Source organism: Homo sapiens, chromosome 11 (assembly GCF_000001405.40).
Source record: "Homo sapiens chromosome 11, GRCh38.p14 Primary Assembly".
NCBI classification, from domain to species: domain Eukaryota; kingdom Metazoa; phylum Chordata; class Mammalia; order Primates; family Hominidae; genus Homo; species Homo sapiens.
Window position 1 is genome coordinate 49,260,388 of NC_000011.10, and position 121,896 is coordinate 49,382,283.

Below are 121,896 nucleotides of genomic sequence, written 5' to 3' on the forward strand. Positions count from 1 at the left end.
TGCTTCAATATAATATAATTCCCCAAATAGAGTGAGCCTCCATATTCCCAATGAGAATTTTACTAATCAAATGATTTTGCCCTAGAATAATATACATTCACTTATCAGTTTAATGTTTATGAGGTTATCTGATAACTAGTTTTAATTCTGTTTATTAAATTAGTTACATTTATATATTTAAACCACATATTTTAGGCTGAGCTCCGTAGCTCACACATGCAATGCTTGCATTTCAGGAAGCCTAGGGAGGAGGATCACTTACATTCACAAGTTCGAGACTAGCTTGGGCAACATAGTGAGACCTCATCTCTACAAAAAATAAAATTAGCAAGGTGTGGTGGTGCACACCTGTAGTCCCAGCGCTTTAGGAAGATGAGGTAGGAGGATCACTTGAGCCCAGGAGGTCAAGGCTTCAGTGAGCTATGATTATGCCACTGCACTCAGCCTGGGTGACAGAGTGAGACCCTATCTCAAAATAACTACATAAATAAATAAATAGTATATCTTTTCAAATAACAAAATTATTAAGAAATAGCATGTTTTTCCATCTCACTCTTAATATATGATACAACTTACTCAAGCTCTTATACAAAACCCGCTCATCAAGATCTTTATCTTCTCTAGAGCTACATTTAAAGTCCTCATGATCATTTCCCAGGATGCAATCTAAGCATTTTTTGAATATGTGATTCTTATAGTCTCTGGAAATTTTATTTCACAGACCTAATCAATTTACATATCTTCTAAACGGTCTTTTTTTTTTTTTTCATTTGACCTTGGAGCATTTACTGAATTCTCCAGACAAAGGCAATTTCTATAGGTGCATACTCATAATATCAACATAATATACATCTACTTCATTTTTGAATTAATTGGCTTTATTTCTTAAAGCAGCTTTTGGTTTACAGAAAAAGTGAGCAGGAAGTATAAAGTTCCCTATACCCCCTCACTCCCTGCAGTTTCCCCTATTATTAATCTCTTACATTAGTATGATAAATTTGTTACAGTTGATAAATCAATTTTATATATTATTATTAACTAAGGTCCTTAGTTTACAGGTAGGTTCACTCTTTATGTTGTATACTCTATAGCTATTTTGTTCTTTAAATAGACTTTTTTTTTTAAAGCAGTTTTAGGTTCATAGCAAAATTGAGCAGAAGGTACAGAGATTTCCCACACACTCTCTGTCCCCACACGTGCATAACCTCCCCAATTATCAACATCCCCCACCAGAGTGGTACATTCACTACAATTGATGAACATACACAGACACACCATTATCACCCAAAGCCCATAGTTTACATCAGGATTTACTCTTGGTGTTGTGCATTCTGTGAGTTTTTGATAAATGAATAATGGCATGTATTCATCACAGTATCCTACAAAATAATTTTACCATCCTAAAACTTCCCCGTGCTCCACCTACTCCTCCATCCCTTTCTTCCATGAACTCTAGAAAACTAATTATCTTTTTAGTATCTCCATTGTTTGGTCTTTCCCAGAATGTCATACAGTTGTAATCATATGGTATGTAGGTTTTTCAGATTGGCTTCTTTCACATAAAAATATGAAATTAAGGTTCTGTGTCTTTTCATGACTGGAGAGTTCATTTATTTTATTGCTAAATAATATTTCATTGTGTGTAAGTGCTGCAATTTGTTTATCCATTCACCCATTGAAGTGAACACTCTTGACTGTTTCTAAGTCTTGGCAATCAGGAATAAAGCTGCTAAAGATACTCATGTGAAGTTCCTTGTATGGGCATAGTTTTTCAAAGAAATACATTTCATATTACAATGTAATATATACAATTGCTAGATTATACCCACAGGAATAGTTATGAAATCTGATTTAATGTGTTTGCATCTTTTTTACACATTTTTCCTGTTGACCTCAATATAGCTATGAATTCAACATTAATTGAGGTTGTTTGTGGCTATGGAATCTACACCTTGGAGTCAGAAAGTTTGTCTTATTAACTGATTGTACCATTTACAAGCTATATTATCTCATGTAGAATAATCTTTCTGTATATTAGTTTATCTATATGTAAAGTGACTATATTTTAGGGTTGTTGAGAGTATTAATGGTAAATTGTAGCTATATCTATTAGAAATTATTTAAATAGGCCAGGTGCAGTGGTTCATGCCTGTAATCCGAGGGAGGCCTCCTTAGAGAGGCTGAGGCAGGAGGATCACGAGGTCAAGAGATGGGGACCATCCTGGCCAATATGGTGAAATCCTTTCTCTACTAAAACTACAAAAATTAGCTTGGCGTGGTGGCATGCACCTGTAGTCCCGGCTACTCAGGAAGCTGAGGCAGGTGAATTGCTTGAACCCGGGATGCAGAGGTTGCAGTAAGCCGCGATCGTGCCACGGCACTCCAGGCTGGCAACAGAGCGAGACTCTGTCTCAAAAAAAAAAAAAAAAAAAAAAAGATTTAAATAATAACTTGGAAAATGATGCACATGTAAAAATTCCGAGCATATACTTCCAAAAGAGCAAGCTTGGATTGTCTAACTCAAAAAAATTGACATGAGCCACAAAAACTCACCTCCTAGGGCCCTAAGAAAACATATGGTATTGGATACCTAAAAAATCCAAACATCACCATGCAAAGTTCCAAAAAATTGACAGATGTGCATTAATACATAATTTTAAACTTTGCCTTAGAAATATGCAATGTACTGATTACAAAATCATACACACTCCTCGATTCTCAGAGTATTGTAAAATCTTTGGAAAAGTAAAATTTACTGGATTTGTTTTTATATACTTTATTAATATATCAATTAATTTATGTACATATGAATTCTTTCATTAATTATTTCATTCATGTACTCCAAAAGAAATTATAAACTAATTGCAGAGGATAAGGCATAGCTAGTGACGTCTAGAGAAGCAGTTCTGTGTTGCAGAATAGAAAAAAGTTGTTCTCTGTAGCCATAATGAGCTGGAGAGGAGCTGAATCCCAGGTCAGTGATTAACTAGCTACATAAATTTGGCACATGATTTAATCTTTCTAATCTCAATTTCCTTCTGTGTGAAGTTGAGATAATATTTCTTATCTTTCTGGGTTATTTGTCAAATGGCAAGCAATATTTGTAAAGTTCCTGATTCATAATAAAAGATCTTCAAATAGTAACTCTTGCTTGGATTTCCTTACCTAAATCCTTTATCTGAGCCCTTTCCAGCATTCTATTTTTCAGCAAGATATGTAAATTGCTTAAGAAAATTGGCTCATACATTAGATATTTTTAAATCAAGTTTTCCTGTGTATCCTGTGACTTAATCTTCTAGATCTATCTTATATATTATCATTGAGAATGAAATATATAAGAATAGATTATCAAAACTACAGAATTGTTTTTATATTATTGAAATTTAAAATATTTGGGTAATTATCTATGCTAGTAAAAAATTAATAATATAAATCTTCCATCATATCCCACTGCTGCCTGAGCTCTTTTACAAAAAGTTTTTGAAGGAGATAAGGTGATATTATTAATACCAACTTGCAGAAGAGAAGAAATTGGGACCCTTAACAGGTAAAAGGATTTAATCTAAGTTACATAATCAGTACTGGATGTGCTGACAAGACATCTCAGCCTCTAGCATTCTTCACATGTTATATAAATGGCATAGTATTGGGTCTCTAACTTTTACATTTGCCAATAGCATAATTTTGTGTACATATGAAGTTAAAGAATTTGTTTTGAAACAAATTAGTGGTGTTACTGTGATTGCGCAGTTGCTACTTTTTAATCGTATATAGCTCCATTACATAACCAAATGTTCAGGAAATATTTGTAAAACTAAAGAAATAATTCTTACTCTGTATATTAATAGAACTGAGTATGAGATTATACGAATGTGACATTAAAGATTGAAGGAATGTCCTATAAACCAAAAGCTTTTTGAAAAATACTCGCCATTTGCCTGAAAATTGAATAATGTCACACTAAAGACAAAGCTGGATTGTGTCCCCTTGGCATTAACAATATGGAGTTAATGGCAGATAGCATGTGAAAATGTGAGCAGACAGTTATCATAAAGGGATACAAAAATATAAGAAAAGCTAGATTTAAATAACATTTCTCAAGAAAAATATAGCCACAATGATTAAAATATAGCTTTTTTATTGTATGATTTTTAAGATTTCTCAAGTTTAAAGACACAGAAATACAATTTAAATGATCTCAGGGAAAAAAGTAATTTTTTGGAAGGATTCTAGGTCATGTTATGGAAACCAAACCAGAAAAAAGAGAGGGCTATATTTGTACCCCAGGGACACTAGATCTAGTGATAGGTAGTGAACACTAGAACTCACATGACATCAAGGACTTGGGCTTTCATCTCTGCTGCTTCTTGAATGCTCACATTGTTTTTCCCTTCCTTTTCAAACTTTCTCAACTTAGCAGTAAAGTTGACTACAAGCAGTTTTAAGTTGTACACCTTTCAATTTAACCTCCAAAGAGAAAACATTACTAACTGCTGCTATCTCTGGTTCCAAGTCCAAAAACTGCAGAGAAGGGAATCATTTGTTCAGCTTGGATTGTGTGCCCAAAACTGGACAAACAATTGTGGCCAGAGAAATAGGATCTTGTTAGCAACATGGAACATTCATAGACTTATGGACTATTATAACTAGGAGACACATTAAACATCACTTTTCTAATAATTTTGTTTAGAGATTAATGAACTGTGACAACAAATGTTCAGAGACTTGACCAAGTGACAAAACTTGAATTTGAATAAGTATCTAGTGTTTTTGTAATGCTTAAAGTTATTAAAAGGAAAATAAAAATAAATGAAGTAGGAAGAGAAGGAAATGAAGTAGAAGAAAGAAGAAGAGAAGGAGGAAGAGAGGGAGAAGGGAAAAGAAGGAAAGAAGGAAGGAAGGTTGAAATGGAAAAAGTAAAAGGGAAAGAAAGGAAGTAAAAAACAGAAACAAAAACGGGCAGCTCCTACTGTAATTCTATTGATGGAGTGAGTGGGAGAAGAGGTTATATTATAAAGTGGCTGGAAAACAATGCCATACTTGCCCATTATAGTCTATGAACCATGACTTACGTAGTATATATAGCAAGTAGAATAAATAAATGATTATATTTGGCTTAAATTGTCAGATTATTTTACTCAGTTTCTCTCAATTTTGCAATAGATGTGCTTTCTCATTTTGATTTTTCACTCATCTTCCCTTTTATCTACAGATCTGTAGGCTGTTTCTCATAAAACTGATTGCTGGGTGAAAAAATTTCTTGGCATCATCACACAAAAAAATACTTATTTGGTTCTGCCTAGTTTAAAATACCAGTGTAAAATTAAACACTTACTACAATGTACCTCCATTTCTTAATAGGCACTATGCTTCATTAGAAATGTAAATTGAGCTTTTACAAGCAATATCTTTTTTTTTTTTTTTTTTTTTAGATGGAGTTCCACTCTTGCTGCTCAGTTGGGAGTGCAAAGGCACAATCTTGGCTCACTGCAACCTCCGCCTCCTGGGTTCAAGCAATTCTCCTGCCTCAGCCTCCAGAGTAGCAGGGATTACAGGCATGTGCCACCACGCTTGGCTAATCTTTGTATTGTTAGTAGAGACGGGGTTTTACCATGTTGGTCAGGCTGGTCCCGAACTTCTGAACTTAGGTGATCACCCACCTCGGCCTCCCAAAGTGCTGGGATTATGGGCATGAGCCACTGCACCTGGCCTCACTAGCAATATCTTTAATGACGCCTTGGTATACTACGTAATTACTAATTACATAAATTATTAAAACACAGCCATAGGAAAATGTGTCTGTCTTCATCCAGATTCATCTCTAAATGTATGGATGTTTGAGATAGCACTATTGATGTATTTATTGTAGTATTTTCTTTGGGGCTATCTGAATAAAGTGAATAATTTGTTTAACAATGTTCACTATTTGCCTACTAAGTGCCACGCAGGTACTGAGAAGTGGAACAGAAAATAAGATAATTCTTAGAGAACTAGTCCAGTTGAGAGAAAAAGCCTTGTAAAAGGTCATTATAGACTTCTGGTAATGGCAAACTGAATATTTTGAACCAGACTTCCTGAAGAGGATAACAAAAGAGCTAAACAATATATATGAAACATTTTCCTTATGTCGTCTTATAACTAATAAAGTAGGAAATAATTATGGCTTCAATACCCGGAAGAAACCAGAAATCTAGAGAGAAGAGCCTGGTTTTTGGAATCCTTCTGCTCTGTAGGCATTGGCAGCCCAGAATAGGTATCCAACAGACTGGGCATTACTTTGGGAAGATTCCTGGGTCCATGGAAAATTACCTTGGAAATAAATGTCACCAAATAGTGTGGCTCTGGTAAATCCCTTGTGAATGGGTTGGAATCAGACAAGTGTACTCTAGGTCTGTTACAGGTAGTTAGACAGGCAAGAGCATGGCAGGAGAGGGCTGTTCACCCCTACCCACTAGCAATGTCAAGTGATGGTTTGACAATTATCACACTGCCTCTCTAAAAATGATAATTTGGCAGCCTGTGCCAGGGCATCAGGGAGAGACAACCTCCTTACCATCCAAAGCTATTAACATTAAAGTGTTAAAATTATGCAGCAGCCAGGAAGAAGCAACTTCCCAGGCATGTGCATTAAGAGGCAAAATATCAGAGTATGACCTTCTGGGGCCACTCCACCGGAAAAGGGAAGGAAGCCTCAGATGGGCATGTGTACCACTTCCTAAAGACAGTGCACGTGCTCACTTCCCAGGCGTAAGGAGGGCACTGTGCATGCGGGCAGCCCACCCTAAGGGAAGAATCACAAAAAGGGGCATAAGATGCCAGCCTACAAAGTCCTAGGATGACAGTTAAATGCGACACTTGTTCTTCAAGTCGCCCACTTGGATCTCTTCCAAGTGATCTTTCCCTTTTTTCCTGTTCTAAAGCCTTTTTAATAAACTTCCACTCCTGCTCTGAAACTTCCTGTCTCTTTTTCTGCCTTATGCCCCTAAATTGAATTCTTTATTCTGAGGAGGTAAGAATTCAGGTTGCTGCAGACCCGTACAGATTCGCAGATGGTAACTCAGATACCTGCCACCAGTAACAGGTCTAAGAGTGCATCAGAAGCAAAACAGCTATTAAAAGTTTGAGTCATGTGGGTGACCAAAAAAAAAAAAAAAAAGTCAGTGTTTTTTTGTTTGTTTGTTTGTTTGTTTTTGAGACAGAGTCTCGGTCTGTCGCCCAGGCTGCAGTGGCGCGATCTCGACTCACTGCAAGCTCCGCCTTCCGGGTTTGCACCATTCTCCTGCCTCAGCCTCCCGAGTAGCAGAGACTACAGGCGTCCGCCACCAAGCCCGGCTAATTTTTTGTATTTTTTTTAGTAGAGACAGAGTTTCACTGTGTTAGCTAGGATGGTCTCGATCTCCTGACCTTGTGATCCACCCTCCTCGGCCTCCCAAAGTGCTGGGATTACAGGTGTGAGCCACCATGCCCAGCCAAAAGCATCACTTCTTAAAGTTGTGTTAAAGCAAAATAAATGATAAAATATGCAGGTAAATTTAAGTGAATACCGACTGCAAAAAATAATAATATATTGTCTCAGGGGTCTTATAAAATGTACATAATTAAAATAAATTTTAAAATGCATATACTTTGAAGGAAAAGGTGTTCTGCAGTGCTTGCATTGTCTGGGAAGAGAGAATCAATTAATTCTAGTACATGTTTCTCAGGAAAACCAGTAAACTATAGTAAAAAAGGAATAAATGCTGAGTTAATTTGGGGGAAAGAGAAAATAATTGTAATATGAAGGAAGGCAAGAAAAGAGATTATAAAGTATAAGACTACATAAGACAAATAGAAAATGTAGAGCAAGATTGTAGATTTAAAGCCAAATATTAAAAATATTTAATGTAAATAAAGACAGTTGTTATCTGCCTAGACAAAAAACGAAACTTGATTTTACACTATTTAAGAGATATATGTAAAAACAAAATATAGAAAGGTTGGAAAGAAAAAAGATGGGAAAGAAGACGGGAAAAAAGATGCTCCTGTAGTCCCAGCTACTTGGGAGGTTGAGGCAGGAGAATGGTGTGAACCCGGCAGGTGGAGCTTGCAGTGAGCCTAGATCATGCCACTAAACTCCAGCCTGGGCGACAGAGTGAGACTCTTTCTCAAAAAAACAGAAAAACCAAACAAACAAAAAAAAACCATATAATTCTGCAGAATGCACATCATTTTTATTGTCTCAAGGAGAACTTAATAGCAATTAGCCAAACACTAGTCATAATGCATATTCGTAAAATTCAAAGGACTGAAATCATACAGAATGTTTCTTGACCACAATTTAGTTGAGCTAGAGGTCGATAGCAAAAACGAGCCAAAATAAGAAAAAATAAAATAAAAACTAAAAAATGCTCATGTATATACAGAAATCATTTCCAGGTGGATTGCAGATCTGAATATGAGGTTGTAAACCAAAAGGTATTTGAGACAGGTCTCAATCAATTTAGAAAGTTTATGTTGCCAAGGTTAAGGACATGGGCCCCTGACAGAGCCTCAGGAGCTCCTGAAGACATGTGCCCAAGGTGGTCAGGGTTCAAGTGTGCTTTTATACATTTTAGGGAGACATGAGACATCAATTAATATGTGTAACATTGCCTTAGGTACAGTAAATCAGGACAACTTGAAGAGCGGGGCGGAGGCAAAAGACTGCATTCTTTTGAGTCCTTGATCAGCCTTCCACTGAATACACGAATGCACAATTTGGTCTGGCTCAGTGAATCTACATTTTTACATAAACAATACAGTGGAGAAAGCAATCAGATATGCATTTGTCTCAGGTGAGCCTCAGAGGGATGACTTTGAGTTCTGTCTGTCCTTTGTCCACAAGGAAATTCCCTGTGGGGGAGGTATGTAGCTTTTTATCTTTGTAGCTACCTTATTTAGGAATACAATGGGAGGCAGATTTGGGTGACATAGTTCCCAGCTTGACTTTTCCCTTGGCTTAGTAATTTGGGGGTCCTGAGGTTTATTTTTTTTTCACAAAGGTAAACAACGCATGTTTTACAAAGAAAACATAAGAAAACATCTTATTGCTCTTAGAGTAGGCAGTAGTTTTGCTTATTTAAAAAGGTATAGCCTGGGTGCGGTGGCTCACGCCTGTAATCCCAGCACTTTGGGAGGCCCAGGCGGGCGGATCACGAGCTCAGGAGTTTGAGGCCAGCCTGGCCAATGTGGTGAAATGCCGTCTCTACTAAAAATGCAAAAACTAGCCAGTCTTGGTGGTGTGCACCTGTAGTCCCAGTTACTCGGGAAGCTGAGGCAGAAGAATTGCTTGAACCCAGGAGGCGGAGGTTGGAGTGAGTCGACATCATGCCACTGCACTCCAGCCAAGTAAGACTCCGTCTCGAAAAAAAATAAAGTATAAATCAGAGAAGAAAAAATAATAAATCAGACTATTTTAAAATGTAGAACTACTGTTTATCAAAAATATGCCATCAAGAGAGTAAAAATGCCGCCAATAAAGTGGGAAAATATCCAATTATTTAGATCAAGAGCACGTAAGAAATGATGCTTAACATCCTTAGTCACTGTGGAAATGTAAATTAAAGCCACTATGCCAGAATGGCTAAACTGAATACTCTTCAGAAATGAGAATAAACAATGTACAGTTACAAGTAAAAATATGGATTAATTTCATGAACATAACTGAGCAAAAGAAGTTACATTAAAAAGTATACATATTCTATGATTAAATTGCATAAAGTATAAAATTAAGTGAACCTAATCTATGGTATTGGAGGTCAAGATAGAGATTAATTCTCCTTCCCATTGGGTGTGGCATGTTGACAAGAGAAAGTATTGAGCCACACACAATAAATCATACTTTTTGTTTGTTTAATTTTGAGACAGGGTCTTGCTGTCTTTCCCAGGCTGGAGTGCAATGGCATAATCATGGCTCACTGAAGGACCAACCTCCTAGGCTCCAGTGATCCTCCACTTTAGCCTCCTCTCTGCGACTACAGGTATACACCACCATAACTGATGAATTTCTTGTTTTTCATAGAGACAAGGTCTCCCTATGTTGCCCAGGGTGGCCTTGAACTCTGGGCTCAAGTGATCCTTTCACCTTAGCCTCTCAAAGTGTTGGGATTAGTCATAAGCCACAGTATTTGGCCTTTTAAAAATACATACATATATTTTGAAAATCACTTTTTTTTCTTTCCAACTATTTTTAGGTTCGAGGGGTACATATACAGGTTTGTTACATGGGTAAATTGCATGTTGCAGGGGTTTCTTATACAGATTATTTCATCACCCAGGTAATAAACAGTACCTGAGAGGTGGTTTTTCACACCTTACTCTCCTTCAACCCTCCACCCTCAAGTAGGCCCTAGTGTCCATTATTTATAACCATGTATACTCAATATTTAGCTCCCACTTATAAGTGAGAACATGTGGTGTTTGGTTTTCTTTTCTTGCATTAACTAATTTAGGATAATGGCCTCCAATTCCACATGTGTTGCTGCAAAGGACATGACTTCATTCTTTTTTATGACTGCATAATATTCCATGGTACATATCTACCACATTTCCTTTATCCGGTTCAGCACTGATGAGTGTCTACCTTGATTCCACATCTTTGCTATTGTGCTTTAATAAACATATGCATTAATGTGTCTTTCTGGCAGAACATTTATATTCTTTTTTTTTTTTTTTTTTTTTTGAGACAGAGTCTCGCTCTGTCACCCATGCTGGAGTGCAGTGGCATGATCTTGGCTCACTGCAAGCTCCACCTCCCGGGTTCACGCCATTCTCCTGCCTCAGCCTCCCAAGTAGCTGGAATTACAGGCGCCCGCCACCACGCCCGGCTAATTTTTTGTATTTTTAGTAGAGGCGGGGTTTCACCATGTTAGCCAAGATGGTCTCGATATGCTGACCTTGTGATCCGCCCGCCTCAGCCTCCCAAAGTACTGGGATTACAGGCGTGAGCCACTGCACCCGGCCAGAACATTTATATTCTTTTAGATATATACCCAGAAATGGAATTCCTGGGATGACCGATAATTCAATTTTAAGTTCTTTGCGAAATCTCCAAACTGCTTTCCTCAGGGGCTGAACTAATTTACATTCCTGCTAGCAGTGTATAAGCATTCCATTTTCCCCTTAATCTCATCAGCATCAACTTTTTAATAAGCTATTCTAACTGGTATGAGATAGTATCTCATTGTGGTTCTGATTTGCATTTCTCTAATGATCAGTGATGTTGAGCATTTTTTCGTATGCTTGTTGGCTGAGTGTATGTCTTTTCTTGAGAAACGTCTATTCATATCCTTTGCCCATTTTTTAAATAGGGTTATTTTGGTTTTGTTTGTTTAAGTTCCTTATAGATTCTGGATATTAGACCTCTGTCAGATGCATAGTTTGCAAATATTTTTTCTTTCAATTTAGGTTTCTTTCAATTTACTCTGTGGATAGCTTCTTCTGCTGCGTATAAATTCTTTAATTAGATCCCACTTGTCCATTTTTTTTTTTTCAATTTTGGAGTCTTTGTCATGAAATCTTTGACAGGACCTATGTCCAGAATGTTTATTCCTAGGTGTTATTCTAGGGTTTTATAGTTAAAAGTTTTACATTTAAGTCTTTAGCCCTCAAGATGAGTTACATTTTACATTTTTCATTTAACTCATCAAGTCTTTAACCCATCCTGACTTTTGTTTATAGTAAAGAGAAGGGGTCCAGGTTCAGAAAGTTTTACATTTAAGTCTTTAGCCCTCAAGATGAGTTACATTTTACATTTTTCATTTAACTCATTAAGTCTTTAACCCATCCTGACTTTTGTTTATAGTAAAGAGAAGGGGTCCGGGTTCAATCCTCTGCATATAGCTAGCCAGTTACCCAGCACCATTCATTAAATAGGGAGTCCATTTCCCATTGCTTGTTTTTGTTAACTTTGTCAAAAGTTATTTGTTGTAGGTGTGTGACCTTATTCTTGGGTTCTCTATCCTGTTCCATTGGTCTATGTGTCTGTTTTTATACTTGTACCATGCTGCTTTGGTTACTGTTGCCTTGTAGTAGAGTGTGATGCCTCTGGCTTAGTTCTTTTTGCTTAGGATTGTTTTGGCTATTCAGACTATATTTTGGTTCTGTATAAATTTTGGAGTATATTTTTCTAATTCTGTGGAAAATGTTTTTGATAGTTTGATAGGAACAGCATTGTATCTATAAATTGCTTTGGGCAGTATGACCATTTTAACAATATTGATTCTTCCTACAGATGACCATGGATTATTTTTCCATGTTTGCTTAATCTCTGATTACTTTCAATAGTATTTCATAATTCTTATTGTAGAGATCTTTCCCCTCTCTGGTTAGCTGTCTTCCTAGGCATTTTTGTATGTGTGTGGCTATTGTGAATGGGATTGTGTTTTGATTTGGCTCTCAGCTTGGATGTTGTTGGTAAATTGTGTTTATTTCGATCTTCAGTTTTCTTTATTACTCCAACTTGTGGTCTATCAATCTTATTCTTTCAAAGAACCCGCTTTTTGTTTCATTAATCTATTGTATTTATTTTAATCTCAATTTCATTCAGTTCAGCTCGGATTTTAGTATTTCTTTTCTTCTGCTAGTTTTTGGGTTGATTTGCTGTAAGTTGGGTTCAGTTGAGTGGCTTTGTTTCTGGATGATTTCACGGGGGGCCAGGCTCAGCTGAGCACTCTTGAGCTTCATGCTCTAACCATAAGGTGCAGTGTCCAAGCCCATAACTTCGTTTTCTGTCCCCTTGAGGTTAAGCAGCTGCTGTGCTGGAGGAGCTAGAGATGTTCCCAGTCCACAAGCACCAATACTCTGATAAGGGGTGCTGGAAAAAGCACTTCATCAGGATAGTGGCATCAGGGTCCACACATGCACACACACTGACAACAGTGTGATGACAGTGTGATGGAGTCTGTGTACACATGCTCATGCTAGTGGTGGTGGAATGGCTGGGTCTCCATGCACATAGGCACCAGCAGGGGCTGGGTTATGGTGGTGAGTTCCACATGCATGCATCTGTGGTACTGGGTGATATGTTTTGGCTGTGTCCCCACCCAAATCTCATATTGAATTGTAATCCCCACTGGCTGGGGGAGGGACCTCATGGGAGGTGATTAGATCATGGGAATGGTTTCCCCATGCTGTTCTTGTGATAGTGAGTGAGTTCTCATGAGATCTGATGGTTTTATAAGAGGCTTCCCCCTTCACTCTGCACTCATTCTCTCTCCTGCCACCATGTGAAGAAAGATATGTTTGCTTCTTCTTCCATCATGATTGTAAGTTTCCTGAGGCCTCCCCAGCCATTCAAAACTGTGAGTCAACTAAACCTCTTTTCTTTATAATTTACCCAGTCTCGGGTATGTCCTTATAGTAGTGTGAGAATGAACAAATAGACTGGGGTTGTGAGGTTCACAGAGTGCACACCATAGCATAGTAGTAGGAACAGGCCATGGGCAGGTGCTTGGGGGCAAAGCAGTGGAGGAGGCTGCTGGCAGGTGCATGTCAGCCAGGCCTGTCTGCTAAAGCTCTCCGATGGTTAGGTAGGGTCCACACCAAGTAGCTATGGTGGCAGCTGCTGCAAAATGCCTCTGTTGGTGATCTCAGGCTGCGGTGCAAATGGGTGTGGCCAGGGAGGTGCCCCAGAGAAGGACCAGCAAACGGGGGTGTGTTCAGATCAGACTGGTCCCGTCCCATGGACAAGATAGCTCTGCTCTGTTCAGGTCTGACAGTCAACAAAGGCCAAAGCCACCTAGGGGAGTGTGGTAAGCCTTGGAGGATGTGCATCCCTGGCTGTGCTCTACTGTAGTCATGCTGTGCCAACACCCCCCAGTTCCCCAAAGGCTGGAGTCTTGTCCCTGACACTTCTCCAAGCAGCTCTCCATGCCAGCTCGGATGTATATGGCGGTCATGGGGATTCCTATGGTTAATATTCTAGAGGTCCGTGGTAAGTCCATGGGCCACTTCTCACCTATTTAACTCACTCCTTCCAAGGAGTCACTGGGGGCTAGGAACAAGTCCTGGTGCTTGGCAGTCTCATGCAGGGTTCCCAGCTTCCTCCCCCTTCAGCCCAGTGTCTGCATGCTCCCTTTTTCCACTCTTAATGATTTCCTTCTAAAGATCTCCTTAGAGTATACTGGACTTCATGATGGTCTGGTTTCACCATGGGAGATGCTTTTCCTTGCTGTGTCTAGCTAGCCATCTTGGCTCCTCTCACTTTTTTGCATGTGTATTTTTATGTATATGTCTTCTACAGAGAAAGCACCAAATTTAGATGACTTCACTGATAAGTCCTACCAAATATTCAAGAAAGAAATCCTACACTAACAAATCCTACCAAATATTCAAGAGAACTATTATATAAAACCTCCTAGAGAATAGAAAAACTTAGAAATATTTTCAATTTATTTTATAAGGGCAGCATAAACATAATGCTAAAAGCAAACAGGTATATTAATAGGCTGGGCATGGTGGCTCACACCTGTAATCCCAGCACTTTGGGAGGCCGAGGGGGTGGAACACAAGGTCAGGAGATCGAGACCATCCTGGCTAACACGGTGAAACCCAGTCTCTACTAAAAAATACAAAAAATTAGCTGGGCGTTGCGGTGGGCGCCTGTAGTCCCAGCTACTCGGGAGGCTGAGGCAGGAGAATGGCGTGAACCCGGGAGACGGAGCTTGCAGTGAGCCGAGATTGTGCCACTGCACTCCAGCCTGGGTGACAGAGCGTGACTCTGTCTCAAAAAAAAAAAAAAGAAAAAAAGAAAAAAAGAATAAGTTAATTTCATTTATATACAGAGATGCAGCTGTCTTAAATCATTAGTGCACAAATCCAGCAATACATAAAAAGTACAGTATTGTCACAACCATGCAGGCTCTATTTCAGAAGTGGAAGTTTGGCTTAATAATGAAAAATCAATTAATGTAATTAACTTTTATATCAAAGCAGAAAAAATCATGTACAAAAAAGGCTACTGATAATAAAAATCAAAAGCTAGTGATAAAATGCAATAATCATTTATGGTACAGTATTTAACAAAGTAGGAATAGATGGAATTTTTCTTATCTAATAGAAGGATTTTGCAAAAACTTGTAGCAAATGTTATTATGAATTGTTAAAATATTATCCAATGAGATTAGAAATTAGAAAAAAGTTCCTAATATTATTTCCCTTTCAAATTATACTATACATTCTTGTCAAAACAGGAAGGCAAGAGGAAAAAAGTTATAAAGGTTGAAAGAAAGCAATAAAATGCTCATTAGCTGCAAAATATATGATTATGTATCTATAATATCCAATGAATGTACAGATGAGTTATCTGGATTATTAAGAAGTTTAGCAAGGATGTTGGTGCAAGGTAATATATCAAAATTTACATATAAACCAGTGGTAAACAATTGAAAATAAAATTTAAAACATAATATTATAATATTATTGATATATCGTATACCAAAAAATAGTCCTGCAAGAATCTTAACAGAGAAAACTGTAAATCATTATTGAGAAATCTTTTATATATGTTCATAGTTAAGGAAGAGTTAAATAAAGAGAACAGAATATATGTTCATGAATAGGAAGACTCAATATTTTAAGATGTAAATTCTCCTCAAATTGAGCTATATGTTCACTGGCTAAATCCCAGTCAAAATCCCAGCAGGTATTTTTAGATATCAGTAAGCAGACTTTTAAGTTATCCTGCTTTTATTTCAGAATATGGCCAAGAAAACTGGGGGAAAATTTTTCATTTCACACAACTGAGCCAAGTTACAGGATATTTCCATGACTGGATCTTCCAAGTTCCAGAACAGAAATATTAAGCTGCAATTGAAAGATCTGGTTCTAGATGAGTGGCTATTAATGCTGGTTGAAGAATCTGCAAAACTGCTACAAAGGGAAGAATGAGCCCACTATGCACATTGGGATGGGAAACTATAAAAAAAACAGAAAACAAAAAACAACAACAACAAACTCCTCCAAAATTAGAAAACCAAAATTCCCATTTCCCTGAAGAAATGTAATGGTGATCTTCTGGCAAGTGTGTCAAGTTCTGAGTTGCAAACAAACAAGTTCCACCTTATTTTTATGAAAAGGCTACCCAGTTACCCACTTTGTCACTACTCTTAGAGTCAAGGTTCACGATGTGGTTTGGATTTGTGTCCCTGCCCAAATCTCATGTTTAATTATAATCCCCAATGTTGAAGGAGGGGCCTGCTAGGAGCTGATTGAACCCTGGGGCCGAATTTTCCCCCTTGCTGTTCTTGTGATAGTGCATGAGATGGGAAGACAGTATCTGAGTGTTTAAAAATGTATAGCACCTGCCCCTTTGCTCTCTTCCTCCTGCTCCTGTCATGTAAGACATGCCTGCTTTCACTTCACCCCTCCATCGTGATTGTAATTTTCCTGAGGCCTCCCCAGCTATGCTCCTTGTATAGCCTGCAGAACTGCAAGCCAATCAAACCTCTTTTCTTTATAAATTACCCAGTCTCAGGTAGTTCTTTATAGCATTGTGAGAATGGACTAATACAGTTCAGGATTTGCAATTTAAGGAAACATGCGGTGCATTCTATCATACTCTGTATTATTAGTAGATCTTTTATAATACGGTACCTTTCAAATGTGTTCCTCCCCAACCACAAAGCCTTTTATTTACCTAAACGGTCTTGCCATGTCAAAGGCAAGGCTACTGTTCAGTAAACTCCTCTAAATCAGAATGTCATTAGAAGAAATTTAAATTATATGTAAAGGAATAAAAGCTGAAAATCGAAGGCTTTTGTTTTGAAAAGTTGAGCTTACAAATTTGCAAGTGTCATTTTCTGTATTTCCGAAATACTGTAAAATTTATTTATTATAAAGTTTAATATTAGAAATAAAAGCTTATTACTAAAAAAAGTAATGTTAAGAAAGACAAATAATATAGCAAACACTCAAAATTGTAATTTCACTATATAAATTCATTTTCTACAATAATCAGAGGAAAATTAAAATTACTGTTCAAAATTTGGAGGTGAAAGCAGGGATCAACTGTCTATTAAAGTTACTAAATTTGGCATAAAAAATTTAAAGACTCTGGAAGATTTGGTTTCGTTTAATGAGTTCAGGGAATTTTAAAAAACACGTTTTTCTGTATTTTTTTGAAAGTTCTTGTCAGAAAGCATTTGGAAAGTCAAAAATATATAGCAGAGAGATCAAATAGGGTTGGAGCTGAGATTCAGAGGCAGAGATAAGTGATATGGTTGGAGTATATCAATCTCCCAAGGAGCCACTTCCCAGGTTCGGAATGTAGAAACCAAGCCAGAAGTAAGAGTGGCATAAAATCATCTCCCTACCACCTGGAAACTACCTCTCCCAACTATCTAAACAGTGGAAACTTCTGGTAATTTAACAAAAAGTATTTATGAGTTGTTAACAAAGATATGAAAAGCTAAACCATTGTTTCAGGTACCATGCAAATTGACAATGAAGTGTTGAAAATGAAATGTAGGGCCTCTTTTCAGAATATTATGATGTATTAGTCCATTCTCACTCTGCTACAAAGATACTACCTGAGACTTGGTAATTTATAAACAAAAGAGGTTAAATTGACTCACAGTTCTACATGGCTGGAGAGGCCTCAGGAAACTTACAATCATGGCAGAAGGTGAAGGGGAAGCAGGCACCTTTTTCACAAGGCAGCAGGAGAGAGAGAAAGAGCGTGAGCGGAGGGGAAGTGCCACACTTTCAAACCATCAGATCTCATGAGAACTCACTCACTATCAGGAGAACAGCATGGGGGAAAATCCCCCCAATAATCCAATTACCTCCCACCAGGTCCCTCCCTCAACATGTGGGGATTACAATTCAAGATAAGATCTGGTTGGGGACACAGAGCCAAATGGTATCATGTGATCTAATTGTTAGACAGAATCATAAATACACAAAGCATAGGTGAAAAGTTTCATAATAGCATTAACACCATAAAATTATGAAAGAAGGAGGAGCCCATTCTTCAAGGAATGTCAGGAACAGTTTCAGAAAAGAATCTTTGAGCTAGGTCTTGACAGATGACAAATACATAGTCTCATATGGTTAACTCTTGAGCCTTATGAGGATGAAAAACCAGTATCAGAAATAAAGACCAAGTTTTGATTTATCTTATGTGCCATATTAAGTACTTTAGGCTGAAGGCAGTAGGAATAAATCAGCTGATTTTTAAACAGGAGAGAGAGATATGGGCAGGTTACTTATATTGGCATCAGTGGGTGGGATAGATTGGATAAAAGGGGCGGGGAGGAGAAGAAGGGGCAGAGAAGGGAAGGGAGAAGAGAGGATAAACCATAGTTTTATTATCTAACAAAAAGCTTCCAGGGAATTTAGGCAGACGATAGTTTTTCTTAAGGCTCCTTTTTTTTCATTGACTCCTTTCTAATTCCCCCAAGTCTCAATTCTGTTTTCTCATTTTTAATTTCGGTGTCTCATGTGAACTTACATCTACATTGATATGATTTTCATTAGATATTATAAAGAAGAATATTTATAATTAATCTAATGTTAGGAATATTTAGCATGCAGCAAGTGAATATAGGTGCTTACTAATTAATGCCTTGGATTACAGTGTCCTAATGCCTGGAGGTTTTTGGAAGTAACTCTGATCTCAGTAACACTCACCCTATTGCTGTTTATCTAACAAAACAGGCATTGCCTCAGCTCACAGCATTTGTACTTGCTGTTCCCTTTCCCTGGGATGTACTTTCCTCAAACATCTACAGGGCATATTCATGTATGATCTCTGAAATCACCTTGCTTCTGACTGTGGTATATAACATAGCAAAGGCCGCTGCTCAATTTCCCACCACCTCCAATTCTGTTTTTCCAATCCTGTTCCCCTTTTTTCCACAGCATTTATTGCCATCTGACATTCTATGGATTTGCTTGTTTGTGGCCAGCCTCCCCAACAAGAAAGGAAGCTCCTCAAGAGCAAGAATTTTGTTTTGTTCACTGCTGTATGTCCCCGGCACCAACAACAGTGTCTGGCATAGTGGAGATGCCTAGGTGATATTTATTGAATGAATTAGTAAATAATATTCCTATAAAATGTGGTGAAAAGAATTCCACATGAGGAAATTAAAGTCTGGAGAAATTCAACAACTGGCTGAATATAACTTAACATTAGCAATTATTATCACTGTCATTTTAGTACTATTTTTACAAACCTATGCTTTGACATATAAATTAGCTCCAGTCATCACAGCAGTGCTGTAAGATTGCAGACAGTTGTATAGATTGTTCAAGGTCAGCTAGCTAATGGATAGAAGAATAATTTTCTGACCAAATGGTGATTTGTTATATTTGGATGGAATGCATGTTTCCTAGCAATTTACCTGCTGGGTTGCACTTCATCTGCCTTATATCCCTTAGCTTTCTTCCACCTTCTGCTTATATATTGAAGAATTGCAGGCTTATCATTATATATTTGCCTACTGATTAAATGTATTTTAATCCTTTATGGAATTACCATAAGAGATGCTATGGATAGGCTAGAACAAACTTTGAAAGAGAGGTGGTGTCTTCGTTTCCTAGAGCTGCTGTGTTAGGGTTCTTCAGGGAGAGAGAACTGATAGGATATATATATATATAATCTATTATATGTGTATGTGTGTATATATATATGATCTATTATATGTGTATGTATATATATATATATACACATATATATATATAGAGAGAGAGAGATGAGATGAGATGGGATTTTTTTAGGGGAATTAGCTCCCATGACAGGCTTTCTGCAACCTGGAAACACTGAAATGCTGATAGCATCGCTTAGTCCAACTCTGAAAACCTCAGAACCAGGTAAACAAATGGTGTAACTCAATCTGAGGCTAAAGGCCTGAGAACTCAGGGAGTTGCTGGTGTAAGTTCTGGAGTCCAAAGACCAGAGAGCTTAGAGTTCTGATGTCCAAAGGCAGGAGAAGAAGGGTGTCCCAGCTCCAGAAGAGAGAGAGAAAGAGGGAGAGCAAATTTGCCTTTCTTCTGGCTTTTTGTTCTACCTGGGTCCACAGCCGTTTGGATGTTAACCACACACATTGAGGGTAGATCTTTCCCCATTCAGTCAACCAACTCACAATTCATGAACCAGTCTCCTCAGAAACACCCTCACAGACATACCTCATGGAAATAATGCTTTATCAGTTCTCTAAGTACTCCTTAATCCAGTCAAGTTGACATCTAAAATTAACCATCACAATTGCTGTCACAAAATACCACAAAACTACAGACATAAAACTCATGTAAAACTACAGAATTTTTGTTTGTTTCACAGTTCTGGGGGCTAAAAAACCAAAGGTGCCAGAATCAAAGGCCCAAAATCAAGACATTGGGAGGGCCATGCTCCCTGTGAAACCTGTAGGAGAAAATCTTCCTTGTCTCTTCCTAGCTTCTGACAGAAGTCATTGATCCTTGGCATTCCTTGGGTTACAAATGCATCGCTCCAATCTCTGTCTCTGTCATCACATGGCATTCTCCCTGTGTGTTTCTATCTTCATGTGTTCATCTTTTATGTGTGTGTGTGTGTCTGTGTCCAAATTTCTCTTTTCTTATGAAGACAACAGTCATACTGGATTTGAGCAATCCCTAACTGACCTCATCTTAACTCGATTATACCTGCAAAGACCCAACTTCCAAATGAGGTCACATTCATAGATGCCAGGGTATAGGACTTCAACATATATTTCTGCAGGACACAAGGCAACCCATAGCAGATGGAGAGCATCAGCATGATGGGATTGCTAATAATGGGTTTAATGTATCAAGCTATTTCTCAATTCAGAGACTTCCCATGTATTGTCTCCTCTGTCTGCATTACTTTTCTGCCCACTCTTTGCTCAAGTTCTGGTGTTGTACTGGAGCCATCTCACACCAGCTCTTGAGGTTCAATTGTTAAATTTTCAGAAGCCAGTTGCCAAACACAGCAATTATTAAAAATTAAATATATAAACATAATTAATTACATTTAAAGCAATGGTAATACATTCTAAAAACTTATCCATTTCTAGCTATTTTGCTACATTTGATTATTATCTATCTATACTCTTTAGATTATTTGCATCTATTATATTTACATAGCAGAAATATAAAATACTGGTATTAATATGTCTCCATAAATCCATATTCAGTGACCTCACCTTGATAGTTTGAAATTGGCCACAGAGTGGATATATTTATAATACAGAAACCAGCTACCAGTACAAATCAGGTCTTTTTTTATCCTTGGAAAAGCAGCTGTTAAATATTTACCAGATATACTGGTTAATTCTCGTACTTCCTTTAGGCCTCATCTTCATCTCCTCAGACCAGCTTTCCATAGCATCCATTTAAAATAGACTCCTTCCTCTCATTCTCTTTCTGAATTCCTTTTTCTATTCTTCTTGAAATTCTTTTTTGTAATTGTGCAGTTATATATGCATTTATTTCATATCTGTTTCTCTCACTAAATTAAGTTTCTTGAGAGCAGGACCCGTGATTTTTTTATTTCTGTTTATTTCTAGCACAGAAATACAGCATTTAGCATATGACAGGCACTTAATACATATTTGTTAAATATTTATGATGCATTTGAGGAATAAATGGAAAATCAAAATTATGAGATAGTATGTTAAGTTTGGTGATCAGGCAAAGTTAAAGCATGGCCAAAAGGCACTGAGTTTCCAGTTACCTGCTAAGATGTGTAATTAAATTTAGGTGAAAACTGAGAGTGTTAATTCCTTGGTATCTATTTTTCCTGCCTCTTTGCACTTATGATTTGTGATGGTAAACATTAATAATCTAATCAGATGCATGGGACAATTGAAGTAAAGAGAGATGTGTATGGCATATACCCAGTGAGAGGTTCCTAGAACGTAGTAAATTTGTTCTAATAAAAGAATCTGACAATTGAAGAAAGGAATGCAAACTGGCCTATGGCATAGTTACCGACTTACCATTTGTGCCAACGAATCCTTGGGTGACCTCACTGTAAGGAGCTACATGAGATAAAGATGGGCTCAATGTAGAAATGAAAATAATAAATGCCTTCAATGGGAGGATAGGTCAACATGTTTGAAGTATTCTGGGGTACTACTAAGCCTGGGAAATAATCTAGGGACAGAAGAGGTAGGCACTAGTCTTGGCTTCCAGGCTTTAATTAAACACCTATATATGGGCAGCATCAGCTGTAGTTAGGAAGCAGTTCATTCCATCCAGAGACTTGGTTACCGAAGGCCCAGACTTATCAAGCATGGCCAAATGGTAAGAGTAAGAGTCTTGAAAGTAGACATACTGAGATATTAAAATTAACTCTTAGTTTATTAAATGACTTTCAGTAATGTACTTAATCTGTCTGCAGTTGGTTTCTTTATGTCTTAAATTGGGGTAACAGTACAAACCTGTTGGAGAAAGGAGACTGCCACTAACATTTCAGGAAGTTTTGCATGAATTAGTAAAGGGCATCGACTCTGAGCTAATGCAGTCCCTCTAGCTAATGGCTTGGCAAGAAAATGACTCTTTTGCATAAGTAAAAAGATAGTTTCTTGTTTCTGGTGCTCATACTCAGGGTACAAGACTACTGGCCTCCAAATGCAGGAAGCAAGTGATCTGTACAATCATTCTGGGTCCTGGGGCTGAGGTAAAGATTAATCAAGATCTTATATTAAAACACTGAGCTGTATTTGAAAACTTAACCCTGTCACAAATGTCAGTTTCCTTCCCAAAAATCTCTCCTCGTTTTCTTCTCTTTCCTGTCTCCCCCACACCACTATCAAGTTGGATTTCCTTGCCCTTGGAGATGAGTGAGTTCAACTTTAATTTTCTACAAATATCTTTGTTTCAGACCCTGAATAGATAACAGAGAGTCATTTACCCTCTTCTCATTGCTCTACCCCATGTAACTCCCATCCCATGTAATTAATCATAAAGTGTATTTTGTTTTATGAGGTATCCTGAGTAAGTGCTAATGGAGACTAAGTTTAGGGAGCATGAAATACTGCTACCTTTCTCCATGTGCCAATAAACCTGCTCAGTCTCAGCTGTAAAAAACACAAACAAGTAAAACCTGTTTTTCTCTTGCCCCTTAAATTATGTCAGTACCTGGCAGTCGTTTATGTTTTAAAAGTCAACAGATGGCACTCAAGGGACCAGGAACATGATAAGTGTTTAAAGGGTGTGATTTACTACTCAGCAATGTGCCAGTGATGTGGCATGAATTAAAAACAAGAAGTCTTCCAGGAGAAAAGATTTCTTTAGAGATGTAATTAATTGACCTGGTTTGGGTCTCTCCTTTCCCGGAGAAGTAGTTGTCAGTGAAGTGTTTCAAATACTGCCCTGGTTGTAATTATTATTCAAGTTCATGCTGCAAAATCATCTTCACTTAATAATTCTAGCATTCACCACCCAAAAACTCATAAACAAGGCTTTTGTATTGCCACACAGTTTGGAATTTTTTTTCTCTCAGAATTAGGAAGCAAATGTAGCCAGCAATTATTTTAGATATTGCTTTCAGAAATGAATTTTTCCCATATCTGTCAGATTTGGCTCAGAGTTCTTTTTCAATTTAATCATTGTTAGCAGCATGAAAAACTGTTAAGTTAAATGTTCAGACCTAAGCAAGTCATTACTCCATATCTGAACTCTAGAGAGCTAATGGTTGTCATGGTAATATGACTGCATGTGTGAAGTTAGCATTGGCAACATTACATTTTCATTAAAACATCATGAATATTTGCATGAACTTCTGCCCAGACCATTGTTGCAGGATTGGCTCCTCCACCCCATCTCATAATCGTGCCAAGAGATTTCATATTTCAGATCCAAACTTGTTAGAGTTTACAGCGTTCATTATTCATCCCTCGGAGATAGAAGTTGACCTGTATTCAAGGCTTAACATATATGAATAGAGAGCTCACTATATATCTCTATGGTTGATCCTACTAATTACTGTTCCACTGAATTGAGGTAACCCTCCCATTTCTTTTAGTGAATAGTTTTAATTACTTTCTTTGACTTGCCTCTTCCCAAATTAGGATATGTTTCTTCAAATAACTCCCCATGGATTTGTAGTGTTGCTATTACTCCTGAAGATGTAGGTTTCCCCCTCCCCTCCCCTTCCTTCCCCTCCTTCCCCTTGATGGAGTTTCGCCCTTTCACCCAGGCTGGAATGAAGTGGTGTGATCTCAGTTGACTGCAACCTCTGCCTCCTAGGTTCAAGCCATTCTCCTGCCTAAGCCTCCCGAGTAGCTGAGATTACAGGCACATGCCACCACGCCCAGCTAATTTTTGTATTTTTAGTAGAGGTGACGTTTCGCCATGTTGGCCAGGCTTGTCTTGAACTCCTGACTTCAGGTAATCCACTCGCCTTGTGCTAGAATTTTTTTTCTCCTTATGCCTTCTTCCCAGAACCTCCATTATGTTTTCTTTGGTTTAGGGCTGTGATTATACTTATTTGCCCATATGATCATTTATTTATTCAATTAATAAATATTTATTATGGTTTACTATGTTGTAGGGTAGATGCTAGATCCTAAGTAAGCAAGGGCAACAATTAGTTGATTAGACATGTAAGCTCTTGCTGTCTACCCTGTTCTTGGCCAAATTGTCTGTATTTCAGTGCAGCAGATGTCTTCACAAAGGTTTTTTTAGCACACAAACTGTTTGTTGAGTCCTATAAATTAGCAAACAATGCTAGTTTACTTTTTGTTTCCATGTCATTGTTTAAACATTCTTTTGTTGAGCTAAAGGTTTGAATGAATAAGCCAACAACCAGGAGGTGCCAGAACAGTTCCTGTATATACCCTGCATATATTTATTTGCAGATTTTACTGGCTATTAAATATCATATAATACATACCAGCTCTCTCCTTTCTCTGCTTACACATACATGGTTCCTGATTGATCAATAATTTAAGCGTTGCATTTGGAGATTCCTATAGGAGTTTCAAATGGTGTCCACGGTACTTCTGTATGTGCCTCTGTTCATATTGCTCCTTACACTTAGTCTGCCTTTCCCATCCCAAATTCCCACTGAAGACCTGGAGAAGGCCTCATCTTTCAAAATTCAATTCAAGTATCATTTCGTTTATGAAGTGTTATATAACAATAGGAGGATAAATCAATAACAGGATAAATAAAGAATAAGAAAGCACACTAAAAACTCTTTTTTTTTTTTTTTGAAACAAATTCTTACTCTGTTGTCCAGGCTAGAGTGTAGTGGTGCAATCATGGTTCATTGCAGCCTCAACATCCCGGGTTCAAGTGATCTTCCTGCCTTGGCCTGCCAATAACTGAGACTATAGGTGTTCACTACCACACCTGTCTAATTTTTGTGTGTGTGTGGAGATGGGGTCTTGCTATGTTGCCTAGGCTGGTCCTCAAATTTCTAGGCTCAAGCAATCCTCCTGCCTTGGCCTTCCAAAGTGTTAGGATTTACAATCCAGAGTCACTGCTCCCAGACTAAAAGCATTTTTTTTTAACAACTCTGGAAGTGAATTCCAGCAGAACCAGCAAAAAGAATGGAATTAATTACCTCTGGGGAAAGTGCCTAAGGGTAAGGAGAACTAGGGCAGTAAACTATTATAAGTCTTGTACCACTATTAAGCTTCTAAAACCATGTACATGCCATTTTAATTTTTAAAAAGATAAATTTTAAAAACTCTATATGCTTACATTAAAAGTATACTAGTTATTCTGTAGTATTTCTCATCAAATTATTTTAATTTGGATTATTTTTTTCACTAAATTTAAATGGACAGCAGACCCAGATGAATAATAAAGCATAAAGTTTGATTTCAGTAAATTGATAACTTGATAACTTTGATCATTTGTGTACTTATGCCTTCTAATTACAGCCCTCTAAAAATACATCGGATTGGTTTTTAAAAATGTAATCTGTAAAAGCCTTTCTGCCGATTGCTAACTAAATGTCAACATCTACCATGTAGTCTTAGGAATCATTAAGAATACAACTGAGGGTCATAGATTTAGAAAGATATTTAATCCACCCTAAAGATGAGATACTGAATTAGGTAATATCTAGAAGTCTCTTGCATGCCTCCTTCCAAGATATTTATATCTGTAACTACACCCGAATATCTATTTAGAAACAGATATCTAAAATTATGGGGATTGTTGGATCTAGACAAGTTGCTTTTAAATGAATTCTGTGAAAATAAAAGATCTCAGAATATCTGGGAATCTTCAGTAAGAGAAGAATAATGAGAAAGAATAGCATTCTAAAATATTAAAGCCTATTATGCAGCTGAAATTTAAAAAATACTATGGGTTTATCAATGAATTTGATAGAGCTAGGATGGAATATAAAACTCAAAAATACATATGTGAAGGTAGTTTATGATAAATGCGGAATTTCAGATCATGGTGAAAAGAATTTTTCAATAGTGGTAGGACCACAGTTTTACAGCCATTTAGAAAAATAAATAAAATGCAATTTTAAAAAGCTAGATCCATGCTTTATGAAAATAAGAGATTCCCCTCCCCCCCTTTTATTTTGAGCATTTACTTTAGAAAACTTGTAATTATACATACTTGATACTATTTCTAAAAAAAAAAAATACATCCTTTTGAAACCTAGGCAAGATTTTTTCAGCTTAATCATCCAGGAATGTCTCTCTCAAGGACCTGGAAGCTGTCTCTTTGAAATGTAAACATCATTAAAAAAAAAAGATGTTTGTTTCTCTTCTAAGTAAAGCCAATTCCAATTAGCTAAAATAAATGGTCACCCCAGTTAGCTGGTAAAGTTAAAGTGGTGCTGTCAAGCCCTCTTACTCGAAGACTAGTTATTATTTATCTTGATAATATGTGTGTAATGGGCTGTATCTGCTTGGCTATATAAAATTTCTTTCTGTCTTTGCAATCTCTTTGTGGATTGCCTGTGATATGCTCACATTCTAGATTAATTCTTATTCAATAATGATTTTTTTTTGTTTCTCTACTACTTTTATAGGAAACATTTCTAGGTTGAGAGATTATTTTATCACCAATATTGCTAATACAGATTTTCTCTGCTGTAAATAGCCTTTGTATTAGTTTGTTTTCACACTGCTATAAAGAATACGTGAAACTGGGTAATTTATAAAGAAAAGAGGCTTAATTGACTCACAGTTCCACATGGCTGGGAAGGCCTCAGGAAACTTACAATAACAGCAGAAGGGGAAGCAAGACAGCAGGAGAGAGAGTGAGGCAGGGGAAATTGCCAGAAACTTATCAAACAACCAGATCCTGTGAGAAATCACTCACCATCATGAGAACGGCATGGGGAAACTGTCCCCACGATCCAATCACCTCCCACCAGGACCACCCCTACCCTGCCCTTGACATGTAGGGATTACAATTTGGATTACAGCTGGAGATGAGATTTGGGTGGGGAAACAGCCAAACCATATCAGCCCTGTTTTTATATTGGTTCTCTTGTCCGGGTTGGAATTCTGACTAGGACCCTGTGTGGGGTAAAACACTGTGGGATGGAGATGGGGCAGGTTAACTAGCCTGGTTTTCTCTGGGGTGAGTGGCAGGAGATATCTATCAGCTGGGATTAAAACCAAGCACATTGCTTCCAGAATTTCTTACTGCTTGACTTGAATGAAAATGTTATTACTGATGATAATTTGGGGGAATAATCTCATGCCTAACTTGTATTGGAATAATAGTAAGATGTGTAATAAACATATGTGAGTCTTGAGAATTCCGCTCTCATTTTGACTCAACAGTAAGTTACTTGATAAAGTTTGTCCTACAGTCTCACTTCTTCTCAGCAGAATTCTTACTGTGTGATCAGATACTAAATTCCTTTCAGTTTATTCCCAGTAAATCTGATGGAATGTCTAGATTCTGCAGACTTTGATCCAAAGACTGAACTAAATCCAATGAACTCAAGAGAACAACTTTTAAGTAGTTATTAAGCCGATATTCTGTGTTCAGACCTGTGCCTGGGACTGAAAGAACATAAATAAATGTAACTGAGGAATTGTTCTTTCTCTTTGATCTAGATGATAACTTACCTAGGGGACGAATGGGAGTGGGCAGATCTGAAGAATGGAAGAATCTGTTGTAATAGTCTAAATGTGAGGCAATGAATTATAAGGTTTCCATAATACAGATGCAAAGAGACAGAAAGATAAACTACCATAAGAATTAAAGGAGCTTGATAAGTTCCTCTGCAAAGCCTAAATTAAAATGAGACATAAATGGTCAATGATTGACACAAGATAGTACAGCAGATAAAAATATGGATTTCGGTGTCTATGAGAACTGAATTAAAGTCCCAGATCTGACATTGGAATTCAACAGTTACATGATTCTTCTCAGTTTCAGTTTTCTTTTGTGTAAAATAGAACAAACAGTACTTCCTTCAGAAATGTATTATAAAGTTAGTGTTTTTAAAACTACAGGTTATGCCTTTTTCTTGAGAAATTAACTTTACAGTTTAATGAGGAACAGATAGCATTTTAATAAGAAAGATCTGGAAAAGAAAAGTAGAATGCATCACTCATGGTAAAAATAAGTATTTTTGTAACACTTTATTCTAGTGATTGTATATATGTGTGTGAGTGTGTGTGTGTAAGAGAATCATTGGATTAAAAATTAAAATATAAATAATAGGTATTTATGAGAAACCCACAGCCAATATCATACTGAATGGGTAAAAGCTGGAAGCATTCCTTTTGAAAATCATCACAAGACAAGGATGCCCTCTCTTACCACTTCTATTCAACATAGTATTGGAAGTTCTGGCCAGGGCAATCAGGCAAGAGAAAAAAAATGGTATTCAAACAGGAAGAGAGGAAATCAAATTGTCTCTGTTTGCAGATGACATGATTGTACATTTAGAAAACCCCATTATCTCAGCCGCAAAACTCCTTAAGCTGATGAGCAACTTCAGCAAAGTCTCAGGACGCAAATCAATGTGCAAAAATCACAAGCATTCTTATACACCAATGATAGAGAGCCAAATCATGTGTCAGAAGTGGGAACACTGATGTTTAGAAAGATTAAGTAGCTTGTTGAAGTTTACTTAACTGATGGATCCTAGATTCAAACCTAGGCATTCTGATTCAGAAACTCCTAAGTTTTTACTACAAGGCTTTATTTTTTTGGAGAGGTCTGTACTTCTGAGAATTTGATCTTAGTATTTGTTTAAATGCCTTTATCTTAACTGCTTTGAGACTGTGATCTGTCTATTCATCTATGTCCCTATATCAGATAGATATAGAAAATAAAAATGCAATCATTTATTAGTATAATCATATATTATTTTGCCTTTATGTTTTACTAAATTAAAACTCTGAAAAAAAACTATTTCTTTGTAAATCAAAATAGTGTCAATTTTTTTTTAAAGGATCAGCAGTTCAAACAGACTTCTTTTTAAAGAGGAAGATTACATTGAGGGTTCTTTACTTTTTTGGAAGTAAAAGGAATGCATATTTAAATTTTGATTTTTACTTTTGTAGAACAAGCGTCATAGAAAGTGACTTTGATTTATACAGAGAAATAGTAGGCATCTATAGGATGAATTATATATAATCAATCAACTATTAAACTAAATTAATGTGTATTTATTTATTATAGGTATAAATGAAGAAAGCAATTATTCTAATTTTGAAACACGTCATGCAAGCCATGCATAATACAATAAGCATTCTGCAGTGCACATTTTTTCCAGGAAATTTAATTTTTAAAAAAGCAACATAGATATGCTTCTGGTGTGAGAAATGTTACTACTGATAACATTTTACCATTTTCTCAAAATTAAAAAAAAACTATATTGATGAAGGATTGGCTTGTAATTAAGTCTATTTATTTGTGCAAATGTTGGAAACAGACATATTTTAACTTCTGAAATACCTAGATAACTTTGTTCTTCAACTTTTGGTTATACAAATGAAGTACAATTGTTCAAAGTAAATTTCTTGGATTTATATTGAAATTTCTGTTCAACAGTATGCTTTAGGTCTGAACAGAAAATCACTATTTGCTTAGCATTAGCTTCTCTGTCCATCAATGTGGTAAGTACCATAAGGTAAAGAAGAGCAATATATTGCATGATCTCTAGTCATCCAGCATTGATCATTGATTTGGAATTTTGAAAAATCAATAGGAAAAGCTAGACGTATTATAAAACTGCATATTTTTAAAATGTAAACACTCATGTGTTATTTACATGAATGCTAGCAATTCAGAGAATTATCAGTGTGGGCTAGAAATTCTAGAAAATATTAGGCTTCAAAGATGAGGTGATGAGACATTGTTGACTGGTTTTTCTACCTAAGCAGACTTCTACAGTAAGAGAAGTTGCTTCATATGATTTTCTAAGGTCTTTTTTTTTCATAGAATCTTAAATTTTAAAGGAAGCTGAAAAGATATCTTGATCAAGCCTCTTTTAAGCTCCTCTACAATTTATCTACTAAGTCAATGCCTAATTTTGAAGATGTCTATTGTGTCTTAGGGGAAGTTCTAATTCTCACAATGTTCTTTCTTTTTTGGTTGGAATTATTTTACTGTAATTTCTGTCTAGCTATTTAAAAGTCTGTGATTCTGGAGGCCATGGAAGTTAAGTTGCCCACTTTTCTAAGTTCTATTCATCTGTTTCTCACGTTGTGATATTTCAGATCTCAATTTTCTGAACTGTCTCTTTGAATATATTAACAATTAGTATTAATTGAATGCTTCTCTTTTACTAACATTTGTTCTCATTAAATCCTCCTAACAATCCTGAAAATTTATTATTATTATTATTATTGTTATTATTATTCTCAATGTTCAGCTGAGAGAGTAGGAGCAGTGAGAGATAAGTTGCTGAGGGCCATGGCTAGTAAGTAGATTTCCACTTTGAACCCAGGTATCAGGTACCAAAATTAACATTCTTAACCACTAAGTTATGCTGGCCCCCATTTGGCAACACTTCTCTGTATCCCTTTTAAAACTTACACCAAACTAAATGTTCTTGGAGTATGTGATCTGATTTTGGCAGAGTGAAAGTCTCACTTTCTTCACTACAAACATTGCAATCGGTATTATTTAGGACCCCAATTTTTTGTTCTATGATTATCTGTGCCCTTGGCTTAAACTGGTTTTCATTCTTGTTGTATATTTTAGCGGTTCTCTTCATTTTTTATAAATAAATCTGTTGCATGCCACCCTAAAAAGATGACATTTCATGTACACTAAACTAGATGTTTCTTTTTAGTGTTAAAATACATCTTTAAAATACCTTAATTTTCTTCTCCAAGATGTTAGTATAGCACAGAAATTAAAAGATACATCACTTAATACCCGTATGAGCTTGGCAGATAATTTATCCTTGCTTTTTGTTAGCAATTAAATGGGATTCATAAAATCACTTATATCATAGTGTTGTCTTGGGTTTAAAGTAATGCAGCAAAGTAGGCAGAATATAGACATACTCAATAAATGTTAGTAAGAACAAATTATACTAGTACCAATACTTACAGCTTTGTAAGAATGACACTCCACATTTAACTTTGAAAAATCAGGTTTTTTGATAATGACACAACACTTTTGAAAAGCCCAGATTTTCTTATCAGCAAAGTAATTTGATGAACATAGTGAAAACTACTTAGCAGCTCAAAGGAATATTCCTTGATATGGCAACAATTATAATATTCTAAGATCTCTAAAATTCTATTGATTTTTAGCAATAAAGGTTTATCTTTGCAAAACAAGCCTTCTTCCTGAGGAATTTTTTGTTTTGATTTTTAATATACCTTTTTAGGAGGTTGCTATTGGTGTGCTGCGTTAAAGATATTCAATTCCTAAGATACCTGGTTAAAACAAAACAAAACAAAACCATTTCCTCTTTCCAAACATGTATAGAACTGGGTATCTCTTTCCTCATTTTCTTTTGAAAAACTCAGGAGATGCATACTGCTATTCTCACTTACTGATAAAAAGGATATTGGAGGGAAAATAAATTAAGAATGTCGCAGAGCCTCTGCTTAAGAGCCTAACCCAGCTCCTTTCGAAGAAATGTGGAGGGAGTGCATTGTAAATGAGATTTGGCACCTTAGCTTCTGCAATCTTACCATAGTCAACACTCCCACTGGCTTTAGCTTGGAGAGTGCTGTGTGGGTGGTGATTGTATTTTATGTCTTTATTTAAGTGAGTGAGAGAGACTATAATGTGATAATTCTGGAAATGATAGAGGGGAAGATCCTCCTCAAATGTTTGGATGGCAATGACAGCACATTAATAGTGTAAATATTTTTTTGTGCTAGCTCTGCTGCACTTCTCAGATCTTTTTATTATATGAATGATACCTGAATTATTCTTTTAAGCAGAGCTCTTTGCCATTTGGTACTACCTGTTAGCAAGAGTTAATCATAGAGCATGATTTATCTTCTACTTGAATCATTTTTTTTTTAGGAAATCTAAATGGAGTATTTTTATGTGCATGTTTTTAAAAACATTTATTCTTTATGCCAGGGGAACACAGTGGGCAAGCTTTTCAACAGTGACATTAATGAACCCCCAGCAGTGTCATAGGCAGATAGTTTAACAGGGAACATCACAGGAGTTTAGACTCAAGACATTAACCAGGGTGAGACAGATATTGTGGGGGTTGGCTTATTGTGCTGACTGGAAAATAACCTCCATCTATTACGGCCTCGGGCCTCAGGAGGAGGACATTAAGGATATACTGTTAGGGGATAGAGATATTTATGCAATATAGTGAAGTGTTAAGGACTGCTGATACCCAAGTATCTTCTCTTTTAGAAGCCACTTTGGTGGAAGTCTTCCTTCACCCACACTGATGTGGCAGAGGGAAAAGCTTGGTCATCTTGCTACTGGTGGGAGGCACTTGCTCTTCTTAGAAAGTCAAATTGCATTTTGAATGGAAGGCCCACAAGCTGTATTTTAAACAATCCTATTCTAGTACTGAGGGAGAAAATTTTTACTTTCCTCTACATTCTTTTCAGTTTCCCATTTCTTGCCTGTACATTTGCAGTGACTTTGTAATTTATTGTCCAAACCAGATACTTTTGAGAATGAATGGGGATGCTATTGATAATTCAGCAGTGGCTATAGAAAAACTAGGTCATATAGGTATTCTACCTATTCCTAGGCAGTGGGGAAAGTTTTAAGAGAGGCTAATGCACTGTTTGAGCTAGAGCCACAAAAGGAGTCCTTACCTTGAATAGGGGCTCTGCGTATGTATTTGAGAAACAGAACCTTCAAATAATACACACTGTAGGTTTGCCTAGCTTTGTCTCACTTTAGAGATTGTAATTAGATGTCCACTACCATGGTCATTGGAAGGCTGAGGATTTGGGTGTTCATGACAGTGGGTAAAATCTTTTATAAACTCTCTATCACTGATAGAGATGACCTGTTCTAATACTTCCTAGATGCCTAGTTTCTAATGAGTCTGGCATACTCGTTATCAGTTTGGTGCCCATTATTTCTATCACAAAATTCTACTTCTCCTTCCATAGGATAGGGGTTTTTAACATGGCTCCATAATCCCTAGGACTCATTGAATGCATTCAGGGATTCATTAATTCCTGAAATACATACACACATATATCTGCATATTTATGTATATGTTTAATTTTGAGACACATATGTATATTTTTGTATAAAACAAGTTTCTCAACTTTCATTAGATACCCTAAAGTTTGTGTGGTCAAAAATGTTTCAAAAAATATGGAATTGAAGTTTTTAAAGCTAGATTTTAACCTAAAAGCTATAATATCTAATATCACATTGACACATTTTATATAGCCTGCTTCAGTTTTATTTAGAGTTAGAAACACTGCATTGTGGGAAAAATAAAAGCCACTGGGGCATTTTTTTCCTTCCATGAAGGCTACTGGAAAGAGAACTTGACAAATATAATGAACAACTTAACAATTGCATTATCATTTTAGAGGATAATAATTATACTATTCATAATAATTCCCTAGTTTTAGATAATGTTGAATATGTGACAGGGACTATTCTTAGCACTTTACACACACACACACACACACACTTTTTTTGTTTGTTTTTAATATGCACAGTACTATAAGTTCTTCTATCATTTCTATTTTACAGATGGGGAATTGAAGCATGAAAGATTAAATCAAGTAACTGTCCAAAGTCACACAGCTAATAACTGAAAAAACTAAGATTGAGCCCATGAAGTTTGACCCCTGAATTTAACTTCTACCCTTTTCTTGAATTATTGAATTATTTATTCATCATTTAGAAAGTACCCTTGCTTATGAATGAAAAATATTTATGTCATGTAAAAATCTAGGATATATTTTTCTATTTATCCATGTAAGTTGGTGAGTATATATACATATATGTTTGCCTGTTTTGAATAAGAAGTTCAATTTTGATTCAGGGTACATAGAGTTCAAGGTTTTGAAGGTGAAATCTAACTAGCTCCCAGAAAATAGAGTAAGAAGAAAATGGCTTCTTTATGGTGCTGCCTGATAAATTTCCTAAAATGTTTGACCTTGTTAAGATACATAATAATATGATAACTTTATAATATAATGTAATCATTTTATAATAAATCTAATAATAAAATTATATTTATGTGATACTTTACTTGCCAGAATTCTTCCATGTAACCTGAAAATAACAATGAAGAAGACTAGGATTTAAACTGGAGCAGATAAAAATGCTATGGAAGAGATATTCTTATCAGTATTTTATTGCCAGTGTGTCTTTATAAAAGGATTAAGTCAAAACATAGCAAAGAAAGCAATGGGGAAAAGACATTATTCATCATATAGAAAAATCAATTAAGTCCACAGATTTCCAAAACCCATACCTTTTAGAATTTTGCTATGAATTTTCTCTAAATATTAGATTACCCATCAAGTTATTATTCAAATGTGAGGGATGAAATTGATAATGGAATTCCAAAGTAAATACATAAACGAACCCAAGTAAGCATGCAATTTGTGAATTACCATAGTTTTGCTATCCCAAACATTTTGGTATTTTGACTTTAAATATAGTGAAACAAATGCCCTGGGTTATAAAACTGAAGAAACAGGATTGATTCCTAGAAGTTCACTAATCTTAGACAAATCAGTTTTCTATAGAGCTTCCTGATTTGTGCAATAAAGAAAAATAATTGTATCTCCCAGACCTATTAGAAGAGAAATATTAGCTATTGTACATAAAATTGACACTATACACACACATATATATACACATATATTTTTATTGTTGTCTATGTAATGTTCTCCATTTACAAAACTTTTCTATTTTTAATTTTTATGAATAGACAGTAGGCGTATATGTTTATGGGATACATGAGATATTTTGATATAGGCATACAATGTGTAATGATCACATTTGCATAAATGAGATATTCATAATCTCAAATATTTATCTTTTCTTTGTGTTACATACAAATTGTACTGTTTTCATTATTTTTTAATGTACATTATTGTTGACTCTAGTCATCTAATTATATTTTTATAACCAATACTCATCCCCACTTCTCCCCATCTCATTCGCAGCCTCTGGTAATCGTCATTCTACTCTCTATCTTCACGAGTTCAGTTTTCATTTTTAGCTCCCACAAATAAGTGAGAACGTGTGAAGTTTGTCTTTCTATGCCTTGCTTATTTCACTTAACACAATGACCTCAGCTCCACCCACGTCGTTGAAAATGAGAGGATCTCCTTCTTTTTGTGGCTGAATAGTACACCGTTGTTATATGTAGCACATTTTCTTTATCCATTTATCTGTTGATGGGCACTTAGGTTGCTTCAAAATCTTGGCTATTGTGAATAGTGCTACAATAAACATGCAAGTGCAGGTATCTCTTCAATATACTGATTTCTTTTCTTTTGAGTATATGTCTAGCAATAGGATTGCTGGGTCATATGGTAGTTCTGTTTTTAGTCTTTTGAGGAACCTCCAAAGTTTTCTCCATAAGGGTTATGCTAACTTACATTCCCACCAACAGTGTGTATGAGGGTTCCCTTTTCTCCACGTTCTCACCAGTATCGGTTGTTGCCTGTGTTTTCAATAAAAGCCATTTTAACTGTGGTGAGATAATATCACATTGTAGTTTTACTTCGCATTTATCTGATGATGTGATGTTGAGCACCTTTTCATATACCTGTTTGCTATTTGTATGTCTTTTGAGAAATGTCAGTTTAGATATTGTGCCCATTTTTTAAATCTGATTATTAGATTTTTTTCTTACAGAACTATTTGAGTTATTTATATATTTTGGTTATTAATCTCTTGTCATATGGATAGTTTGCAAATATTTTCCCCCATTCTTTGGGTTAGATCTTTACTTTGTTGATTGTATCCTTTGCTGTGCAGAAGCTCTTTAATTTGATGTAATTCCATTTGTCTATTTTTGCTTTGATTGTTTTTGCTTGTGGGATATTACTCAAGAAATCTTTGCCCAGTCCAATGTCCTGGAGAGTTTCTCCAGTGTTTTCTTTTAAAGGTTTCATAGTTTCAGGTCTTAGATGAAGTCTTCAATCAATTTTGATTTTTTTAATTTAGGAAGAGATAGAGATCTAGTTTCATTCTTCTGGTATGTTGTATTTCCATTATCATGCATTTCAAAAAGTTTGAAAATTTCCTCAAAAATTTCATCATTGACTCACTGGTTATCAGGAATATATAGTAAAATTTCTGTGTATTTGTATAGTTTCCAAAATTCCTCTTATTGATTTCTAGTTGTATTCCATTGTGGTCAGGAAAGGTGCTTGATATTATTTCAAGTTTTTGAATGTTTTGAGACTTTTTTGTTACCTAACATATGATCCTTGAGAATGACCCATGTGCTGAGGAGAAGAATCTGTGTTCTGCAGCCATTGGATAAAATGTTCTGTAAATATTTATTAGGTCCATTTGGCCTATAGTGCAGATTAAGTCTGATGTTTATTTCTTGATTTTCTGTCTGAAAGATCGGTCCAATGCTAAAAGTGGAATGTTGAAATCTCCAACTATTGTTGTATTTAAGTCTCTCTCTCTCTCTTTAGCCCTAATAATATTTGCTTTACATTTTTGTGTGCTGCAGTTTTGGGTATATATATATTTACAATTGTTATATCATCTTGCTGAATTGACCCCTTTATCACAATATGATTTGATTTTTTTTTGGTCTCTTCTTATGGTTTTTGTCTTGAAATCTATTTTGTCTGATATTAAGTATAGCTTCTCCTCTTCCTTTTTGGTTTCCATTGGCATGGAATATGTTTTTCCATCTGTTTATTTTCAGTCTATGTGTATCTTCATAGGTGAAGTGTGTTTCTTGTAACCAGCAGATCGTTGGGTCTTTTTGTTTCTGCATTCAACCACTGTATGTCTTTTGATTGGATGGTTTATTTCATTGACATTCTATGTAATTGCTGATAAGTATGGCCTTTCTGGTACCATTTTCTTATTTGCTTTCTGATTGTTTTGTGGTCTTCTCTTTCTTCTTTCCTTCCATCCTGTCTTCCTTTTGGTGAAGGTGATTTTCTCTGGGGGTATGTTTTAATTTCTTCTTTTTCTATTTTTTATGTATCTGTTGTATGTTTTCTGATTTGTGGTTACAGTGAGGCTTGCAACTAATATAACCCACCTCAGGCCCACAGTGAGGTACTGCATAGCTACTGCCTATGTTCATTCAAGGTCCAAGGGCTCCTCAGTCAGCTTGTAGTGAATGCTTCCTGGCCTGGGACTTTTACTTCAGGATAATGCATTCCCCTCTGGCCCAGGGAGTGTCAAGAAATGTCATCTGAGAGCCAGTGCCTGGAATCAGGGAACCTTGCTTGGTGCTCTACCCCACTGTGGCTGAATTGGTATGTAATCTGCAAGACAAAGTCCCATTCACTCTTCCCTTTCCTTTTCTCATGCAGAAGGAGTCCCTCTCCATAACAACCACAGATGGGAATTTGCTGGGTCACACCTAAAGCCAGAACATCTCTCCATCTCACCCAAGGCCCATGGCGAGTACTGCCTGGGTACCACTGCTGGTTATTCAAGGGCCAATGGCTCTTTAGTCAGAAGATGATTAATCTTGCCAGGACTGGGTCCTTTTCTTCAAGGCAGCAAGTTTCTTGCTTGCCCAGGGTGTGTCTAGAAATGTCATTCGACAGTTAGTGCCTAGAATCAGGGCCTCAGGCCTCTGCCCAGGGCCCTATCCTACTGTGGCTGAGCTGGCATCCCAGAGGCAGGACAAAGTCCTCTTTATTCATCCCTCTCCTCTCTTCAAGCAGAAGGAAGAGGTCTCTCCCAGAACTGTGAGCTGTGTTGCCTGGGCTTGGTAGAGAGGTGGTGCAAGCACTCTCTTGGCTGCTCTGGCTAGTGTCTCACTGGGGTGTGTGCCCCCCATGTCACTGGCTGTGAGCCCTGTACAGCACCAGGACTTGCAAGGAATTTCAGTCCTTTAAACCTAGACTGCCTTTCAAGTTTATTTACAATCCCAGAGCACTTTAGCCCAAAATGGCAAGGCTTGCTGGGGCTTAGGTTTTGACTGCTGGAATGGGCAATTCCTTTTTCGCTAGGACTGGGTCTAAATGCTCCCTCTGTGGGCTCTGGCTGAGTTCTTCCTGGTGTTGCTTTTCGTTGTAACAGGGCAACACTGAGTTCTCTTCTCCCTAACCTCCTTATGTATCTGTGAGTTCCAACCCTAAAAAGAAAAATAAAATAGAACATTGTGCCATATTCTAGGTAAACTAGAGTGGTATTGGGGATAGGAGTGTTTATTACTCATCTTTATGCAGGGAATCCCTTTCACATATCACTCACTCAGTATTCACTGGATGAAGCTGAATTGCATTAATTAGTTTAAGCTAGGAATGTGTTGTCCTTCTAGGCTCTTCCAATTTTCCTCAAGTATCAAGGCATTACAGATGACAATAAAGGATAATCTCTAAATTTGTTTAACTATAACTTGGACTGTCATTTTGTAACTATCATTTATATTTAGTCTTATCTAGGTAATTAGTTATTATGGCAACTAGTATATTGATTCCCATGCCAAAGGAATTAGCTTTTAAATCTTAACTATTTTATTATATTGTAGACTGGCACATTTTTGTTTGGGGTCTTTATGCATCTCTGTGGCTAAAAATTCTGAAAGAAAAAAAACCCATGCCTCTTATTTTACTTTATTTTATTTTATTTATTTTTTTTTTTTTTTGAGACATGGTCTTTCTGTGTTGCTCAGGCTGGTCTCAAAAGTCTGGCCTCAAGTAATGCTCCCACCTCAGCCCCTAAGTGCTGGGTTTACAGGCATGATCCAGCATGCTCAGACCCAGCTCTCCTGAATTGTTTTATTTCACTTTTTAGTTCTTCAATTTTTCACTTAAATATATGGGGTGAAAAATACTATTGAATAATTAGATCTCTCTTATATGGAATCCAAATTCTTCTCCTCCATAATATTTACATATTTTCAATATGTTAATAAATACAATGTCCTATATAACTATGATCTTTAAGATATAAAGTTTTTTTTACCTTTATATTTTTTGTTTGCCAACTTCCAATTTTGTTTGCCAACTTCCAATTTTTTATTCATTGGATTTTTAAATTTTATGTAAAAAGTAGTATTTCTCTATAGTAATTATGGACTAAGATCTTATGGTTTATTCACATTTGTTGATATTTTATGCTGTAAGCCAGTTGGCAGTAGGGATTGAGGTCATGTGATATTTTCCCCATTAAAGATGCCTTATATTCCTATAGTTTGTATGTATATATGTCTGCTTATATACATAGATATAGTATATACAGAGCATTTTTATGTACATGAAGTCATTTATGCTATAAGTTGTATATATTAATGGATTTTCTTAAACTTCCAAGCTGCGAGTTTATTTTTTCCCCAGTTTTGGAGATAGACCAAATACTTTTTCACATAATTTTTATCTCAGTTTTTCTGCAGGGAACTTTTTTATATTAGCCAGTGTTTACAGCTGGTATTATAAGATGAGAAAGTTGGGGGAAAGGAGAAGGAAAAAGGACTGTATTTATTTAAGAAACAATTTCAGTATAGTACTGTTTTTCTGAAACATGAAATAAATATTTTATCCTCCACTGTCATTTTAGTGAAGCATGAAAGCTGAGGAAATACTGAGAAGTAATGGATGCTTACATTTTTTTTTCTTTGCAAGGGGTCAAAGCTCTTTCCTTTATATACCTGTGAAGTACAGAGGAACAGGTACTATTTCTCTTTTTGAGTTAAGGAAACTTAGGGAAGTGACCTATTTTACTTCAGGAACTCAAGGAAGTTGTAAATGTTGATCCTAAGCCCTTAAGACCCTAGGCTATACATTAGTCAGCTGCACAGAGATTGTGGCAGAATCAGCTACTTAATTTGCAGGGCCCACTGCAAAATGAAATGTGGGATTCCTTGATCAAAAAATTATTAAGCGTTTGGAGATGATGACAACAGAGCAGTGAACCAATAGCAGGGTCTTTCTAAAGAGCAAGGTCCGGTGCACCTGCACAGATTACAAACACATGATGTTATTCCTATCTTGTAAGCTTGGACCACCCCACCAGGAAGAGCTAGACACAATTCCTGCTGTGGTTAAGCTGCAGATGGCAGTACTCTTAGCTATCAAAGGCAAGAGCCAGGAAAGAATGCAGAGGCAAGAACTCTGTTAGGCCAGAGAAACAAAGTGGGGGTGGGAGTACAAGCTTTGGTAGGGTGGGTACCCAGATACTTAGGATTTCCTGAGGCACACTGGATCTGTAGTTTAGGACAGCACTCCACTTCTAAATGCACCTAACAAGTAGACTTGACTTTCTTGATAACTGTCTGTTACTTAATGTTACTGTTTGTTACTTAATAACTGTCATGTTACTACATGCCATTTGCTAAAATATAGACCTCCTTTTTGAAGATTGAAAATGAGCTCAAATATCTGTTAAAACCAGATGACTCCCCAGTCACGTGTTTCAACAACAATCACAACAAAAGTTGTTTATACACTTCTGGTCACTAAGTTAATCAATGAATATTTATTGAGCACTTATTATAAGTCATAAGCACTATTTTAGGCAGTAGAAAAATAGCAGTGGAGCAGGATAAACCCTTGACTTTAAGAAGTGCACATTCTAGTGGAGTCTACAGAAGTTAGAGAACTGCAATAAATTTTAAAATATACAATTTGGTTTTATTTTTTGAATTAAACTCTTTTTCTTTGTACTTGAAGAAAAATAAAAATAACTGTCAGAATCAAGATATATTTTTACCATAAAGAAAAAAAATCATGTTATAAAATATTAGGAAAAAAAGTAGGTTCCTAAGGGATAAGAATTTTTTTCTCCTCCTTCAGAATAGATTAAAATACCACAAATATAAAGGTCACATAAGTGACACTGCATTTGTGGGATATTTTTAACATGAAATTAAAGTAGGGATGATTCTGGCATTGTCCTTTTGTCAGATGTGGTATTTTGTAATATTTATCTTTTGCCATAAAATCATGTTTTGATTGCCATAAAATCACGTTATTACTTAGTAGGATTCATTTAATGTATTGTATTATTTTATAAGACTTTGTCACAGCCGGGTATTAAAAACAAAGAAACAAACAGAAAGCAAAACAAACAAACAAAAAAACCCAGATAGGATAACTATAATGTCTCTTGAGGGAAACAAGGGAAAAAAAAAGAAACCTACAACTTTGAAACATGGTTGAATGTTTGATAGCACATGTTAAGATCCTTTTGAATGCAGAAACAATTTTGAAACTCCATAAAATCCTTTATTTCTCATGACAGGAGAACACTAGACATTCCACAGATACTTCAAAATTTCTCCTTGGAACATCATACAATGAAACTTAAAAAATTAATAATAAACACTTATATTTCCACATAGTCTGTGCACCTCCTTCCCTCATCCCTCACCATGTCATTATAACTTGGCAAGACTCTCTGTTTACCATTCACTAATGTCTTTTTCCCTTCTTGTTTTTTGCTTTAAAATTATTTAGCATTTATTTATGAAATCTACAACAATACATACAAGAATGCTGTCTTTTTTATTCCTACATGATTTGCTATATTAAAACAAATTATGTGTTTATTATATTGTTGGGAGATACTTAAGTACTCCCAATCTAAGGCCACTGATTTTTACCATACAAGCTTTTTTTTTTTTTTTTTTTTTTTAAACCAGTAGGTGGCCTTTCAATACTGAGTTAAAAACCTGCCTTCCGGTGAACTTTCAGTACCTTCACCACCTGATTACAGCCAAATGACCTGGGATGTCATACTTGAGTTTTTTTTGATGAATGATTTTATCATTGTCTGTCTTTAGATCTTATCCGTATTTCTTTGGTGGCAACAGTTACAACTAAGACAAAGTAATCTGAGCTCTCTATTCTGTTTGTTTTTTGTGTTTTTATGCATATACCATATTGTTTTTATTACTATAGTCTTGAAATAAAGCTTGAAATCTGAAAGTAAAAAAAGAAAACAAAGTAAGGACAGTTTTAATGGGGTTTTAGGACAGAGATGGCCTATGCTATTTATCTTGAGTGTAGCTGAACATAATACAAAGCTCTCAAAATTAAAAGGAATTTTAGAATAATACGTGCCACTTTATGTGCCAAGAACAGCAAAACTGTTTGATTGGGCTGGCCTGAAGAACTTTACTGTATAGTAACAACATTCACTACTCTAAGGACCTAGAGCATGGTACAGTTATGTCCACTTGAATGTTATGACAGGAGAAGGGATTAACGACATTTATTTGCCTGGTGTTAGGACCCTAAATTATAAGCAGCCCCATTCCAACACACACACACACACACACACACACACACACACAATCTGATTTTTGTTTATTTTGAACCCCTTTTACAATGTCTACCTCTTTAACCATCTGATTTGCTTTGCATGACATAGGGGCATGGAGTGAGCTAGGTAGGTTTCTGAACCCTGTGCTTTGACTATACTTAGTTAATCTTTTACCTGAATGAAAGCCTTAGGTTTCTCATCTGTGTAATAGAAATAAAAATACTTACCTTGTATGATTATTTTGTTTTGAAGTTTAAATGAGAAATAGATGTTCTAAAAATTACTGATGTGATACTTTCTTAGCAAGTATTAATCTTCCCCCTTCCTTACCTTTCTCAGAGTTATGTTGTGAGGATTCAGTGAACTAATGTGATATATCATGAGAGGTGAAGAGCATAGAATTTGAATCAGATCTGAATTCAAATCTTGGCCCTGCTACTTATCAACTGTGTGACACTGGGGTATTATTTCATCTTTTAAAATACTTTTATTTTTAAATTTTAAAATGGGAATAATGATCCTAGTTCATGCAGTTTTTGTGAGGATAACGTAAAATGCATATAAATTTCTCTGGGCTAGACCTGGTGTTTTCCATACATTACTAAGCTATTATTAAAACACTACTCCAGTTAGTATCTGTAGTCTGACTTATGTTCAGCTTCTTTGAAGATATCTTCCAAACTAGATCATGAGTTTCTGGAGTGTTAGGAGCCGGATTTGACTCTACTGAATTCTGAAGAACCATTGAAGTAGTGCTAAGTGCATTATGCTCATGTCTGTTCAACTTTTGGCCAGTAGAATAAATGCTCGGGGTTTTTTACCTACTTAGCTATCAGTCACTATCCTTCCGATGGCCAATAGGAGCAAAAGGTTTGGGTAAATTATTAATGTAAAGAAAGCTGAATCAAATTCACAGGTTGTCTAAGTATAATATCCCAGCAATTGTATTGTGTGACTGGAAACTTATAAATGATTAGTGACAAAAATGTGGCTCAATTTTGTATAATATTTATCAATTTATCTCATACATAGGCTGTATCTACTGTATTACTTTAAAAAAAAAGTATGTTTGTGTGTGGTCTACTACGATGTCATGTAATGCATGCCCCTGACGTGTACTGAATGCTCCCTAATGACTTCATGATGACTAGTTTTAAGGAAGAAAATAAAATTTAAAAAAGGAAGTGAGCATAAGCAAAGAGGGAAGAAAGGAAAGTGATCAGGACGAGGAGATGGCGAATACAACCAGAGACTGGCCTGGTCATTGCTTTCCCAACCTTCATATATGGATCTCTTAGTATCATTATACAGTTTTTGTTTAAAAATATTATTTTTGTAAAAGCATCATAGCCGTTATTTATTTATTTTTGAGATGGAGTTTTGCTCTTATTGTCCAGGCTGGAGTGCAATGGTGCGATCTCAGGCTCACCGCAACCTCCGCCTCCCGGGTTCAAGCAATTCTCCTGCCTCAGCCTCCCAAGTAGCTGGGATTACAGGCATGCAGCACCACACCTGGCTAATTTTGTATGTTTTTTAGTAGAGACGGGGCTTCTCCATGTTGGTCAGGCTGGTCTCGAACTCCTGACCTCAGGCAATTAAACTACTAAAATTAAGTATTTGGGAGCATGAAAGTTTAAAAAGCATGTACTGTAAGCCCACCAAAAACAGATAATCTTGGAAATAAATTTTTCCTTAGCATTCTTTAAAATAATAAAATATACTGCAAAATTTTCAAGCATTTCCAAATCTTACTTTGTCATGCAATACTTGCTTATGCAGCAGTGACCTTGTTGATGCTGTGTACAATCTGTCATTTTATGCATTATCCCTACGAGATAGATGTTAACCACTTCTTGACAAGAAAGGCAGGACACAGAAAGTTGAATGGTTTGTCTTGGTTTCTCACAAAATAAGAAATAATCAGAATGAGATTTTTATGGTGTGGGCTCTCCTACCTGATTTATTATTTTGAACTTTTTATGTGGTTCTGTCTATGGAGAAATTGAAAAGTAAACAGATTTAGGGACTGATTGCTGTATATACATTGTTTTCAGACCATAGGAGAGACAAGCTTCCAGTTCCAGTTATTTCTGTTTAACATTTCTCTGCAAATCCGCAAGGCTTGTTTTATCCAGGCTTGGCCAAGTTAAATATGTTCCCTGTATTTTTCCCTTATGTTTGGAGATCTAGCAAAATATTCCTCATTATACTGTTTATTGAAGTGAAAACTTGTATGTGATTGTATGAATGCCTAATAGTCTTGAAGTAAAGGCCGTCAAATTCAACAATGCCTGGAGAGATTGCATGTATTCTTTTCTACTGCATATTTATAGCATTTGTTTGGAGTGCCAAAATTTTTGTTTTAGTCCTATAGATAAGAATTTCTTAACATTTTTTAAGATTTTTCAATTTCTCCTAAACATAATACATAAGGAACACTTTTTAGATAAATGTTGTGTAAAGTTAGCAAAAAAAAAAACAAAAACAAAGACATTATTTTCTTTTACCGTGTCCCCTGATCTCAAATCTTTTCATTTCTCTGTTTGTTTTTTTTTTAATTTAATTTTAGAGGGCTGCTGAAGTATCAAACTAATTTAGATACCAACCCTCCCGGCTGTATCAGTCTTAACTGAACCAGCTCTCAGAATATTTCCTTACCAGAGTATATCTCAGAACATTTTCATGAACCTTTCCCTGAAGGATTTTCAAAACTGGAAGAGTTTACCCAGAACACATTTGTGAAGATTTGTATGGAAGAGCCCAGATTCCAAGCTAATTTTCCACAGGTCAGATTAATTTTGTGTTTGATCTCCACAAAGTTTGTTTCCATTTGACTGATCAACATCACATATAAATGTGTTTTTCAAGCTATATATTCATGCATAATAGGATATTTCAGGATGTTTCAACAGTAAGTTAGTACCTATTATTCCATTACAGGTACTTGACAGTTGAATGCAAAAGATCTATGGTATTAGAGGATATATAACATTTCTACTTAACTGACCATATGAGCTTTGCATACAACAGCACTGGTGCTTGCAGCCAAGAGATGACAAATATTTTTCCCATCATTTGAGAAAAGCTGATTTAATAATAAAAATAGTAGTAAAAAAACTACCACCAATATCACAAATTATTATTTTATTGTATTATAATATTATGTATAATATTGTAAATAGTAAATAGCAAAATCAGTTGATTGAATGCTTAATATTATCTGCCAAGCATTGTGCTAAAATGTCCCGTATGCCTAATACAGAACACTTATTAGACATACAGAATGTTTCTTGCAATATTCGCAATGACTATTTGAGGTAATTAATATCACCCTCGATTTTCTGATAAAGAAATTGTACTTACCTTAATCAAAGTCTCCAAACCAGTAAGTGGCAGAGGAAGCATGTAAACACAGGTCTTTGACTAATATGCTTGCTCCTGGTAAACGTCCATAAGTATTCAGCAATTAGTTCAATAAGGGCCCTTATCTTCCTCTGTGCCTGTGAGAACTACCCCCATGCAAATTACACTGTTTATTCCTCATCTATAAAAAGTGGAAGTAGGAAATAGTGATGTCAAATGTCTCTATTGGAAGAGAAGAAAGAGAAGTCAAAAGCTAGAATGAATTTGTAGATGACTTTGGAATAGTGTATTAGTGATGTGTTTATTATTATTAATAATAATCCTCTAGATCCCTACTAGTCTCTATAATTTTCAGAACTTTTCTGAGTTTCACATAATATTCACAAATATTAGACAGGGCAGGTATGGTGACTCCCGTTTTGCTCATGTGGGACCTGACACTCAAAGAGTAAGTGATTATCTCAAAGGTGCAAGGCTGCTACATTGCAGACCTTGTCTTGCAATGCTACTCATAACACAGTGTGGGGCTAAATGTTATTATATGCAGAAGAGGCATGATCTGTCTGCATGAAAGAAAGAAGATTTGAAACAACTAGAGTGAGGCTTTAAAAAGTGACCATTAAGACAAGTTTTAGTTGGAGGCCTCAAAGGGATGTGAAAGATAAAGTGTGTAATTTTAAGAGAACAGTAAGCCACATAGGCTTCTGCACGTCCCAAAGTTTGCATGTGTCCTGGGATCAGGGCTAACCATGCAACACATATTCAAAATTGTCAGGTTTCCAAATTATAAATATTATTTTATGTTCTTATTATATTATATAAAAGTAAGTGGTAAACAACATGCCTAGCATAATGCATTTTTAAACATATGTGCTATACATATTTAACATATATACACATATGTATGTATATTATGCATATACATTATGTACATTAAAAATCTAGGGTTTTCTTATTTAATAAACATTAGACTGTTACTTTATTTCTAAAATTATCCCCATATTTATCGGAGATTGTTAACTTCCCTGTATTCTTTTATTAAATATGTTGTGTATATACATTACATATCTGTAGGCATAGAAAGGTGTATGAAAGAATATACACTTGTTTGTTCATGGATAGTTACACCCAGAGCATGAGAATGAGGGCAGGGTCTTGATATTACTTTGTGTTTTATTTTATACTTTTGTTTGTTTGAATGATAGTGAGCATCTATTGTTTTTTACTCATTTATTATATTTTCTTATTTAAAATACAAATTAAAATACTATTACTGTAATGTATGCAATGAGCAATTGGGCAGGGTGTAGATTTCTACAATACGAGTATTTCTTGAAGTATATTTTCAAAAATTTGTCTTAGACTTGGCTTTGGATTTCTGGACCTTTGTGCCTGTACTGTGCTGAAAGACTTTACAGGTATATGCGGAGCAATAAGCCAGTCACCATCATTTTGGTCATAAGTCATCCCTCAGATGTCATGGAAATCCGGATGGTCAAAGAAAATTTTAAAGCAAGACCTGGTCAGGTGAGTCAGTGGTCAGCAACTTTTTAAATAGCCTTTATCCTTATGTAATTTTTGGAATTTAGCAAACATAGCATCGTTGAAATAGTTGCAATTCTTAATTGGTCATTTAAAACTTATCCGTTTTTTGCTTTTTAGTATATTACTCTACATTGTCCCAGTATATCTGCATTAGAAAATCATCCATTTACCCTCACAATGGTAAGAAACATATCTCGTGCTTTTTCACATTTGTAGGGTGCTATGCATCTTTTTCTTTTTTTGTGTCCTATCTCATTCTAAAAGGTATTCAAGGCTATCATAGTATTCTTGATGTTTAAGTAAGCCATCTTTTTACAAGGAAAATAGTTATCTGCTCAAGAACTTTGTAACTACTCTTTATTATTTTTTGACACCTTACAATTCAGGAAGTAATGTATTAAAACATATTAAAGCTTGTTGATTCAAAATACAGGCCAAGCACTGTGACTCATGCCTGTAATCCCAGCACTTTGGGAGGTCAAGGTAGGAAGACCACTTGAACCCAGGATTTTAAGACCAGCCTGCGAAACATAAGGAGACCCCGTTTCTACAGTAAATAAATAAATAAAAAAGCCAGGTGTGGTGGTACACACCTGTAGTCCCAGCTACTAGGAAGGCTGAGGCAGGAGGATTGCTTGAGCCCCAGTGTTTGAGGTTTCATTGAGCCTTGATCCCACCAGTGCTCTCCAGCCTGGGCAAGAGAGTGAGACCTTGTCTCAAAAAAGAAATTTTATATATATATATAATTTCTTGAATATTTACTTTTCTCCTTTTATGGAGTATTTTAATGTATATGGAAATCTAATATATGCACAATTTTCTTTGGAGATGGAATTTAGGGGAAACACAGATACTCTGGGTTGAGGTGGAAGCATTAAACAAAACAGGCAGTGTTTAGAAAAGGTAAAATCCAGTGTAATGGGAGAGAGAATGGGAAGTAAAATTAGAAAAATCAAATGGAGTAAATAATGGCATGGGAGGGCATCTAGCTAAATAATGGACACCATCAAATATGATTAGATAGTCAGCATATCATTTAATATTATTATAAAAATAGCATGAGTTCATTATAAACATTTAGACAATTCACAGATATAAAATAAAATAGAAACTTAAAAAAAATTTTCCCCACTTTCCAATCCTTTTCTCTACTGTTTGACATATATCTTTCCAGATATTTTCCCATAAGCTTCTGCATACATGAGTTTCTAATATTTATTTGCTGGATCATATTGTTTTGTAACTGGCTCCTTTCACTCAACTACATGTGATGGACATCTTTCCATATTACTGTATGTGCCTCATTCATGTTAATGACCGTATAATATTTCACAGTAGGAAAGTACTGTAATTTATTTAATATTCTCACTAATGTTGGATATTTGGACTTTATTCATTTTCTAAGAAAGATAATTGAGAGCAGAGACCACATGTTTAAATGTATATTTAAGAAAGATAGCAAAACTATTTTATATATATGGTATGTATACATGCATACAGATGGAAACATGTTGTAAAGCATGTTGTAAAACATGTTCCCATCTGTCTGCATCTATACATCCCATATACATGAAATTGGTAACATGAAAATAGAAGGGAATGATTGAAAAGGGAGAAAATACACAAGTAAGTTTGTCTTTACTTAAATAACTTAAGAAGTTTTGCCTAATCCTGGGTTCATAAGAAATTTACTTCAGATTGCCCTGGCCAGAACTTCCAACACTATGGTGAATAGGAGCGGTGAGAGAGGGCATCACTGTCTTGTGCCAGTTTTCAAAGGGAATGCTTCCAGTTTCTGCCCATTCAGTATGATATTGGCTGTGGGTTTGTTATAAATAGCTCTTATTATTTTGAGATACGTTCCATCAATACCTAGTTTATTGAGAATTTTTAGCATGAAGGGCTGTTGAATTTTGTCGAAGGCCTTTTCTACATCTATTGAGATAATCAAGTGGTTTTTCTCTTTGGTTCTGTTTATGTGATGGATTACATTTGTTGATTTGCATATGTTGAACCAGCCTTGCATCCCAGGGATTAAGCCAACTTGATCTTGGTGGATAAGCTTTTAGATGTGCTGCTGGATTCGGTTTGCCAGTAGTTTATTGAGGATTTTTGCATCAGTGTTCATCAGGGATATTGGTCTAAAATTCTCTTTTTTTGTTGTGTCTCTGCCAGGCTTTGGTATCAGGATGGTGCTGGCCTCATAAAATGAGTTAGGGAGGACTCCCTCTTTTTCTATTGATTGGAATAGTTTCAGAAGGAATAGTACCATCTCCTCTTTGTACCTCTGGTAGAATTTGGCTGTGAATCTGTCTGATCCTAGACTTTTTTTTGGTTGGTAGGCTGTTAATTACCATCTCAATTTCAGAGCCTGTTATTGGTCTTTTCAGGGATTCAACTTCTTCCTGGTTTAGTCTCGGGAGGGTGTATGTGTTGAGGAATTTATCCATTTCTTCTAGATTTTCTAGTTTATTTGTGTAGGGGTGTTTATAGTATTCTCTGATGGTAGTTTGTATTTCTGTGGGATCAGTGGTCATATCCCTTTTATTATTTTTATTACATCTATTTGATTCTTCTCTCTTTTCTTCTTTATTACTGTTGCTAGCAGTCTGTCAATTTTGTTGATCTTTTCAAAAAACCAGCTCCTGCATTCATTGATTTTTTGAAGTGTTTTTTGTGTCTCTCTCTGCTTCAGTTCAGCTCTGATCTTAGTTATTTCTTGCCTTCTGCTAGCTTTTGAATTCGTTTGCTCTTGCTTCTCTAGTTCTTTTTATTGTGATATTAGGGTGTCAATTTTAGATCTTTCCTGCTTTCTTTTGTGGGCATTTAGTGCTATAAATTTCTCTCTACACACTGCTGTAAATGTGTCCCAGAGATTCTGGTATATTGTGTCTTTGTTCTCATTGGTTTCAAAGAACATCTTTATTTCTGCCTTCATTTTGTTATGTACCCAGTAGTCATTCAGGATCAGGTTGTTCAGTTTCCATGTAATTGTGCAGTTTTGAGTGAGTTTTTTAATCCTGAGTTCTAACTTGATTGCACTGTGGTCTGAGAGACAGTTTGTTGTGATTTCTCTTCTTATACATTTTCTGAGGAGTGCTTTACTTACAGCTATGTGGTCAATTTTGGAATAAGTGTGATGTGGTGCTGAGAAGAATGTATATTCTGTTGATTTGGGGTGGAGAGTTCTGTAGATATCTATTAGGTCCACTTGGGGCAGAGCTGAGTTCAAGTCCAGATATCCTTGTTAACCTTCTGTCTCATTGATCTGTCTAATATTGAAAGTGGGGTGTTAAAGTCTCCCACTATTATTGAGTGGGAGTCTAAGTCTCTTTGTAGGTTTCCAAGGACTTGCTTTATGAATCTGGGTGCTCCTGTATTGGGTGCATATATATTTAGGATAATTAGCTCTTCTTGCTGAATTGATCCCTTTACCATTACGTAATAGTCTTCTTTGTCCCTTTTCATCTTTGTTGGTTTAAAGTCTGTTTTATCAGAGACTAGGATTGCAACCCCTGCATTTTTTTGTTTTCCATTTACTTGGTAGATCTTCCTCCATCCTTTTATTTTGAGCCTATGTGTGTCTCTGCACATGAGATCGGTTTCCTGAATACAGCACACAGATAGGTCTTGACTCTTTATCCAATTTGCCAGTCTGTGTCTCTTAATTGGGGCACGTAAAGGGTATTCAATTAGGAAAAGAGGAAGTCAAATTGTCCCTGTTTGCAGATGACATGATTGTATATTTAGAAAACCCCATCATCTCAGCCCAAAATCTCCTTAAGCTGATAAGCAACTTCAGCGAAGTCTCAGGATACAAAATCGATGTGCAAAAATCACAAGCACTCCTATACACCAATAACAGACAAACAGAGAGGCAAAGCATGAGTGAACTCCCATTCACAATTGCTTCGAAGAGAATAAAATACCTAGGAATCCAACTTACAAGGAATCTGAAGGACCTCTTCAAGGAGAACTACAAAGCACCACTCAACAAAATGAAAGAGTACACAAACAAATGGAAGAACATTTCTTGCTCATGGACAGGAAGAATCAATATCGTCAAAATAGCCATACTTCCCATGGTAATTTATAGATTCAATGCCATCCCCGTCAAGCTACCTATGACTTTCTTCACAGAATTGGAAAAAACTACTTTAAAGTTCCTATGGAACCATAAAAGAGCCCGTATTGCCAAGACAATCCTAAGCCAAAAGAACAAAGCTGGAGGCCTCATGCTAGCTGACTTCAAACTATACTACAAGGCTACAGTAACCAAAACAGCATGGTACTGCTACCAAAACAGAGATATAGACCAATGGAACAGAACAGAGCCCTCAGAAATAACACCACACATCTACAACCATCTGATCTTTGGCAAACGACAAAAACAAGAAATGGGGGAAGGATTCCCTGTTTAATAAATGGTGCTGGGAAAACTGGCTAGTTGTATGTAGAAAGCTGAAACTGGATCCCTTCCTTACACCTTATACAACAATTAATTCAAGATGTATTGAAGACTTAAATGTTAGATCTAAAACCATAAAAACCCTAAAAGAAAACCTAGGCAATACCATTCAGGACATAGGCATGGGCAAGGACTTCATAACTAAAACACCAAAACCAAAAGCAAAAAAAAAAAAGCTAAAATAGGCAAGTGGGATCTAATTTAACTAAAGAGCTTCTGCACAGCAAAAGAAACTACCATCAGAGTGAACAGGCAACCTACAGAATGGGAGAAAATTTTTGCAATCTACCAATCTGGCAAAGAGCTAATATCCAGAATCTACAAAGAACTTAAACACATTTACAAGAAAAAAGCAAACAACCCCATCGTAAAGTGGGCAAAGGATATGAACAGACACTTCTCAAAAGAAGACATTTATGCAGCCAACAGACACATGAAAAAATGCTCATCATTACTGGCCATCACAGAAATGCAAATCAAAACCACAATGAGATACTATCTCACACCAGTTAGAATGATGATCATTAAAAAGTCAGGAAACAACAGATGCTGGAGAGGATGTGGAGAAATAGGAATGCTTTTACAGTGTTGGTGGAAGTGTAAACTAGTTCAACCATTGTGGAAGACAGTGTGGCGATTCCTCAGGGATCTGGAACTAGAAACACCATTTGACCCAGTGATCCCATTACTAGGTATATACCCAAAGGATTACAAATCATGCTACTATAAAGACACATGCACACGTATGTTTATTGCAGCACTATTCACACTAGCAAAGACTTGGAACCAACCCAAATGTCCATCAATGATAGAGTGGATTAAGAATATGTGGCACATATACACCATGGAATGCTATGCAGCCATAAAAACGGATGAGTTCATGTCCTTTGTAGGGACATGGATGAAGCTGGAAACCATCATTCTGAGCAAACTATCACAAGGACAGAGAAGCAAACACCACATGTTCTCACTCATTGTTGGGAACTGAACAATGAGAACACTTGGACACAGGGTGGGGAACATCACAAACCAGGGCCTGTCATGGGGTGGGGGCTAGGAGAGGGATAGCATTTGGAGAAATACCTAATGTAAATGACGAGTTAATGGGTGCAGCAAACCAACATGGCAAATGTATACATATGTAACAAACCTGCACGTTGTGCACATGTACCCTAGAACTTAAACTATAATAATAACAATAAAAATTACTTCAGAAATTAACCTTCCCTTGTGTTGGCAACTTTATTTTGAAAATCATTTCTTCACCATAGCATTAAATAGAAAATATGGAATAAGAAAAGAAATCAGTTGCTGAATGTCAAGTACAGAGCAGCAAGAGTTTTTTGTTGTTGTTTTTTAAACTATTTTTCAACATAAACAAAAGTAGAGAGAATAGTATAATGAATCCTTGTATTCATAAAAAATATAGAGGTTAGTTTACTTTTTAGTATATACTCAATCATTGAAAACTTTTTGCTTTCTTAAAACAGTGTATCAAAGAATTTTTAACCTATGTTCACACTGAAGAGAGGCTTCTAGATCTAATTTCTTTCAGCAGGCCTAGGCCCTTTTCACAAGGCAAAGGGGAAATACAAAAGAAGTAGTGTGTAGAGCTGGAAGGGCTTTAAATAAGTCCCTTCTACGGCCTGGCCTGCTTCTTAAGATGTGATTATGGTAACAGGTGTGATAGCCCTGTGGCCAGCTTGAGGCAAAGATGGGAAGAAAAGAAAGAGGAGAGAAGGGAATGTAGGTACAGACAGAAGAAAAGGAACTGGAGGTAGGAGACAGTTGAGAAAGGAAAACTGAATTATATGTGAAATAAAATAGTGGTAACTATTCACACAAAGGGCAAGGACTTTAGAACTCAATTCCAGATCCCTCACTTGTTACGTCTGTGTCTGAATGTCTCTCTCAACCTTGCTAAGGCTCAGTTTCATCATCTGCAAAACAGTGCTAGTGATACTTACCTGGAAGGGCATCTTTGATATTGTCAATATTAGTTTATAAAATAATGTGTATAAAACCCTTGGTACATCATTAGTGGTCAATACTTGGTAATACAGATATTATTATTACTTTCATTATCTTAAAATGCCTGGTTTTAACTTGGATTATTGCTTTCATTTCTGAAATTATGCTTTTTTTGAGAAGCAAGTACAAGACATGAGCATGTGGCTTTTCAACTTGAAAATGAGAAACTGGGAATATGAGAGTAGTCTCAGTTACTGAAAATCTGTCATGGGGGTGAAAGAGTTGATTTTTTTTTCCTTTGGGATCCCAATAGGCAGAAAGTTTTAGGAAAATACATTTTTATTTAACCCAATAAAGACATTTCTAACAATGAGACCAGTCTAGAAATTACAAAGAGCTATCTCACAGAAGTGTTTGCAAGGATTATCGCAATAGATCAGGATTTTTCAATCACGACAGCATTGACATATTAGATCAGGTAATTCTTCGATAGGATGTGTTGTTCTGTGTATTATAGGATGTTTTGCAGCATCTTTAGCCTTGACCCACTAGAAGGCAATAGTATCCCCCACTGTGACTGTCAAAAGTGTCTCCAAATGTAGCCAGATGCCTTTTGAGGGGCAAAATCACCTACAGTTGACAACCACCACATTAGATCGTTGGTTGTCCAACATAGCTTCCAGTGCTAAAGGGCTTCAGCACTTTAGAGGCCACTGTGAGAAAGGAGAATTTAAGCACAATAGAGAATTTGAGGGATGGGAGTGCTTATCTTGTGTTCTGGGGACACCAATCATGTCAGTGAGAACAGCTCACTTCCAAATAGTCTCTGTTATGAGGATTCTGCTAAAGTATTCATAAACATCATCATCTAAAAACATATTTTGCTTACTCAACTTGAATCCTTTTTGGAATTCCATGAAAATTATTTTGGTTACCATGAGCTCCTGAATACTTTCATGTGATGTAGACCTTTGAAAGAGAATTTGATTACTTTTAAAATTCAGAATTCTTTTTTTTCATATTCACTGTCATCAATGCCCAAATAACAGTTTGGATATGAATCAAAAGGAAAAGTGGGATAGCAGTATAAAGCTCTAACAAGTTCATCAATAATTAAAATGACATGAGGATAGCCTCATGTACTTGATATTTTTGTCATATAAATGAAAGGTTTGTTCTTTCCCCCTGTGGAATCTCAAAGTGTGGAAATAAGAACAGTACATTGTTCTTGGAGAACAAATATTGGTTTAGTGACCACTTTGGGAAATAATGTGTTTGGGTTGGTGGAAAAAGACAAGATTTTCCTCACCTCAGGGAACCTCCATTAGTTACATGAGGTTCTGGAGCCTCCCTATGGGTTGCCTCCTACAGCAAAGGACATCTCACCCTGGGCCTTCACTCTTGAGGTGGCCCAGGGAGCCCTCAGTACGAAGGCTGTGAGTGCATTGCAGGCTTGTTTCAGAAGATTCAGGTTCAGAAGTGCAAGAGATGAAGATAAAGAGGTTGGATGTATACAGTCTCCATCATAGTTTTTCTTTTCTTACTTTTTCATTTAAGAAAAAAAAGTCTTATTTCTTCTGGTTCTATAAGAATATTTTACCAAAATGACAGAGAGGAGAAAAAAGGATAATTGTAGTAAAGCAGGTTATTGGAGACCACTTCTTCCATTCTTTTAAAGAAAGATTGTTCTCTGGAAATCATCCCAGATCGGGAGAGGGGGCACAGGAGGAAGGAAGGAAGGAAGGAAGGAAGGAAGGAAGGAGAAGGGGAAGGGGTAAGGGGAAGGGGAAGGGAAAAGGAAAAAGGAAGGAGAGAGTGAAATAAAATACATTTTTCAATGGCCTAGTTTGGAAAATGCTGATTAATATATATTTTAAAGTGCATAGTGCCTACTAGTGTATTAATGGTTTTGAGGAGTTCTTTAATATATAATCTCATTAATTTTTTTGCTTTCTTTCTTTCTTTTTTTTTTTTTTGAGACAAGGTCTGCCTCTGTCACCCAGGCTGGACAGCAGTGGTGTGATCATGGCTCACTCCAACTTGGACACCCGGGCTTAGCCTCCTGAGTAGTTGGGACTACAGGCACATGCCACCATGCCTGGCTAAACTTTTTAAAAAATTGTGTAGAGATAGGGCCTCGCTATGTTGCCCAGGCTAATCTCAACCTCCTAGCCTCAAGCAATACTCCTGCCTCAGCCTCCCAAAGTGCTGGGATTACAGGCATGAACCACCCCATGCTGCCAATCCCACTAAATTTTGTTCACTCATTTAGTTAATGCTTTCTCATTTTCCCACTTTTGGGTCTCACCCTGGGAACCAACCTCATTTTCTTCCATGTATTCACACCTTAAACTCCACCCATTCTCTTTGTCTGGGAACTCTTACTCATCCTTCACATCTCATCTTCATATCACTTCTGCTGAGGAGCCTTCACTAACCCTTCCCTATTAGATTAAGTTTCCTGACCTTTCCTTTTATGAGCATCCATCCCATGTACACTCTTCAACACCAGTCATTAAATTATTTGTTTAATTAATATCTGTTCTCCTCATAGACCATAAGCTCCATGAGCCCTTTGAAAGATGAATTCATAGCACAGTATGTGGTGCATAATCAATGCATATCTGTTGAAAGAGTAAAAACCACCTAATATATAGAGTTCAGGACCTAGCTTGAGAAATGGTTTGTAGACAGAGCCTCCCCCCATCTCTTTATAGCACAGTCTTCCTTAGAGGGTGCAACTACAGAAAAGGAAATGTTGGAGGGATAAAGAAGAAAGGAGAAATATTTATTTCCAAAGTGGCTCTCATTTGGAGTAGACTGAGTCAGAATAGAGTATTTAATTAAAGTCTAATATTTGAGGTCATGGTGCTTATTTCTCTCTAACAAAAGAGGAGGGGAAATGTACCTATGGCAAAGGTCTTTAGAAAGAACCACCAAAGACAAATAGACGCAATTTGTAGATTATATCTGGTCTACGATGAAGTCATTTTTCACTCACCTCCCTTATTCTCAGTGCAAATAATAACAGAAAATTACTTGTTCCTAATTCTGTGCTTATCTGACAAATGCGTCAATATTTCTTAGATTCACCTAGCACCTTGTAGGCTGGAATAGAACTTGACTCTGTGAGGTCAGGTTTTGCATTCACATTCATTCATGTTTTAAACATCAGTTTCTGTATGTTTTACTTATGCTTTATTAGATCTCAATTATAAATACTAACTGTTTTCTTAAAACCACTCTATCTCATAGATATTTTAAATTGTTACAATAGTTGGCTTTAAATAAAATTTTAAGGCAAAGAAATTATTTTTATCAGACCATCTGTTTATCACGTAGGCTTAAGAAATGGTTTATAGCTTTCCCAGATTTGGGGGGTTACAAGCTCGCTCATTTGTACTATCCCCCAAGGGAGTTTTTGTTTTCATAAGTGGAAAATAGGCAAACTTGCTGCTACCTAGAAATGAATTTGAGTAGGGCAAATATTTCTAAGCTAGATTTTACATTATGCTATTATGCTAATTTACAGTCTCTTCCTGCCATTTCCTTCTCGGTCCAATTACTTCTGTTTGGCACTTAGAAATGTAAAATGCGTGCTTTCAAACATTTTCACTGCATAGTTGTCTTAAGAGTTCCCTTGAAGTAAAACAAAGCAATTTCCCATATGGTGATTCCCACTAAACAGTGAGTATCACATCTTTGTCAAAGATAATAGTACCTACTAATTAAGTGCCTAAGAGGTTCTTTCATAGCTTTTGCAAATATTATATTATTTAATTCTTATTATATTCCTATGAGACGTGTATTGTTAACTCGGTGACGCAGAAAAGAATGTGGCTCAGAGAGACTAAATAGCATGCCCTTAAAATCACACATTTAGTTGAGGTAGAGGTGAGATACAAACACAGACCTGTCTGGCTGAAGGCATGTTATTAACTGTTCTGCACTGTCTCTCTCCTGCCACACTATCCGTCCATGCTGAGGGCTTTCATATTGCTAACACTGCTCTTACTTTTGGACATCTATGTAGCTGGAGTCAGAAAACAAAAATAAGTCTAAAATTACCATTTAGAACTGAGGTTTATTGAAAACACAAATATGTGTTTTCTATAGTAATGTGAAAGCTTTGGATTGTCCATACTACTAAGCTCTTCTAATAGTGTGAAGTGGTGAAATTTGAATAAATCCCCGTTTTTAAAAAATCTAATACTTATTTTCATATACTGTGCCAGTTAGAAACAATCAAATCAATAATATATACAGCTATTACAAATTCAGTAGTTTGAGTTTTAGCTCACTTTTTAAGATGGAGATTAAGCTTTTCACACTGAAAGTGTAACTTCAAAGTACAAAAGACATGGCACAGAAATACTATTTTGGTCAAGGTAAAGCTAAGCTTTAAGCACTAATTTATTAGGAGGGCAAAGGTTGGAGTTTTGATTATTTAAAATGCTTCACTATTTTTCATACATGTCATTGACTTCCCTACACAAGAAGGATATCCTGATTTGATGGGTTTTCCAAGGAAATTGTGATTGTTTCTTGCTGTGGTACACCTATATTTTCTCATGGTAAAACCTCACACATGTTTGCTGACAAGATTGATGGAAATTATAGGACCTTGTGTAGTAGCAGATCGTGGATTTTGGACTACTACAGCTTGGGATGGAGACCTGTATGCTCTACTTTCTAGTATTATGACTGTGGACATGAAAATTAACATAATCTTTTGTTTACTTCTTTATAAAAGTGCAGTTAATTGGAATATAGTAAACTCTCCATAAGTGGATTTAGTTATGGTTGTTTCAGATAGTGACTAAGGGACCAAAGACATGGATTAAATTAAGATTTTTTGCCTCGTTCTTCAGTATGTAGTAACTGACTAAGGTTTGGCCACAGATTGGTTTAGAAACAGTCATTTGGGGGGAACTGATGACTTATTTGCCTTTTATGGTCTTCTAGCCTTAAGGATGAATGACGTTTTAGGTTAGGTTTCCTTGAAAACAGGCTGGCAGGCATATTGCATGCAGCAGATTTGTTGGGAAGTATGCTTGGGACAACAATCAATAACGATTGACTAAAGAGGCAAGGCAGAACTGGAACTATATGATACAGGTCCATAGAGGTCTCAGAAGATCTGACAGGAGCTCTGCAGATGAAATGATAGCTTACAGCGGTACTGTCTTGAAGTCAGGGGGCCAAATCTTTGTAACCCCCAATTGACCAGTCATTGGATTTGAGATACCTCCAGGGTGAGGCACTTAGACATAGGCAAGGAAGCTTTGTTCTGTGGATAGCTATTCCTGGGGCAGGTCTCAGTGGTGAGCCCTCCCAGGCAACATTTTCAGAAGCTGGAAGAATGGTGAATGAGTGTGTTGATCCTGGAAGTTGGGCAGAGGTTGGGAAGGGAAAGGGTCTGAGCAGTGCAGCACAGTGTCTATTAAGTAGCTTTTAAAAACATAGATCTTTTATGAGATAATTCTCCATTTTTAAAACTAGAAATTAAATTTGGGATACATATAAATTCTAGTTTATCTATACTAATTGAACTTTAAAAATCTGTTGTCCAAACTACAAATTTATTTACATTTGAGAAGTCTAAAGCATAGACTGTTGAAGTGACCAAAGTAACCAAAATAATACAATCAATAGCTGGAACACATTTGTTGACTCTTCTCCTGCTTTACACCTTTATTGATTTAAAACCTGTGTAGAATGTAACGTTTTGTTCTTCAAGTATGTAATGGATGTCTGCAAGTATTTTCCAGCTGTGCTCTGTGATTACCAAATTTAAGACTTTCTACCAAATCAAATCCTTTATTAAGGTATGCTCTCACCTAATTTACCTGTATAAATTAAAGATGATTGGAAAAAGCCCTAACGTAAGAGAGCAAGAAACCTAGTGCTTGCTACAAAATGTAGCCTCTCTTCGTATCTAGCTGAGGTAGACATTATTTTCATACTAATTTCATGGATTCTCAGTTATGAAAGTAATGCAGAATCTGCCTTTTAAATAGAAGTAATGAATCGATGTTTACATGAATACCTCTTTATTCTTCTGTTATTATTTGTATTCAGGAACAAACTGTCACATGCGTCCCTGTGAAGAGACCACCAAACAGGCTTTGTGTGAGCAATAAAGCTTTTTAATCACCTAGGTACAGACAGGCTGAGTCTAAAAAGAGAGTCAGTGAAGGGAGACAGGGTTGGGGCCGTTTTATAGGATTTGGGTAGGTAATGGAAAATTACAGTCAAAGGTGGTTGTTCTCTGGTGGACAGGGGTGGGGGTCACAAGGTGCTCAGTGGGGGAGCTTCTGAGCCAGGAGAAGGAATTTCACAAGGTAATGTCATCAGTTAAAGCAGGAACTGGCCATTTTCACTTATTTTGTGAATCTTCAGTTACTTCAGGCCATCTGGATGTATACATGCAGTCTTGGGATCAGAGGCCTGACATTCCTGTCTTCTTATATTAATAAGAAAAATAAAATGAAATAGTGGTAAAGTGTTGGGGTGGCGAAAATTTTTGGGGGTGGTATGGAGAGATAATGGGCGATGTTTCTCAGGGCTGCTTCAAGCAGGATTAGGGGCGGCATGGGAATCTAGAGTGGGAGAGATTAAGCTGAAGGAAGATTTTGTGGTAAGGGGTGATATTGTGGGATTGTTAGAAAAAACATTTGTCATATAAAATGATTGCTGATGGCCTGGATATGGTTTTGTATTAATTGAGAAACTAAACGGACGACACAAGGTCCGAATAAGAGAAGGAGAAAAACAAGTATTAAAGGACTAAGAATTGGGAGGACCCAGGACATCCAATTAGAGGGTGCCCAAGTGGGTTCAGCATAATTACTTGCTTGGTTGGAGAGTTTTTTGGGCTCTATCCTTGAGTTTTTTTATGTTGTCATACAGCAGGCCAGATTGATTTAGGTAAAAACAACACTCTTCATTTAAAAATAGAGTCCTCTTTTTTTAGCAGTGAGTAAGTCGAGGCCTCCACGATTTTGGAGGAAAGAGAAATACAAAGCCAGCAATTGTTTGTTAAAGAAGGATTAGAAATGGCTAGGAGAGAGTGAGTGAGATTGATAGTGTGGTGGAGATAGTTGGGGAGAGGTAGAGTGTGGCATAAGAATGGGAACAAGAATAAGAGTGCATATAAAAGTAAAGAATAGGACGTTATCAGGGTGAAAGTATTGGAGGGTACCCTGTCAGCAAAGATCATCTATCCACTTTAAAAGAGAATTAAGGGTGGTGGTTTGAGGTAAAACCAGGAGATATCAGTTATGATGGTTTGAAGGAAAAGTGTAAACTGCCAGTGTAAACAAGGGCAGGATATTTACGAGTAGTTGAGAATGATGAATAGGAGTGTGACTAGAGAGAAGATAGTAGGGATGACAAGTATTTGGGGTGCGGTTCAAGTTGGGCTGGTGTCTAGAATGAGACTGGGGCCTAATAAAAAGGAGCATCCATACAGGAGCTCAAATGGGCTATACCCTGTAGCATCCTGAGGACAGGCCAGAATTCTGAGAAGGGCAAGTGGTAAAAGTATTGTCCATTCCTTTTTAAGTTGGAGGCTGAACTTGATGATTTGTGTTTTTAAAAGACCATTAGTCCATTTTACCTTTCCTGAAGATTGAGGACAGTAAGGGGTATGAAGGTTCCACTGAATACCAAGAGTCTGAGAAACTGCTTGGGCGATTTGACTAATAAAGGCCGGTCCGTTATTGGACTATATAGAGGTGGGAAGGCCAAATCAAGGAATTATGTCTGACAGAAGGGAAGAAATTATGGCGGTTACCTTCTCAGACCCTGTGGGAAAGGCCTCTACCCATCCAGTGAAAGTGTCTATCCAGACCAAGAGGTATTTTAGTTTCCTGACTCGGGTCATGTGAGTAAAGTCAATTTGCCAGTCCTGGTCAGTGGCAAATTGTCAAGCTTGACTTGTAGGGAAGGGAGGGGGCCTGAACAATCCCTGAGGAGTAGTAGAATAGCAGATGGAACACTAAGAATTGATTTCCGTGAGGATAGATTTCCATGATGGAAAGGAAATGAGAGGTTTTAAGAGGCGGGCTACCAGCTTGTAACCTACATGGAAGAGGTTATGAAATGACGACAGAATAGATTGGGCCTATGACGCTGGAAGGAGATCCTTGGTCCAAGAACCATTTGCCTTGTTTGGGAAGAGATTGATAGTTGGAAGTTTCAGTGGGGGAGTAGGTGGGAGTGACTGATGAGAAGGAGAAAAACTTCCATGGGGAACAGAAGTTGGAATGCTAGCTGCTTTTTTAGCTACCTTAACAGCATAAGCATTACCCTGAGCAATGGGATCTGATGCCTTTTGATGGCCCTTGCAGTGAATGACTCCAGCTTCCTTTGGAAGTAAAGCGGCCTTGAGAAGTGTTTTTATTAAAGAGGCATTAATGATGGAGGACCCTTGCATAGTGAGGAAACTTATTTCTGCCCATATAACAGCTTGGTGGTGCAGGATATGGAAGGCATACCCTTTAGAGTCAGTATAAATATTGACGCATAGTCGCTTTGCAAGAGTGAGGGCTCCAGTTAAGGTAATGAGTTTGGCTTGCTGAGAGGTAGTGGAGGGGGCAGAGTGGTAGCCTCAAGGATAGATGTGGAAGATACTATAGCATAGCCTGCCTTTGCTAATGAGTGACAATTAGGCCTGGTGGAACTGCCATCAATAAACCAAGTGTGATCAGGGTGAGGAACAGGAAAGAAGAAAATATGGGGAAATGGAGTGAATGTCAGGTGGATCAGAGAGATACAGTCATGGGGGTCAGGTGTGGTATCTGAAATAATGTGGGGGCCAGCCTAAAACAGTAAGGTCAAGCTGTTTGGACAGAAAGGCTACAGGGTGCGGTCCCAGCTCTTGTGTAAGAATTGTGACTGCACAGCCCTGTACTTTGGCTGTGTGTAACGAAAAATGGTTGGGATGAGTTAGGGAGAGCTAGTGTGGGAGCAGCTTTAGGGCTGTTTTTTAAGGAATGGAAAGGGGAGTGGGGAAAGGATTTAGGATCTATGGGGTCACCTAGATTTGCTTTGGTGAGTTTATATAATGGTTTAGTCAGGATGGTAAAAGTAGGTATCCAAAGGCGGAAGTAGCTAACCATGCCTAGGAAGGAAAGGAGTTGTTGTTTCGTAGAAGGGGTTGGGGTTTGGGAGATTAGCTAGACATGATCAGCTGGGAGAGCATGTGTGTTTTCATGAAGAATTATGCTGAGATAGGTAATGGATGAGGAGGAAATTTGGGCTTGACTGAAGTAATGGGGGCTGTCCGTGAAGCCTTGTGGCAGTACAGCCCAGGTAATTTGCTGAGCCTGATGGGTGTCAGGGTCAGTCCAAGTGAAAACAAAGAGAGGCTGGGATGAAGGGTGCAAAGGAATAGTAAAGAAAGCATGTTTGAGATCCAGAACAGAATAATGGGTTGTAGAGGGGTTGTGGAGGGAGGTATTGCGGATAGGAGAGTATATGGATTTGGCACCATGGGGTGGATAGGCAAAACAATTTGGCTGATAAGGCACAGATCCTGAGCTAACTTGTAAGACTTGTCTGGTTTTTGGACAGGTAAAATGGGGAATTGTAAGGAGAGTTTATAGGTTTTAAAAGGCCATGCTGTAACAGGCGAGTGATTACAGGCCTTAATCCTTTTAAAGCCTGCTGTGAGATGGGATATTGGTGTTGAGCGGGTTAAAGGTGATTAGGTTTTAATGGGATGGTAAGGGGTGCATGATCAGTCGTCAAGGAGGGAGTAGAGGTATCCTATACTTGTGGATTAAGTTGGGGAGATACAAGGGAAGGATGTAAAGGAGGCTTTGAACTGGAGAAGAGGGTGGCAATGAGGTGTGGCTATAGCCTAGGAATAGTCAGGGAAGCAGACAATTTAGTTAAAATGTCTCATCCTAATAAGGGAGCTGGGCAGGTGGGGATAACTTAAAAGGAGTGCATAAAAGAATGTTGTCCAAGTTGGCATCAGAGTTGGGGAGTTTTAAGAGGTTTAGAAGCCTGGCCGTCAATACACACAACAGTTATGGAGGCAAGGGAAACATGCCCTTGAAAAGAAGGTAATGTGGAGTGGGTAGACTCCGTATTGATGAAGAAGGGGATGGATTTACTTTCCACTCTAAGAGTTACCCAAAGTGTCTGTGATGGTCCAGAAGGCTTCAGAGGCGATCGGGCAGCGTCAGTCTTCAGCCACTAAGCCGAGAAGACCTGGGAAGGAGTCAGTCAGAGAGCCTTGGGCCAGAGTTCCAGGGGCTCTGGGTGTAGCTGCCGGGTGAGTTGGACAGTTCAATTTCCAATGGGGTCCTGCACAGATGGGACATGGCTTAGGAGGAATCCTGGGCTGCAGGCATTCCTTGGCCCAGTGGCCAAATTTCCGGCACTTGAAGCAAGATCCTGAGGGAGGAGGTCCTTAAGGAATGCCAGACCACTGTGGCTTAGACGTTTTGAAGTTCTTGTGTGCTGCAGATGTGGCTGGGGTTTCTCTTACAGCAAAGGCAAGTAATTGCAACTCCTCTGTTATTGTACATCTTGAAGGCGAGGTTGATTAATTCCTATTGTGGGGTTTGAGGGCCCAATTCTAATTTTTGAAGCTTTTTTTTAAGTCAGGAGCTGACTGGGTGATAAAATGCATATTGAGAATAAGATGGCCTTCAGGCCCCTCTGGGACTAGGGCAGTAAAGGGTCTAAGCATTGTGGCCAAATGGGCCATGAACTGGGCTGGGTTTTTATATTTGATGAAAAAGAGCCTAAACGCTAACTGATTTGGGAGAGGTTGGATAAAGAAAAAGGAGCATTAACCTTGACTATGCCTTTAGCTACAGTCACCTCTTTAAGAGGAAATTATTGGGCAGGTGGGGGAGGGCTAGTCACGGAACGAAACTGTAAGCTGGACTGGGTGTGAGGAGGGGAAATGATAGAAGAATTATAGGGTGGGGGAGTGGAGTCTGAGGAAGAATTGGAGCCTGATTCAGCCTGGCAGGGAGTGACCTGAGGAGGAGCAGTCTTGGGAGGAGGGGAGAGGTCAGATGGGTCAGTAGAAAAGGAAGAGTGAAAAGACTCAGCGACGCTTGGGGTTGGGACTGAGGGGACAGGTGGGAGGGAAGGAAGGATTTGGGACGAGTCACATTGGGAACAGAGACTAGGGAGGGACCAATGTGTAAAAGAATGCCTGGATGTCAGGCACCTCAGACCATTTGCCCATTTTACGACAAGAATTATCTAGATCTTGTACAATGGAGAAATTGAAAGTGTTTTCTGGCTATTTGGAGCTATTGTCGAGTTTGTATTGGGGTCAAGTGGCATTGCAGAAGAAAATAAGGCATTTAGGTTTTAGGTCAGTTGTGAGTTGAAGAGGCTTTAAGTTCTTGGAACACAGGCCAAGGGAGAAGAAGGAGGAATGATGGGTGGAAGGTTGCCTATAGTGAAGAAGGCAAGCCCAGAGAAAAGAAAGGGTAGGGACACGGAGAGAAGGGGTGGGGGTACATGCCCCCCCCCCCAGGAAAGTGGTACTTGCCACTAAGGTGAAGGATCAAGGCAGGCATCCCTGTGGTGATCAGACACCTCTGAAACGTGGGTGAATAATCAGGCAGGTGTCCCCACAGTGATTAAACACCAAAGGAAAACTGTCTTCCCGAGTCCATGACTGGTGCCAGAGTTTTGGGTTCACAGATAAAATGCATCTCTTCTGTCTCTACCAGAAAAGGAAAGGAACTGAAATTAAGCGAAGGGAGAGATTCAAGGGTGGCACCAAGATTGAAAGGAGAAAGAGGTTGAGGGATAGTGAGAGAGGCTGGAGAACAGTAAAAAGAGCCTGCTTACCCGATTTAAAATTGGTGATGTTCCTTGGGCTTGTTGGTCTGAGGACCAGAGGTTGTAGATGAATCTTTCTCATGGAGCAAAGAGCAGGAGGACAGGGGATTGATCTCCCAAGGGAGGTCCCCCGATCCGAATCACAGCACCAAGTTTCACTCACGTCAGCGTGAAGAGACCACCAAACAGGCTTTGCTTAAGCTAAGCAATAAAGCTTTTTAATCACCTGGGTGCAGATGGGCTGAGTCTGAAAAGAGAGTCAAGGAAGGGAGATAGGTTTGGGTCCATTTTATAGGATTTGGGTAGGTAATGGAAAATTACAGTCAAAGGGGGTTGTTCTCTGGCAGGCAGGGATGGGGGTCACAAGGTGCTCAGTGGGGGAGCTTTTGAGCCAGGAGAAGGAATTTCACAAGGTAATGTCATCAAAGGCAGGAACTGGCTATTTGCTCTTCTTTTGTGACTCTTCAGTTACTTCAGGCCATCTGGATGTATACGTGCAAGCTTGGGCTCAGAGGCCTGACATTAACGTGCAGGCTTGGGCTCAGAGGCCTGACACAAACATGTTTTCCTGACATCTGTATTCTAAGTTGTGTGATTCATTGTTTTTCAGCTTGAATAACCTGATTTCACATATTTTTCCGTAAGTCAGAGGCATGTCTAGCTGTTAGTTATTGTCTGTACTTTTACATAGCATGCCTGCACTAGCCATCATTTTTCTACTTTGTGTTTTTAATCTTTTAACCAGTCACTATGGGAAGAGTTTTTCCAGGAATAGTTTTTCCAGTTTTCAATGAAAACCAGGCAAGAATGGCTATGGATCTCACAAAGACTGGCAACATTTTATTGCTATTGTTTATTTAATTTAGTGGGTTTAAATGAAACCAGGACGTCTGCAGCAGTTTTGATCTCTGGTCTTGCTCTCAACTATTTAAGTCTTAAAAATTGTTTTGCTTTATGTTTTCGTAATTTTATTGCTTGTCAAAAATCAGCTGGGATACATGATAGGTTAGCATGGTGACAATGTTATCTTAACCATAGATGAAGCAAAGTGGTGAAAATTTCCTGAGAAGATGATTAATGTTCATGAAAAGTTAATAGGACATCTGAGTTTCTTGAGATGTAAACATCATCTAACTGCTCTAGTTTGGCTTCTTTCCAAGGGAAACAAAAATATTCCCTTAGTGTCTAATGAAAGTCTGCATGATAAGTATGAACTTTAGACGGTTAGTGTATTTAGAGTAAATCTATTGAATACTGAGCTTAATTTATTCAATCCTTATTTTTGGGTACCTCTTTTTACCTAAGTACCAAAAGGAAATGATCAATGAAAGTTTCTTTCCTGACTCACATCCCTTCTAGCTACTGCTCCCTCTCTCAGCAATCCAGTTCCTTTCCTCTCATTCTCTTAAATCAACCATCTTTTGCCCACAGCACACTACTAAAAATGTCCAGGTTCAGCAGTGACCATGTTATTGTTCACTTCTCACTCTTCATTGGGTTTGACCAGTGAGCAGCTCTTAATACAGCTGATCATTCACTTTACTGAAACATTTTTTTCCACTTATCTGTTTTTCTCCACATTTTCTGGCTATTTTTACTCAGTCTATTTTTGTTGTTCCTTATCATCCCCACAAGCTCTAAGTATTACAACATACCAGTGTTCATTTCTTCAACCTCTCTTCCTCTCTAGCTGTACACATTTCTCTGGTAGTCTCTCTCATCTTATTGATGCATCCATATGCTTCATGTCCCAAGTTTATATTCCTAGCCCAGATTTTAACTCTGTAATTCAGGCTCATATATCCAGAACATTTAGGCCTTTGGCTTTTACTTTGATTGATAAAGGAGTTGTGGGAGAGTGTGAATGGAGAAATGACATGATATGGCTTACTTTTCAACAGGATCACTCTGGCTGCTGTGTTAAGAGTAGATGAGGGGAAGCAAGTGCAGAAACAGGGGGTCCAGTTAGGAGCTGTTGCAGTCATCCAGTTGAGGTATGATGATGATTTTGACCAGGGTGGTGATAGTGGAAGTGGTGAGAAGTGGTCATATTCTGAATATATTTTAAAGTTAGAGTTAACAAAATGTATTCCATGGATTGTATATGTAATGTGAAAGGAAGTGAAGTCAAGGCTGACCCCAGAGTTTTTGATCCGAGCAACTGGAATTTCATTAACTGAGATAGGGAAGGATGGGGTTGGAGAGGAGGTTCTGATGGAAATTTGTGCAACTCCACTTAGGAAGTGTTATTTTGAGATGGCACTTAGAGTGCTTTCATGAAATATTTATTGAGCAAATGACTGGCATCTCAGCCCTGCCTTCCACGACCAGTTATTTCTATACATAGAGCCTTTGTGTTTCACCTGTCCTTGTCTTTGGGTTTGTGGAGTAGTAGTTACATGGCTGGTGATCAGAGCAAAGTGAATCTGGGGATAAAATTAGCCCATATACAGACACAAACAAATTTTTTTTTTTTAATGATGAGCCCGAACTCTAACTTCCTCCTATTACACTGAGACCTGGGTTTTTCCAGTGTTGTGATCAAAAGATGGGCTTACTTCTCAAGGTAATCTCTGTTTGAAGGCAATGAGACTTTGGCTTCATATGTTTTGTTTAGTTCGTTCCTAAACGGCTACCTCATCCACTTGTCACTTTTCAAAAATGTGTTGACATCTCTTTATTGTTCTTATCACTCCACATGTTATTTTTGCCGTTGTGGCATCTATTTTTATATCTCTAAATTGTTATTTTAGTATTCTGTTTGCCTAAGGGACCTGAGATAAATGCACATGTTCAATCCAAGTTAATAAAAATTCCACTTGCATATTCTTCCAGAATCTTTCTTTTTAATATTGAATATATTTTTCATTCAAATATACAATTAAACACTTTTTTCTTTCATATAAATGCAAAGGTATTAAAGTTTTAATTTGTCAAAATGTTTACTGTCATGGTGTTGCCTTAATTGTGGAAGATTCGGTGCTCCGCGTTATCTCCTCTCAGACATTTAGAACAATCTTCACTTGTGAAATTGCATGAGCTCCTAGCATAATAGTCTCTGGAGTATTTTGGACACTAAATAAATATTTCTTGAGTGAATAAATAAATTCTCGAAGAGCTGCCCACCTTTGACGTTTTTATTCATTCTCAGGTTAATCCTCCTATTTTTTCTTCCAATATTTACTATTCAATTGATATTATAGGATTCATTCAACTGATACCTTCTATGTGTAAGGTGCTGTGGAATATATAATAATGATTTAGAAATAGTTCTTGATCTCAAGACATTTACAGTTTATTAATACAGAAAAATCATGTAAAAATAAAGAGCTAGACTGTAATAAGGAGCATAAGAGTCATACTAATAATTTAAGGGTTCAGGGGAGTGAGAATTTTCTTGGCAAGAAAAATCAGGATATCTTTATGAAATGATGGCTTTAAGATAAGCCTTGAACAGTTACAGGGATTCAACCTAAGAAATGGAAAAAAAGTCACTCTAAATGAGTAGGCTAGCATGTGTGAAGATAAAGGGATGAGAAAATGTATTAGTTGGTAAGTATTCGTTTAGCTCGATTAGAGTAAAAAAAGGAGAAACATGGAATATAAAGCCAGAAAGAATTTGAAACAGATGTGCTTGGCCATAGGCAATAGGACAGAAAGAATATGGGTGTTTTTTCACAGGGGGACACAAAAGGTTAATCAATAGGAGATTGCTGTAATCAGACATTTTCTTTGGGAAGCCTGTTGGAAAGAAATGAAAGGTGATTGAATGCTGGCAGGACAAATAAGTGGTATCAGAGAGATTTGAGTCTCTGAGAAGGATGTAGGTTCTATTTCCAGATATATGGGAATTAGGAGAAGATAGTTTTGGAAGTATTAATAGGATAATAGTAATTTTAGATACAGTAAATTTAGAGTGAATTTCAGGTATAAATGTCTAACACACAGTAGAAAATATGAAACTAAGAACTTGGGAAGAAAGTGTTAAAATAAAGACTTAACAAAAATGATTAAAGAACATCATATTATGTGATCACTTTCTCAGGTTTAACACTTTTAGTTATTGAAAAGTTGCTATTTTGGAATCATTTTTAATTTTTATTAAAAGGCACTTCTTTACAAACAAAAAAATGCAGCTTGTAATTTTTTATATTGAATAAATTCATATTTATTCAAAAATAATGTGCAGTTACATCATTTTTACATTTAATTCCCAAACATATGACAAGTTACAAATATCTTTTTACATTTTGTGGGACTGTTATAAAATTATTAGTCATTTGTGCACATTAAAAACCCAATGCCATATTGAAGAAATAATTGGAAGGTAAAGGTTATATTTTCTCCAGGATATTAAAATACATATTTCTCTAGATCTGTTGTTATGGTCAAATTGTCACTTTTTATTTTTCTTATCCTTAGAATTAAGTGAATGAGTATTCCAGAATTTATATTAAGGTCGACATGATCCAAACTTTATTTTTATGTCAAAGAAACTGGATAGATTCAGCAACATTTTAATGTTCACAGGTAAATTAAAATTTCAAAATACTTAAAATTATATCATAGCAAATGCTTGTGATAAATTTTAAAGCATAGAAGTGTAGGAAATGATTATAAGAGTTCTTGTTTTCTCTGTCCTCAATTATACTTCCCAAGTTAGTGTTCCTGAAATTTGATTTTATAATCTCTTTAATGAGAAAAAAAGCACAAATATCTGTCATTTTATTTTTTATGTGCATATTTATTTATTTATTTTGAAACAGAATCTCATTCTGTCGCCCAGACTGGACAGCAGTGGTGCGTTCTCAGCTCACTGCAACCTCTGCCGCCTGAGTTCAAGCGATTCTCCTGCTTCAGCCTCCCAAGTAGCTGGGATTACACGCACCTACCACCATGCCCAGCTAATTTTTGTATTTTTTTTTAAATTTTTTGAGATGGAGTCTCGCTCTGTCCCCCAGGCTGGAGTGCAGTGGCGTGATCTCAGCTCACTGCAACCTCCACCTCCTGGGTTCATGCCATTCTCCTGCCTCAGCCTCCTGAGTATCTGGGACCCCAGGCACCTGCCACCACACCTGGCTAATTTTTTGTATTTTTAGTAGAGGCAGGGTTTCACCATCTTGAACAGGCTGGTCTTGAACTCATGACCTTGTGATCTACCTGCCCCGGCCTCCCAAAATGCTAGGATTACAGGCGTGAGCCACCGCACCCAGCCATGTTTTTATTTTAATATTAATATGTGCTTAACTACATATATTATACTGTAACTCTTTCAACTGAAAAATTGCCATAAGCATATCTTTTAATTCATGTTTTAGGAGGAACGATAGAGCTATAGATATCAATACTTGTATTATTTCTTCCCTTTGAGATGTTTTCTAAAAGAAAAAGACAGTGAGAAAACAATGAATCACCACAATGTGATCTAGACAATATTAATGAATCTGGATACTTTTTATGCAAAGATACTAAAATGTGATTCTAAGATCTTCATTCACGTTTTCAAACCACATATACTGAATTAATTCTTTATGTTATTCTGTGAAGCCTCCTTGAAAATATGAGGTTACATGCTTAAAGACTGTTAAAGTCTGTCTTAGTTTGGAGAAATATCAGTGACTTCTAAAGACCTCATTTCCAAGAGGTTGAGAGAAACAATATTTTGTTTTATCCATTCAAAACCAGACTAGCATTCGAAGATATATTGATACCTTGGACTGATACTTAGAAGAGAGAAGTTTACAGTTTCCTATGAGACCCAATGAGATATTAAACACTGTGTGTAATTACCTTTTACAGTATCTGCTTTGAAAGAATTCAATAGAGATATGAATATTTGGCAAAATATGCATTTTATTTTAGAATGCATTATGAGATTAACTCAAGCCACATGTACCCTCAGGCACACAAGGACAAACATTCTTTGCCTTCCATTCTGATATCTTCTTGGCTATAGGTCATCTTTTCATAACCTGAGATCTAGTTCACAGTGAAGGACATCCAGTGATATGTGGACAATCAGATTGGTAGCTCAGATCTCTGTTGGGTATCTTGCATTCTGAGAGCTACAACTTTTATTATACAGAGACTCTGGTCAGCCTTCTGTAGTATATAGTTAAATCGTGGGTGGTTTTTGCAGATAATATTTTATTTGGAGATTTACTGATGACAAAACTGTTTTTTGCTTTCAGAGTTATTAAAAATCACAGTATGGGCTGGGTGTGGTAGCTCATGCCTGCAATCTCAGCAGTTTGGGAGGGTGAGGTGGATGGATCATATGAGGCCAAGAGTTTGAGACCAGCCTGGGCAACATTGTGAAACCCAAACTCTACTAAAAACACAAGAAAAATAGCTGGGCATGGTGGCACACGCCTGTAATCCCAGCTGCTTGGGAAGCTGAAGCAGGAGAATCGCTTGATCCCGGGAGGCAGAGGTTGCAGTGAGCCAAGATCGCGCCACTGCACTCCGGCCTGGGTGACAGAGTGAGACTCAACTCTCAACAACAACAACAACAACAACAACAAAAGTTACAATGTAAATAAAACAATTAAGTACAGAATCACACTTATAAATAAAATAAAATAATTTTAATAATACAAATGTTTAAACAATGTTATTTAAAAATATTTCATTTTTAATATTTTATACTACTGTTAGCAGTAATAATCCTATAAGAAACACTGATTGTAAAGTAGTAGCTTGGACATTCCATGGTACATTAATTCCAAACCTTGGACATAGATTATGTGCTTTTAGTTTGTTCATAGTTTATTATGAATCAGTGACAAATACCTACCTTTATATTTAGTGTTTCCACTGATTTTTCAGGCTACCTTTCCTTTTTGCCTAATGAGTTGTTAACATAAGATATGGTACCTTTATCTTCATTTATTTCTCTCCTTATAGCATTCCTACAAGACCTACATTAACTAGTCAACACAGTGAGCTCTGAAGTCTTGGACTTGCTTTATGTAAACCAATCACTAATCACAGGGCCCTTCCACTGCCGTTTTCTTTCACCTGTGCCATAACTTCAGGCCCCGCCTCCATTTCATTTTAATTAATATTGTGGCATACCAATTCTACTAATGATCAACACATGCCTTTTTTCCTCCTATTTCATTTGATTTCTTATGCAACTCTCACCCATTTTATGTATCTTTGTTTTAATAGAGACAGTGACCTGCAATAATTAAGAATTAAGAGACCTGGATTCAAATTTTGTCTTGTCTTTTTATTGGGCAAGTCAATATTTTAAGCCTTAATTACTCAATTTTCTTATCTGTAAAAGACAACTCTGTAAAGTTATTGTAGATTTTGAAAATAAATCACTTAACACTTCCCGTGACACATGGTACTTGATAAAAGCTGGGTAGTCACAGGCAGATGGTCCCTTACCCATAGCCCTTAGTTTAGATGCATTTTTAGAATTCAGAATTCATGGACTTTAAAAGGTATGCATATTTCATATCGTACTTAATATATCCAACAGGATGTTAGTCAGCATCTCAAACAAGTTGATAATTCTGTAGGACAATGCTTATGTGTGAATTTTTACACAGAAATATTAGCCTCCCATTAATTCAAGTCAGGTATTGTTACCAAATGAGTTATGAAAAAACCATTATTCAAATTTTGGAATTGAGGATAAGTGACTAGGAATCCAGAAAACAAGAAGAAATTTTTCATTTTTCTTATTGGAAACTAAACTTTATTCTTTCATTTTGACTACCTGGATGTTTTCTAGGTTTCCTAAATATGGGACCATAAGCACTTTTTTTTACCTACACTTCCACAACTCATCCCTTTCCCCAGGTACCCTCACCACTCCAGATGTCTTCTGAGAATTAAGGGAGGGAATGAAATAGAGTTATTTCTGTAGGAGCATAATTGTTGGGCATGGAAAATTAATGTCACATTAAGAATTTTTTTCTCCCTGGAATTTGTTAGGGTAAGTATATATTATCTAGGGAGAAAATGACACAAAAAAGCATTAGTTTTTGTTTCTTCCTTTGTGATTAAAAACTGGCTTTTCTTATATATATTTTAACTTATAAGAAGTTTTAGCAAGACTTGTAGTTAAATGAAATACACTAGCAATTTTAACGTGTGTAATTTATTGTTTTATATAAGTATTTTTGGGTTTTAGAGAAATGTAGATTGTCTTATTGACCTGTTGACATTGATTTTTTTTCTTCCACTAATAAGGATCTATATAGATTTTAGTCTGTTCCTTCCTGTTATCTATTGATATGGGGGACTTGCTATCAGGGTAAAAGTTATAATTGAATTATACTTTCATATTATGTAATTATTAATCACAATTGATTCTAGTATTTTTTTTAGTGTCCAACTGAAACCAAAGCAACATTTGGGGTTCATCTTAAAATAGTAGAAGACTGGACAGGTATGTAGAACATACAGTTTTAAGATACATTCTTTGAAAATAGTGGAATGTAATAATTTGAATGTGTTTTAATATAACTACCAGTATGTATAGAGATGTGTATGTGTTTCAAGCTGTTCTGGTTTTTTTTTTTTTTGCTTGTACAGTTTTGACATCTATGTTTTCTCTTTTAAGTTGCATTTTTGCAATCAGAATACCTTTGATATCAGTAATTATTAATAATATATTGTTCAGTGTGCTTGCAAATCATAGGTTTCTACCTACTTGTCAGGTGTGCTGGCAATAGTGGGAATGCTGAAATGTGTTTCTTAGAAAACATGAGTCAAAATAATCAACACCTGATATTGAGATCACACAAATCTTCCAGTTCTTGCATGACATTTTTTGTGGTGTTCCAGTATATAGAGCAACTTCACAGTAACTTTGGAATAGATACTTTTAACAGCAGGCCTGTTGGTAAATACTTTTTATTACCTGAGAGATGCATTGTAGTAAGAGCTTTGAGTAAATAAAAGAAACATTATTCACTCTTATATTAATATTTCCTTGACCCGCCAGAATAACTGACAAGTGAGTACTCAGTAAATGTTGGCTTGTTAGTTGGTTGGTTATGTTGTTAGGAAAGAATGCAGATATAAACATGAATGCAAAAGTAAATTTAAATATTCTTATACTTAGGTGCTAAACAACGAGTTGGTAAGTAAAATCTGTAGGGAACCAGAAAAATGTAGATTAAATGTGGTCTAGGGCTGTAAGAGAAGCTCCACAGAAAAGACAGAATTTGAACTGAAGCTTAGAAGTCAGGCAAATGAAGAAAGATGGAGGTAATTTAAGTGAAAGTCACAGTGTTGCCAAAAATCTGGAAAGGCAATGATTAACTCTCTTTGGAAAGGATGAATCCAATCAGTCTTTAATCAATTAAATAAAAGCAAAGTCAATCCAACAAAATGAAACAAAAGACAAAGTCAATCAAACAAAAGCAAAGATTTTGTTCTGGGTAGTAGCATAGAAAAGCCATTTAGGGCCAGCTTGGTGAAGATTATGAATGCCTCAGCAAAATATTAGAGTAACCAAGGGAATTTAGGGAATTTTTGAAGCATTTGAAGAACTATGATGAAAATGGTATTAATTAAGTTGCTAGTTGGACAGATTAAAATCAAAGGAAGACTTGAAGGTACTTAAAGGCAGAGGGGAAGGAGGCAGAGGAGGGGTGAGGGTGGAAATTGGAAGTAATGGATTTGTGAACACAAGTTAAGAAGGTAGCATTAGAAGGAAGAATCTAATTTCTGTAAAAACCAGGGAAGGATAAGATGTTGGATAATAAGAAAGATGTGTTTTGAAATGAGGAGAACAATAGTTTATATAAGGAGGTTATTTCATAGAGTTAAAAAAAATAATAATGGTATGTATAAAATGTAATGTCTTTAGAAAGGGTAGCCAGCTTGGAATTGGAGACTTAAATAAAAGGAAGGAAATCTGCAACATAGGATTTAATGGGCAAACATCTAAGTGAATTAAAAAGATCTTTGAGCAGTAATAACTCATTCAGAGTCATGAAAAACCAGGCTTACATGGATAATTTTCAGATGGTAGCATTGAAAAGAGATCATGGTCGTCTTCTGATAGATATACACTGGTGGAGTATGAACATATGAATAATCACAATATGCCCAATATAAGTTGATACTGTCACAGTGTTGTTTTTTTTTTTTCTACTGTTTTGGAAATAAAGAATAAGGAAAGTTCTTTTCTGGTGAGAATCCCAATATAGTAGGAATTAAATTCAGTCATGAATGGTAAATTGATAGAATTCTATATCTGAAAGAAAACATACAATGAAAACATAATTTAATTCATAAGATTAAGCAGAAACTCCTGATGGTTTATTATTAGCTATTGTTACCGAGTTTTTTCACAAAGTTATTTTCTATTACCAGTAGCTCATTAAAATAAATGATGTCTTACTATTTTAATCATCTCTATTAGGAACACTTAATAGTGTTAATTTTATTCTCCCTTTTTAATGTACTATGCCACTGAGAGAAACAAGATCATTCTATTCAGAGAGTTCAGTTCCAGTCAGATGCGTTCCAATTAATAGACCTTCTTTGTTGTTGACTTGAAATATTTGTTGACTTGGAAAAAAATATAAGCAGTCATGCGGAGAACACCTAAATAGTCATGTCATTATCTGACACTTTAGTTCAAAGAGATTTAGCTGCCTTACAACAATGAGATTACAACTATTGAAGGAAAAGTAGGAGCATTACCTTCGAAATCAAGAATCATTGGTTTTTATTCTAAAAGAATTGATTAAAACTCGGTATTAAGAGCAGTAGGTATAGGAAATACCAAAGAGATACCTAAGAGGTTGAATATCAAAGGTTTATTTTTTTAAACTGACTTAGAGATATTTAATATGACTTTTTACTTGCTGAAATATGTTCTGCATTGGCAGCATACAGGGACTAAAGAGCAGGTTTAAAATAGCTCCATAAATGATCTCTCCAAGACTAATCAACTATACCTAGCTATAGAGTGCTGGAGGAGCAAGGGAAGAAGCTATGCAACACAAGACAAAGAAGTACCAAGTCTCATATTTGTTGTCTAGATTTTCATTTTCACCTGACCTCTAATTGCATCTCCTAAATACGTGGAAGACCTGTTAAAGTTTAGAAGACCCTTAAAACATTTTAGACATGATTCAGCGTTTTTTCTTGAAATGATGGTAGTACAGTAGATGGAGTGGATTACCCAAGTAGATTTCTCTTTTAATCGAATGAATACCTTATTGCTCTTCTAGAAGCAGTCATTCTTTCCAGTTTCAAATGTATGGTCAGAGATTATTGACTTGATTATCATTTTAAGTGTACAAAAATGTTTTGTTAATTTCTTCGTTACATATGATTAGTATTGATTAATGTCTGAGATAATGCTATACCCTTGCTTATTTTGGTGGTCTAAATAGCCACTTATTCCACAGGTGTTTGTGTTGTGCTACAACAGAATTAAATACATAACATCCACATGTAATTAATGTAAACTTTCTGCCATTGATCCCTTCAGCAGTTAATGAATTAGCAATAATTGTGAGTAAATATTCAATAAAGGACTTGTAGCATGTATCACATGATGTTTCTATGAATCTTGGGTATAAATTCCCCTGTTGTCTACTGGAAAAGTTTTCTACAGTGAGAAGATATGGTTATCTTTTAGGATTAAAAATGAGAAGACAGGGCCATATATTATTGTGGATTTGCCTCAGTCACATAATATATTGACTTCTCACAGTGCAAGTAATCTTAAATATAGGGTTAGTTAAGGACTGGGCCACAAAAGAGTCGATAACTCTCTTATTTGTTTCTATATCACTGTAGGAGCCAGTCGTGTTATAGGCTTTATTCAGATTTTTCATGAAAAGATTTAAACAGAACATGTGTTACTTGTTTAAAGTATTTTTCTTTTCATTTTTGGAAACTCCTTTAAAGTCAGATTATAACCACACTAATTTATATTAATGTTATTACTTTATTATGACAACATATTTTAGGCCAATTACATCAACCACCTTGCACTAGATATCACTGTGAATGGCTTTTGGTTGCTGCAAGAAGCCAATAAATAAATAAATAAATAAATAAATAAATAAATCATATTTGGATATATGGAATCTCACAGATTTTACATAATTCATATTCATACAATGTAAACTTTAAGCTTACAACAAATATTCATTATCAACTGCTGTATACCCAAAGGAGTGCCTGGAAGTACTCTTTTTGTTGTTACTCTTGCCATGACTAGTGAATTACAATGATTAGTCATTTGTGGAAGATAATATTGAAACTATTAACTTTGGCTAATAATCAAATGTATGTTAAACAGCTACTGTGTTCCAGACTGTTTATTAGTCACTGGAGATACAGCATTGAACAAAAGTGACAAAGTCTCCGCTGTTATAGAGATTGTGTTTTGGTCCATGGGGAGTTTATCATTTTTTTGGAGATGTTTTGGTGTGACTCTATCTCCTGCCATTTAGCCATGGTTTATAGATTGTAGTAGCCTCACCTATACCCTATGTCCTACCAGCCCATGTGGATGGTAGTAATTTTCTTCCACTCTTTGTATTTTTTCACCATCCTCAATTTGGCTTCTCACTTCTTCCCTCACCTGAGTCATTAGTTCCCTCTAATGAATTTCTTCCACTTAACTTATGCAGTCGTGTTTCTGCCTGGATCTGCACTGTTACACAAGGTTAGAAAAGCTCTCTGAACAGAGCCCCGAATAAAGAGGAGAAATATATAGGGGAATTGCATTTGCAGCGTACAAGAACTAAAGAACAGGTTTAAAATAGCTCCATAAATGAGATATTTTAAAAATATATATCTTAAAAAAGTTTAAGAGATAATAAGAGTAAGAGAGTATTTTATATCTATAAAAATATATCTTTAAAAAGTTTAAGAGACACTAAAGTAAGAGAGGATGTGGAGTTGGTAAGTATAGACAAATCTGGCAGTATGTTTGGGTTACCTCCTAGGGCTTGAGAGAATGTGCTTCTCTTCCCACCTCCATAGTCAGTGAGGTCATGTCTGATAGCTTCCCATCACTCACAGTGGTAGTAGTTATTCCACAGAAATTGACCAACATCATTCCCATGGTGTGAATGTGTCCCCTGTAATTCATATGTTGAAATTTAATCACCAATATGATAATACTAAGAGGTAAGACTTTTAGGAGATGATTAAATCATGAGAATAAAGCCCTCATGGATTAGATTAGTGCCTTGTGAAAGGGCTTGAGGGAGTTGATTGACTCTCTTCTGCTCTTCCACCATGTGTGTTCCTCCCCCTTTGCTCTTTTGCTCTTCTGTTATGTAAGGACACAGCAGTAAGGCACCATCTTAGAAGCAGGGAGCAGACTTTACCAGGCATCAAAGCTGCTGGTGCCTTGATCTTGTACTTCCCAGCCTTTAGAACTGTGATAAATAAATTTCTGTTGTTTATAAATTAACTAATTTGTGGTATTTTGTTATAGCAGCTCTCTAACAAAGACAACCATAAAGTAGGTCTTATGTATTTATCTATCATTAGACCTGGCTATTAAACATTTGTCAGAATACCACTGGACAAATTCTAAGAAGTTTGTATGTAAAGTGAAATAAAGAAATAAGTCAGCAGGTGAAAGGAGGAAATAAGGACGAAGAAGATATAAGTTAAAGATATATGATTATTTTATAATAATTATAACAATATACTAATTATGCTAAAATATATTTATACACTTATTTGAATGATGAGAATGAAGTGGAGAGAGGAAGTTTTATATTGCTGGAGAGATTTAGGATATAGTTCCAGGAGCAAATGGAAGACATACAAGTTGCTGGGAAGAAAACTTGGGAGGCTTTCTGGGTCAAACTGAGTGTTAGAGATATATAGAACTTGCCTAGAGTGGGGGATTATTCCAGGGAGAAAAAATAGCTTGAATGGCTCAGAAGGGTGAACTAGCTTGGAATGTCAGGAAAATGTCATGCTATTGGGAGGCCTGGCTGGGGTGGCATCCAAATATTAGGCCAAGGAAGAGCTTGTAGATCTTGCTATGAAACTTGGTCTTTTCCCAAAAGATGCTGGTGAAATACTGAGGAGTTTTAAACAGGAACTGAAAGCAAATTTGCCCTTTATATGGGTCACCCTGCCAATGTTATATCAAATAGAAAGGAAGAAGACTAGGCTGGAGGCAAATACATCACATTAAATATTTTTTAGTGTCAAGCAAATGGAAGACTTTATCTTTTGAGTTTTGAGAAAGGAGTGATCTATGGTTGCTGCAAAAAGCCAATAAATAAATAAATAAATAAATAGGACTGAGCAATATCACTGTTAGCCTCATAAAAATCATGTCATTAGGAAGATGCAAAGGAAAGGTCTGGCGATGGTACATATTGCTGTGAATTACTGAGGGCATTGGCGACCACTAAGTGGAGAGAGTTAGTGTACAAAAAGAGGCACATAGCAAATGGGCCTATTTCTAAATTCTTCCTGTTTCTACATTTCCCCAGAACTATGAGAATGATTGATTTTATACTGATCTGGCTTGTGATTAGCAGCAGAAGATGAATGGCAAATACAGATGTATACCTGTGTATATACACCTGTGTATATATACATACCTGTGTATATATCTAGATGGATCTGTCTCAGGATGAGGATTAACCTATTGTATCTTAAAGTATATATGCTTTGTATAATGAAACACTGTAGTTCTAGCCTCATGTGAGTCAATGTGGAAATCATTTAAGATAATGATGAAACTTAATATGGCTTATTTGCTATCACAATATAATAAATCATTCAATGAATGTGAACTGGGCATAAATTCTACAGCCTCAGAAATCAAGGAAATTTTTTTATCAGGAAAATGAGAGGCACATTATAAGTGTACTACAATTTAAGTGTCCATCCGTTCTCAGGAAAGAGGATAAATATTTTTTCCCTTGGTTTCTCATTTTATGAACATTAATTATATGCTGTCACACTTTTTAGTAGGTGACAGCTCACTTAAAATACTACAGAAATATAAAAATTGCTTAGTAAATAAAGAATTCACCAGTCATTAAGTTTTGTTCATTCCAGCCATTTTACAAACCCAAATATAGGAGTAAATACCAAATTTTTGTTTTCTATCCAATTTTCACAATGTTCCTTCTTTTTGTTTTTTTCTTTTCAGTTTTTGGAGACAGGTCTTGCTGTGTCTCCCAGGCTAGAGTGCAGTGATATGGTCATGGCTCACTGCAGCCTTGACCTTCCACGATCTAGGGAAGGATCTATGGATCCTCACATGTCAGCCTCCTGAGTAACTGGGACCAAAGGCTCAGACCACCATGCCTGGCTAATTTTTATATTTTTTGTAGAGGCAGGGTTTTGCCATGTTGCTTCAGGCTAATCAAACTCCTGGGCTCAAGTGATCAGCCCACCTCGGCCTCCCAAAGTGCTGTGACTACAGGAGTGATCTACTGTGCCTGGCCAAAATGTAACTTTTTAGTTTTGAAAATAAACAAATCATACAATTACTGGACCTGGAAGTAGAGTTATTATGGTGAAGCAGTTTCTTTTTATGGATTGTTATATTTTTATTAGAATTGTTCTGTTCCTAAAAGTTGCTTAGAGTCTCTGTTATCCAGTATTTTCCACTTGATTTTACTATGTAACATGGAAGAAAATAAGAATTATGAGGGATTTTCTTGGTAACATAATTTATTAATCAATGTCAAAAACACCACATAATGTACTGACTGAATGGCTAAGAAGGCATATGTCAGTTTGCCAAATGAGCCTAGTGTTAATGGACTAAGTAATTTCAAAGGAAGCAAAAGGACAAGGGTTTTGTGCCATTATCATTATTATCAGGAACATTTTTAAGTACTCATTTTCTTGATACACTTGTTAATCATTTTATGTATTTGCTTGTTGTTTTTCCCTGATGCATAGTGTTGGTCTTCGGCCAAGACATCTTCTATTTAAGAACAGAGAAGACTCACTACATGGCTATTTTCTATTGGCTTTAAAGGCCCATATATTGCATGGCATTGATTTTATTTGCTCGGGTCTTTAGATTTGAACTTCATAAAACATAAAAGAAAATCTCCTGTTTTTTTTTTTTGCGGGGGGGTGGTCTTGTTCTTGGATAAAATGGCCTGTTTTTTCTTGAATATACATCTAAGATATATTCAGTTTGTGCAGAAACCAGGAACTGAATTAGTATGGAGCTGAGTCTTGATCAGTCTGAGGTGTTTCTTTTGACGAAAGCCAACATTGTTTAAAACAATGCATTTGATGTGACAAATGAAAATATAACATTTTTCTTAAAAGGTGGATTGTAGAAAGCTTAGTAACAATAATGTGTTTACCCAACAATGTCTGTTATTTGCCTTCACTTTCTTTGAAACTGTTTTTTTTTCCCACCCTCTTTCATTTTTTGTTATAGTTTAGCCTCTGTGGCAATAAAAGAGAATTTATATTTTATAAGAAATCCAGTCCTAGGTATTGATTCATTGATGTATTTAGGGGCCAAGAAGTCTGTCTGTAGTTCTTTCAAAAACTGCTTTTGATTTTTTTAAAATAGTGTGTTAAACAAGTAAGAAGCAAAATAATGAGTATCACAGAAATAGACTTTTATCACTCTGCTCCCCCTGGAAATAAAAGGATCCATTAAATAATCTTCCTTTGTGTAATACTGCATTGTCTACCTTCAGACCTTACAGTATTTAAAAGTACCAGGTGTTGAGGCGTGCAGATGGCATATGACCCTGCTAAGCTTTCTCTTATCCTGTAATCCTTAGGCCAGAAGAAAGTAAAAGGTGGGAGGGGAGAAAAGGGAGTACTGTATATTCTCAGGAAAGAATAAGGCAGTATGATGGCAGTGGAAAGAACCCTGGACTGTGAGTGTTTTTGTTTTGTTTTTGTCTTTTCTTTAAGTATCTTTGCTTCTTTCTAGCCATGTGACCTTGAGACAATCAGCCAGCTGGTTGGTTTTTAGTTTCCTTGTCTACAACATACCAAATTGAGGAGTTGTTTCCTAATTTCTCAGTTCATTATTGCTGTAAAGTGGTATAATTATTTTGAAAGAAATAAATTCTAAGATACAGATAATTCAATTCCGCATAATGTGTGAATGATAGTAGATAAATTTTGGTATAGTTCAGAAAATATTACAGGAATACTATGGAGAATACATGTCAAGTAGAGGATTTTTATGTTGCTTATTTTGTTTTCCTATTAGTGTTCTTATTCATTCATTAGCTCTGGTTGTACACACATCTCATCTTCTGAAAATTACATGTATGGGTTTAGGGATTTTTTTTCCCTTATGTAAGACAGTATAAAATTCTGTTTTTTATATTACTTTGACATGGCCTTAATATTTGCAAAAAAGATAGTTTTATATAACCAGAGCATGCAACTGATAGGGTTTTTTCTTCTGGAATTGTAAATCATTTTATTTTCTTCTAGAATTATAAATCATTTTCATTTGAATCCTAGAATCTTATGAGACAAGATTTGTCTACATATGTAATATATATAGGCAAATATATATGTGTGTGTATATATGTATGTGTGTATGTAAACATATATATATATATATATATACACACACATAGAGAGAGAAAGAGAGAGAGAGACAGGGTCTCACTCTGTCACCTAGGCTGGTGTGCATTAGCATAATCATAGCTCACTGCAGCCTCAAAATCCTGGGCTTGAGCAATCCTCTTGCCTCAGCTTCCCAAGTAGCGAGGACTACAGGTGTATACCACCACATCTGGCTAATTTTTTAAACTTTGTTGAAGAGCCAGGGTCTTGCTGTGTTGCTTAGGCTGGTCTCAAATCCCTGGCCTCAAGCTTTCAAATATTGGGAATGTAGCCATGAGCCACCACACCTGGCCTGCCTATATCTTTAATAAGTTGCAACTTGATTTCCTGGTTTATGTAAAGTAGTACTAATTTGAGAGCCTCTCATGTTTATCTGAAACCAATAGTTTAAATAGCAACTGTTGTTACTATTATAAATATTGTTACTATTCAGCTACCATGTATTACTCTGTATTACCATGCATTATTATTGAGTTACCATGGTAATAAAGGACATTCGCTTGATTTAAACAAACTTTTTAGTAGGGAGATGTATGCTCCATATCTTTCTAGTTGGTATGGATGTACTCTAAGTTTGCCCTTTAATTCTTCTTTTTAGAAGGAATTTGTTTTTCTAAGATTAATATGCATATTTCTAAGGAAAATAAACACCAAATTTTGACAAACCATTAATTTCTTTAAATCCCTAGAAATAATGTGCTTCTTTCCCTTTTTAAATAATTTTGTAATTACATTCTAAATTCTTTTCAAGTAGCTATAATGGCATTGAAGTTCTTTTGTTGTCCTGGCATTTTTTGTGTGTGCTTAATATACAGAGCTGCCTTGGTGATAATAATTTGTTTTATTTAGTGCACACATCACCCGAGCAATGTACACTGTACCCAATATGTAGTTTTTTATCCCTCACCCGACTTCCAACATTCCTGCTCCGGAGTTCTTAAGGTTCATTATATCTTTCTTATGTCTTTGAGTCCTCAAATGTTAGCTTAGCTCTCACTTGTGAGTGAGAACACAGGATATTTAGTTTTCCATTCCTGAGTTACTTCACTTACAATAATGGCCTCCAGCTCCATCCAAGTTGCTGCAAAAGACATTATTTTGTTCCTTTTTATGGCTGAGTAGTATTCCATGTTGTATGTATACATTTTCTTTACCTACTTGTTAGTTGATGGGCACTTAGGTTGGTTCCATATCTTTATTGTTGTGAATTGTGCTGCTGTAAACATGCATGTGCATGTGTCTTTTTCATGTAATGACTTCTTTTCCTTTGGGTAGATACCTAGTAGTGAGATTGCTGGACTGAATGGTTGTTTTACTTTAAGTTCTTTAAGGAATCTCCATGTATTGTCCATAGTCATTACACTAATTTACATTCCCATCAGCAGTGTAAAAGTGTTCCCTTTTTACCACATCCATACCAACATCTATTGTTTTTAGATTTTTTAATTATAGCCATTCTTGCAGTAGTAAGGTAGCATCTCATTGTGATTTTAATTTGCATTTCCCTGATTATTAGTGATGTTGACCATTTTTTCATGTTTGTTAGCTGTTGTATGTCTTCTTTTTAGAAATGTCTACTCATGTCCTTTGTCCACTTTTTGATGGGATTATTTGTTTGTTTTTTTTTTTTTGCTGATTTGTTTTAATTCTTTGTAGATTCTGGAAACTAGTCCTTTGTCAGATGCAAAGTTTGAGAATATAAGCAAATATTTTTAAGCAACTCAAAGTTAAAAGGTGGCTTAAAGATCACTGAACTCATCTGACTCAGTTGTGAGTTCAGAAAAGGAATTAAGAATAGAGGCAGACTAAGGTCAAGAACTCAGGCTCTCTGACAACCAGTTGAGTGTTGTTTCTTTTAATTTTTTCTTTTTCCAAGAGAATTTATTTTCTGCTTTATTTAGGTATAATTGACAAGTAAAATTATGTATTTTCAGGGAATACATATCTCTGGTATACATATGCATTGTGAAGTGATTACCACACTCAAGCTAATTAATGTATTTATCACCTCAAATAGTTACCTTTGTTGTGTGTGGTAAGAATACTTAAGATCTACTTGGCAGCAGTGTCTTTTCTCTTATGACCTGTTGCTGCTAAATACTGCAGACTGTATGAGTGAAGAAATATTTGTCCTTTGATATCTCCTTTCTCATGTATACTCTCTCATAATTTTTCCTGCATTAAGAAGTAATCCTCAGCCTATATTGCCAAAAAATGTGAAATAATATCAATATTATGGTGCATTCATCTTATTGACCCTTTTTGGGGTATGAAGTACTGTCTGATTCCTTGCAATATAACTTCTAATACTATTAATAGGTTACAATATACTAGGTGTTCTTAAAACTAAGGTAAAGACTTTAATAGAGTCTTAATCTTTAATGTCCTTTAAGGATTTTGTTTTGATGCCATTTAAAAAAAATTAAAACTGGCAAATTTGTATAATGTGAGCATTAACAGAAAGATAAAAAAATTAACCTATTAATAAAAATGCAAAGAACTTCTGTTCAAGTACCTTTGGTTTAGGGAAATACTGTCTCCCTTAGAAATATTTTATATGACTTTTTTTATTACCCTGAAAAATCTAATACTCAAAACAGTTAAAATATTCATTTTTATAGAGGAGGTTATAGAGAGGAAGTTAGGAAAGGGGGATTACCTGAAGGAAAACAATGATTTGGAATTGGCAAAATCTGTCTGGGTCTCTCTAGCAAGCAATAGGTCTTTCTTCAGTTGCTGTTAAAAAAACAAATTATGTGACAGTGATCACATCTCTAGATGCAAAGGATATTTAGGTTATACAAGAATAGCATTAATCATTGTTACTTTTGTTTTTTATATATTTTTTTCTTTCTTTTTTTTGTAGTGGTAAGACCTATTCCTATTCCTTCTCAATCCAGGAATAGGTTTGCATACTGCTAAGTTGCAGTGAGCTGAGATCATGCCACTGCACTCCATCCAGGGTGACAGAGCAAGACTCCATCTCAAAAAAAAAAAAAAAAATGCCTACTGCTTTTTATTGTTATGTAAATCCTTATTGCATTTGGTATATTCTGCATATTGGGGTGGATTAGAGATTGGTCATTTTCTGCAAAGGAGAAAATGAAACATCTTTGTCACAAAAAGATGTAGAAAAAGTTTCAATTAGAAATGGAAAGAGTATTTTAATTTTCTCATCTTTGTTTTCAAATAATTAAGTATATTGTGTCACAGTTGATTAACCAGAGAATGCAAATTAATGTAATTGTGTGCAGTATGTCATCCAGGTCTAAGAGCCTCATAATCTTTTTGTTGATTGAATGAGAGAAAGAAAGAGTGGGTGAAAGTCTACAAAAGCTTGTGTTAATTAAGATATATCTCCTACTGGTAGAAAATCATGTTCAGACATTATCACATCGTTAGTCAGCTCATCACAGTATCACTTTGCAGAAAATCCTGTTTCTTTGTTTTTTTTTTCCAGTGGCTTTAATGAATTTCTTCTAAGAGGTCCTGTGAAAGGACTGAGCTGTAGTATTTGGATAACTGTGCCATTTTCTTAAAAAACAGTTTGAGCCTGCTGAGAAAGTAGATCATCTGGTTTGACATTTTGCTGCAAAAGAAGTAGCATTAATATATCTTTTTTTTTTTTTTGCTTAACAAATAAAACATCAAATTATTTTGGCCTTTTCCTCATAATCAAATAGACAATAAGATGCTAATTAAATAACTGATAGGCAAAAATATGTGAGACTAAAGAACTAAATAATTTTTCCATTTACTTGAACTTTTCTAAGGATAATTGTTATCATTTATCTATTTTTATAAAGAAATAAATTAATCATCAGTATGCCTTTATAAGATAAAATTAATTGTTCACATTTAAGAATTTATTAATATAATGATAAAAATAAAATGTTTTTAAAAGACATGCTTTTGAAGTTCTGTGTTTATTTTCTGTTTATGTATATATGAACCTTTCTTTTCTTTTCTTTTTTTTTTTTTTTTTTTTTTTTTTGAGATTAAGTTATGCTCTTCTTGCCCAGGATGGAGTGTAATGGCAGGATCTCGGCTCACTGCAACCTCCGCCTCCTGGGTTCAAGTGATTCTCCTGCCTCAGCCTCCTGAGTAGCTGGGATTACAGGCACCCACCACTACGCCCGACTAATTTTTTGTATTTTTAGTAGAGACAGGGTTTCACCATGTTGGTCAGGCTAGTCTCAAACTCCTGACCTCAGGTGATCCACACGCCTCAGCCTCCCAAAGTGCTGGGATTATGGGTGTGAGCCACCATGCCCTGCCTATGAACTCTTTTTGACAACCATGATAGCTATTCAAGATATGTTTGCTTGGTATTCTTTGTATTTATGATAATCTGATTAAAGGATGTTCCAAATATAGGAACATTAGGTATAGATTTCCTTACAGCTTTATAAGTGATGTCTTTTATGCTGCTTTTGCTCTGTGTGTGTGTGTATGCACACACACGTGTGCATCTGTGTATGTGTTTTTAGTCCTGTCAATATATCATCTGCAGAGATTCTTTTCTCCAGAATTATTGTCATATGTCCTTTATGGTTGTATAAAAAGAGAAAAACTTATTGCTGTGAAAAGGATGTATTATATTATAGTTGTGTGCACTAAGAATTCTGATTTTTGTTTGCTTTTAACAAGTTTGGGAGAAATTCACTAAACTTTAATTTATACTATTACCTTTCAAGGAATATCATAACACATATAGCTGTTTGATTTAACAGTTCTTTACTTGATATGTACAGTTCTTGTTTGCTGTTGGGTTTTGGCTTGATTTTTCATTTTAGGAAAAGGCTAAGTGGGAAAAAAATTGAAAAGATAGAGCATTACACATTACTCATTTAATGAGTACCCCATAAATTGGCAGGTAGACTGAAAACCAAGGGTTATTTATCATCAGAAAGTTTACTAGTCACTTGATTGAAAGAAATGTTAATTTTATAAATTAAAAAGAGTAATAGCACAAATATCAGCCAATAATATAATATTTAAAAATGTGAACTAATATTAAAGAGTATAATTAGAGAAAAACACAGAGTGTTTTTTTGGATTTCTAGACTAAAGAGTGTAAGCACATCTGTGTTTGGATCTCATTAGTTCCTCCTCACCTATATTGTACGAAATGTCAGAATTTTAAGAGAAAAAAACAGTAGAAGCCAGTTACGTATCTCTGATTCAGTACGTTTTAGTAAATATGAAGATAAAATATACATTCTGCTTCTCAGGAAGCACTGGCCACTTTGTGACTGCCGTATTCCAAATAATTAACATCTAGCTATTCATAAACTAGGAAATGGCAATTGTCATCAAGTGTATATTTTCATCATTTTGTGGAAATGCTCACCTTCAGTTAGTGAAGGATTTACTGCAGCTGCGGAGTGTTAGCTTTGCATACTATCTAATCCTGACTGTGCGACTGTGTCAAGACGGGAGTATGGGTCCACTTGCTATTCATGGTTGATATATGACCGTTTGGTCTCTGCTGGGAGTTATTATGATTAACCTTAACAAACAGTTTTCTCCAGTAAAAATAGATGTTGGAAAGATTTCTTCAACAAATATTTATCCAGCACCTTAATTATGTATCAGATAATGTTCTGTATCTTGGTGGCATAATACTCATACTAGAAGAAGAAAGAGGGATAGAGAGATAAATACATATAACAATAAAACATAGTGTGATAAACTCTGAGAAAGTGGAGGCACAAGTTGTGCTGGGAATATACAGTAGGTCCAGCCTATTCCAAATTGGGCAGGAGGAGAGAACAAAAAAGTAATGGAGGGATCAAGGAAGCCTTTCCATAGGTATGACTCTAGAGGTAATGCATACCTATTCCTGAAAATGTGCATACTCTATGCCATGCAGATAGCTATGCAATGTAAGTATTTCCAAGGTAACATCTAGGATTTTTTCCTTTGTCCTTCTTTTTTTTCCCTTTTCTTTCTCCCTTCCTCTTCCCCTCCCCCTCCTATTTTCTCTCTTTTCTTCATTATGAATTCATATGCACTGAAGTTTACTAAATCAGTTCTTAGCTCATGATATGCAGTCATTATTGGTCTTTTCCTGGCTGTCATTCACTTATTCATTTATTCATTTGTGATATTACAATTAATACATATGAAACACCAACAATTAGTTACATTTACCCTTTTGCTTCTCTCCTATTTCATCCCCCTACCTTTCCTAAAAATAATCATTATTCTGAATTGTGCATGTCCTTCCTTTTTAATTGGTTTGCTTTATTTCATATATATCATACTTAAATAATACATTGCTTAGTTTTTTTAACTCAATAAAAATTATGTTCTGTTATATGTAATCTGCTGAGATTTTATTTCACTCAACATTATATTAATATGATTCATTAGGTTTTTATTTGTAACTAAAATCATTCAGTTTCACTTCAGTTAGTACTTCATTTTGTGAATAAGCACAAATGTCCATTCTCTCATGTCAATGAGCAACTGAGCTGCTTCCATTTATGTTGTTCTGTGAGTGGTGCTACTGTGAACATTCTCATACTTGCTGTCTAAGACACATGTTAAAGTTTCTGAGGGTGTATCCCTGAGAATGGAAATATTGGGCCACAGACTTTGCAAAAGTAAAACATAAATGATAAAGCCAAATTGTCTTCAAAAGCTATTGTACCAATTTGGACTCCCACCAGCAGTGTATAAGAGCTTAGGTTGATCAACATCCTCTCCAACACTTGGTCTTGGGAGACTAATTTCTGTCGATTGAATGCTACATGATGTAAATGCTAGTTAATGGTGTCTGGTTTTGATTCACATTGCACGGGTTACTAATGAGACTGTGCATCTCTTAGTATGTTTATTGGTCATGTATATTTTCTCTAACCTTTCAATGATAAGATTTGATCATAAAGATATATGTTACCATTAAGGAAAAAAAAATATTTTTGTATTTATATATGAGAAATATGTATATGTAGAAATGTATATATATGTATATTTATAGGATAAATATAACTATTTCAAATATTAATCCAGGCTTAATTTTATGTATTTAAAATAAATATATACACGAATATATATTATTTATATATTTATACCTATTCTTAATGGCTACATATATATTTATGATTAAATTATTATAATCCATCTATATACATATACACACACACACATACATACACTACATATATATTACTAATACATAAAATGGTGGGTAAATTTCTAATAAAGGATGGATATACAGTCAAAATGGCTAACAAAATAAATCAATAGGAAATACTTCCATTTTGAAATTATTTTCATGACTTTTATCTTTTCACAGCTTGATGTTTACTTTTCTTTTGACAGAACGATTTCGAGATTTACTACTGCCTCCATCTAGTCAAGACTCCGAAATTCTGCCCTTCATTCAATCTAGAAATTATCCCAAGTAAGCAAAAGGAGTTCACTGGGTTTTGATGAGGCAGTGGGCATAGTGCAGGGAGAGATTTGGGCGGGCAAAAACAAAATGTAATCTTTCTTAAGATTTCTGAAAATCCTGAATAACTTACCCTAACTAACTAAGACATCTTCTGCAATATAATGTCTCAGGCTCCTTGCAGCTGGGTCATAGAAGAAATACTTACTTGTAATTGCAACCCAGCTTTGACTGAGGAGCTGCTGCACAGTGCAGACAACATGCTGTGTGCATCTGTGTCTGGTTCTTTTTGCTTGATGCCGTATCAACAGGGACAGTATTTTGTCGGTGATACCTCATCTGGTTTTCTATTTACTGTCCTTTAAATGCAAAGATTCATTTATATTGTAGCAAGTCATTTTCAAAATAGCCATGGGCTTGATAAGATTTTTGACAATCTCTATACATTCTTATTTATCATATTGAAAACTGGGGATGTGAAATCTTCTGACGCTTTGTTATATGAAGCAGACCTTTCCTTCTCATAGATGCCCCAAGCGTATGTCCTTGTTGAAGGAATATGCCTTCATCTTCCTGAAGGTTAAGGAAATACCAGGACTCTTATAACACATCTTCTTCCCTAAAGACTGATGCATGCTGAATCTTGATCATTCCTGTGGCATCCTGGGGCCTCCTCTATGAGTGTTTAACTCTCTTTAATAGTTAGTGTGGAACAGGCTAAAGAATAAATAAACTAATATCTGAAATAGAAAAGAAAGGCCATCAACTTAAAGGAATAGAATTTGGTTTATACATATTTCATCTAATCACTATGCCAAATTCTTTGATCGCTTTGAGAGTTTTTTCAAGTATTCATAAACTTTGCTTTCTGGGGAAATTATTTTCCCTCTAATACTTACCTTTGATAATACTCACTTAATTATGATCACAAAAATAAATGCAGAATCCTAATTATATTGCTTGTGCATTGTTTCAAATTTTAATCCAGGCTTCATTTTTAGCAATAAACTTGCAATCCCCTGATAACACACACAGAGACATACATGTGCCTATACAGCCTTGAATGCATACTTTGCTCTATATGTACATGTTGACCAGGAGCATGAATGTGCCCAAAAGGATTGGTGCACACCTATTTGTATTTTTACTTACAGTGGCTGTTGGCAGAGGCTGATGATGCCTGCTTTTCTGCCTCTTAGGCTTACAGTTTGCCTAATGCCTTTGCTTGAAGAGGGTAGTCATAGTAGTTTCTCAGGTGGTTATCTATTTGCAGCTACAGGAATACCTCAGAGATATTGAGGGTTTGATTCTAGGCCACTGCAATAAAGTCAATACTGCAATAAAGCTGTCACACTTTTTTTTTTTAGTTTCTCAGTGCATATAAAAGTAATTTTAACAGTATTCTGTAGTCTTTTAAGTGTGCAGTAGCCTCGATATGTCTAGAAATACTATTTACATCCCTTAATTAAAATATACTTTATTGTTAAAAATGCTAAAAATCATCTAAGCCTTCAGCAAGTCATAAACTTTTTGCTGGTAGAGGATCTTTCCTCTATGTTGATGGTTGCTGACTGATTAGGAAGGTGGTTGTTAAAGTTAGGGGCACCTGCAGCAGTTTCTTAGTATAAAACCATGAAGTTTGCTGCATCAGTTGGCTCTTCCTTTTACAAAAGATTTCTCTGTAGCATGTGATGCTGTTTGATAGCATTTTACCCACAGCCTAACTTCTCTAAAAATTGTAGTAAATCCTCTCAAACCCTGATGTTGCTTTATCAAGTAAATTGTCATTTCAGCATTTTCATAGCTTCTTTACCAGGAGTAGATTTTATCTCAAAAAAACTATTTTCTTCCTGTAATCCCAGCACTTTGGGAAGCCGAGGCAGGTGGATCACCTGAGGACAGGAGTTTTAGACCAGCTTTGCCAACAAGGTGAAACCCCATCTCTACTAAAAATATAAAAATTAGCCGGCTGTGGTGGCACACGCCTGTATTTCCAGCTACTTGGGAGGCTGAGGTGGGAGAATTGCTTGAGCCGAGGAGGTGGAGGTTGCAGTGAGCTGAGATTGTGCCACTGCGCTCCAGCCTGGGCAACAGAGTGAAACTCTATCTCCAAAAACAAACAAACAAACAAAAAACAAAACAAACAACAAAACCAAAACTACTTTATTTGCTCATCCATAGTAAGCAACTTTTCATTTATTAACATTATATCATGAGATTGCAGCAATTCGGTCATATATTCAGGCTCCACTTATAATTCTAGTTCTCTATTTATACTATGTTTGTTGTTACTTCCTCCACTGAAGTCATGGACCCCTCAAAGTTATCCACGAGGGCTCAAATCACTTCTTCCAAACTCCTATTAATGTTGATATTATGACTTCCTCCCATGAATCATGAATGTTCTTAATACCATCTAGAAGGTGAATAATTTTCAGGATGTTTTTAAATTTACATTGCCCAGATCTACCAGAGGCATCACTGTCTATGGTAGCTATAGCCTTATGAAAAGTATTTCTTAAATAATAACAATTGAAAGTCAGAATTTCTCTTTGATCCATGGATTGCAAAACGGATGTAATGTTAGCAGGCCTGCAAACAACATTCATCTCCTTGTACATCTACATCATAGCTCTTGGTTGACTAGGTGCATTGTCAATGAGCAGTAATTTTAAAAATTTATTTGTATAAATGTATGTGGTACATATGTAATTTTGATACATGGATAGATTGTGTAGTAGCCAAGTCAGGGCTTTTAGGGTATCCATCACCAGAATAACATACATTGTATGCAATAAGTAATTTCTCATTATTCACCCACTTCCTAGCCCCCCTGCAACATTTCAAGTCTCCACTGTCTATCATTCCATACTCTACGTCCATGTGTACACATCATCTAGCTCCCACTTTTAAGTGAGAACATGAAGTATTTGACTTTCTGTGTCTGAGTTATTTCATTCAGGGTAATGGTCTACAGTTTTATCCATATTGCTGCAAAAGTCATTATTTTGTTCTTTTTTGTTCCTGAATAGTATTTGATTATGTATATATACAGTATTTTCTTTATCCAATCATCCATTGATGGACAATTAGTTTGAATCCATTTCATTGTTATTGTTCCGGTGTGAGCTTTGCTTACTGCCTATGTGAGTAGTAATACTTTAGATAGAATCTTCTTTTTTTTTTTCTGGTGGGCTTAAAATATTCAGTAAACCACGCTATCTATAAACAGATGTGTTTTCATCTGGACTTTGTTCTTTTATTTATAGAGTACAGACAGAGTAGATTTAGCATAATTCTTATGGGCCTTAAGTTTTTCAGAATGGTAAATGAGCATTGGCTTCAACTTAAAGTGACCAGCTACATTAGTCCATAGACAAGAGTCAGTCTATCCTTTGAAGCTTTGAAACCAGGCATTGACTGCTCCTTTCCAGCTGTGAATGCCATAGATGGCATCTACCACTTGATGGCTGTCTTGTCTACATTGAAAATCTGTTGTTTAGTATAGTCACCTTCATCTATTATGTCAGCTAGATCTTCTGGATAATATACTGCAACTTCTCCATCAGCACTTGCTGCTTTGCTTTGAACTTTTATATTATAGAGATGGCTTCTTTTCTTAAGCCTCATGAACCAACCTCTTCTAGCTTCAGACTTTTCTTCTGCAGCTTCCACATCTCTGTCAGCCTTCATGGAATAGAACAGAGTTAGGGCCTTGTTCTGGATTAGTCTTTGGTTTAAGAGAATGTTGTGTTGTGGCTGGTTTAATCATCCAGACCACTAAAACTTTCTCCATATCAGCAATAAGGCTGTTTTGCTTTCTTATTATTCATATGTTCACTGAAGTAGCACTTTTAATTTTCTTCAAAAACTTTTTCCCTTCCATTAGCAATTTGGCTCACTGTTTGGCACAAGAAGCCTAACTTTATGCCTATCTCAGCTTTCAACATGCCTTCCTCACTAAGTTTAATCATGTCCAATTTTTGATTGAAGTAAGAGACATGCAACTCTCCTTTCACTTGAAACTTAGAGGCCATTTTAGAGTTGTTAATTGGCCTAAATTCAATATTGTTTTGTCTCAGGGAAGAGGATGGTCCCAGGTAAGGGAATGAGAAGGAGAAATGATTGGTAGTTGCAGTCAGAACACACACATTTAATTCATCATTGCAGATAACTGAAAGTCAAAGAATTTGTAGCTTTGTAACATAAAAAAAATTCTGTAAAGTTGAAAAATGAGTCAAACGAGTCAAACAATTAGAATGTATTTCATTCACAACCACTGTTATATGTATCTACATTGAGATTTTTTCCTCATTTTTCTGTTTGAAATATGTTTTAAGACCTAAAATATGGGTTACAAAGCAACTTCCTTGCCCTATAAAATTATACCATATCACAGACTATTTACAGATCATTGCATAACCAACATAGATCATAATATTACTAACATGAACTCATTGTGCACTGGTTAGTGTGAGCTGTAGTAGTTTGGATTTGGACTGGGGTTTCTATTTAGTCAACATAGTGTCCCTATAATCTTTAACTTTCTGTTACCAAGAGACGTCTAACAAATATTGAAATATGGAAATGTATGTCCTTTATTTAGGTGAAAAATATTCATGAAGAGAACTGACTAGTTCTGAAATGTATATGTGTATGTATGTGTATGTTTAAAGGAAAGGCATTTAAAAAATATCACCTGCAATGGTGCTTGGGAACACTCTTCTAAAATACAAGAATGTTCATTAATCAATTTTTACATTTGTGAGCTCTTATTTGACTCATTGCCAAAGCCAGGGCATCCATTCTCCTCAGGATGTAATTGTAGACATTGTTCCATGAAAATTCTCAGAGCACGAATAGGTGTGATAATTGTCAGAAAGAGATAGATGAGTGGAAAGGAATAAAAAAAGAATGTGTATCTAATACAAAATGCATATTGTTGACTTATAGGTTGGAGGAAACAAATGGAGATAAAGAAACAAGTTTTATTGCTAATAAACTCTGAAGGATTTAGGTTCATAACATATGTAGACTAGAGAGTAGTTATAATATATTTTTATCCTTGTAAATACAGCTTGGACATGTAAAATGTTTAAGTACATCTGATATAATTTTATCCATAAATTACTTGCAACCATTTTGGCAATTAAACCAGCAAAACATGACCCAGTGGCTCTGGAAGTTTTAACCACAACGTATGTAAAAATATTGTGAAAATACAAGAATAAACTGTTTCTACTTGGTTCTCATAAAGATCAAGTTCTCTGAGCTTCCTAATACCAGAACTGTTTAGAGAGGGGAATATCATTTATGACAAATTTTAGAGCTGTTCTTTTTTGACTTGGTTTGCTGCCAAAGAACAACCTTCATTGTTTGGACAATAAAAGCAATGTTCTACCTCAATCTCATTTCTAATGGGCTACGTAAAAATGACTTCAAATGGTGATTTGGGGTAATACCCTTAAACTGCAAAGCCTCAGATGACCTTTCCGCAGTCTGTTCTCCAGCTTATCCTCCTTTCTCTTTCCTAGCCAAGTTTTGAGTTCTTCTTCAAGACATCATCTATCTTTAATAATTTCTGTTCAATCTGCATGTCTGTAATGTACTTGTCATCTGATCCTGAGCCAAGTTATTTTATTATATTTTATTTTATTTTTTAGACAGAGTCTCGCTCTGTCACCTAGGCCAGAGTGCAGTGGTGTGATTTCGGCTCACTGCAAGCTCCGCCTCCCGGGTTCAAGCAATTCTTCTGCCTCAGCCTCCCGAGTAGAAGGGTTTACAGGTGCGTGCCACCACGCGGGCTAATTTTTGTATTTTTAATAGAGACAAAGTTTCACCATAGTGGCCAGGCTGGTCTCGAACTCCTGACCTGGTGATCTACCTGTCTTGGTCTCCCAAAACGCTGGGATTACAGGTGTGAGCCACTGTGCCTGGCCCAAGTTATTTTTGTTTGTAATAGTAACACATAATGAACACTACGCATGCCAGGAATTGTGCTTTATATGCATTATTAATTTAATTCTTACTATTCCTCTATAAGTTAGGTAGTACTGTTTCCCTAATTTTACAGATAAGGGGACTGAGATTCAAAGAGGTAAATGCCCTACCCAAAGTCACATGGCAGAGCTGGGTCTCCAATCCAGATGTGTTTGGCCCCTCAAATTATACTTAACTTAGAAGTGGTGGGTCATTGAGGGCTTACTCCCAGGTGGCTGAAAACTGTGTATGTGTGCTAGCACATGTGTGCATGCATGTGCAAGCACACATACACTTGGAGTCGAGGTATAAGGAGAAATGTGGACAGGGCCTAGAATACCTTTTGTTTTCTGAGGCAAGGTCTCACTCTGTCACCCAAGCTGTAGTGCAGTGGTGCAAGCACAGCCCACTGCAGCCTCAACATCTTGGGCTTAAGCGAACCTCATGCCTTGGCCTCCAGTGTAGCTGGGACCACAGGTGTGTGCCACCAGGCCTGGCATACATATATATACAATTTTTTTTTTTAGATACATAGTTTTTTTTTTTTTTTTTTTTTTTTTTGAGATGGAGTCTTACTCTGTTACCCAGGTTGGAGTGCAATGGTACGATCTCTGCTCACTGCAACTTCTGCCTCCCCGATTCAAGAAATTTTCCTGCCTCAGCCTCCCAAGTAGCTGGGATTACAGGCGTGTGCTACCTTGCCCAGCTACTTTTTGTATTTTTAGTAGAGACAAGGTTTCACCATATTGGCCAGGCTCATCTTGAACTCCTGATTCTGGTGATCCGCCTGCCTTGACCTCCCGAAGTGCTGGGATTACAGGCATAAGCCACCACACCTGGCCAGAGACATAGGTCTTATCACATTGTTATCACAGGCCTGGTCTTTGTTGCACAGGCTAGTCTTGAACTCCTAGCCTCAAGCCATCATCCCACCTCAGCCTCCCAAAATATTGGGATTACAGATATGAGCCACTGCATCTGGCCTGGACTGCCACTTAAATGACCTTGGACTTTGTTGTAAAGACAATGAAGACCCATGAAAGGATTTTAAGCCAAGGAGAAAGATAATCAGACTTACAGTTTTATAGATTTCTCATGAAAGTAGAGAGGTACATGAGGTACTACATGGGGCCAGCACACAAGCTAGTTGGCAATTTCATATTCAGGCAGGAAATGATAATGGATTCGTACTGTGGTAATAGTAATATGGAAGATCAGATAGATGTCTAAGGGTGTTAGGAGGCATAATTAACAGAATGTGATGACTATTATGCAAGAAGGAGAGGAGGAGAGAGAGGGAGAAGGAAGGAGCTTTGGGTGGCTTCAAGCTTTTTCACTTGAGTCACATTCTGGTTTAAGTCCTCATGATTGAGGGAGAGTGGCTATCTGAGCAACTTTATGTTGACTTTTTGTTCTGTATTACAAATGATGATAATGGAGATATCTTCCTTCTAATGTTGCTTTGAGGAATGCCCAATGCATGACACAATTCTTTCTTGTAAGTCTTTGCGATATTTAAATAAAAGCATAGAAAGCACCTGGCCTCTTGCAAAAGTGAATTTTCATCACCATTCTCATTGTCAGCTCTGTTATGCCATTTCTCAAAACCATTGCTTGCCTCAGGGCAGGGGGAAAGGCTCTGCCATGTGGGCTGCTTTTGTATCTTCAATCCATTCTAAATCCTGTCAGAAGGGATGCATTGTCCTATCTGGTAGAGGTGGCTCTGGGTGATATGCTCTGCTTGGATTAGTCAGGAAGGAGCCCTTTCCCTTGTGTGTCTGCCTATTTGTGGTAGTGGTTATTCTGGTACAGTTTCTACAAGCACAGTAATTCATAAGATTTTCCACAGTATACATATTGTCTTTCATTAGAGAATTACTGTCTTTCATCTTCTAATCCTTAAATTTAGGCTTTCTTTTATATAGTATGTGAAATTCGAATACCTGGATGGCAAGAGATCTAAAAGGTAGTATTCTGACTAGAGTGTGGAATGTAGTTATAAGAATGCCTAATGCTATTGATGTTTGCAAAACTAGGCAAGTAGGATGTCCAAAGAACTCTGGTCTATCAGCGGGTAGTGGATCCCAACCCCTGGGCTGGGATTCACAAGGCAAAACCCTGTCATCAGGACTGTAAAACTGAGGCACTGCTTAAATTGTAAAGATTTTGGCTCAGAGATGTAAGTCAAGAAGCTGTGTTAGTGCAAGGCTAATGAGCAAGCAATAAACGAGCCTTAGTGCTGACTGAGAGCACAACTCATTCCTGACTCAGATAAGAATTGGTTGAAGGACAGGGCCAAGCTGAGTCTATAGCTGGAGGTTAGGTGGCTAAAATTTCAGAACAAGTTGGGGATGTAGCCACTTTCTGGAGATAGATTAAGCACAGGTAATTCTCCGTCTAGTGCCTTTGAGAGACATTTTCTTTCTTTGTTACCCCATCCTGCATTCAGCTGCCATACATCTTTTCAGACTCTTTAGTTTTTAGGTTTGAGGGATTTTTGTTGTTTATTTGGGGTTTTTTGTTTTTTTTTTTTTTTTTTTTTTTTTGGGCAGAGATTGTCAGTCGACAAAGTAGCCTGAAGTCCTTCCTTTGTTAAAAAATCTTATATTAAATGTATCCATTCATAATGGTTATTGGAGTATAATTTTGTTAGCATGATTATTTTATGGGGACTCCTTGCCAAAGAACTTTTATCCTTGCAGACTTTAAATTAATTAATTTGTAAGGCCTTGACTGAATCATTCAGAATTCCAAGAGATAAACATCAAATTGTTATTTTTCCAGTGTTCCTTTTAACATGAGATTGCATTAGATAATAATTACAAATTATTGTAAGTGGGCTTGAGTTCTTGATTTGGCTCTCAGCTTGAATATTACTGGTATATGGAAATGCTGCTGATTTTTGTGCACTGACTTTGTATACTGAAACTACTGAAGTCATTTATCAGTTCTCTTGGCAGAGTAGGTTTTTCTAGGTATAGAAGCAAATCATCAGCAAAGAGAGATAGTATGACTTCATTTCTTATTTGGATGCCTTTCCTTTCTTTCTCCTACTTGATTGCTCTGGCTAGGACTTCCAGTGCTATGTTGAATAAGAGTGGTGAGAGTGGACGTCCTTGTCTTGTTCTGGTTCTCAAGGGAAACACATCCACCTTTTGCCAATTCAGGATCGTGTTGGTTGTGGGTTTGTCATAGATGGCTCTTATTATTTTGAGGTATATTCCTTATATGCCCAGTTTATTGAGGGTTTTTACCATAAAGGGATGTTGGATTTTATCAAAAACTTTTTCTGCATCTATTGAGATGAAAATAGGTTATTTGTTTTTATTTATGTTTACATGCAAAAACAGAAAACTAAACATTGGGTACACATAGACATGAAGATGGAAACAATAGACACTGGGGAATACAAGATGTGGGAGGGAAAGGGGCAGGGATTGAAAAAAATTACCTACCTGTATTGAATGCTGCTGTACACTGCAGAGTACAGTATTGGTTGTTTAAGCTCATGATCATGTGTCTGGCTGGAAGCTGTGGCAGCTGCCCAGCATCATGAGAGAATATTGTACCAAATACTACTAGTGCAGGAAAAGGTCAAAATTCAAAATTTTAAGTACAGTCTCTATTGAATATATATTGCTTTCACTCCATCATAAAGTTAAAAAAAATTAAATTGAACCATCCTAAGTTGGGGACCCTCTGTAAAATCACCACCTGCACTAGCTCACTCCTGATCCTCCTTACCTGCTCTATCAGCAACATCAGTAGCTCCTGGGGGAATGGTGAAAACTACAAATGCTCAGATTTCTGAGTCAGCAAGTCTCGGGGTAGGGCCTAGCATTCTGTGTTTTAACAAGCCTGCAGGAAATTTTGATACACAGTAAAATTTGAAAGCCATCAAGGGAGAACCATCGTGAGCTTTCTAAACTCACTCCTTTTGTTTGTTGTTTCTATTGATATGATTAGCTCCTGAGACTAGAATGGTCTAAAACTGCAATAACATCCTCTCCTGAGGAATAGTTTATCACACTCACTTTTTTCCTACATGAAGAGAGAATTGTTAGATGATAATTGTCCTGGAAACTTTTTTTGTTTTTACCTTTATATAATACCCCTCACCAAAATAATTGGTAATTGTAAAGATTATTATCTGATTATTAACAAACTAAGCTTTGGAGTTAGACTCAGAATGAATTTAGTAAAAGTCATCCCCCCTTAATATAAGTGTGACCTTAAGAAAATTATTTAACCTTTTTTAGTTTTAGTTCCCAATGCAATAAAATAGGCATTATACTTTCCTATGAAAGTTGTTGTGTGGATTAACAGTGAAGGTATACATAGAACATTCAGTACCAACCTTGGATTAAATGTTCAGTGAAGAGTATCCATTGTTAATATAGCTTATTTTAGGTTTCTGAGGTAAGAGTCTCAGGCATGTCTTGAAAAAGAAAAAAAATTTTGGACACTGAGTTTTACTCTGTCACCCAGGCAGGAGTGCAGTGGTGTGATCATAGCTCACTGCAGTCTCAACCTCCTGGACTCAAGCCATCCTCCTGCCTCAGCCTCCCTAGTACCTGGGATTACAAGCACGTGCCACCGTGCCCAGCTAATACTTAAGACAAGGGTCTCATTTTGTTGCTCAGGCTGGGCCCAAAATTCTGGCCCTAAGCAATCCTCCTGCCTCAGCCTCCCTAACTGCTGGGATTACAGGTGTGAGCCACTGCACCAGACCCTTGAAATTTTTTATTAATTAAAAGAACTGTTTAAAGTGACACATGATCAGAGAAGATTTTAAAAGGCAAATATTTTTCAAAAATTTACACTTATATGAACATTAAATGTTGTAAATTACAAACCTTTACTTTTAATAATAGTATAATATTTATTATATTATTCTTAAATATCTAATATTTATCAGGTTCTTACTATGTTCAGGCACCATGTTAAAAGCTTTAACAAGTATATTCACACTCAGCCACATAAAACAGAAACGTAGCTTGAAACTCATTAAGCTTAATAAAAGGTTTAAATCAGTTTTTTAAAATGTAAATAAATTCTACTTTCAAAGGAGAAACTTAAATGTCAAAAAATGTTTATATACTTTTGAGTGGGTCAGGGAAGAAGATATCTCTTATCCTTAGAATTATCTTAGATACACAATCCTTCATAAAGGATCTTTTCATTAGTTATCAACTGAAATTTAAAAATATATGAAGTTCATTTCATCTCTACTATGTTATAGCAAGACTTTAAAGAGTTGCCTTTAATTTCTACAATCTGGTTACATATATTATGACAATAGCAACATAACATTCTTTTAAAGAACATGTACTATGTATGATAGGGAGAAAGTCACTGCTCATAAATGAAAGGCAGTGTATTTCACACATTAATCAGATTAAATATGTAAAAAAAAGTGGTTTAAGTAGTTTCCATTTCCATCTCCCTCAAAAAACTAGATGTCATGAAGTAATCAAATACTAATAATTTTATCTTCTTATTTTTTCCAAGAAAAGCAAAATTTTCTCTCTCCTGGTACAAAAAAAAAAACAAAAACATTTCAAATGAAAACTGATTCTCTAAGGGCCTTGAAACCAAATTCCCACCTACATTTCCCAGCTCATACTGGACTTAGCCCATTTCTTGCATCAATACTGGGCCTCACAGAAGGCCTGTCAGTATACTGTAGGTACTCATTGATGCCGTTAACAAAATGTATTTCTGATATTTGTGTGGCCCTCTACAATTCTTAGCACACTTTTTTTCTGTAGCATCCCATCTTATTGACCCTTTTGTAGATGAAAGAAATCCACTTTAGGAGGACAAGTTACTTGTCTGGAATCCCAGCCTTAGTAAATGACTAGAACGCTGAGTTCTAGTCGTCCTGTCCAAAGTTATTTCAAAACACCAAAGAGTAGCTTTGTGGGGAGTGGGGTGTGTGTGTGTGTGTGTGTGTGTGGGTGTGTAGCTCAGAAAGCAGACCAGTAGGAAGGAGGGGGCAGTGGCCAAAATATAGTCACACAACCAAAACAGATGTAGGGAGTCTGAGAAATGTAGTATTTTGGCTGGACTTTATGCTTCCCTGAATAAAATTAATTGTCTGTTACTAAGAAAGAATGGGAGGATGAATATTATATGAACAATTAGCATTTCCATTGCAGTTAAGAAGGATTTCTCTATGCTCTCTCTCTCTCTCTCTGTCTCACACTCACATACTTGAATATATAAACATGAGCAGAGTAGTTAGAGCTTCAGAGCTTCCTTTGTGATTGTCCTTTACAGCTAAAGAACTATCGGTTCGTAAGTAAAGTTCTATACTTATGAACAACCAGGGCAAGAGGAGGGACGGTGTTAGATTCTTTTCCTTACTCCTCATTATTTTTCTGTTCACATAGTAAATGTTTAAATAAGTATTTCCTGTACTGATCTAGCCATTGAAAAAATGTTTATTGAATTTAGATACAGTAAAGCAATTCTTACTTTAATTTAGTCATATATAGTAATCTAATATGATCAGAGCTTAGTCCTTAGCTACCTGGCATGATCATATTTACATTACCCTATACTTTTAATTAATGGTTCCCTCAAAAAAGGCACACTTAGAAACAGATGTATTTGTTTTAATCTTGACCCTTCATAAACAACATCTGCTACTCCTTTAAACTAATCACTATGAGAAACCATGAAATAAGGCCTGACCCATCACAAAATCTAGAGATTGCATTCAGCATGTTTGCTCTATGGTACAGAAAATTAATTTCACTTATTTTCATTTTTTTCCCGCCTTTTTCTGACTGCTCTACAGGCTGTATATTGATGGTCCTTTTGGAAGTCCATTTGAGGAATCACTGAACTATGAGGTCAGCCTCTGCATGGCTGGAGTCATTGGAGTAACTCCATTTGCATAAATACTCAACACCCTGTTGTATGTCATTTTGATCTATTTTGTTAATCCAAATAGAGAACTGCCAATATTTCTGATATCTCTCTTTTTAGTATAAAATAATTCCTTATTGAATTATTCTACTTGTTGATCAAGGACCTCCATTTACTGATTGATGAGGGGAATAATTCAGTGATTCTCAACATGTGGTCTGTGGCTCCTAGCATATTCTCTTGTAGAAAGATGTCATATCACAGTTATGCACTCCTCTGTCCTTTTCCTTTGTTAAAAGCCATTCGCCTCCATCCTTCATTTTCTGTGTCCTCATCAGCGGCAAGTGGTTCTACTCATTCATTCAGTCAACAAATATTTTTGAGCACCCATGTGCCAATAGGTCTTACAGGTATTGGGAAGACAGCAATGAATGAAAACAGAGACCCTGCCCTTAAAAAGCTTGCGTTCAAATGGGGCAGGTAAAAAAGAAAGCAATGAAAAATATAAATAAAATTATTTCAGAAAATATTAGAATTTTGACAAAAGGTAGACATTAATGGATATGGAAATAAAGGGTTGGGTTTATTGTTGAAATATGGTCAGGCTTTTCTGAGATGACAACTGAACACATCATTCCTTCATTTGTTACTTAGCAAATTTACAACAGACTAAAGAAAGTAACTTCAAAGGTGAAATTGTGGCCGGGCACATTGGCTCACACCTGTAATCCCAGCACTTTGGGAGGCCGAGGCAGGTGGATCGCTTGATGGCAGGAGTTCAAGATCAGTCTGGCCAACATGGTGAAACCCTGTCTCTACTAACAATACAGAAAGCAACCAGGCGTGGTTGTGCATGCCTGTAATCCCAGCTACTCCAGAGGCTGAGGCACGAGAATCTCTTGAACCTGGGAGGTGGAGGTTGCAGTGTGGGGAGACGGCACCACTGCACTCCAGCCTGGGTGACAGAGCAAGACTCTGCAAAAAAAAAAAAAAAAAAAGGTGAAATTGTCTGACCAGGAAATACTAAACTAAAACTTATTTTAGTTTCAGGATTGTAAGCAAAAGTTAATTGATTGATATTCTTATGAAAACACAAAGCAAAATAAAAAGTAGAAAGTTATTCTCATATCTATTCCATTTACTTTTTTTTCTGCAGAACCAAAAAAGCAATAATAAATTTAAGTGATGTGGTTGAATGATATTTTATTTCAGTTTTAAATACTAGATGTAAATTTGGTACTTTCTGGTGGTTCTTACAAAAATGATCATGCTCCAAGCCAGAAATAGTTTGTTTCTGACAACACATTACAAGTTATTTGGATACCTAATGTTATGAAAAAGGAAGAACATTTTCTTAACCTCAAACCTACTTTATAAATAGGGATCCAAACTTGGAATTATGAGTTGCTGGAATGCATTACATCATACATGATTGTGAAATCTCTTTCTTTAATGATTTTTAAGAGGGGATAAACAACCAAGTTTCTGGAATGGTTTTGGCTCATTTTGCCAAAAATCCAGGGCAAGACTGAATGACCTTTGGAGCCCTACTGAGTCTGTGATAGAATTCACTGAAAGTTGAAAACTTGTTTTTTTCTGTGATGCAGAGCCCAATATTATTCTGGTCCAGTTCAGTTATGGCCTTCAACTGGAAATGGATGATATTCATACTTGTCAATATTATTCACACTTAAATTCATTTAACACTTAAACACCTAAATTCATGAAGTATGTCATATCCTTGAGTCAGTATATTGCATATTAAATTCATTTAGGTCTTGTGCTATCAGATGCTAGAATGTAAATGACTGATTTTTCTATTGGTTTCTATTGGATATTTCTATTGGTTGCTTACTAATGAAAAGGAAACTTTCAAAGATATATGAATTCTTTAATATTTGTGTTTGCCATCCTAATCACTATCATGTTATTTTAATTTTAAAGGGATGACTGGAAACCATACAAGCTTAGAAGACTATACTTTATTTGGGCATGCAGAGATATCCAGTCCTTCCATTGGTTTGCAGACTTACTCTGTATGTTGCATAACAAGGTAACATTAGGGTTGGTTCTAGTTTTGCAATTTTTCAAATTAAAAATGTTATAGCTTTTATATTACAAGAGCAATAAATGCTCGCCATAGAATAAACCATAGAAATTATGCAGATAAGTAGCAAGGAAAGAAATAAGTCTCTTAAACATAAAAAATCAGAGATAATATCTGTTAGCAATTAGGCACACATCTTTTCAGATATGGATATTTGTGAGTATATATTTTAACATAGAAACATTCATTTCTATGTTTTAACATAGGGTGTTTCACATTGAAATGTATGCATATGGCTAAAGGTGATGAGGGAAGACAATGGAGGGAATTACCAGAAGGCTCCTGCTGTAACACCTTCCATCCTTTGTTCTGTTAGCACTTACCCTTGATTGCCATCTTTAATACTGCAAATCACCAGACTTTTTGGTATACGATACAAATCTCAACAATCCCAAATTCTGTGTTTTATTTTTTGCAGAGATAAAGCAGGAATCTTTTCCTATCCTACCTGTAACATTTGACCTATTTATCTTTATTCACATTATACAAGTGATACACATATGCATCCTTGCTACAAATATTTCAAACAATTCTGATAAAGTAAAATCCTCTCTTACTACCTTCCCTACCTAATCTATGTAAACAGAGGTAACTCTTAAGTGTTCTATAAATTATATCATACTATCTATATTGTTTATGCAAATTCCTTTATTAATTGATTACTATGTCTTGACTATTTTTTGGTATTAGTGCATATAGAACTGCCTCATTGTTTTTCCCGGTGCCAACAATTAGAGATGATAGACCCACCTGATTCTTTTAGAGTATTTCATTGTATAGATATATCTAGCTTACTGAACAATTCTCTAATGTTAGATACTTTTTTATTACAAAGAATGCTGAAATGGATATCATTATATATACCTCTTTGTGCATGCATTCACTCATTCAGTCAGTCATTCTATCATTCAGTGTATATTTATTAACTGCTAACTATCAATCTGAAACTATTCTAGGATCTGAAACCTCATCAGGTGGCAAAATAAAACCAAGTTTCTGATCTCATGTGGTTTACATTCTAAGGGGGCAAGATAGACAACAACCAATAAATACATTGAGCATCAGGTTCTGAGATTCGGGTTAGGACAAAGAAGGAAGGGAAAGTAGGAGTAAAGCAGCATAAACAGTAGAGAGTGTGTTACTTTATATTGCACGTTCAGGAACAACCATCAAACAAAATGCTATAATGCCATTTGAGCAGACTTGACTGAAGTGAATGAGCAGACTAGACACATATTTTGGAGAAAAAAAATCAAGATAGAGAAACCTAACTTCATAGGCAAGGGCTCTGAGGCAGCGGTATGCTTGGTGTCCTGAAAGAAGAGAAAGGAGATCTGTGTGGATGAAGCAGAGTAAGCAAGAGAAAGAATAGTAGGACAGGCAATTAGAGAGGTGGTATCTGTGCTTTTCTGGGAAGAGGTGGATTATGTAAGTCCTCCAGACTTTATGCAAAATAAATAAATAAAAATAAATGAAAACATTCGTTCTGGATATGTACCTAGAAGAATTAAAAGCAGGCAATTGGACAGATATTTGTATGCCAATGCCAATAGAAGCATTATTCACAATAGCCAAAGGATGGAAACAACCCAAATATTCATCAATAGTTGAATGGATAAACAAATTATGATATATACGTACAATGCAAAACTATTCAGCCTTAAAAAGGAAGGAAATTATGACACATAGTACATGGATGAACTTTGAAGACATAATGCTAAATGAAATATGCCAGACACGAAAGCACAAATATATTATGCTGTCACTTATAGGAGGTCCCTAGAGTAGTTTAATTTGCAGAGGCAGGAAGTAGAATAGTCTCTACATATGCATCCTTGCTAAAAATATTTCAAACAATTCAGATACAGTAAAATCCTCTCAGGTTGCCAAAGCCTTCGGGGAGCGGGAAATGAGGGGGTTGTTGTTCCATATTTTTTTCTAGACTATTTATTTTTGCAGGTATATTTTTGCCTCGTGCATTTTTGTGCAAGAGAAACCAGAGCCCATTGCTGAATAAGCGGAAGGCAGGAACAGGAAAAAGTATCTATTTGCGTTGTTTTATATTTGCTAGCATGCATAAATTAAATCACTATTGTCTTTTTTTCTCAAGAAATTCATGTTCTTGATGAGTAAACTGGTACAATTTTGAGACTCTTAAGGAATAAAATAAGGAGTATTTCAGAAAGACTAATATTTGTATAGCATTTAGCATGCTAAATTTTCTATCTATAAAGATAACAGAAAATTATTCCCTACCACTACCATCATCAGACCTAATTCATACCAAGAGGCCAGATTATTAACATTAGAATCTGTTATATATATTTGTGTGTATGTGTGTGTGTGTATTCATTTTCTTATAGATATTGACTATGATAAGCTAGGTTGTGTTAAATTCTAGAATCACATGTTAGAATAGGAGAAAATCTGAGTATACCCACAGAATTGTAATAAGTCTATTCCTTTTTCTGTCCTCTCAGTTTTGGCAAGAGAACAGACCTGACTATGTCAACATCCAGCTGTACCTCAGTCAAACAGATGGGATACAGGTATGTGGTTGATGTTATCGTAAATTAAACAAGCCTGTTGATAATAGATTTACTGTAGGAGCTGTGGTGGAAGAAAATTCCTTCAGGTGGTTCGAACAGAAGTTTCCTAGAGGAAAGCCTCCTTTGGAATATGTCCAGAAAAGTCATAGCTTGTCCTTGAAGTCAACCATATTATGCCTTCCATTTGTCCTCACAGGGAGCTGGGGCAGACTCATAAGGTCTGCCCCTCCCCTCTTCACTATCGCCTCAAGTTCTTCTGAAATTCAGACTACACATGAACAGCCTTGTGATTTCTTTTTATTGAGGGCACGTTTTATGTGGAGTGAGAAGATGAGTTCATATACAATTAAGCTTATTTCTAGACAAAGAAAACTAAAAAATAATGATAGCCATCATACATTATTTATTTACTGTTTTAGGAACTGTGCTAATAATTTCACATATATTAGTTTATGTAATTAAAACAGAGTTAAGCAGTTAATGTTATTCCCATTTTGCAAGTGATGAAACTAATATTTGAAGACAACATTGAAGAGCTGGACTGGTGTATAAATCTAGGCATGAATGCATTCACAAATTTTATTTTAGTACTTTTTGTCATACATTTTCACAATACTTTGAATATAAAATTTGAATGTTTTCAGTTACCTCAAAACTAATCTAACTCTAATTTTCCCAGTCATATTTCTACCCTACTTGGTATGTAAAAAGTATTTCATTTTACCAGTCTCATGAAGTAAGTCAATATCACTTTTCCTCCTGGTATTGCGATAATTAAGGTATGAAGCATAATTTGTATCTGGTTCTCAGTTTGCCTGCCTGGGACTCAGATACTTCCTCCTTTCTCCGCAGTTCACTCTGACTCTTCACATTGATTTAGATCTAATGCTCTCTTAATTGCAAACAGAAGCCCGTTCACAGCCATTTGTTGATAGACCCAATTTTGGAGTTCTGCTGTTGTGAGCTGTCTTGTCTAGGATCATTTCCCCAAATTTACGATGACAATTTGTAGTATTTTACTTACATAATGAGCCAAATATGACAACTGTATCTGTGGTGCCAAAATACTTCAATTGAAATCCATGTGCTGAGCCTTTTTGAGATTGACCAATTAGAATTCATTCTTTGTCTTACATTGCAGTTCTTTAAAGATGAAACGACTAACTGAAATCTAAGAAAATTAGCCATTTGTCAGAATGGCATTCAAGGAGATTAGTTCTAACAATTAGTTCTAACAATTAATTCATTTAAAAATCAAATTTTTGTACCTTTTTACCAGAATAGATTTTGTTTGTTTGTTTAAAAACAAACACATGGAATTCAAGGAGATAATGGATTTTAAAAGAAAGGAGAAAGGAAACGATATTTTGAAATAATTCTACGTAATAGGTTGCCATTTGATACTTACATTCTTTATATCACAGCAATTTGGTGGGAAGCCGCAGCACCAGTAGAAACGATGTTAGAGAACTAGGTTACTTAACTAAATCTCGAATAATATAGTGCTTTCTTTTTGGCAGAAGATAATTGGAGAAAAATATCATGCACTGAATTCAAGACTGTTTCTTGGACGTCCTCGGTGGAAACTTTTGTTTGATGAAATAGCAAAATATAACAGAGGGTAAGTACTATACCTCAAAAATTTGATATGTGGCTAATAAATTAATTAAAATATTTTCAAATAATTACATGAAGTTTGAAAATGAATTGGCAATGAGTTTACAAATGACAAATTCACTGAAACACTCTTTCACTATCAAAGGAAGAAGTAAGGCAAGTATCGTCCTACATTTCTGTAATTCCAAATAATTAAAGTTTGGCTTAGAAATAGTCTATAATGTATTTATGAACTAAACTCTCCTATCTGATTATAAATTTGTATAGGCCTATATTAAAAATGGGTATTCGCTCCCACAGCATATATCAGGTGATCCTAGGAAAAGTTTTCAAAATCATGTTTCCAAACAAAGAACTTTACAATTAGTTCTAACAATGAATTCATTTAAAAATCACATTTTTTGTACCTTTTTTTACCATAATGAATATGTTTTTTGTTTGTTTATTTGTTTTTTAAAAAAACCCTCTGCATTGTAATATGCCGTCTTTAAACCTAGAATATTTCCAAAAATATTATTTAGAAACTATAATTTTATAAAGAATCTTGTTCTTATGGACTATGTGTCTATGATCTGAAGAAATTACTGAGAAGGAAAGCTTTCATTTTAGGGCACAGACCAGCCAGCCCATTTGTCTTTTGTAAATTTATCATAGTGCAGAGCACTGATCTATAAGAATTCTAAGAAGATTTTGAAAACTATATAACCACTCACATATTTTTAGGTTTACATCTAAATAGTTTCATCATAAGTTTACATAGTTGTAAAAGATGTGATTTCTAACATATCGCAGATATTGACATTTTGTAATTAACATAATTTCTTTAAACATATCCACTGGAATATAAATATAGCTAGATGATATTATCATTTATTACAAAAATACATAAACTTTTCTTTTAGCAGTTGGATGTTTTACATCATTCTTTTTCTTTCATTTAAGTTGTATTTCTGTCCCATTAACCCATATAATTTTATCAAAATTCAATTAATTTTTTACATTTGAACTAATCATGTTTTTATTGCTAACCTAATCCTAATCATACTTCAGCAAAAAGAATGAACATAAATTAAATATTTCATTTTAAAATTTTCTGTAATTATAAGGCTCTAGTATTAATTTTTACTTCTGGCTTGAGTTATCATTTCAATTACTTTATATAGTTGAACACTTCATAATTTTAAAAATATATTTTTATAAACATCAAAAGGATATTTGATTATAAATGCACAGGCCAGCTTATTAAATGGATTTTTTTTTAAAAATGCAATTTAGGAAATCATGGATGAATATAATTTATTGAAGAAATCACTGATTCAAGATGATCCCTATCTCTACCTTCAAAGATTTTGTTTTAGAAATTACAGAATGGAGCCTGGGAAGCAAAATTTATGAAGGAATAATGTTACCCATGTGATTCAGATTACAGTCATGTTTAAAACACTTTTGTAGTATTAGGGATGAAGATGTAAGCATGATTTACAAAGCAGAACTTTTTTGTAATATTCAGAGTTGAAATTTAGAAAAAAATGATTTCAACCCACTTTTGGCTATCTTCCTTTCCCATCTTTCTCCAGTATCACCCATCTTAGATGTGATAATCTTGTCATACTCATCTGTCTCTTGCTATGCATTGCAGACATGTTCCTCTTTAGTGCCATTTACTGCTTCTGACAAGAATTTTTTTGTTGATTTTCATTGTATATTGCTGAAAACTGATAGGTTCTTTGGCTGAATTCAGAAACCAAATCCCTAAAGAGCAGATTATTTACAGGGAAATAGATTGAGGCTGTTGGTTCCTACTGTTAGTTCTCAAGAAGTCTCATTTGTTAGGCTGTTTGTGTTTTAGAGCCATTTGTGTGTGTGTATATATTTAGTAGTTTGTTCTTTTTCTGGAAAAAATGGAAAACTTGTTTAAGAAGAGCAAATGTGCACCATCTGCTGTTGACATTTTGTACAACACTTTGACTTTGTGTATTTGTTCTCAGGCAGGTGCCTTAAATGTGTTTACATTTTCTGAAGGATTTTTATGTAGCATACTTAGGAAAAGAATGAATCAACATTCTTCAGGTCTTATTAACTGGACAAAGGCACTGTGTAAATGGATGGTTTCATTTACAATGTAGCATTTTGATTAACCTCATGCACACAAATTGCTGAAAACATATGGAGATAACAGTAGGGAAGACAGGCATATAAGTTAAGATTTTAAAATATCATGTGTTGGGCAACACTTTTTAACTTTCAGAAAATGATTACATATTTTTACCAGTAGGCATTCAGAAAATGATTACCAGTAGGCATTAGGTTAGTATACTATGTAGAATACAAATTTAAATTGCATTAAACACTCCTGGCCCAGAGGTAATGATTGGTAACTCTTCGTTATGTATTCTTACAGAAGCTTTTGTAAGTTTGTGTGAGAGTGTGTGTGTGTGTACTTATGAAAGTATATGTAAACATATGTTTGTATGTGTGTGTGTGATATATATTTAAAATCAAAACCTTAGTTTTTTAACAAAAATTGAATCTATGCCAAGTAATTCTTCAGCTTACTTTGTTGTTCTTGTTGTTTTATTTTTTTCTTGGCTTTGCTAGGAAGAACCAACTAACTTTTTAATGATGTGCTTCTTTCGATCGTGGACAATTTCTGTGTAATTGTACCTCAAAGTATTCTAGAGTATGAATAACATGACTGCTACTACCCTAATTCTTTATATTTAGATTACTTATATTTCTTTATAGTTAAAAATAGTGCTGTGGTAATTATCTTTGTACATACTTTCTCATGTGAGAGTATTGCAGTAGATTAAGATCTTTGAGTTGGAATTGCTGGCTCAACAGGTATGCACATTTAGGTACTGCTCTACAAAAACTAAAAGTCAGAATTAATTTACTTTCCACATGTGTGTGACAGTCATTCATTTCTTTGTTGCTTTTTTTAAATTCAGAAACTGAATTATATGATGGTATTACATGATCATGGAAAGTGAAGGAGCTTTAGGAGTCAACCTGCCTTCATTTTTATTTTACAAATGAAGAAGCTAGGACCTCAAAATATAATGATTTATCAAAAGCCATGGTTAATGAGCCAGAATGCAGATATGAACACAAATGTCCTGACTGCAAGTTCATTGTGCTTTACAGCAGGTCATAATCAGCTTGTCACAGATAAAGAGTGGCAATCTTATTTTAGCATGTTCCCCTTAGATGGGAGGTAGGGAGGTGCTCCAGGAAACTCCCATGTTTACTAAGAATGCTGTAGCAGAATGTTAACTGTAACACTAAAAGAATTAATAACTAATTTTGTTGAAATACAGATATTCTAAATATTACATTGTAAACCATTTAGTATTTAATAAACTATTAGAAAATTATTTATTATATCTAACCCCAACTTGGTTTCCTATTGTTTGTAATTAAAATGTATATCCTGTTTTGAGCTGTGAAGTTTATGCATGATGCAAAGAGAGAAAGAAAAGTTGAACTTTATTTGGCTTTTTGAGTAGAGAATTACTACTCTGGGATTGGGTGAAATCTTTGAGATTATATCTTTATTTTACTGCCTTGTAGTGTTTTCAAACAATACAAATTAAGAATAACTAAGTTTAGTCTCTCACATTTACTCCTGTGACCCTGAGTCAAGTGACTCAGTTCTCCTGGATCTGTAATACAACGAGTGAATAAGCTCTCCGGAGTGATTAAGTTCTCATTATGTAAGATTCTGCGTTTACAAGTCTACATGAAAAAGCAAGTATGAACATTTATAGAACTAGTTTCTAATGTCTACCCCAAACCACATTTTCTACTTAGTACCCGAATGTACCTCCACTCATTCCATCAAAGGTCGTGTAGACAGGTCTCCAGATAATTGTTGGATTGCAGCATTCTAATGCAAATTTAGTACAAATGAATTGCAAAGATTCCTTGTAGAATTCGAAAAAGAAAAAAAAAAGTAAGATTTCATTAAGTTAGTGAGAGTGACATTAGGGAATCCTCAAATCGCACACACACAAAAAGGATATCAGAGAGTTAAGCTAGTTAATAATTGCAAAAGAAAATGTTAAAGAAACACAAAAATCATAATATCCTGTGTGATTTAAAAATAATGATTTTATTATTATTTATTTTATAATTAATACTTGATTTTATTATCAAGTATTTAAGAAGTGCCTTTAGGAAATCTGAAAAACTTGCCAAACTAACTCTACAATTGCCCTGTCAAAGCCAAGCAAGAAAATAATGGTATCTTATTGCCATCATATGGTGTTGACAGAAAGTTTATACAAAGAAACAAAATGACTCAATTCTCTTTTCATTTTAATGGAAGCTACATTATGTTTCAGTAGTAATTTAAATTTTATTAAGTATAGCATCATTTATTTTCATATATTTTTATTTCTTTTGCTCATTTTGGGTTTAATTAGCTTTTCTTAATTTTTACTAGTTTCTTAAAATGGAAACATAGGTCATTGATTTCAGACTGTTTTTCTTAATAAAAGTGTTTAATGCTGTACATTTTCCTCTAAACACCACTTTTGCTAAATCTTATACATTTTGATTTGTTTTCATTTTCATCTCGTTCAAATATGTTTTATTTTTTATGTTTTTTCTTTGACCCATGGGTTATTTAAAAATGTTGTTTAATTTCCAAAAACGCAGAAATTTTCCAGATATCTTTTTGTTCTTAATTTCTAGTTCAATTGGGATTTGATCTAAAAATGAACTCCTTGTGATTCTAATCCCTTAAAATGTATTGACACCTGTTTTATTGCCCAGAATATGTTCAATCTTGGTGAATGTTCCATATGCACTTAAAAAGAATTTGTATTCCATTATTGTTAGATAGAACATTCTACAAATGCCAATTAGTTCCAATAGGTTGATAGTGATGTTCAAGTTTTCAATAGGCTTACTGAATTTCTGGCTGCTTGTATTAATTACTGAGAGAAGAGTATTGAAATAATTAACTATAATTATGAATTTATCTGTCTTTACAGTTCCATCAGTGTTTGCTTTATGTTGAAGCTTTTTAGTTTCGGTGTTTAAATCATTTACATTTAATTTAATGAAAATACAGTTGGCTTTAAATCTAGCAGTTCACCATTGCTTTGTACTTATCTATTTGTTCTTTCTTTGTTTTATTTTCTTTTTTTACCTTGATTTGGGTTGAGTATTTTTTATAATTCCACTTTTTTCTCTAAAGTTAGACATGCCTCTGTATTTTTTTTTTCTTTTTAGTAATTGCTTTAGGTTGTTGGTTCCTGAACTGGATTCCTTAGACCAGCATCAATTGGAATCTTGTTAGAAAAGCAAATTCTTGAGCCCTATCCAAGATCTGCCAAATCAGAAACTAGGGATGGGGAGACCTAACTATTTGTGTTCTATGAAGTCTCTAAAATGATTCTGATGAAGCCAAAATTAAAGAAACATTGTTCTAAGTTTACAGTATACATCATTAGCTTATCACAGCCTATTTTATTTTTTATGTTTATGTTTATGTTTATTTTTTAGAGACAGAGTATTGCTCTGTTGCCCAGGCCAGAGTGCAGTGACATGATCTAGACTCACTGCAACCTTGAATTCCTGGGCTCAAGAGCTCTTCCCACCTCAGTCTCCTGAGTAGCTGGAACTACAGTTGCATACCACCATGCTTAGCTAACTTTTAAAATTTTTTGTAGGAATGGGATCTCACTCTGTTGGCCAGGCTGGTACTTTGAATAATATTGTAACACTTCATGTACTTCCATTTCTTCCATCCCTTTTGCTATTTTTGCATTCATCTTACATATACATATGTTATAATTCTCATTATTAGTATTTTTTGTTTTAAACATCTAACATATATTAAAAATATTAGAAATTAGACAAAATAAATATTTTATATTTACTGACAGATTTTACTATTTTGGTGTCCTTCTTTCCTTTGGTTGATTCAAATTTCTATCTAATTTTATATTCCTACTTCTTGAGTAGTTTTCTTTAGTGTCCTTTATAGTGCTGGTTTGCTGACAATTCTTTCAGCTTTTGTTTGTATACAGTTTTTATTCCATCTTCATTTCTGAAAAATCATTTTTGTTTGGCATAAAATTTGCTTGATATATAATAGTTGATGTCTTGATTTATATTTTAGTACTTTGAAGATATCACTTCATTGCCTTCTGACTTACACAGTTTATGACAAAAAGTTCACTTTCATTCTTATATTTCATTCTTATATTTTCTGTTGATGATTTGTAATGTGTCTTTTCCCCTAGTCTGTTTGGTTTTTTGTTTTTCTTTTTGTCACTCGTTTTTAGTATTTTATTATCAATTGCCTAGGTATAGTTTCCTTTGTGTTTATTCTCCTTGAGATTTAATGAGATCTTTTATTTTTTTTTTTTCTTCTCCCTTGGTCTTCTCTCATGTTGGACTGCGGTTACATGTATTTTTGACTAGTTGGTATTGTCCCACAGGCCACTTATGCTCTGTTCTTCTTCTTTTTTTTTTTTTTTTTCAGTTTTTGTTCTCTGTGGGCTTCAATTTGGATAGATTCTAATGCTTTTTCTTCAAGTTTACTTTTTCTTCAGCAATGCCTATTCTTTTATTACCTCATCTAGTATATTTATCATTTCAAATATTGCATTCCATCTCTAGAATTTATGTTTGGGCCTTAAAAATATTCCATTTATCATCTCATCATGATTATGCTTTTCTTTGAATATATGAAGCCTGTGTATCATCACTGTTTCAATGACCACGTCTGTCGTCTCTATCATTCTGAGCCTGTTTCTGTTGAATGCTCTTTCTTCTTGTATTAGTTTGCTAGGGCTACCATAGCAATATACCACAGACTGGTGGATTAAACAACAGCAATTTATTTTTTCATAGTTCTGGGGGCTGGAAGTTTAAGATCAAAATGCAGGCAGGACTGGTTTCCTGAGATCTCTCTCCTTGACTTGCAGATGGCTATGTTCTTGATGCCTCTTCAGGTGGCTTTTTCTCTGTGCATGCACTTCCCTGGTGTCTCTTTTTGTGTTCAAATTACTTCTTGTAAGTACACCATTCAGACTGGATTAGGGCCTACCCTAGTACCTTCATTTTAACTTAAATTGCCTCCTTAAAAGCCTTATCTCCAGATGCAGTCACATCCTGAATCACTGAGGGTTAGGACTTCAACATATGGGTTTTGGAGGGGCACACTTCAGCCCATAACACTCTTAGTTATAGTTCATACTTTCTTGCTTTTTGAATTCCTGGTACTTTTTTGTTGATTTCTGTACATTTTAAAGTTTAAATATTAGGTGCCAAATTTTGATTTATTTAATAGTGTTGGACTTGTTCTGACATGCAGTTAAGTTACTCGGGTTCAGTTTGATCCTTACAAGGCTCACTTTTAAGATTTGTTAGTGGAAGTTCAGAGCAGCCTTCAGTCCAAGGCTAATTTTACCAATATCCCCTCTACTCCTTGCAAATAAGGTGGTACATTTCTGAGAATACAACCCATTGCCCTGTATTTATAGGACTTTCTATTCTGGTGTGTGTGAATACAAATTATTTGCAGTCCTGTGTAAACTCTGGCAATTATTTGTCCTATTGATCTCTGATAGCTCTTTACTCACATTCATGAAGTTTCTTATCGTATATGAACTGATTATTAATCAAAGACTTGAGGATTCTCCGCTACGAATCTCCGAGGCGTCTTTCTGTGGATCTCCCTTCCCTTCCATATTCTGCTCCACAAGTTCCAGCTGTTTGGTCCTTAATGAACTCCGTTCTTTGTCTCCTCAGTGTAATCACCAATCTTTGCTGGAGTTTCCCCTGTCTGCTGCAGCCAGTAGATTGCCTCCAGGCAATAAGCAAAGAGGGTGACTGTGCTTAGCTTGTTTTCTTCCCTTTTCTCAGGGATCATAGTTCCATGCTACCTATTATTCAGTGTCCGAAAATACTTACTTCATCTATTTTGTTTGCTTTTTTCTAGATTTTTAATGTAAGAGGGTAGATCTACTCCCTATTACCCCATCATGGCTGCAAGTAAAATTATATTTTCACAGCTTTTAGTTTCATTTTTCAAGGTAAAAAGTTTTAATAACTTTTTTTTTCAGTATTTACTATTAATTTTTGGTACCAGTTTTAATGGATTCAATGTCTTTTGTTCAGCATGAGTTATTCTGAGATAATTAAGTCATACTGGATTTTCCCAAGATATGAGATGAAATATTAATCATTTTGACATCCTAGGAAGAATCAAATGCAAATCAAACTTGGGAAGAAGGTCAATTTGAAATATTATTTATTTCCTGGGATTTATTTAGTCTATTTGTTAGAGATACGTATTATTTAACTACTAAAATTTTATGTTAGAGAATAATAAAAACTGCTTGGAATTTGTTACCATTATTGCAGTGCATAAATAAAAAAGAACTAGATGAATATGTTTTTCGTTTTACTGTGAATATAAATTAACCACTTAAAATTATTATTTCAAATTGGTAATATCTTTTTTCTTTCCTTCCTTATTCATCACTGCTTTTGCAAATCCATGTAGGAATTTTAGATAACTATGTGTAAAGTGTCTAATAAAAGAAGAATGTACATTGTCCAGTGTGGACTGAACATCTATTCAGAGGTCACCTGTTTAGCAATTGACATCTATCAATTACTGCTCTTAATGAGGTTGCTGGTTTCACCGATGACAAGTCATGAAAAGACTAAGGCAAACTGATAAATCTCTGCCTGATAATAAGCATATTTGTGCTCATAGGTACATTCTTTGAATTATCCTAAATTCTAGAATGAAAAGTATGAGGTAAATAAAATATTTTCCTGGTTGACATTTATATTTGGAAATAATTAGAAAATTGTTTTCAATATGTAAAATAGCAAGAAATCAACTTTGTTAATACTTTAAACCATGCTCATAAAGCATACTTCTTGTCATGTTCTGCCTAATTTTGCACCTGATTTTCCATTTTCTCCGCTCTTGTTCTAGGAAAACAGTTGGTGTTTTCTGTTGTGGACCCAATTCACTATCTAAGACTCTTCATAAACTGAGAAACCAGAACAACTCATATGGGACGAGATTTGAATACAATAAAGAGTCTTTCAGCTGAAAACTTTTGCCATGAAGCAGGACTCTAAAGAAGGAATGAGTGCAATTTCTAAGACTTTGGAACTCAGCGGAATCAGACAGCTGTGTTATGCCAAAGAATAGTAAGGTTTTCTAATTTATGATTATTTAAAATGGAAATGTGAGAATCTGGCAAGATGACCGGTCACATTACATGTTTAATCTGGAAACCAAAGAGACCCTGAAGAATATTTGATGTGATGATTCACTTTTCAGTTCTCAAATTAAAAGAAAACTATTAGATGCACACTGTTGATTTTTATGGTGGATTCAAGAACCCCCTAGTGAGGAGCTGAACTTGCTCAGTCTAAGGCTGATTGTCGTGTTCCTCTTTAAATTGTTTTTGGTTGAACAAATGCAAGATTGAACAAAATTAAAAATTCATTGAAGCTCTAATTCCATTTTCTATGTTGTGTATAAATAGAGTAGCTTTAATTTGCAAGCACTCCAGGCAAATATATTAGATGTTTGAAAACACAGCACAAGACTCTGTATTTATACGGGTACTTTGTGTCAATATCTAATCGTCTCCACTACTTATGCTAATACCTCTATTTGATATCTGAAGACTATATGCTAACTGAACCTTCCTCAAACGTTGTTATAGTATCTATTTTTATATATTTTTTCTTTTTATTCCTCTCTCTAGGGAAATATGCCTTCCCTTAGCATGCATTAGACATAATGATTTAATAGGTTCCTTTCATCTTTATTTAAATCTATCACAATTGCATGGTAATGAAAATATTCCTACTATAAATTATAAAGGGATATATTATATATATACACATATACTGATAACTTTTTCCTTTTTTCAGCATTTTTGTCTCTGTTATTATTATTGTTTTTTTCCCAGGTAGGGTTTGTCTTAGGCTGTAGCCTCTAAGGATAGTTAGTTAATTTGCACTTTGAGAACAAAGGACATCATGTGTGTCAGTAGGGACTGAATATAAGATTTATCTCCTTTGTCACACATTGGTTTATGATGGAGATATTGAAAGTCTAGTCACATTCATGAACAGTAAAACCTGTATTTTACCTTTTAACTAAGAGGAAATATGATATTCTTATTCAAACTTAAGTTTAGAATCCAGAATATTACAGTTGCACTTTTTGGTATCCTGAGTTTCCATAGGGAACTATTGGGTTTAAAGTTACTGTTGGAACTACACTGTGTGATCTTATAAACTTATGTTCCCTGGCTATCATATTCTTGGCTCAGAACAATATTCCCCATTACTATCTTAAGAATTAAGGCATTCATGGCTCACACCTGTAATCCCGGCACTTTAGGAGGCCAAGGTGGGTGGATCACGAGGTCAGTGTTCAAGACCAGCCTGACCAAGTTGGTGAAACCCCATCACTACTAAAAATACAAAAATTAGGCGGGTGTGGTCGTGGGCGCCTATAATCCCAGCTACTCGGGAGACTGAGGCAGAGAATCGCTTGTACCCGGTGGGCAGAGGTTGCAGTGAGCCAAGATTGCACCACTGCGCTCCAGCCTGGGTGACAGAGCAAGATTCCATCTCAAAAAAAAAAAAAAAAAAAAAAAAAGAATTAAAACATTCATACAGTTAAGTGATTTTGTTTAGTAGTCAGCTATCAATTGCTATCAAATATAACACATTGCTGAAATCAGCAGTGTGACTTACCTTGCCATTGTTAAAATGTTACATGAAACATAACATTATAGATGCTAAGGCCTTTTTTTGCTATAATTCACCAATAGCAATCAAGCATGCTAACCCATACTGAATGATATTTACTTGTAGATATTTCTTCCTTTCCTTGAAATTCTCCTTTCTGTGGAAAGAAGATGAACCCCAAAAAGTGACAGGAAATGTGGAATGCTCATGCAGATTTAGCTCTGAAGGCATATTTAATAACTAGTATGTCTTGACAACAGTCTTTAGATTAAAAAGAATTTTCATGAAAACATTTAACAGAAAGAACTAGTGAAAAGAAACTTCGAGTTAGTCCAGGCTTAATGTGCAATACTGACTCTATACTGCTCATATGTTTATGTGATTATATTAACAGACCTAATTTCATTAAAACAGGTAGAAGATTTTTCAAAAGAAAGATGATGTTTCAAAGCTTGTCTGCCATTCTAGATGAGCCTCCTTGCTTATTTAAGTTCCAGTAGGTGTTCAAATGTTAAATGACAAACATAGGTCATCTTTGCTTCTGCAGGGCTTCATCTTGCATGTTTAAGAGAACTTTGTTTTATTTTTGAGGGATTATTTCTCTGGGGATCATTCTTATATTACAAGCCTTACATCACTAATTTTAGTAGCAATAAATGTTAAAATTGAAATGGTGTCCTTGAAATTTCTATAAGCTCACTATAACTTTGGAACTAATAAAGCAGCAACATTTGTTCACAAGATGATGCAAGTTTAGGAAACACACTCTGCTTGTCAGGAATTAGCATTTGCACCGGCCGTGGTGGCTCACACCTGTAATCCCAGCACTTTGGGAGGCCGAGGCAGGCAGATCGCTTGAGGTCAGGAGTTGAAGACCAACCTGGCCAACATGGTGAAACCCCATCTCTACTAAAAATACAAAAATTAGCCAGACATGGTGGTGGGTGCCTATAGTCCCAGCTACTCGGGAGGCTGAGGCACGAGAATCACTTGAACTGGGGAGGCAAGGCCGAGGTTGCAGTGAGCTGAGATTGTGCCACTGCACTCCAACCCTGCCCTGGCAACAGAGTGAGACTCTGTCTCAAAAAAAAAAAAAAAAAAAAAAAAAAAGGAATTAGCATTTGAGTGC

At 35.9% G+C, this 121,896-nt stretch overlaps 1 pseudogene; it reads left to right on the top strand.

Annotated features, from left to right (window-relative positions):
• NOX4P1 (NOX4 pseudogene 1) lies at positions 45,328-119,713 on the top strand (annotated as a pseudogene).
• Positions 119,714-121,896: the final 2,183 nt, after the last annotated feature.